Here is a 144,179-nt window from a genome sequence, read left to right as displayed (position 1 = left end):
TTACACCAAGGAAATTCCCAACAAATATTTGAATAAATGGTTTTCCAGAAACAAGGGCTTTGACACTTGTAACCATTGTCTACTTCTGTTTGATGTCACCCATGTCTTTGAATCATTTTTCTTGTTTTCCACTCATTGCCTGTGGTCAGCTCCTTGTTAACTTCTGACCCAGAATTTTGTAGGAGTTTCCTAAATGGTTTTACTCTGTTTGATTTTTCCTCTATCTGCTCTGTGCTGCCTGTTATAGCCACCATTTCTTAATATAGTTTTGGTCATTTATTCTGTAAGTATTTCCTGAGCACCTCCATTGTGCTGGGGTCTGTAATGAATACTAGTGTGGAATGATATACTATCCTTGTCAGAAGGAGCTTATAGTCTAGTAGGAGGAAGAGACAAAAACACAAAAAGGTCATTAAAAGTGATGTGATGAAGGCAAATCATGGTCTTTCAAAGTTTGCCTGGCTGTGTGGGAAGGAGCCGAGCTCTGCCTGGAGAGCTCAGGGAGTTTAAACATGGACTTGAGATTTTAAGGTACATAGAATTTGTTAAGTAGACAAGGGCCAGTAAGTACACCTTACTGTGAGGAGACAGCCTGTGTGTATTCACAGAGGCATTTCTAACCTCTGCTTACAGTATTGTTGCTTATGCAACTGAAGTGCAAACTGAGTCACCTGTTCCTATGTCGGCTCTTATCTTTTCCTTCTCAGCTCCTTTCGCATCCTTCCACCTTTTCCTTCAGTCATACTCCTAGACCATCAACACTCTGAACTTCCATCTCTGACATTTGTTCAGATTTTTTTCTCTGTCCTTTCTACCCCATCACCACCATCCACTTATTGAAGTGAGCTTTCTTTCAATCTTACATTTGCAAGGTTGTTGTTTGTTACTTCTGTTAGGATAATTTTAGAATGTATTCTGATTTAGTTATTAGGGGGATGTCTGCTTCCTTTGGTACATTTTGAGACCCATCTTACTCATTTGTCCTGACACCTGATAAACTTTGACTATATAGATGAGGATATTCTACAAAGGCACAATGTCTACATTACTGAGCTGCAGTCTGTGTTCTCTGATTGTGTATCCATTGTTGCAGATGATGACCAGCTTTTGCTTCTGTTGACACAAGACAGAGAGACTTTGTTTCACTCCAGGTTCTGTGGAAAACTGAGAATCCTGTCACACTTATTTTCTTTCCCCTGGAATGATTTGTTAGTGGCCTTTGCTCAATTTCTTCTCCTTCTTTGAAGAAACACAGTTAGGAGGTTGTTGCTTGCTAGATAATTTTGCTTTTCCTAACCTGAGGCTGTGAAGTTGTTCTCCTATATCATCTTCTAAAGGCTTTTACATTTTGCCTCTATATTTTTAGGTCATTAATCTACCTCAACTTGTCATGAGTATGATGTAAAGTATGAGTACAGAGTCATTTTTTTTCCATATTGATATGAAAGTGCTATAGAATTTACAAAATTTTTTAAATTAAAAAAGATATTAAGCAACTTTTTGAAGGTATGATTTACATACCATAAAATAAATAAAATTCACCAATTTCAAGTGCACAGCTCAATGATTTTTAGTAAATTGTCCAGCCATCATCATAATTTAACTTTAGAACATTTTCATTAACTCTCTTGCCATTTATATCTTACCTTCAGTAGGTTCTATTTTGTTTTTCACCTTGAGATCTCAGCAGCATCCAGTACTCTTGGCACCTCCTCGCCTCGAAACTTGCTATACACCTTTCTTTCTTAAGTATATTATTTATTTTATTTCACTTAATTATTTTAGAGAGGGAGAGAATATTGGTGTGAGAGAGAATCATTGATAGTTTGCATCTTGTACACACACTGATCGGGGAGCAAACCCACTACCTAGGCATGTGCCTTGCCCAGGAATGGAATTGCAAACTTTTGCTTTGTGAAATGTTGCCCAACCAACTGAGCCACGTCAATCAGGGCTAATATACATAATTTTATTACCAATTTTTATACAAAATGCAACTTTCTAAAAAGCCCAAAATTTGCCTTTGATGCTAATTTCTATAAGTTTGCTGTACCCCTATACACATATCAAGAAATTAAAGAAGATGGGCATGTTCCAAAAATCAGTCAAACATCTGTTTCGAGACAAGCACATAGCTGGAAACCTCATCCTGAAAAGATATGTATATCGTGAGAAGAGTCATTGTACCGGAGCAGCTCCATTGATGCTATAGGAAGAACAAAGATGAAATGTGGTCAAGATGGTAGTTTAGGTAAACTGGTTTGCCTCCTCTCACAATTACATCAGAATTACAACTAAACTATAGAACAACCATCATTCACAACCATCAGAAATTGAGCTGAATGGAAGTCCTACAATTACAAAAGTAAATAAGAAATCACATGGAGACTGGAAGCAAGGGCATAAAACAGGAACAGAATAGTTCCACACCCACATGTGGCAGATTAAAAATTGGGAGGAATAGCTCAGGATTGAGAGGTCCCAGTTTCAAACCAGCCTCCCTGACCCAGTCGAGGGTTCCAGTGTTAAGAAAAAAAGTCCCCTTAGCTCTGACTTAAAAAACCAGCAGGGATTGGTGTATAGAAGAGAGAAACTTCTGGAGCCCCAGGAAATTCCTCTTAAAGGACCCATGCACAGACTTACTCAAACTTCCTCCTTCTGAGCTCCAGCATGGGGGCAGCAGATTGAAAGACATCAGAGACATATGGGAAGGAATCGAATTATCTGGCATCAGGGTGAGAGTCGGGGTCAGATTTCTCCCTCACAAAAGTACTGACAGAGGTCACTTTTCCTTTCCTGAACCCTGCCCCAACAGAGTGACAGAGCTGGCACATGGGGGCCATATCTGAGACTCCACCAACCTGGCTAACACTGTTGCCCACCTTGGTGATTCTGTGAGGCCCTACTAACCCAACTTTCAGGCCCACCACGCTGTTTCCAGTGGCTTTCCCTATTAAGTGGCTTATCTCAGCCCATGCTTCAGACTTTCTTACATTCTCTCAAACAAGCAGCATCTGCCCTCAGTGAACCTCATGCCTCTTGCTAAGTTGCCCCAGTCTGGCACTAGCAGCAGCTGGGCTTTGTTCACTGCTTGACCTCCACTGGTCAGCTCCAAGCCCAGCACAAGTAGCTACCAGCTGCAGATCACTTTGTGGCAAATGTTGTGTGGCCCCAGACAGAGCACAGGCCGTGGCTGACCTTGGATGTGCCAACATCAATCAGAGTTCAACTACAACAGGAGGGTGTAGACAGCCCACACAGTGGACATAGCTTGAGTACCCAGCTTGGGTAATAGAGGAAACTGTGCCACTGGACCCAACAGGACACGTGCTACATTAAGTCACTCTATCAAGCCTGGGAGACATAGTAGCTATACCTAACACAGGAAAACAAACACAGGGAAGCTGCCAAAATGAACAGGCAAATAAACATGACCCATATGAAAGAAAAGAACAAAATTTCAGAAAAATAGAGACTAAACAAAATTTAAAAAAGCATTCTACCAGGTGCAGAGTTCAAAAGATTGGTTATAAGAATGCTCAAGAAAGTTAGTGAGGACTTCAACAACATAAAAAAGATTCAGTCAGAAGTGAAGGATCACTAATTAAAATAAAGAACAATTTACACAGAAACAACTGCAGAGTGGACGAAGCCAAGGATCAAATCAATGATTTGGAACATAAAGAAGCAAAAAACAACCAACCAGAACAGCAAGAAGAGAAAAGAAACCAAAACCATGGGGATAGTGTAACCAACCTCTGGGACAATTTCAAGCATACCAACATTTGCCTCATAGTGGTGCCAGAGGATAAGAGGATGAGCAGGGAATTGGAAACCAATTTGAAAAAAAATAATAAAAAGAAACTTCCTTAAATTGGTGAAGGAATTAGACATGCCAGCACAGGAAGCACAGAGAGTCCCAAAGAAGATGGACCTAAAAATGTCAACTCTAAGACACATGATAATTGAAATGTCAAAGGTTAAAAATAAAGAGAAAATTTTAAAAGCAGAAAGAGAAAAGCAGTTACCTACAAGGGAGCCCCATAAGACTGTCAGCTGATTTCTCAAAAGAAACATTACAGGCTAGAAGGGATTGGCAAGAATATTCAAAGTCGTGAAAAGCAAGGACCTGAAACCAGGATTACTCTACCCAGCATAAAAAACTATCATTTAGAATCAAAGGACAGATAAAGAACTTCCCAGACAAGGAAAAGTCAAAGGAGTTCATCATCACCAAACCAGTATTACCTAAAATGTTAAAGGGTCTCCTTTAAGAAGAAGATTGAAGCTATGAACAATAAAATGGCAATAAATACATATCTATCAACAATTGAATATAAGAAACAACGTAAACAAGCAGAACAGAGACAGAATATAGATACAGAGAACATTTTGATGGTTGCCAGATGGAAGCAAGGGTTGGGGGGTTGGCTAAATAAGGTTAAGGGATTATGAAGTACAAACTGGTAGTTATAGAAGAGTCATGGAGATACAAAGTAGAGCATAGGAAATAAAGTAGCCAAAGAACATGTATGCAGGACCCATGGACATGAACAACAGTGTGGGGATTTCCTGAAGGAGTCTGTGTGGCGTGGTGGAGGGGGACAGGTGGCAAAAATTTGGGACAAGTGCAACAGTATAAACAATAATATGTAATTTTAAAAATAAAGAAAAAAGATATTTAAAAAAACATTCAATAGTTAGAAACACTTAACGTGAGAAGCTTTAAAATCTAACTGTATTTAGTAGTTCCTCAAAAAGCTATAACCTGCGTTTTTATTATTTTAAAGATTATATTTATTTGTTTTCTGTAGAGAGAGGGGAAGGGAGGGAGAATGATGGGGATAAAAACATCAATGTGTGAGAGAAACATTGATTGGTTGCCTCTTGCATGCCCCCATTGGGAGACCTGACCCACAACCCAGGCATGTGCCTAGACTGGGAATTGAACAGGCGACCTTTCAGTTTGCAGACCAGTGCTCAATCCACTAGGCCACACCAGACATTTTTCAAATGTCTTTTCTCTACAAATAACCTTATCAGCTATATAAACATTTATTCAGGTTTTATATGGAAACTAATGAGCTGCGCTTGATTTTACTTTCTTAGCAAAACAATTGCCTGAGAAAACACATAATATTCCAGGTACTTCTTTACAGGACAGTTATTTATTCTTCATCTTTATCCTCTCCAGCATCTTTCTCTTCTTACTCCTCTTCATCCTCTGGTTCCTATTTTTTAAACCTGTGGGTCTGCCCAGGCCCTTCATTCCCACTTTACTTTGGCCCTTGGCATTGTATGCAGCAATATCCTTTTCACATTTTCTCCTTTAGCTCGGCTACTTTTGTTCACACAATTGCTTATCTTTGGCTAACTGTTCATACTACATTTCAACCTTTTCTTTTCATTATTCCCATTGGATAAATCACCTTTGATATTTAGGTGATAGAGAAAAACAGAAAGAAGTCAGATAGAGGCCTTTAAGAACATTGGGATCTTTTTTTTTCCTTACCACCTTTGGAAAGGATATAAATCTATCATCTCCTTGTGACAGTGTGTTTTGTCACTCTTTCCCATACCTTCCAACTTTGACTTTTCTTTTGCACACATGGTCTCTGAACACTTCTTGGAGAATTCAGCAAAATTGATGGAGGAGCCTGGGTGTCATTTCTCCTTGTGCTCTTCCCAGCGAGTCTGTACAACAAAGGCATGTGAAGACATCTTGTTCCTCAGCTTGTTGGGGTCTCCTTTACCCTTGGTGACAGATGGTGCCTGGTGGTTGATTTTATGCAGTGTCCTGCCCTGCCACAAGATCCAACCCTGAAGCTTCCCTCACTGGCCTCCGGTGTGAACGGGTTTATTGCTAACTCTATTCTCATACAGCCTCTTGTTTTGCCTATGCCTTACTTAATTTTTTCTTCATTTTGTTTTTATTTTTATTAAATTCATTTGGGTTACATTGGTTAATAGGGTCATATAGGCTTCAAGGGTACATTTCAACAATACAAGACCTGTATATTGCATTGTGTGCACACCACTCAATGTCAAACCGTCTTGTTACCTTACTTTCTGACACAGATTCTTCCAGGGTCCTCTACCTACCTCTGCAGTTATTCTCAGATTCCTTTGCAAGCTTTTTCCTCTGCACTTTTCTTCAAGAAGGGTGTTCGATCATTGCTTCCTTCACCCAACACTGCTCCCACGTCACACATTTTTCTGAATGCTCCCATCTGTGCCCTTGGCTTTATATCATCAAGTATTCTCAGATCTCTCGCTGGTTCAGACATCTCTCTGCAGATATAACTGCCCACTGGCCATTTCCTTTTTTTCTTCCTTTTATTTCAGTATATGTGTGAAAATCTCTTCTATAAACTTCTTACAGCTTTATTGAAGTATAACTGATACACAAAATCTGCACATATTTAATACATATATAATCTGATGAAAATATGCATACACAAAAGATAGCATTACCACAATCAAGATTATAAACACAGCCATTACTTCCATAAGTTTCCTTGTGTTGCTTTTCCTTTTTGTAAGAACACTTAACACGAGCTCACCCTCTCAACAAATGTTTAAGTGTTAGGTACCTTATTGTTATCTATAGGCACTATAATGTACAGCAGAACTCTAGAACTTCATCATCTTGTATAACTGTAACTTCATACCTATTGAATATCAGCTCCCCATTTTTTCCTCCTCCCCTTCCCTAGAAACCACTATTTTATTTTCTGCTTCTGTAAGTTGGACTAGTTTAGATACCTCCTATAAATCGAATCTTGCAGTATTTATCCTTCTATGTATGAGTTCACTTAGCATGTCTTCCAGGTTCATCCGTGTCATGTCATGTTGGATTTCCTTCCTTTCTCAGGCAAAATAATATTCCATAGTATTTCTGTACAACTTTTTCATTATCCATTGATCTGTTGATGAACAATTGGGACTTTCTCATATCTTAGCTATTGTGAATCATAATTCTATCCATATGGGTGTGCTGATAACACTTCAGATTATGATTTTGACGCTTTTGGATAAAATAGCCAGGATTAGGATCACTGGATTACATGGCAAATGTTGTTAAAAACTTTTAGGAACCTATATACTGTTTTCCATAGAGTCTACATCATTTTACATTTCCGTAAACAGTGAAAGGAGTTCCAATTTCTGTCCATCTTGGCCAGCACATTTTTTAGAATTACCATCCTGATGAATGTGATGTGAAACCTCATAGTAGTATTGTTTTCCATGTTTCAATGCTGAAAAAATAAAAAGTTATTTCTCTAAGACCAGGATTCCCACTTTTTCCATTTACATTCATCATAATATGAGGAGTTCTTGCCAGAGCAATTAAGCAAGAAAAAGAAATAAAGGGTATTCAAATCAGAAGGAAGAAGTAAAACTATCTGTTTGCAAATGACATGATGTTATATGTAGATAGTCCCAAAGACCTTAAAAAAGAAAGAACCTCCAAGAATTAATAAACAAATTCAGTAAATTTGCAGTATAAAACATCAAGTTGCAAAAATCAATCATATTTGTAGGTCTGGCCAGTGTGGCCCAGTTAGTTGAAGCATCTTCTCATAACTGAATGGTTTCAGGTTTGATTCCTGGTCAGGGCATGTACCTGGGCTGAGGATTTGATCCACAGTCTGAGCATGTATGGGAGGCAACCAATAGACACTTCACTCTCACATTGATGCTTCTCTCGCTTCCTTTCTCTCCCTCTAAAAGCAATGAAAAAATGTTCCCAAGTGAGCATTTTTAAAAATCAGTTATATTTTTTATATACTATGAACTATCTGATGAGGAGATAACAAAACAACCCCTTCATAATAGCATCAAAAAGAAAACTATCTTAGGAATAAACTTTATTACATGGGTGAAAAATTAATATTGTGAAACTACATACATTGATGGAAGAAATAAAAGAATACCAAATACATGGAAAGACATCTAGTGTTCATGGATTAAAAGACTTAATGTTGTTAAAATATTAACTGATATTTAGAACTTTTCATTTTATCTCCCTGTCTTTTCCTTACAATTGTGCCCTGGCACTGTTTTTATATATTAAGTTTCATATATCATGTTATGTGTGCCTGTTTCTAGGATGTCTAATATTTCCCGTTGATCTGACTTTTGATGCACCAAAATCATGCCATCTAAATTACTTTGGCTTTACAATAGGTTTTCCTCTCTGGAAGAACATGTTTTTTCACTGTGTTTAGTTTTGTCTTGTCTTTTTTGGCCTTGTATGTTTACATATAATTTTTTTTAATTGTCATGCTTCTTTAAAAATCAAAATCTGATGTTGATTAGAATTGTGTTGCCTCCACAATCAGAGTGGGAAGAGTTGCTCTCTTTACAGTATTTGAGACTTCTAAATATTCATGAACACAGTATCTCTTCATTTATGTAGGTTTTCTTTCTTATTTCTGTCAATAAAATTTATGATTTTCTCTGTAAAGTACATCTTTTATTAGATTAATTCTTAGGTAGTTTATGTTTTTCAAAGTGAAGAGTATTTTTAAACTTTTTGGTTGGTATTCATATGAATATAATAGACATTTTTGCTTTTGAAACCCTTTTTTTGGAGATAATTATAGACACAAAGTTACAAAAACAGTACATAGAGTCCCATGAGCCCCTCACCCATGTACTGCCAGTGCTGACATCTTATGTAACTGTAGTACAATATCAAATCAGGAAACTGACATTAGTATGACATTGTCAATTAGATCACAGACCTCATTCAGTTTATCATTTTTGCATGACATTTCCCTCCCCCCCCCACCTCTCTCTCTCTCTAGAAAAGAACTTGAGCTCAGTCCCCTATGTGCCACCCGAAGTTGATGGCCACGACTGGCCGTGTTGAGTGGCTGTGGACAGCACACAGGGTAGAGTCTGAGCAGAAGGCTGTGTTGACACCCACGGAGCCTGCAGTCACGCATCACCCCAGGCCCTGTCTCCAGACAGCCCTGCTCTCCTGTCCCACCTGTTCCCATCCATGACCAAAGTGGGGCACTTTGACGGCTCACGCCTCCTAACCTTAAACCTGTCTCCTGGGTGCTTGAGAAACTGCTGGGCTGAAGTGTGGACACTGGGCCCTCAGCCTGGGGTGGAGCGCCAGACCACCCTCCTGCTCCTGAGCCCCACCCCTCTCATCCAGCCTGGGGAACACTGGTGACCATTCTGGAATAAAGACTTTGACCCCAAAGTCAGCTGCAAAGAGAAGTTCAGACATATGAGAAATCTAAGCAGAAGCAAAACCAGAAAGCAGCAGCATGTGCTTCCATGGTGGGGATCCATGCAGAGCACACATGGGTTGATATAGTGATGCATAAAAATACACATGATGAAAACCAGGCAGATGTGCAGACCATGAAGCTGAAGAACCACCTGTGGGAAGTGCAGACATGGCTCAGAGCTGGTGACAGTGGCCCTGAGAGCACAGTGACCAGCGCCTGCATGTCCCCACTGTGTAAGGGGCCAGGCCTCCCAGGACAAGTGCCTAAGCTTCCCCATGGCACGGGCAACCCTGCCTACCCTGAATCCTGCTCTGGGTGCATCTCAGAGCTCAGCCCTTTGTTCTTCTGCTCTCTGTCCTTTGAGCATTTTCCCCAGCGCTCTAGGGGAGATCACTGATGCATGGCCACCACTGACCACACCTGCAGTCTTATATCGCCACACAGCATGGAACCGGGATCTCATTGAATCCCCACAGGGGACTGCGAGGCGGGGACCACCCCCAGCTCACAAAGCTAAACTGACTCAGCGATGGGTGTTATCTCCCAAGCCACCTGGGCCCACTGAGACCTTTAGCTCAAGTTTCCATGGTGTCCCCAGCCTGCTGCCCACGGTCAGCTTGCTTTTCCCTGCTCCCACTTATTCCTGCCAGGACCCCCCTCGGTCCCCACCTCACCCCTCTTCAGCTCCGGAATTATGCAAACCGAGTCTTCCTGGCTCAGCCTGAACTGGGCAGGGACTTTGCCACGGGGGGCACCCAGTCAGTGTGCAGCCTCCACGGCTGGTCTCAGACCCCACAGCCCTACCTTGCAAACCTGGACACTCTTGTGCCTGCTGATGGCACACACTTGTGAGGCTCATGTGCACATCAGGCCCCTGTTCTCTGATCTCACAGAGGAAGCCCCTCCTGCCCGTGGCTGCTTGCTCCTGGCGCACACCTCAGCCTACAATCTCAGTGCTCGGGGCCTGAACGCCCTGGCAGGCAGAGGGCAGAGGGACCCAGGCCAGCAGGTCGAGGACTCATAAGTGCAGTTTGCATCCCGTGGACACCCTGTCCTGAACATTCCCTGGCAGCGATCTGGTGTGTGAGCCAAGTACAGACATGGGAAAAAGGGCTTGGGCCACACACCTCAGTGTCAGCCTCATCTGCTGCCCCGGAGGAAGCCCCATCTGCCACGTGGTGCACCCTCTTGTCCATGACACATTCTGCTGGCTACCCTTCCACACCACAGCCTTCAGGGGGCAGCTGGGTGCCCACTGTGCACACAGTCCTTTCCCTTTGTGGAGCACTGGGAGCCACACCCACAGGTACAAAACTGATGCCCCTTGTAGGAACAGCACTCCAGCTGAAAGCGCCCCTCTAGCTGGCTCTGCCTTGTCCTTCCTGGAGGGAGAGTGAGGGCCAAGAGAGGCTGTCCTTGGTACCTGCCACCGGCTGGACCCACATCTTCAGGACAAACACCAGAGAAAGACAGGACACCTTTTGAGGTGCTGACCAGGCCCAGGGCTGAGTTATTGCTTGACTCACCCACCCACAGGTTACTGGCACGATTCTGTTGTGCCATGTGACAGTCTTATGTTGTGTGAGTCTCCATAACTCCTGCAGAAGAAAATGATAGAAACAAACATATATACCAAGAACCACTTTCCTCTAAACATCCTCACATCAGCAGGGATCTCTACTGCTCTCTGTGTGAGGTCACTGTGTGAGTGATGAGTGTGGGGCCTATACCCGCTGGGTTGTGCTGTTTCCTCTAGAAGCAGGGGCTGCTTTCATGCAGCTGACTGGTGCTGTGACCCTCAGGTACACAGACCCCCTCCCAGACTCCGAGAGGATTTACGAGCAGAAGAGCACTGTCTTTATTGGGGTTTCTCAGATGAGCCCCTGCCCCCACCTGATCACAGGCCTTGTCAAGTACCTGGGTCTTTAGGGGTCCTGGAGACATATTGGGTGGCATGGTAGGGAGGCCCAGTGGCTCAGGGCAGAACCCTATCCCAGAACCCAGGCCTCAAACCCTGGCTCCATGTGCCAGCTGTAGGTGAGGGTCACACTTCCACCCCAGGGACAGCGGTCTTCTCTGACTGGGGCTGCTGGTGCCTGTTCCTCCCACTCTAGACTGAGGGGGCTCTGAGCCCTTCCTTCATCCGCACAGCTTGCTGACAGGATGTTCCTCCCAAATTATTCTTCCAGGAGCGTGAAAGCCCGACATTGCCGGGCCTGCAACAAAAGCATCCATCGCTGTCTTTGCAAGCTCGGCCCCTGCACTGGGAGCCGGAATTACAGGGGAAGGGGCTAGAAGAGATGAAGCCGACAGGTAGGGGGACCCTAAAGGGAGTCTGTGGGCTAGGAACTTGTGGGTTAGAGCTGGGGTGCCATGGACTATGGGGGATACGTCCCCTCACCCAGCACAGCTGTGCTCTGTGTCCCTCCTCTCTCCTTGTCTGGTTCTGAAACATGTTTAAATGGAGTCTCCCCAGATATGACATGTGAAGCCCGTCCTCAAAAAGTCAATTGCTGCAGACCCTCTGTGGGGTTGGTGAGGCACCTGACCTGGGCCTGCCCCATCAGCTCTGCAGAGCTTCCTGAGGCCTATTTCCCAAGCCCTTCCAAAAGTGCAGGGCCATGCACAGGCCACTTTTCAGAACTTGTCCCACGGGAGCAAAGAGGTGAGGCTTCAGGGAATAAGGAGCCCAAGATTCTGGGTTGGTGATCTCATTAGACGCAGTAGACACAGCTGTCCACAGCGCCCTCAGACACAAAGCTGTCCAAAACAAGAATAAACGTAAGTGCACCTTGCACTTATGTTTGGAAGAGAATCCACTTGCTCCTCTGACCAAATGCCTTGCCTGGCACTCAGCACTCAGTCAGGTCTGAGTTGGCCCCTATACACACAGGTCACCCACAGGAAGGAAGGCTTGGGAAAGTTTGTCACATTTGCCCAAGTGATCTTCTCTGAGGGTGGGCTGAGCCACTGGAAGAAAAAGGCCACATTGTAGGTGCCACACTCTCAAGTTCCCTGCTTTTACTTTCAGGGCAGTTTTATTTTAGGTTCAAACTAATCATGAGGAGAAAAAGGGCCCAGGCTGGTGTGGACTGAGTGCTGGCCTGTGAGGTGAACGGTCACTGGTTTGATTCTCAGTTAGGACAACGGCCTGGGTTGTGAGCCAGGTTCCCAGTTGGGGGCATGTGAGAGGAAACTGATTGTTGCTACTACTCATTGATGTTTCTCCCTCTTTTTCTCCCTCCTTTCTCCTCTCTCTGAAAAATAACTAAATCAAATCTTTTATAAAAAGAAAGAGAGAGAAAGGAAGCGGGCTACTGGTCATACTTGGATTACAAATCAGAGCCCACCTGATGAGTCCTGAGGGTTTGCAGAAGCTGTTCTGAGAACAGATGGAATGGTCGCCTTGCAACAATCCGTGTTGGAAAACAGACAGTGCAGAGGGTCTGAGCCAAGGACAGGCCCTCCTCACACTGTTAACCTCTCTTCCTGGTGGCGGCAGCAGGAGACAGAGAGCAGGGCCCACACCCATCTGCTCTCTTCCCTACAGGGTGTCACCGGTGGGGGTGCCTAGCGTGGAAAAGTGGACTGACAAGTGTGTTCCAAAGGCAGCCCTAGCCCTGGAAGCCAGGGAACCCATCCTGCGTCCACCATGTAGGACCAGTGGGAGGGGTAGCATGGACTGAGCCTTGAGCTCCCAGGAGTGGGGGATGGTCAGGGCAGGTGTGGGCAGGCAGTGCAGGTGAGCCTGCAGTCCTTGCTGCACCATAAAGCACCATAAAGCAGGTAGCTCAGCAAGACCACTGGACAAAGACATGGAGTTGTGACAGTGCTGACTTATGGGTCAAAAGAGAATGAGGATAATGTGTTATAATCCAGCACATAGGCAAACTCACAGTTAGGGCGGGTTATTCAGCCAGGATGGATGGTGAAGACAGACTCTGAGATGGATGTCCTTGGCCAGCTTCCAAAGAATTACAGTAGTGAAGCTATAAGTGACCCGAGGCCATCCTTCCCACTGGAGGTGAGCCACTCAAAACCCTGAGGTGACCTCCTCCACTGGAAGGGTTCTGGAGGGTAAGAGAGGGACCCCTGCACTTCGAGTCCCAGCACGCAGACCAGTCCCTCCCTGTCATCCTGCCCCAGAACCTTCTGCTGAGCAACAGTCCCTCCCCTGTACAGCAAGCCCTGTGGGGAAGAAGCAGCAGGTGTCCCCAAGAAAAGAAAAGAGGAGAAATTGGATGAGGCTTTCAGGATGGCACTTTCCATGCAGGTGATGCACTGCATCTAGAGGAAGAAGGAAGGCCTCAGGTTGGACTGCACGGTTGAGGTGGGTGTGTAGCCGCTGCTGGTCCCCAGGGAAGGCGGCCCAGGTGAGCAGGGGGCCTGGGGCCTGGCATGGACCTGCTTCCCTGACTCAGTGCTTCACCCAGGTGCTCACTGTACCCCTACACCAGTGCCCCCAAACTCCTGTAGCATCCCCACTCCCTGCTTCCCAAACTACAAACCCACCATGGGGCCAAGCCCCCCACCACTCCAGTCTCCTTCACGGCCCCATCATGTCCTCAGAGAGACCTGTTTTGCCAGCCACCCCAACGAAAAGGCGCCTCCGTGTACCTATTGGTCCTCTCTCCATTGCCACACTGTCCGCCAGCATCCTGCGGAAGCAGTAAGACTCAACTGGCCCATGCTGGGGTCCTGAACAACCACCTGCAGCAGCGCGGCACCGCCCCCTGGAGTTCGTAGACTGTCTTGTAAGGGGCAGCGCTGAGACTGGCCTCCGTGCACCCCGCGGGCTCCCTAGGTGGGAAGGATCAAGCGTGGCCTGAAGGCCCAGAAGCCAGCACTGACCCGTCGGATGCCTGGCCAGGGCAAGGGCCAGTTGGGAAACTCAACTTTTTAGAAAACATCAGTGTTGCTTTTAGACTTGTCTGTAGAATCAGTAAATTGTTCATATAATTAAGGAATAAAGTTAAATTTTAAAAGAGTAACATCTTTTAAAATATGTATCTATTTGGTCATAGTACTACCCCCCCCAAAAAAAAATCATTCCAAATAACTTTCAAACATAGGAACTAGACTGTACAAAAGCCCTAATATGATGTACCTTAAGTACAAAAGAGAATTACCTAAACAAATAAACGACTGTTTTTAGGAATAACATTAGCAGTGCTGCTATTCTGAGACTGTTAATACAGTTATCATGGGATAATACAAATGAGTCTGTAATGTCATAGTTTACCATCCTGTGTTATCTTAACATGGGGAATAAGAGATACAAATGTAAAACTGAAAAGGTTCACTAAAAACCCTATAGTCATAAATTTCAGCTGGAACATTCAATATAAACAGTACATTTTTCTTCCAAAAAACTTTCTGTAGCTGTGTCAACAAAATCATCCTACAAAAGTGAGCCACACGTTAGCAACTAGTGCCCCACGGGACGGACACTGTGATTTCTCAGTACCGTTCGATTAAATGGAACCAGGGCTCCTTAGGGAAATGTTTGATTCCAGGTCTGGAGCAGGACATGTACAAGATGGGCCTCGAACATGTTGTCATACAAGATTGCAAGGAAATTACAAAGATCAGTGAACTTGTGCAAAAGAACTCAGTGCTCAACCGGCAGGTGCTCCTGCGTATAGGTGGGAAAATCTGAGCAACAATGACAGTGATATCTATGATTGACTAGAACACAAATACCCGAGTTTATAATGATATTTTTGTAAGACAAGAATTAATTAGTCACATTTGGAGGATGCTAGTAAAGTCACACTTTCTTTTGAACACTGTTCAATAACTTAAAAGATTCAAGCATTTATCCTGTCTTTCCAAAATCAATGTAACACTGAAAGACCAAAGAATAAGCGAGAAATTCCTCTTTGTAGAAGTATTCAGCTAACAAGTGATGAAGGAATGACAGAAGAGAATCTCTCTGCTGATTACTAAGTATCATCAGCTGCTAACATTATAAAAAGAAAGATAACCAGATTTCACATGCATACTGTCACCTCTAAAGCAGTCCTGTAACAACAAAAACATGAAACTGGAATCCAATCAGTCATTCAGACTTAACCATGACTTTACAGAAAATATAGAGAACTGTTCAAGTGTGTCAAAGACAGACAACTCGCAAGAATCAGTCCCTGTGAAACTTTGCATGTGAAACAACCTGCTTTCTTTATCAAACATGCATGGGAGAGAACTGGAGAGGGAGCCTGCAAGAGACAAGGCACTTAGGAATCATATCTACCAGTAACAATGGGGAAATCTCACTTAGATCCTGATTTTAAAGAACTATTTAAAAAGTGACTACCCTTCTGATAAAATTAATTGGATATTATTAACATTAACCAACTAGTGTTAACTGTGTTTTTGATAAAGTTATAATTGATTTTTAAGAGATTTTCTCTTTAGAGATACTTGGATAGATAAAATGATACAGTGAGTCTGGGGTTGGCTCTCAAATCATAAGGGGAACAGGAAGAGTGAACAGAATTATAAATTCAACAGAGTGGCTGGAAGTTATTCATATATAAGCTTGTTTGTGGATCCATGGGAATTCATTATAATCTATCTACTCTATATATGTTTGAAAATTTGTATAATAAAACATGTAAAAAAACAATTATTTGTGGCTTGTTTGTGAAATAAAAATTATTATTTTCTGGATACTTAGGTAGCAAAACTCCCCAGTTAAGACCTGTCATCTCATAAATAAGAATTTACAACACAAACACCCATAATTTCTTTTCTTAGTTGTCAAGAGAAAAATTAAAGGGCACACACAAGAAAGAACTAGATGCAATTGTTTAAGATAGTGTAAGATAAGGAACTCATACAACTCATTATTAAAAACAAACAATACAGTAAAAAATGGTAGAGAATGTGAAGAAACATTTCTCCAAAGAAAATGTCCAGATGGACTTCAGACATATGAAAAAGTGCTCCTAAAAATAATTGTCCAGAAGCTTTCCCCCTGTTTTCTTTTACTACTTTTACAGTTCCAGATCCTACATTTAAGCTGTTCATCAATTTTAAGTTGATTTTTGTATATTGTATGAGATAAGGGTCTAATTTCATACTTCTTTTATATATGAAATCCACTTTCTCCCAACACACTTATTGGATACTGTCCTTTTCCACTGTGTGTTCTTAGCAACTTCATTGAAGATCAGTTGACCATAAATGCACGCATTTATTTCTGAACTTTCTATTCTGTTATATTGGTCTGTATGTTTAGTTTCATGCTAATAGCATACTGTTTTACTTACTATAACTTTGTAGTATATTTTTCATCAGGCAGTGTGGTGACTCCAGCTTTGTTCTTCTTGCTGAAGATTACTTTGGCTATTTAGGGTCCTTTGTGGTTCCACATGTATTTTGAGTTTTTTTTTTCTATTTCTATCATTAGGATATTGATGGAGAGTGCATTGAATCTGTATATCATTTGGGGTAATATGGCTATTTTCACAATATTAATTTTTCCAATCCATGAACATGGCGCATCTTTCTATTTATTTATTTCTTCTTCAATTCCTTTTATCAATATTTTATAGTTTTCAGTGTACAGATATTTCTCTTCCTTCATTAAATTTATTGCTATTTTATTGTATTTGATTCTATTATAAATTGGACTGTTTTCTTAATTTAATTTTCAGATGGCTTATTGTTAATGTGTAGAAATACAACTGATTTTTATGTTGATTTTTCTATACTACAACTTTGCTGAATGTTTATCAGTCCTAACAGGTTTTGATGGAGTCATTAAGGTTTCCTATATATAAAATCATGTTACTAGCAAACAGAGACAACTTTACTTATTTTCAGATTTGAATGCCTTGACTATTTCTTTTTTTTCTTAATAGAGATGGAAAGAGTGGAAAAGTACATTATTTTTTTATACCACAATTTTTCTTTGAGTGTTAGAATGCTTCAGATATTGTACTTCTTCTTTTGAGTTAGATTTTATAATTTCTTCTAGATATAAAAATTTATTATTTCATCAGTTAACTAATCTTTGACATAAATTATTTATAGTATTTCCTTATCAGTATTTTTTTATTTCTGTAAGATTGGTAAAAATATCCTCTCTCATTCATGACTTTCTCCTTTTTTGTAGTGAAACTCCTGAAGTGTTGGCAATTTTATTGATCATTTTAAAGAACCATCAATTGGTTTTACTGATTTCTTGTATTGTTTCTATACAGTATTTCATTAAATTCCAATTTAACCTTTATCCTTTAAGTCTTTCTGCTTGTTTTGGATTCAGTTTGTTCTTCTTAGTTTCTTAAGGTAGAAGGTTGAGTTATCTACTTGAGATTTTTCTTCTTTTGATTCTAGGTGTTTACAGCTGTAATTTCCCTTGTACTGCTTTAGCAGTATCCATAAGTTTTGGCATGTTGTGTTTTCATTTTCACTCTTCTCAAAGTATTTTTTTGTTGCTGTTGTGATTTCTTCTCAATAGTGAGTGGGATAGTTTGTTTAATTTCCACATATTTGAATTTCTCATATTCTCTTCTGTTATTGATTTCTAATTTAATTCCACGATGGCTGAGAACATATTTTCTACAATGTAATTTTTTTTTAACTTGAAGTTTGTCTTATGGCCTAACGTATGGTTTGTCCTGGACACTGTTCCATATGCACTTGAAAAGAATATATATTCTGTTATTGTTGGGTCATATGTACTTTAGGTTTTTTTTTTTAAGTCGTTAGTTTATAGTGTATTTTGAATCTTGTATATATATATATATTTTTGTTGTTGTTGATCTTGAAAATTGCCCATTTTAAGTTCTGTTTTGTTTTTCAGTCTAGCTGATGTGAACATTGTTCCTGGTCCTGTATGAGTATTAGGTACTAGTTCCTCTAATCTTTTTAAATGTTTTCCCCACCTGTGCTTTGGGTAGTGTCTTCACATGAATGCAGTGATCAGTACTTTGCTGACTGATCAAGGGGCTTCCTCTGTGGGTCTTCGGGATTTTCTCTCTTTGCAGTTCTCTCCTCTTCAGTTTTTGGTCCTGCAAACTCTAGCTGCCTTGTATTTTTCAACTCAAGGGGTCCACTGGTTTCATGGGTTTCCTCTCCCTGTGCTACAACCTTAAAAATCTCAGGACAGTAAGGTGCCTCACCTTATTGCTTTCTTTCTTTCTTTTTTTTAAGCTTTTTAAAAATTGTTGTTCATTAAAGTTGTCTCCTTTTTCCCTCATTGCTTTCCATTGTCCCTCCCATCCCCTCACAGCCATTCCCCACCCTGCTGTTCATGTCCATGGGTCATTTATACTAGTTTCTTGATTAGCCACTTCTCCTTGTTGTTTTCTATTTCTCAAGGATCATTGTTCTTCATTGTCTGTCTAGTATCTTGAAGAACACACATTTCATATAGTCTGTGTGTTTTGTCATTTCAGACTAAAAGATAAATTCTGATTTTTTTAAAACCATTTTTCCATTACTTTTAGAGAGAGAGAGAAAGGGAGAGGGAGAAACACCTACAAGAGAGATGCATCTACTTGTTACCTCCTGCAGGTGCACCCAGACCAGGGATCACACATGCCTGGAACAGGGATCATCCCTGACAGGACAGAGATGATGGGATGGGATTAACAGGTATGGAACTGCAACCAAGGCACATGACCTGACTGAAAATCAAACCCGCACTCTTTTGGTTAAGGGAGCACACTCTATCCAACTGAACCACACTGGCCAGGGATCAGATCTTTTTATGTTCAAAAAAGCTTATGTTTAAAAATCACTAGGAGGTCCTAGGTGAGTGGTTTCCAACTTTTTAATTAACTGAGTCTCATCTATTTCATTCATTTTTTATCCCCGGATACCATTTTAAAAACATGCATTCTAAACAAAGTACAATCATTAAGTCATAGTTAAGGTTTGCCTTGTTTATTTTCATTAAATGCATCATACATAATATATAACTCTTAATGGGGAGGTGGTAATAATTATTAATGTTTACCTTATTTATTTTTGTTAAATACATATAACATTTATGTCTCCCCATGGAAAGGTGGTGAGTACAGCAGATAACTGACGTTTCAGCAAATCTATGCTGCTTTGTCATAGTTGATGAAGGATGGGCTACCTAGGTGGGGTTTGAGAATAGAGTAGGGGCACTAATGAGATGTACATGTCCTCACTTAACTTGTCAATACATTCTGTGACTTTAAGTGAAATGGCCTGTAATAAAAACAATTTTACTAATTGATCTAAATAAAGAATTATGTTTCTGCAGCACCTCATCAACATTATAATGAAACGTTGTTGAAGAAAACAGTATTCAAAGACCTGCTGTATATTTCATTAGGCTGTGGGAACCAGAAAATAAAGTTGACCGATAGTAAGCCATGAATGGAGAAAAAGGAAGAACTCCAAGAGCACAGAGTACAGAGAAGGTTGTGGCCTCCTTTTCAGTCTTTGAGGCCCTGTCTGCTCCTCTTTTGATGTTTCTGTTGCCCTGGGTGATTTCACAGTTGCTCTTTTCATGCTCCATTGAATGCGTGGGAGCTCTCACTTCACCTTTGGGTGGTCTTCTAGGTTATTCCACCTCACTTCTCCTTCTCCCAAAACCAAAATGAATCTGCTCTCTCTTCCATTTTAGCAGGATACCACTTCCTGCTTTCCCATGCATGACATGGGAATGCACTTAGAAGTCTTCATTCGTAATAGAATATGAAAGCCTTAATATGTTTTGGGAGTTATGCCCTTCTTAGTGTAGCAAATACCTGTGTAGAGCAAATACTCAATTTTTGGCACTTTGATGACAAAATTTCTGATAAGGAGTCAGGATAGAAAAGGGAATATTTAGAAAAGAACACTTTCCTAACTCCTCAAACCACAGCACTCAGAATGCTGCTTTCGTAACATATATGCAGAAACCTCTGTCTCTGGTGCCCTGTCTCCTGAAGTCTCGTATTTAGTAGTAAAGTATTGAGGGCTCTTTGTAGGAAATAAAACTTGTTTATGTTTCAGAGGAAGAGGGGTTTATATTTCTTTCCCACCATGAGTCTAAAATATAAAAGCCAATCTCCTTAAGATTAAAGCATTTTCCTATTATATATGGCTTGAGTGATTTGACCATCAACACACAGAGAGAAAGGAGAAAGAGCACAGTTTTGAGAAACAAAAACCTCCTCTTCTCTCCTAGTAATTCCCAAAGGCCAGATGTGCTGCCATGATGTCACACTGAACGCTAATGCAGAAGCCTGATAATCTTGTGGAGGAATGAGCTGCTTTTATTTAAAAATTTACTGTATATTAGTATGTTTTGCCTCTATTTTATAATCCCTTCCTTCCCCCAGTAGCTGATATTCTTTTCTGCTAATGTTCTGTGCTTCTTCACCTGTGCTTCCTCAGATATAACCAGGTTGGCTACATCTGCTCTTCAGAGGTTTGTGACTGAGAGATGGATTGACATTCAATATCTAAGGGTGTCTTCCTCAAATAGCAAGATCTCTCCACCCTCCTGACCTTTTCTACTTTGCTAAACAAATAAACAAAGTGAGTTTCGATCATTGCTGAGATTGACTTTTTAATATATCAAAACCTAGGTTAAGAATTTGATGATGAACTAAATTTATTATTGTCTCTTTTCTATTTATTGTAGTGTGAAATTATTTTCTAAGAAGTGGTCAATTTTTTCTGAGGTAAATTTTTCCTTTGTTGGGTAATTGGCGATCTTTGAGAAAAGGATCACATGCAGGCATGTTATGAGAGGTGTCATTTCCATTTTGTCTGACATGAGCTCTTCTATTATTTTCTGTCTATTTCCATTTTCCATGAATTGTTTTCCTGTGGGGATGAACAATGATTCTAACCACCTCTCTGAGATTAAATGTCTGGCATTAAAGGTATGGAGCACAGAGAGAATGTAAGGTCATAGGTCCAATATAACCAAGTTCAGGTTAACATCTCTGTCCACAGACAACCTCTTCTTCCCAACCACTCACTAAAGAAAAGGGCAGACAGTCTTAGAAGTCAAGGCAGGGCTAGGACACATCAGAGCAGCTGAGGTCATGTGCGAGTGGATAGAAATGCCAGGAATTTGTTTAACACTAAGTAAGGAATGTGCTCTGTTTTTTTCTTTGTTGGGTCGCAACTCAGGGTTCATCAGTAGTGGTCACTGTGTAGGGGATCTGGTAAAATATTGTGCCTATGCCCTCCCACTCAGGTGGGACTGAAACTAAGAGAATTCATTCATCTGTCAATATGGGTACATAACTCCATCTGGCTCACCAGGAAGGATGTCTACATGTATATGGCAGTATTGGGCCAGGTTGGGATTCAAGGAAGGTGGGTCCAAGGCAAAGTAGGAAAAGGTGCTCTAACACAGACAGAGATTTGGATTTAGAATCCCAGGCAGTTGTCATCATGGAGACCCCATGAAGTAAAGCCCCAGACATCAGCCTGGAATTGAGGGCCGTTCTGCTTAGAAGAGGACTGGGGAGAACAAGGAAGTGTTTGGAGAATTGGGGGATGGGGGATGAAGCTCAGGACCATAATGCCCCAATATTTAGGCATTATTCTCTCCATTTCACAGCCCAGAAAACTGAGGCTCTAAGAAGCTGACTAAACCCTGAAGGCTGTGCCTTTGGTGGACACACAGGGCCATGCAGTCCAGTTGGAGAGTTCACGATGGGGAAAGCTCCCTAATGAAGAGCATGGAGCATGGTTTGGCAGAAACGAGCTGGCAGCGAGGTGGGACCCAGAGTGCTGGCTTCAGTGACTCCAGAGACAAAGCTAGTGAGCTCTGATCTAAGGGAATAATCTGTTTGTCTCCTGCTGGATGTGAACAAGTCTGCATCCCTTGGTATCAAGAGGAGAGAGTTTTAAGCTCTGTCCTGTACACAGGAAGAGAAATGACAGAACTCTTTTGTATCACATTTAGCCCAAGGGAAAGCATTAGCCCAAGCCCTTCTCCACTCGACTCAGGCTTACAAATTCCACCAAAACCTTGGAAAGTGAAAGGAGGCTCTATTAATAATTTCCTTAAGACAATGGCACAAATTGGGACCTATTGCAGACAAACCAGAATGTATAATTACTTAAGCCATGGGGACAATGTATCCACAGCAAGCTAGGTATACCCTCAGACATTCCAGGATGCAGCAGCTCAGACAGGTCAAGTCCCTCCCTCTCCTCCGAGGGAAGACAAAGTCCAGCTCCACTGTGGACCAACGGGCAATGTCAGACCCCTGTTGCAAAAGTCATACCCACCAGTTCTGCAGGTTTAGTAAACATGGAAAACATCCCAGACCTCTGGGGTTTCCAACGGTGTGTTGGGGTGGAAGGTCAGGGATTTGTGAAAACACTAAACTAACAGGAAGTCAGAAGACCTGGGTTTTAGGTTACTGCTATCTTTTTTCTTTGGTGAGGGGGAGGTGATATTGGAAAAATGTAATTATGTGCCCTTGTCTTCACTTTTTAATTTGTAAAATGAAAATAATAACAACCCTTTGTTTTCTGAAAATCAAAGGGAGCAATGAAAGTACAAGTTTTTTGCAAAACAAAAATATTGCTCACATATAAGAGCACAGTGTTGAAGTATTGCTCATTTGTAGGGCCAGAGTCATATAAGGATGGTGGGAGTAATTTTTCTTTCCTTCGGTGGAACTGTGAGCTCAGGGCTAATAGCAGGAAAGAATCTGCTCTGTCAGGTTGAGAACTTTGGTGAATAGAAGGGGAGGTGGAGCCCCGACACAAGTGTCCTCACTGTGACTGTCTCCTGAAGAGAGGATAAGGAAAACGGATACTGCAGGAGCCACATTTGGGCGTGTGGATGGTTTTAGGATTTTACATCCTGATCTAAGCTACACAGGCTGAGCTTCTTCTTTTCAATGGATGGGAATGCTCTTCAGTTATTTTTAAAGGCTTGTCTAGATATGTTTAAAGTTTCTTTTCAGACACTCCCCAAAGAGCTCTGCTATGTGTCTGCATCAGTCAATGTGAGCTCGCAGTGGGAACGTGGAAAGCAAAGACATCTACTCTGCACCTGGCCTGAGTGAAGAACGCAGCCCTACATAAGCTAGACCTGGCAGCAGTTTGAGAGCCACAGTCTACATTATTGTGTACTCCCTTGATGCACAAATCTCCCTCCTTATCTCCTCTCCTTCTTCTTTTGAATCTGTTTTGCTTCCTCTCTTGATTTTTACCTTGAGGGGGTGGGGCAAGAACCTCTTCACCAGTGAGACAGGCAGCCAATAAACACATATTCCAGACACACCCTGTCTTAATCTGTTCAGTTTGCTGTAACAAAATATCACAGAACTGGTGGCATATAAACAACAGAAATTAAATTCTCACAGTTGTTGTGGAGGCTTAATGTCCGAGATCAGGGAGTCAGCATGGTTAGATGAGGGCCATTTTCCTGGTTTATAGCCTTCTCTCTGTGTCCTCACATGGTGGAAGAGCTAGAGAGCTTGCTGGGGTCTCTTTTATAAGAACATTAATCTTATTCGTGAGGGGACCATTCTCATGACCTAATTATCTCTCTAAAGCCCACCTCTAATGCCATAACATTGGGCATTAGGATTTCAACATATGTAATTTAGGAGCACACAAACATTCAGATCAATGTACATAGGCTCCATGCATTGCAGGAGGAACTCTCTCCCTATTCCAAGTTTCATAACAGCACTTAAGAGATCATGATGGGAAACTCTTCTTTACAGCAGAACTAGGGAACTTCAAAGATGGGCATAAATGAGAAAGTCATACCACTTTGAAGGTCCAGAAGACAAAGGGCCAGATATGAGTCATAAATGGAAGACAGTTGAGGAAATAAATAGTTTCTCCATGTGTTTTGGTTCTAAAAATAAAAGGTTTCTAGTAATAAATCTTGAAACCAACTTAAATCTATGCTAGGAAAATCATGTTAGGGTTTGTTGTACAAAAGGTTGTACTTCAGAATAATCTCAGATATATCACAGGAATTATTTTGGTTGAGACAACTGGTAAAAGTTGTGGCCATAGCTAGGTACATTGTACTTATACACCTTGAAGGAGCATTTTGGGGGCATCAGGTTTCTTATTCTTTGAGTATGAATTGAACTGTTAATTTCTTGGATAAAAACCATATTGACTCAAAGTTTTTTGTTTGCTTGCATTGTCTTTTAGGTAATCCAACATAGATCTCTCCTTCTCTTATCCATACATGGAACTTAAAAGAAACTGACACAGATGTGGAACTCACAGCAGACAATAAATAAGTAGACATCAGGCTTTAAGAGAAAGCAATCAAAGTGGAGGATTTCCCATAAAACCTGAGAAATCGGGGTCATTTTTGCTTCATTAGTCAAGGATGAGGTGATCCCTCAAGGAAAAGTTTCATTTCTATGTCATTCTCTTCACAAATCCTCCATTCAAGCTGAGATGATGGAAGGTATTTACATTTCTACTATGAAAGCATCACCCATTTTCATGTGGTCTTAGCTACATCATCTCAACTACCTGAGAATGTGGATAACAATAACACCCCCCTTGGTGAAATGGGCCTTCACTGTGCTTCTGAGGGTCTACAAACAATTAGGCACTAGTAGTGTCTCTTTGGCAATTGTGAAGTTGGGTTCTCCGTACCCAAATGCACATTCTGTTCTGGAAAAAGAACAAGGAAATGCTGCTGTCCCTTTGAATCTTGGCATCATGTTCCTCCTACCTACCCCCAGGTTTATCTTTTTTGAGGAGTCAGAGCAGTGGTGCTGTCAGCTCATTCTGTGTTCCTGGGTGAATATAAAGACAAGACAATCAAAGGAGCTAACAAGAATTGTTATAACAAGGAATCTTTGAATTTTATTCTTCACTACCTCCTCCTGCCTTAGTTCTTGTCTTTCCTCTACTTCAAGAGTCACCTGCTGAGGAAGATAATGCCAAAGCCACTGGCAGAAGAGTAAGAAGCCTAGTACTTCATTCTAGATCTCTTTGATGTTTCTTACAATGAACATGCTCTGGTCTAAATCACTAGTTAATGTCTTTAAGGGCTCTCCTACTCCATAGGTCATTTCACTTTTAACTGTACCTCTAAGAGCCAAGTTATGAGTGGATTCTCTGCTCCTCTCTCAAAATTAAGCATTCAAGTGACAGAAATTGCACTTATTTTCCTTGACCAGAATTTCCACAAATACATTCTGATCCACACAACAGTTATTCTCATTTCCATTTCACAGTAGAAAACATATCGTGACTTCTGCTTCTTAGAGGATGGAGTAAACCTCCTTTTCCATATTCTTCCTGCTAACTACAACTAAAAACCCTGGGAATAATATATATATCAAACAACAGAAGATTTTGAAATGTAGAGAGAAGACAGACAACCAAGAGGCTTCAGAATGCAAAAATAAACAACAAAATGGTGAATTTCTTCATCTTTCTTTTTGCTTCACATATTGCAAACTTAGCTGAAGAGGCCAGCAACCTGGAAACACCAACAGGTATGGACAACAGCAACAAAAGCCCCAACAGGGGTATGGACAAAACTTGTAATGCAATAACACTTTCCTCCGGCCAAACACCACAGGAAAAATCTACGGCCTCATTCCACCCATGGAAGCACAGTCTGAGTGAGAAGACTAGACTTCCACCTACACAAATATTTAATAGGGTTTCAACCTCAACCTCCCAAGACTGGAGTGGTGTCAGAGAAAGCTGAGTAGAATCGGGACTTTCATCTCTGTTAGTTGATAATGAGGCCTCCCTTACACACACGTGTGAGTGGAGACCACGTGAAGAGCCACGAGTTCCAGCCCCATATGGCAGTAACAAGATGGCTTTTTCCATCTCTTCTGTGGTAGTCAGAGGAGGCCTGATGGAGCGTCAATGGCTTTCATCAGCACCCAGAGGTAACAAAGTCAATGGCTTTTCTGTGGTGTCATTAAAATTATCTGACAAAGGCTTGAAAGAAGACATCATAAAAATACTTCAAGAAGCAATTGATGTACATAAAACAAACAGAAACTCTCAGCAAAAAAGATAAAAATTTTAAGCAAAGAAGCATAGATATGAAATACAAACAAATGAATAATTTAGAACTGAAAAATATAATACTGAAACTTTAAAAAGCACAATAGATAGTGTCAATGGCAGAAAAAAAGTGATAGAAAAAATAGTCAGTGAACTTGAAAATAAAACAATAGAAGTGACCACATTGGAAAAACAGAGAGAAAATAGACTTAAAGAAAATTAATAAAGCCTTTGGGATTTGGAGGAATATAACTAATGATCAATCATTTATATCATTGGAATCCCAGAAGGAGAGGAGAAAGAGGACGTGGTGAAAAGTAGTCAAACAATAATGTCTGAGGCCTCCAAAATGTGGTGAAATACATAACTTTATAAATTTAAGAAGCTGAGTTGAATTCTAAAAAGGATAAATCCAAAGAAATCAATACCAAGATACAACATACTCAAACCTCTGAACACTGAAGACAAAAATAAATATAAAAAAGGAAATCTTGAAAGTCATCAGACATGATGGAGGCCAGAAAGAAGTGGTATAACATTATTCAAGAGTTGGGAATAGGTCAGTTCTAGCCAAGACGGAGGCATAGACAGCCACCCTGTGTCTCCCTCCACAACTAAGAAGGAATACAACTACCTCAAAGCTAGAAACAACCAGAAGTTCCAGAAAAATAAAGCTGCATGGAAGTCCAAAAAACAAAGATATAAAGAAGAAACATTCATCCAGACAAGTAGGAGGGGTGGAGCCTGGGTGGTGAGGATGCGCTGTGGTGGCAGCAGCAGCGATGGCAGCGACAGGCTAGCAAAAAGCATAGTTACACATTTTAAAATGTCAGGAGGGACACCTGGGGAGCATTCCCAGCTCCTCACCAGACCACGCAGCTCATGGTCCCAGCACCAGGGAAAATCAAAACCTCATTGCTTCTGACTGTGCAAACTGGTGGGGGTTAGGGCGGAGGTAGAAACAGCTGGTCTCTCAGCAGAGTCCACTTGTTTGAAGGGCCCCCATAGTACTATAACATACATAGACCCATCCGCTCTGGGAACGACGGCCAGGGCAGCAGCTAGAGGGGCACCAGTCTCATACAAAAGTGGGAGAAGTGCCTGGAAAAGGGACAAGTGCTGGGCAAGAGGCATTGTTCCCTCTCAGACCCGTCCCTTACATACAGCACCACAACATGGTGAAACAGGTCACCCTGTACTGATGAAGAACCTAAGGCTTGACCCCTTACAACATAACAGGAGTGACAGCTCTACCAAAGAAACAGAGTCAAACAAACACAGGAGACTGTCAAAATAAAAAGACAGAAGTATGGCCCAAAAGAGGGAACAAATCAAGGTTCCAGTAGGAGAACTAAGTGACAAGGAGATAGCCAACCTAACAGATGCAGAATTCCAAACACTGGTGATAAAGATGCTTACAGACTTGACAGATATGCTTGAGTATGGCAGATGCATAAGAGAAGAAGTGAAGGTGATGCTAAGTGAAACAAAGGAAAACCCATACAAAACCAATGGTGAAGGGAAGGAAACCGGGGTTCAAATAAGTGATTTGGAACATAAGGAAGAAAAAAAACAGTCAACCAGTAGTGAATGAGGAAACAAAAATTGAAAAAAAATGAGGAGAGGCTTGGGAATCTATGAGACAACTTTAAACATGCCAACATCTGAATCATGGGGATGACAGAAGGAGAAGAGGAAGATCAAGAAATTGAAAACTTATGTGAAAAAATAATGGAGGAAAACTTCCCAAATTTTGCAAAGGAAATAGACATACAAGTCCAGGAACCACGGAGAGTCCCAGGTGAGCTGGACCCAGAGGGGACCACACCAAGACACATCATGATTAAAATGCCAAAGGTGAAAGATAAAGAAAGAATCCTAAAAGCAGCAAAAGAGAAGGGTAGAGTTGCCTACAAACAGATGCCTATAAGACTATCAGATGGTTTCTCAAAAGATACTTTGCAGGCAAGAAGGGACTGGAAAGCAGTATTCCATGTGATGAAAAGCAAGGACTTACAACCAAGATTAATCTATCTGGCAAAGCTATTATTTAGAATGGAAGGGCAGATGAAGTGCTTCCCAGACAAGATAAAGCTAAAGGAGTTCATCATCACCAAGCCGTTATTATATGAAATGTCAAAGGGGATTACTTAGTAAAAAGAAGAGCAAAACTATGAACACTAAAATGACAATAAACACAACTATTAACAACTGAATCTAAAAAATAAAAACAAAATCCAACTAAGCAAACCAGAATAGGAACAGAATCATAGGTTAGGGGATCATTTGAAGGGTTATCAACTGGGAGGGCAAAGGGGGAGAAATGGTGCAGGGACTAAGAAGCATAATTGGTTGGTACAAAATAGACAGGGGGAAGTTAAGAATAATATAGGAAAGTGTGAAGCCAAAGAACTTATATGCATGACCCATGAACATGAACTAAGCAGGATGGGATTGCTGGACGGAAGTGGGGTACCAGGCAAGGTGAGCAAAGGGGAAAAGATTGGAGCTACCGTAACAACATAATCAATAAAATATACTTAAAAAAAAAAGAGTTGGGAATAAACTGCAAACCAGATTTCTATATGCAGTAAAATACCCTTCAAGAGTGAACTGGAAATCAATACACTTTCAAATAAAGGAAAAGAAAGAAAAATTGTTGTCAGTAGACCAACCCTGAAAGAATGGCAAAAGAAAATTCTCGAGAAAGAAAGAAATATTTACAAAGGGAAGCTTGGATTACAAGGAAGAATAAGTCAACAGACCAAAATATGAGGGTAAACACAATAGGCTTTCCTTTTCCTCTTGAGTTTTATAATTTATGTTTGATGGTATACAACAAATGTATCATTGTCTAAAGAGGTCCTAAATGTAAGTAGAAAAGATACTTCAGATAATTATGTTTTAAATGGGTAAAAGTAAAGCAATATAAAAGGAAATATGGTTTCTAAACTTTCCTTGAATGGGTAAAGTGATTATATCAACATACTTCCATATATATAAATGTATTTGGTATTTATAATATAATATCTAGAACTACCAAAGATATCTCAGAAACTATCACAATAGTAAGCTCCAGGAGTCAGTCACCCCACTGAATCAACCATTAACTGGCAAAAGCAGTAAGAATGAACTATTATATTTCAGATCTCTGGAATCTGACCAGACCCAATAACTGGGGAGTGCTTGATGAAGGGCAGCTGAATTTTGGTATAAAGTGCTGTGAGTGTGAACCAGCTACCATTTCCTACCTCAACCTGGCTGCTTGCTGCCTTCCTAGAACAGTTGGCTGCTGCCAGGGTAGATGGTAAGGACTTAGAAAATTTTAGGGCTATGTATTTTGGTTGGTCTGGTGGTTCCCTGAGTGACCAGTGCAGACTGTTCCCTTTGTTTTTCCCCTCTAAGGCTTCAGCAGCTTCCCTGGCAACATCTATCAGATGATGTAAAGAGAAATACATCCCACACACACTTTAAAAAAATCCATTCATGTCAGGAAATCTCTATCAGGTCACAAGCTGACTATAGAGATAACAGAACAGAAACATCAGTACCACATACAACAAGGAAGATAGATTTTGCTAAATTAATTTGGAAAAGTCACTTCAAATGATGGATGACTACAGCTTCCGATAGACAAAAAAAAAAAAGCTATCTCTGAGGAGGACAAGAAGCTGATTTTCAGAGTTAGCACATTATAATACTCAGAATGTCCAGCTATCAACAAAAAATTACAAAGCTTACAAAGAGGCAGGAAGATATGGCTCGTAACAGAGGGAAAAGTGTTATAACATATTTCAAAAAAAGTCTGAATATTGGCATTATTAAAGATGATAAATCAATCGCAATGAGATATCACCTCACACCTATCAGAATGGCTATCATCTGAGAAAGGGGGACTTGTTTGCACTGTTAGTGGGAATGCAGATTGGTACAGCCACTGTGGAACACAGTATGGAGATAACTCAAAAAATTAAAAATAGGTCTGCCTTTTGACCCAGTGATCCCACTTCTGGGAATATATCCAAAGGAACTCAAAACACTAATTTGGAAAAATATAAGTACCCTTATATCCATAGTAGCATTATTTACAATCACCAAGATATGGAAGTAGCTCAAGTGTCTATCAGTAGATGAGCAGGTAAAAGAAGTATGGGACATTTACACAATGGAATACTGCTCAGCCATAAAGTAGGAAGAGAATAAGAAGAAGAAGGAGGAGGAGAAGTAGGAGAAAGTTTTACCCTTTGTGACAGTATGAATGGACCTCCACTATGTTTTTTTTCCCTAAAACTTTACAGTTTTATATTTTATATCTAAGTCCATGATCCATTTTGAGTTAGTTTTTGAATAAAGTGTTAGACTTAGGTTGAAGTTTATTTTTTTCCCTCTGGTTGTGCAATTGCTGCAGTATCGCTTGTTGAGAGACTGTTTTACTGAACTGCTTTTTTCCCTTGTCCAAATCAATTCAGAGGAGTTATATGGGTCAGTTTCTGCATTCTCTGTCTGTCCATTAATCCACATGTCTGCCCTTCTTCCATTTTATCCCTCTTCGATTAGATAGATCTTGAAATACAGTAGGTTGATTCCTCCCACTATTTTCCTTAATTTTTTTCAAGATTGGTTTAGGTATTATAAGTCCTTTGTCTTTTCATGTAAATTTTAGAATGTTATCTATATTTACAAAAAGTTTGCTCATATTTTGATAGGAATTACCTTGACATCTTGACCACATTGAGTCTTCCAATCCATAAATATGGTATCTCTCCATTTGCTTAGATCTTTCCTGATTTCTTTCATTAGCATTGTGTATAGTTTTTCAACATATACATTCTGTACCTGTTTTGTTAGACTTATATCTAAGTATTTCATTTTTTTTCTAGTGATTGTAAATATATTTGAATTTCAATGCTAACATGTTGATTTCCAGTATATAGAAATATAATGGAATTCTGTACATACTCATCTGTTAGTTACAAGAGCTTTTTGTTGATTCTTTGGAAATTTTAACATAGACAATAATGCCATCTGCAAATAGGAACTATGTCTTCCTTTCTGATCTGTATTCCTTATCTTGCTTTAATTCACTGGCTAGAACTTCCAGCAATGTGCTGAGTAAGAGTGACAAAAGTGGACATCTTTGTTTTGTATCCAATCTTAGAGGAAAGCATTTAGTCTTTCACCATTAAATATAACATTAGCTTTTTTTGTAGATCCTTTTCATCAAGTTAGGAAATTCCCTCTTCATTCCTATTTTCTCTTAGTTTTTAACTCACAAATGGGTACTGATTTGTCAAATGCTTTTTTGTGCATAAATTGATATGATCATTTGATTTTTCTTCTTTGGCTCATGAATATGGTGGATTACACTGGTTGATTTTCAAACATAGAATGAATCTTCCATTTCTGAAATATACCCCACTTAGTTATGGCACATAATTCTTTTTACACATAGCTGAATTGTACTTGCTAATATTTTGTTATGGACTTCTGTGTATGTTTATGAGGGATTATTGTCTGCAGTTTTCTTTTTTTGTACTTTGCATGGTTTTAGTACCAGGGAAATAGTAGCTTCATAAAATAAATTGGCAAGTGTTCCCTCTTTTCTTTCCTGAAAGATGTTGTGTAGAATTAATGTTAATTCTTTAAATGTCTGGTAAAGTTCTATAGTAAAACTATCTTAGCCTACTTTTTTGAGGTTTTTAAATTTTCAAATACAATTACCTTAATAGCTGACAGAATATTCAAATTGACTATTTCATATTAAATGAGTTCTGTTAGTTTGTGTTTTTCAAATAAGTGGTCTGTTTTATCTAACTTGTCAAATGTATGTATTAAAGTTGATTGTGGTATTCCCTTTGTCTTAATGATTTTCTCTATTATTTTTCCTGCTTTCAATTTCACTGATTTTTACTCCTTACTATTTCCTTCCTTCCACTTACATAAGGTTCATATTGTCTTTCTTTTCCCAGATTCTTGAAGCAAAACTTTAGTTCTTGTTTTGAGCCTTTTCCAGGGTGGTTTTACCATTTTACATTTCCTTTTATATTTATGTATTTACAGTAGTCCCTCTCTATATCGCAGTTCACTTATAGCGGCCTCATTGTATCGCAGGATTTAAAAAAATATTATATTTAATTATTTATCGCGCATTTTTTGCTATATCGTGGGATTTTGCAGTACTGTATACATATGTTGTTAAAGTTACATAAGTTTAAGAGTGTAGAATAAATGTAAGGTTCCTACTTCGCGGGGGGTCTGGAACGTCATACCCGCGATAAGTGAGGGAATACTGTAGTGTTATAAATTTCCTTTTCATCACTACTTCAGCTGTGTCCCATACAAATTTTGGCATGTTGTATTTTCATTTTCATTCACTTCAATGTATTTGTTAATTCTTTTCTTTGACCCATGGATTTTTTTAAAAGTGTATTGCTTAAATTCACAATATATCAGTTTTCTTTTGCTGCTGTTAACAAATTGCCATAATTTGGAGGCTTAAAACAATAGAAATGTATTCTTTTACCATTCTGAGGCCAGAAGTGCAAACTGAGTCTAATGGGGCTAAAATAAAGTGTCAGCAGAGCTGATCCTTCTGGTAACTCCAGGAAAGAGTCCATTTCTTACCTTTTCAGCTTCTGATGACCATTGACACTCCCTGGCTTGTGGCTGTATCACTCCAGGCTCTCCTCCCATTGACACATTGCTTCACTGCTTTCTGCTCTTTTGTAGTCAAAAATATCTCTTTTTCCTTTTATAAGAACACCTGTGGTAATTTTGGCCCATGCGAATAATTAAAAATAATCTCTCCATCTCAAAACCCCTAAATGAATCAAATATGAATGCTCCCTTTCCATGTAAAGTAACATTCACATCAAGTGTTTGGCAATTTTCCTCTTATCTTTTTGTTATTTTCTAGCTTGATTCCATTGTGATTGGAGGATATACACTCTGCGTGATTTTAATTCTTTTAAACTTTGGAAGACTTGTTTATGGTTCCATGTATGGTCTGCCTCAGTATATGTTCCATAAGTACTTTAAAAGCATAAGTATTCTGTCATTGTAGATGGGGTAGTCTATATATGTCAATTAAATACAGTTAATTGATCAATATTGTTGGGTTCTTATATATCTTTGCTGATTTTCCATTAAAATTTTTTAAAATTGTATTTTCCATCACCATTTAACCCCATTGTAATCCCCTCCCTACAGTAATCACCACACTGTGTCCATGTTCACGAGTCCATTTTCCTCTTGCTCGATTCCTCTACCCCTAACATCCATCTCCCAATAGCTGTCATCTTCACTCTATCTATGAGTCTGTCTCTGTTATGCTTGTTAGTTCAATTTGTTCATTAGATTCCATATGTGAGTGAAATCATATGGTATTTTTCTTTCTCTGACTGGCTTATTTCACTTACATAATGTTCTCCAGGTCTATCCATACTGTCGCAAAAGGTAAAACTTTCTTCTTTTTTTATGGCTGACTAGTATTGCTCTGTGTAAATGTCCCATAGTTGTTTTATCCACTCATCTACTGATGGACACGGGCTTCTTCCATATCCTGGTGATTGTAAATAACACTGCAATGAACATACTGATGCTTATGTTCTTTCAAATTAGTGTTTTGGGTCCCTTTGAATATATTCCCAAAAGTGGGATCATTGGGTCAAAAGGCGGAACTATTTTTAATTTCTTGAGGTATCTCCATAATGCATTCCACAGTGGCTGCACCAATCAGCATTCCCACCAACAGTACAAAAGAGTTCCCTTTTCTCCACCTCCTCACCAGCACTTATTGTTTGTTTACTTATTGATGATAACCCCTCTGACAGGTGTGAGGTGATATCTAATTGTAGCTTTGATTTGCATTTCTCTGATGATTAGTGATGTGGAGCATCTTTTCATATGTCCGTTGGCCATCCATATGCCCTCTTTGGAGAAGTGTCTATTCAGCTCCTTTGCCCATTTTTAAATTGGGTTGTTTGTGGTTTTGGTGTTGAGTTTTGTAAGTTTCTAATAAATTTTGGATATTAACCCCCTATCATATGTATTGGTGGATATGTTCTCCCATTCTGTGGGTTTGTTGACATTTTCCTTTGCTATACAAAAGCTTTTTAGCTTGATGTAGTCCCATTTGTTTATATATTTTTTTGTTTCCCTTGCCTGGGGAGATATATCCAATAAAATATTGCTATGAGCCATGTCTGATATTTTCCTGCCTATGTTTTCTTCTATGATTTTTATGGTTTCAGGTCTAATATTTAAGTATTTAACCCATAAGCTATTTTTAGCCCATTGTGTATGTGCTTGCTTCCTCTGTCACATATTAATTGGCTATAAAAATGTGGGTTTATTTCTGGCTCTCTACTCTGTTGCATTGATCTCTGTGTGTGTGTGTTTTATGCCACTATCATGCTGTTTTGATTATTATGGCCTAATAGTATAGTTTCATATTAAGTAGCACGATTTCTCCAACTTTCTTCTCTCTCAGGATCTCTGTTGCCTTTTGTGGTTCCATCTAAATTTTTGAAATATTTGTTCTAGTTCTGTGAAATATGCCATGGAATCTTGATAGGAATTGTGTTGAATCTACAGATTGCTGGGTGCCTTGGACATTTTAATGATGTTAATTCTTTCTCTCCTTGAACACGGTATGTACTTCCACTTGTATCTTCTTTAATTTCTTTCTTCAGTGTCTGATAATTTTCTGAGAACAGGTCTTTTACATCCTTGGTTAGGTTTATTCCTAGGTATTTTATATTTTTTGAAGCAATTGTGAATGGACTTGTTTTCTTAATTTCCCTATCTGTCAGTTCATTATTGGCTTATAAAAATGCAATTGATTCTGGGTATTAATTAGTATACTGCTACTTTGTCGAATTCATTTATCACTTCTAGTAATTTCTTGTGGAATCTCTGGGATTCTCTATGTACAATATCGTTTCATCTGCAAATAAAGACAGTTTTACTTCTTCCTTTCCAATTTAGATGGCTTTTATTTCTTCTTCTTGTTTCATTGCTAAAGCTACGCTTTCCAGTACTACGCTGAATAAGAGAGGTGAAAGTGGACATCCTTATCTTGTTCCTGATCTTGAAGGGAACATTGTAGTTTTTGTCCATTGAGTATGATACTGTCAGAGGGTTTGTCATATATGGCCTTTATTATGCTTAGGTATGTTCCCTCTATTCTCACTTTGCTGAGAGTTTGTATCATAAATGGGTGCTGGATTTTACCAAAAGCTTTTTCTGCATCTGTTGATATGATTATGTGGTTTTACCCTTTATTTTTTTAAATAGGTGAATCACATTTTTTGATCTGTGAATGTTGTACCAATCTTGCATTCCTGGAATGAATCCCATTTGATCAAGATCTGTGATCTTTTTGATGCATTTCTATATTTGGTTTGCTAATATGTTGTTGAATTTTAGCATTTATGTTCATGAGGGACTTTGGGCTATAATTTTCTTTTTTTGTAGCATCTTTTATCAAGTTTTGGAATTAGTATAATCCTGGCCTCAGAAAGTGAGTTTGGGAGTCTTTCATCCTCTTGAATTATATAAAATAGTTTGAGGAGAGATGTTAGTTTTCAGAATGTTTGGAAAAATTCACCTGTGAAGCCATCTGGTTGAGGGCATGTTTGTTGTGAGTTTTTCTTTTTTTTTTTAATTACTGCTTCAGTTTCACTAGGTGTAATATGTCTATTAAAAAATATGTCTATAGCCCTGGCTACTATGGCTCAGTGGATTGAGCTGTTGGCCTGCGACCCAAGTGTCACTGGTTCGATTCCCAGTCAGGGCACATGACTAGGGTGCACGCCAGATCCCCAGTTGGGGGCGCAAGTGAGAGGTAACCACAGAGTGATATTTCTCTCCCTCTCTCCTTTCCCCTCTCTCTAAAAATAAATAAACAAACAAACAAACAAACAAATAAATTATTTTTTAAAAAATGTCTATCAAGATTCTCTGACTCATCCTGATTTAGTTTTGGAAGAGTGTGTGTTTCTAGGAATTTCTCCATTTCATCCAGGTTGTCCAGTTTGTTGGCATATTGTTCACAATATTTTCTTACAAGCCTTTGTATTTCTTTGGTGTCAGTTGTTATTTCTCCTTTTTGTGTGTCTGATTTTATTTACTTGTCTCCTCTTATTTTCTTGATGCGTCTGGTTAAAGGTTTGTCAATCGTTTTAATCTTTTCAGAGAAACAACTCAGATGCATTAATCTTTTGTGTCATTTTTTTAGACTCTATTTTATTTCAGCTGTGATTCTTATTATTGTCTTCTTTCTGCTCACTTTGGGTTTTGTTTGTTGTTATTTTTCAAGAGTCTTTAAGTGTAAAGTTAAATTGTTCATCTGAGCTTTTCCTTGTTTTGTTTTTTTTTTTTGAGATAGGTCTGTCTGTAATGCTATGAATTTCCCTCTTAGGGTTGCTTTTCCAGTGTTTTCACAGATGTTGGGTTGTTGTATCCTTATTTTCATTTGTTTCGAGGTATCTTTTGATTTTTTCTCTGATCTCATTGTTGACCCATTCATTGTTTAATAACATGTTTATGTCTTAACATGCGGTCTATCCTAGAAAATGTTCCATGTGCACTTAAAAAGTATGTATATTCTGCTGCTTTGGGGTGAAATGCTCTGAAGATATCAATTAAATTGATTTGGTCTAATGTGTCATTTAAGGCCACTGTCTCCTTTTTGATTTTCTGTCTGGAAGATATATTCATTGAAGTCAAAGGAGTGTTAAAATTTCTGACTATGGCTGTATTTCTGTTGGGCAGTTTGTTTTTATAAATCAACACATGAAGTTATCATACAGCTCAGTTATTGCACCCCTTACATTCAACCTTGCGAAATAAAGACTTGTATTCATACACAACTGTAATAGCATAAACAATAAAAATTAAACAAAATAACTCTATAATGGTATCTATAGTGTATTCACACTTAAGTCAACACATCAGAAATTAGCACAATGATAATCAGCAGATCATTTCAAGGTTAGGGAATTAGAACAAGCCACTCTGCCAAACATATATCACAACTTGAAGTGAACTTTGTAGTTTTCTACAACAAATACTCTAATGCTGTTTTCTATGATAAACATCCATGGTCTCAAGGTGGAACAATTAACAATAACAACAACAAAACCGAACCTTTCAATGTTCTCTAAATGTTTTTGCCTTAGCTAAAGAGACTGATAAACACATTTTTAAAAAAATACAAAATAAGTATAGACTCAACTTAAGATTTACTTTAAAGGTTATGTAAATATTAGTTGACCTTCACTTGTGTTTTTTTCTAAGCAAAAGTTAATGGTTAATTAAGCACATAACAATCTCAAAAGCGACTGCTTCCACTATAGTCCCTGCTGTTGAATTTGGAGGCATCAAGTCTTGACTTAATTTTCATCAAGCCTGAATTAAAGATGTCTAAAACTTACCATTTTCCTAGTCTACTTAATGACCTAGAAAAGTTATTTGGACATGAACGTTCTGTTAGACAGCCTTTTCGTTATTTAGCTAAATATCATGTAACATTTTCTAATAATAATAATGGGGTGAGAGGAAACTTGGAAGTGATGGATACATTATGACAGATTATGATAATGATTGTGGATGTGTACTTACAGCAAAACTTATGAGGTTGTATACATTAAATATGTATAGCTTTTTATATGTCAAGCATATAAAGTGGTTTTTTAAAAGAGCTGTTAAAAAAGAAGTTGCTTATAAAGTAGCAAGGTTTTTGCTTCAGTGAAAGTGTCAAATGGTCTTCCTGGAAGTTTGAGGAGAGCATATCTAACATCCAATCCAATTATAAGATTCAGAAAGTGCCAGCCCAAGGGTGCCATAGACACCAGCAAGTGACCTGGCCTTACTTTCAAATGCTGGTGCCTCAGGAGTTTTTCCACTGTTGGGTACCTCAGGAGTCCTCACCCTCTAATTGGGTACCATTGAAACTGTATTCAGAGAAAATTATAATCGTGTATCTTGGCACCTAATTCATAGACATGTGCATAAGGCAAACTACAATGTTGATCAAGGCACTAACCTGAGGCCTTTATTCTTTGCTTCTCCTCCCAGCTCAGGCCTTACCTGCTCCTTCTTGTGTCCACACTCCTGTGTCTGAATTCCCGTGTGGTACAGGCCTAAGACTGGAGAACCTATTAGTGAAGGAGGAAATTCCTCCATTCATCAACCAGCAGATTTTCTTCTGAAACTTTCTCCTTCCAGGAGAGGCTGCCTGAAGTCCATCTCCCTTCACTTTAGCCTGAAGAATCAATTAAAGAGGATCAGGATGCACTGCAAGGCCCAGGGCAGAAGGATGCTCTTTATTTTGCTTTTGTTTCATTCCAGCTAGAGGGTGGCATGGACTAACAGCTGCTGGGAAACTTACTGGGTGGCTTGAGCCTCCTTATTTGGCAATTGCAAAGCAGTGGAGACAAGAGGGTGTCCAAGAACTGCAGCTAAGAGGAACAAATCAAAGGTAATGAGGAAAGATTAACTAGAGTGAGCTGCTTCATGTACTCTCTACTGCCCTTTTCCCCAAAGATGATTCTCCAGAGGCAGTAGCTGCTAACATTGAATTTACTCCATCAAGCAATGTGAATTAGGGAGAGCACTATTTAGGGAAAGTGCCACCAAATCACCCACACAGTTGCTGCCACCTACTCATCAATGTAAACTTATTCTAGTATGTTTTTTTTTTTTTTAAGGCTGGTCTTCCTGGAATGACTCCATCTGCATTTCAGCCAACTATTAACATCCCCATTTACAGAGGAGAAACATTTCTATGTTCCTGTATAATTCTGGAAGCTAGGAACTTAGAATATGGTCTGTACCCTTTGAGAATCTTACTGCTTTCTTAAGAACTTTGTGCCAGATTTCTCCCTTTTGCTTCTTCAGAACTGCTTTCCATGCTGCCTGGTGCCCTGGGAGATGGACTAGAGTGGACCACACAAGGCCCTGCCCTCCAGATTCCAGGTGGCATCACCCAGGAGAATCCCTGGGATCAGAAAGGGGAGGAGAGCAGTTTCCCTTCAGATCCATGTGTATTGTTGCTGGGTGGTCCCCGACATTAGTAGTTCTCTCTTGGTGGCCTTTTCTCCTCACCTCTCCTTCTGGGTGCTGGGAGATCAGTATACTTAGTAGTGGTAAGGGCTTCCCTGTCGCAAAGGCAGGAGTAAACTTCACTTTCTATTGTGATTTTCCTATTTCCTGGCTACACTTTTTTAAATAGACCATTTTATTAAACCCTGTTTAAATATCCTAACTTCAAAATATCCTAATCTTCTGTTTCCTGGAATCCTGAAACAATGATCAATCTTACTTAAAACAGACAACTGTTTAAGAGAATATAATATATTAACTTGTTGGTAATAACTGTAGACTTCAGAGATGGAGAAATGATGAAGAATCTATATGCAAGATTTCTACCAACCCCAAGGGCCGCCACGGCATGGACATGCCATTCACGATCCAGGGGAAGCGCCTGTGTCCCTCAAGCCTGCTGCCTAGGACTCTAAGCACAATAATAAAGAGGCTTTCTTTTGTCTTTGTTATTGCTTCCCCTTCCATGTGGTTTTGAAAGAACCCCTCCTACCTAGATGCAGGATAGCAGTCAAAGTTACTGCTGCAGTGGAATGCAGTGAACCCCGCATTTTCTTCTCTGGGCAGAAGGTACCTGAAAGCTCTGGGGCTTTTTACTCACCTGTGATGAGGATGCCAAAGGTGATGGCAGATTAGGGGACAGAGGAAGGGCAAGTGCAGACCTAGAAAGCAAACATGGCATATGGAGTCTGCTCTGCCTACCCTCAATGCATTCTTCCAATGTTTAGAGTTTGGCCTTCTTTTTTCAAAAAACAAACTAAAAAAAAAAAATGGAAACAACCTAAGTATTGAATCCTTATGGTCAGCAGCACAATGAAATGTGCAGGATAGTAGTAAAAACTGTGCAGAAATATGGGAACTGTTTATGATATAAAGTTGAATAAAGCAGAACATGAAGTAGTGTATATGCCATGGTTACATCTGAAAAGATACACATGTACACAGATTCTAGAAGGACACAACAGCAATGAAAAGCTAGTGTGTTAAAGTGGTAAAATTCTAGGTTTTAGTTTTTCTTTTTTGTTTGTTTTCTTTTTTTGGTCTTTTATGTCTTTGTTGGGAGAGATAGTTGGCCTCTTTTTCTTTTAAGATTTTATTTATTTATTCTTAGTGAGAGGGTCAGGGAGGGAGAAAGAGAAGGACAGAAACATTGGTGTGAGAGAGAAACATCAATCGGTTGCCTTTCTTGCAGGTGCCCCAGCAGGGACCTGGCCTGCAATCTGGACATGTGCCCTGACCAGGAATTGAACTGGCAACTTCTCACTTTAAGGAATGATGGCCAAATAGCTGAGCCACCCTGGTTAGGGCTCTGCTGGCCTCTAGACTCCCTGTTCATCTTGCTCAGAATGCCAGGGCTGAAATATTTTTATTTTAATCAGTTTTCCTCAACTCCCAAATTATTATGTACGTATTTTCAGTGATCCTATGAATCTGAATGTTTATTCCCAAGCAACTTATTAAACTCCCTTACTTGCTATTAAAATGAAACCTGAGCCTGCCAATAGTACCTGCATGTAGGTATCAATTCCAGATTTTTCATGAAATTTACATGAGGGCCCTCATGGGTGGGCTCCCTTCCTCATTTGAATGCTGATTCTTACATTGGTTTGACCTTATCTCTGCAGGTGTTTTCTTAAAGGACAAAACAAGTGTTTAAGGCCTGTCTCTGAATTATTATTTCCAAACACAGTTCTTTTTCCCCCAACTCTTTGTAAAACAGCAGAAATGTATATGGTTATGCTAAAAGATGAGAACTTGTTTAGACACTGAAGTAAACTTTGGGTATTACAATAGCTAATGTTTAGACTAGGGGAATACCCTGGAGAGGGCTGTGTATAAAAACTTCACTTTTTTTTTATAAATTAATTAAAATGATTACAGACAATTTTCCTTTTCTTGTCTTTCCCCAGCTCTCTTCTATTCTTTTTTCTCATTCCAATCTCCCTCCCTAACCCAAAGTTGATTGACTAACTCATTAGTTCTCTAACCCCCTTCTTCCTTGCTGCCTCTTACCAAAGGGTTTGGAAAGTCAGAATCCCTCGCAGCCAGGGCTTCTCACATGACCCAATTATGGCCAAGGAAACATAAATGGAAATGTGTTATGGGGCTTCTGGGACATATTTTGCTTCTATATGAAAGGGACAGAGGGAAGTTACTGGTGGAGACTATTTCCCTGTCTTCCTGTCTTGAAGGCATACAGGATCTCTGGGTCTGCAACAGCCATTTTGTCTCCACAAGACAACCGGCATTCGGATGAAAAAGTCAAAGACAGCAGAGTAGAAGTAATTCAGGAGCCTGGTCTTTGATGACATTGTTTTCAATCTGAACCAGTGTTAGCACACCACCTTTTTTGATAAAAGCAAAGCCCTAATTTAATTCTCTGTTAATTACTATCACCTGCAGAGGAAGTCATTCCCAGCTGATACATACCCTTCACCCTTTTTTCCTTCTTTGCAACTGCCTCCCCTTTTCCTTTTTCTTCTTTCCCTGTTATAGGCTGAATCCTCTCACCCCGGTTCATATGTTGAATTTCTAACCTCTAGTACCTCATAATTTGACTGTATTTGGAGATATTTAAATAGGTAATAAAGTTAAAATAAAATCAAAGTGGGTGTGGATTTAAAAAGAGGAGATTTGGACACAGAGATGTACAGAGAAAAGACATGTACAAACACAGGGAGATGGCCAACTATACGCTAAAGAAAGATGCCTCTGAAGAAACCAAACCTGATGATACTTTTATCTTGAACTAGCCTCCAGAACTGTGATAAAATAAATGTCTATTGTTTAAAATCGAGTTGGGAAGCCTCTTCTTTGTTCCAAAGCTCTCCATATGTCCCTCATACATCACCGCGCCCTGGGGAGGCTGCCTTGTTCGCAGGGGACCCCACATCCTATTTATCCCTGCTTCCAAGCCTTTATGCTATTTCCATTGCTTAACACACTTTTCTCTGCCTCTTCTAAACTTGTACTTTAAAGACCAGCCTAAGTCATACCTCTTCAGTGGCAACCTTTCCTGATGGTTCTCTTCTTAGAATCTTCCTAGGATATACTATAGCCAATATCTTACAACTCTATTCTTGATTACTTATTTATTTATTTTTACTCTTTTACATATTTGAGTCTTTTCAAACAAGCTGTGTTATCAAACTCAAGGGGTTCATCACTTGGGGTACTCTAATCAAGAAGGAGACATGGTTGTTGCAAGGGAGTTTTATTTATTTGTAGCAAGTAAAGGATACAGAGGCTTCATATCCAAAGAGAGACTTAGCATTGCATATATAGACACACTATTTGGTTACTTACACATTGATTTCTCCTTTGCAGTTGGTTACATTGGTCTGTATGAGTTCCTGTCAAGCTCATCCAATTAACAGCTGTCTGCAAAATACTGTGCTATCTTTTAACATTTAGCAAGAATAACACTCAGTAGTAACATTTAGAACTGCCCAGACCTTAAGACCCTTGTCCTACCTAACTATAAGCTGCTTGAGGGCAGAGCCATGACTGGCATTTCCCTTGTCTTCCTCCCTGCCTAGCAAAGTGTCTGAGGTACACTGGATATCAACAATGTTGGTTGAATGGAGCAATAAATGATTAGATGGTCTAGTGAATGAAATAGTAACTGACTAAATGATTGCATGAATGAATGATGATGCTAAGGATAGGACTCCAAATCTGCTGAAAGCCCCACTAAGTGTTCACTTGTAGTGCTGAAGGGGGCTTCAGTGTGTTGAAGGCTTGCTTTCTAAGGGCTTCAGTCCCTCACCTCATGCCCTGTAACTCAGAGTTCTTTTCCAATTATTGCATTTTGGACCTGCATGGACACAGGAGGAGTGATATAGGCCTTCAAAAGAGGCTTGGGCACATGCCTTGGAGGCACCTGGGTAGGTTTGATCTCGATCACCTGTGTTTGTGACAATAGCCTGCCATAAGGTAGGTTAAAGGATGTCCTCATGTTTCTCAAAGTGTTGCCCAAAGGACAAGGATTTAGTCCTGGTCTTTGTTAAGAGTACTGTGAAAACATGGCTCAAGAATATCTTAACCAATGGAGTTCTGAATTACCTTTAGCAACAGTGAAGTAATGAAGGTCATTGTCTAAGCTGTAACCTCCCCTCCGTGGAGGTCAGAGGATACTGCATACCCAAACCCTACACAGTAGCTCTCAGATAGCAATTATTCTACTTGAACTCCTGCATCCCTCACCAGGCCAGAGACAGGTGCTACCTCCCAATGAAAATATGAGCAATATGTACAGGTATTTAAAATTTCCCAGAGGAGATGAAATCTCCCATCTCAGGATGAAAGCCCTGGATTCTATGATGGGTGGAGGAAAGGTCCTGGGAACCTGTTGCTGGTAGAGCCTGGGCCTGGGTTTGCAGCAAGGCCATGAGAAAGGCAAAATTTAGGTAGAGAGGAGGGAGTGAGCCTTTTCAGAATAGGGAAAGACAGAGCCCAAGGACTCAAGGTGGAAATGAATCTGTATTGGCTAAACCAGGCACAAGATGGTGGTGGCTACCTAGAATAGGAGGTAGCTGGGGGACCGTGGGAGACCATGTTGATTGATCACATTAATGTTACCCATACAGCCGAGGAAAGTTGCCATGTGTGGTGTGTGTGTGCGCACACACACATGCATGTGTGCATGTTTGTACAGAATCTGATCATTTTCTGATGGAGAATGTCTGAAAACTAAGGGAGACAGTGGTGGGTTGCATCACAGTTGTGTACTCTGGCTTTAGAGCTGTTAGATCCAGCAAGGGTGAGAGGAGAAATGACAGAAGAACAGGCCAGGAGTCTAAAAGATTTATTTGGCCAGCTGCGACAGGCGGGCTGAGACCCTAAGGTGTCAAGTACCAACAAAAGAAAGGCAGGGGTTTTTAAAGGGGTAAGGGAGAAGAGAGTTGAAGGGACTCTCTTTTGATGGCTTTGGGGGAGTAGGCTCTGAGAACAGAGAAGTTTACTAAAACAGAAAAGTTAGTAAGTTCTTCCGGCAGGCTAAGATATCTCTGAAGGACACAGGCTTTCACTGGTGTCTGCAGTTACTATGGGTCAGCAGACTTTTTGGGGTTTATGCAGCCCCTGGCACCAGCAGTTGCTGTGGAGGCTTCGCTAAAATCAGACTTGGATCCCCAGAACTCAGATCTTATGCCTAAGAAGAGCCAGGCTGTCTAACTTCAAAGTTCAACACTGTTGCTTTCTAGCTTGGTGACTTTGTCAGCTTCAGGAGTTGTTTCTTCTTCTGTGAAATAGTGTCACTTAAAGTCCCAAATCTGGGGTGCAGAAGGAGGTGAATTTTTATTGAAGTGACCAGTTTGCAAACCAGGGGAACGCAGCCACAGGGGTAAACCAAAAGTGTAGCTGCATCCTACTCCCCAGAAATTTCCCACCCTCGTTCCTGATTGGTCCATTTTTATGCGAATTAGAAGTCTAATTCAAACAGTTCTAATTAGTCCCAAAAGCATAGTGTTGATTGGTCAGAACTGTTCTTCTTGACTGGTCATTATAGAGCCACTCCAATTGGTCAGTATAGATGCAAATGAGGATATAGCTGCCCAGTTCCAATTGGATGGGGTAGATCTTAACCCACTGGTTGAAATATAATACCAGGAACTCCTTATAAAGTGGCACAAGCACAGTGGTCTTCACTGTGTCTGTGGCTTTTCCTTGAAATGAAGAGTGAGAGGCCTCTGTCAGCAATGGCTGCTGGATCTAGTTACGAATTTATGTCCACTTAACCCTGCAGAGTCCTTCTTGGCAGATCTATTCCTTCTTGAGACTTACAATGGGAATAATAACAGTGTCCACATTTTAGGATTGGTTTTGTAAGGATTAAATGAATCAATACATGTGTTGTTCTTAAATACCAAGGAAATAATAAATATTCCACAAATACCACTCTGTTACTATTGGGGCTATATCAGAATTATGGCAGAATATGATTCTTGAGTCAAATTATTGGCTGAGATAGCTCTGGGGGTGGATGGATGACCCAATTTTGTCTGTACTTTCTATCTTATACATTTTTAAGAAGTAGCGCACCTACGTGTGTGTGACTCCTACACACAGGTGGAAGACAATTTCCCTAGAACATTGTGACTAGTCTTCCAGATAGCTGGAACTCAGAGGAACACCTTGAACATTTCAAAAGGTAACTTCTTTTTTTTAAAGCATATTTTATTGATTATGTTGTTACAGTAGTCCCAATTTCCTTTCCTTTTGCTCCCCTCTTCTCAGTAACCCCTTTCCCTCCAGCAATCCCACCCCATTAATTCATGTCCATGGGTTGTGGTTATAAGTTCTTTGGCTTCACCATTTCCTATATTAGTCTTAACTTTCCCCTATTTTGTACCAACCAATTATGCTTCTTAATCCCTGCACCATTTCCCCATTTCTCCCCTTCCCGCTCCCAGTTTATAACCCCCCAAATGATCCCCATAACTATGATTCTGTTCCTGTTCTGGTTGTTCGCTTAGTTTGTTTTTGTTTTTATTTTTTAGATTCAGTTGTTGATAGTTTAATGTTCATAGTTTTGATCTTCTTTTTCTTAAATAAGTCCCTTTAACATTTCATATAATAATGACTTGGTGATGATTAACTCCCTTAGCTTTATCTTGTCTGGTAAGCACTTCATCTGCCCTTCCAGTCTACATAATAGCTTTGCTGGATAGAGTAGTCTTGGTTGTAGGCCCTTGCTTTTCAACACATTGAATACTTCTTGCTAGTCCCTTCTTGCCTGCAAAGTTTCTTTTGAGAAGTCAGCTGATAGTCTTATAGGCACCTCTTTGTTGCTTTTCAGATTCTCTCTTTATCTTTCACCCTTGGCATTTTAATTATGATGTGGTGTGGCCCTCTTTGGGTCTAGCTTGTTTGGAACTCACTGTGCTTCCTGGACTTGTATGTCTATTTCCTTCACCAAATTTAGGAAGTTTTTCTTTATTATTTTTTCACATAAGCTTTCCGTTTCTTGCTCTTCCTCTTCTTCTTCTGGTACCCTTATGATTTGGATGTTTGTAGGTGACAGTGAAAGCTGAAGTTACAAAAGGAAGGTCAACTCGCTTGGCTGGGATCAGGTATTTGCAAGGTCTTGCGTGATTGTCTACATTTGCTGATGGGTCAGGTATTTGCAAGGGCTTGCCTGACTGAAAACATCTGCAACATGCAGCCTTTTGATAACAAAAGCTGGAGTCATGGGGGCTGGAAACAATGCAGGAGCAGGGAACATCCTGACCTTTTAGATTAGAGCAGGAGCTACTTGTAAGATATCTGAGAACACTCTGCCTACAGCTTTCTCAGGAGTTTCTCATCAGTTTCGTTTCTTAGAAGTTTCATTTGTTAGTTTTACCTCCTAATTGCTAATGTCAGTAGCTGATGTAATGAAACATTATAAATAAACTTGGTGGACCCAGGCTGGTGTCATTGTCTCTCCATCCGAGGGCAATGGACCACCTGATCCCTACTTTGCATTAATCTTGTGTCTTGTGTTTTTCTTTTAATCTTCAGATCGCCCCCTCTCTGATACCTTACGTTTCAACCTCAAGCTGCGTGTCAGATGTTGGCATGTTTAAAGTTGTCCCAGAGGTTTCTAAGCCTCTCTGTGTCTTTTTCAATTCTCATTTCCTCATTCTGTACTGTTTGACTGTTTTTTTCTTCCTTATGTTCCATATCATTTATTTGAACCCCAGTTTCCTTCCCTTCACCATTGGTTTTGTGTGGATTTTCCTTCATTTCATTTAGCATAGCCTTCACTTCTTCTCTTATGCTTTTGCCATACTTAAGCATATCTGTCAAGTCTGTAAGCATCTTTATCACCAGTGTTTTGAACTCTATATCTGTTAGGTCGGCTGTCTCCTCGTTTGTTAGGTTAGCTATCTGCTCATCGCTTAGTTCTTTCACTGGAACCTTGATTCGTTCCCTCTTTTGGACCATACTTCTCTGTCTCCTCATCTTGACAGGTTCTTATGTTTGTTTGCCTCTGTGTCTTAGGTAGAACTGTCGCACCTGTTATGTTGTAAGGGGTGGAGCCGTAGGTATTCATCAGTATAGGGTGACCCGTCTCACTATGTTGTGATGCTATGTGTAGTGGAGGGGTCTGAGAGGAAACAAGGCTGCTTGCTAAGCACTTGCCTATTTTCCAGGTACTTCCCCACTTCTTGTATGGGACTGGTGGGTCTCTAGCTGTTGCCCTGACCATTGTTCCCAGAGTGGGTGGTTCTGTGGACGTTCTAGGATGGTTGGGGCCCTTTAAACAAGTGGACGTTGCTGAGATACCAGAAGTTTCCTCTTCCACCCCAAACCCCACTGGTTTGCATAGTCAGAAGCAATGAGGCTTTATTTTCCCTGGCACTGGAACCATGAGCTGTGGGGTCTGATTTGGTGCTGGGAGTGCTCCCTAGGTGTCCCTCTAGACTTTTTAAAATATTTGACTGTGCTTTCTGCTGGCCTGCTGCTGACGCCACCACACCACGTCCTTTCTGTCCCATCTCCGCCCCTCCTCATGTTTGGATGAGTATTACTAGACCTTTATGCAATTCGATTTTATGGAACTTTTGGTTGTCTCTAGTTTTGAGGTAGTGTATTCCTTCTTAGTTGTGGAGGGAATGCAGCATGTCTGTTTAGGCCTCCATCTTGGCTGAAAGTCTCAAAAAAGAAGTAACTTCCTAATGCACATCTTTCTCGCCTTTTTGTTTCCTTTTTTCTCATATTACTTTAAGCCTCTTGAGCACATTAACGAGACTGAGAAAATTTCCCCAGTCCCCCTTTTAACTGCAACATTATTTAGCATACTTCTGATCATTCTTTTATTGTGGGTACATGGATTTGCATGATATTTTAAAGGATCCTTGTTCTATGTGCTTGTCCTTTGTGGCTGTGACTAGGACAATGGAAAGAAATAAACTGTGGCTTTTTTTTTTTTCTAAGGTGTGGCTTTTTTTCCCTAAAGCTACACTCACATTCAGGGGTATTTGTCATTTACTTGATATCTTCAGGGTACTTTTTTCTGGTTTATTAGTTTGAAGCCCGGATTCATGGGAAGTATAATTCTCATAAAAAGTTTAGTTGTATGCTGAGAGAATCTGTTTAGGACCATGAAGCAATTCAGAGATAAAATTTGGATTTGATTTTGAACATTATAATGCGTTGAATTTTATTCAAGAACAAAATATTAGCAAATACAAGATAGCTCTGTTATTTTGTTGTAGTGAAATTAAAACTTATATATTATCAGAAAATGCATTCTCTTTCTGCACTCTTTAGGGTAGATGCTTAGCAGAGGCTTTCTCTGATGTCTTATGTGAATCACATATATGGTATGTGATAAGAAATAATAATAAGAGGTATGGTGGGCATAGCAAGTGAATTGGTTTTGTTGTATCGTTTTCATTCTTAAAGATGGCAGAAATCTTAATAGGAGAAGAAAACAAGAAGTATTAAAAGTAATTGCTCCTAGTAATGTGAAGAAATACCAAGAATTAGAGGATAATAAGAAATTAGTGTTAATGATGTTAAGGATTATGGTGGCTTGTGATGCCATTGCATAATAAAATATAAGGAGAAAAATGTCATAATGTCTGTAAAATACCTAATATCTGAAATATTCTAGTGAAACTAATATATATAGATGTAATAATCCTAAAACACCAATTGAAAACAATATATGTACTGTACCTCTATGTTCATAGCAGTGCTATTTACAATAGCCAAGATTTGGGAACAGTCTAAGTGCCCACCAGTAGATGAGTATATTAAAAAAATTGGTACATCTACATAATGGAATACTACACAGCAGAAAAAAGAAGAATCTCTTACCTTTTGCAACAGCATGGATGGAACTGGAGACTATTATGCTAAATGAAATAAGCCAGTTGGTGAAAGACAAATATGATCTCACTTATAAGTAGACTCTAATGAACAAAATCAACTAAGGAGAAAAATAGAACCAGAAGCTTAGAAACATGGAACAGACTGGCATCTGTAAGAGGAGAGGGAGGAGGTGGGGACTCATCAAAAGAAGGCAAAGGTTTAGTCAAAGAAGATGAATGAGTAACATATGGATATAGACAACAGTGTGGGGATTGACTGTGGGAGCTGTGGGGCCAGGGTGGAGGGAGGCAAAGGGGAAATCATTGGGACAACTGTAATAGTATAAAAAATAAAATATTTAAAATAAATAAAAAAATAAAAATATATAGATGATAAGAATAAAAATGGAAGACTCACACTACCTTATTTCAGGACTTACTATAAGTCTACAGTAATTAAGACAGTGTGGTATTGGCCTAAAGGTAAAAAAATAGAACAATGAATTAGAATGGGGATTCCAGAAATAGACCTACATAAACATGGTCAATAAAATATTGACAAAGTGCATAAACAGTTTGAAAGTAAACAATTGTGGGATAATTGTGCATCCATATGAAAAGATGAGTCTCAATCCATACCTCATACCTGATACTGAAGGTAACTCAAAGTGAATCATTGAACTACCGGTAAAACATAAAATATAAAACTTTAAGAAAAAGAAAATACAACTGTTAATATTTTGGTATATTATGTCTTTGTAGTATTATATACATATAAAATTTTGTCAGGCTGTATATACTATGTTTATAACCAGATTTTGTTACTTATCATTATATGATATAATTAACATTTTTCCATTTCACTAAAAGTCTCCTTCTGCCTCTTTGTAACAGAGGGACCTACTCCCCATCCTCTGCCCAGGAAATGGGGGAGGGGTTGGGAAGCATGAGAGGACTGTGTATGACAGTTGCCCCAACAACTTGGGCAAGGAGGCACGACTCAGCAGAAAGGAGCATGTAGGCGCATGTGTAGGGCTACTGAGGTGACTGGTTGGATGGATATACCCTCTTATCTACTTGAACTGCAAAGGGGATTCCTGGGGCTGTCATTAAAAAGCGGGGAGCATGGAAATGCTGCATTCTTTGCTTTTCCCTCTTCTTGCTTGTTCACCAGCCACTAGACCAGGGGCTCGATTCCTGGGCCGGTGGACATTGGGGACCCCCGTGGTCTGGGAACATTCCTGGTATCCCTCCCTCCCCAAGTGATCCAGGGCCTGCATGGTCTTAGAACATATGCAAACACCAGTGCAGCAACTGGAAGAGTGAAAATCGTATATGGGAAGTGAGTAAAGTGATTGAAATAGGGCAAGTGCTAGGAAAATTGACAGAAGTCAGGCAGTGGTATTGTCCCATCTCTGAAACGCTCACCACAAAGCAGTGAAGTGGGTTGCCCTAACTTGGCAATTACCTAAGTCTCTGTCCCACACAACTTACAGGAGCCTTTGTTACATAGGCAATGCTACTAAGACAGGGGACAAAAGCAGCTCTACTGAATAAACAGAAACAAACACAGGGAGACTGACAAATTGAGGTGACAAAGAAATATGGCCTAAGTGAAAGAACAGAACAAAATCCCAGAAAACAAAAACAAAAACAAAATGGAGATGGTAAACCTGTCAGGTGCAGAGTTCAAAACACTGGTCATAAGGATGCTCAGAGAACTCATTGAGTAAGGCAAAAAAATGAAGAAATGAAGGTTACATGAAGTAAAACAGAGAAAAATATACAGGGAACCAACAGTGAAGGGAAAGAAGCTGATATTTAAATCAATGATTTGGAACAGAAGGAAAAAATAAACATTCAACCAGAACAGAAAGAAGAAACAAGAATGCAAAAAAAAAAAAAAAAAATGAGGAGAGGCATAGGAACCTCTGGGACAACTTTAAACATACCAACATCCAAATTTTAGGGGTGCCAGAAGGAGAAATAAAGAGCAAGAAATTGAAAACTTATTTGAAAAAATAATGAAAGAATGCTTTCCTAATTTGGTGAAAGAAATAGACATATAGGTCCAGGAAGCACAGAGTCCCAAACAAGTTGGACGCAAAGAGGATCACACCAAGACACATCATAACTAAAAGGCCAAAGGTTAAAGATAAAGGGAGAATCTTAAAAGCAGCAAGAGAGCGAGAGTTACCTCCAGAGGGGTGACTATAAGACTATCAGCTGATTTCTCAAAAGAAACTTTGCAGGCAAGAAGGGACAGGCAAGAAGTATTCAAAGTGATGAAAAGAAGGACTTACAACCAAGATTACTCTATCCAGCAAAGCTATTATTTAGAATGGAAGAGCAGATGAAGCGCTTCTCAGACAAGGTAAAGCTAAGGAGTTCATTATTCCCAAGCCATTATTAAATGAAATGTTAGAGGGACTTATTTAAGAAAAAGCAGAGCAAAACTATAAACATTAAAAAGACAACAAACTTACAACTATGAATAACTGAATCTAAAAAATAAAAACAAAATTCAACTAAGCAAACAGCCAGAACAGGAAGAGAATCATAGGTATGGGGATCATTTGGAGGGTTATTAGCTGGGAAGGGGAAGGGGGAGAGTGAAGGAAATGGTGCAGGGATTAAGAAGCGTAGTTGCTAGGTACACAATAGACAGAAGGATGTTAAGAATAGTACAGGAAAGGGAGAAGACAAAGACCTTACATGCATGGTCCATGGACATGAACTAAGGGGGTGTTGCAGGAAGGAATGGGAGTACTGGGTGGAGGAGGACAAAGTGGGGAAAATTGGGACAACTTTAACAGTATAATCAATAAAGTATAGTTTAAAAAAGAAGTGAGCCAAGGTGGAGCTCCTTTTAGCTCACTGGGAAGTCAGAGAACAGGGGGCCTTGAGGACAGGATCAGGACATAAGCCTGGATTTAGCTGCTTCTCCCCTGGCTGCAAGCCTCCTGGGGACCCTTAGAGTTCAAGAGCAAATAAAGAGTCCATGCCCTGGAAGGGCCATGGCATGCTCTAGAGTGAGCCCACACTGAGTCTTTGTCCTGAGGGCTTTTATCTTTTCCTGTGGGTGAGAATCTTAAGGGAGGTTTCCATCAGAATGTTCACTAGCTTTCCAAGTGCATACTTAATATGCTGATGTATCAAAATGAGCATATAGTGAGGTTTGGGAATATTCTTTGGTCTGTTATATTATTTTACTTTTATCTTGAGTCTGCCTGGCTTTTAATGGGGGTTTTGTTATTTGTTTCTGAGTTCATCTGTCCTTGGGTTTAGCTGGCACACATGACATTATTGGGTCTCTGTTCTCTGTTTCCTGGACCAGGGAGATTTAAGCTATGTGTTCTTTGGTTAGGGAGGAGAGGTATGAACCATTTGCTTTCAAGTGTCCTTGGTTAGGGGAGATAAAGTCTTGCAATTCTCCAGCTGGCTGTAAATTGCTCAAACTGTTTGGCCTTATTTGTTTTGACTCGGTTTCCCAACTCCACTGGCCCAGTAATTTCTCCACTTCTTACTACCCTGTCACAATAGTACAGCATTTAGTTCTTTTTTTTTAAATTTTTTTATTTTGGCTTTTCAATTACAGTTGTCCCCTTTTCCCCCAATTTCTCTCCCCCACCCAACCCACCCCCTCTCCCACAATCATATCCCTCCCCGTTGTCCATGTCCATGAGTCTTTCATACAGGCTCTTTAATTAAACCCTTCCCTAACTTATCCCCCTTCTCTCCCTCTCCCCTCCCCCCTATTGACTGCTATTCTGCTCTTTGTTCTATTTAGTTCCTTTGTTTGTGTTGTTCTTTAGTTTCCTGTATTAGGTGATATCATGCATTTAGTTCTAATTATCTCCTAAAAGCTCTCCTTCCTAACAACGTCACAAGGGGGAGAGGGAGTCAGCACATGGATTTCAGGGGGACACATTCAGTCTATGAGACAGGGTCAATGAACTGACGATCTCTGTGAAATCAGAAATTGTGACAGTAGAGGAAGGGGAGCAGGTGCCTTGGAAAGGCCAGGAAGAATGCACGGAAAGCAGGATGTTGAGAATAAAGATTCTGGAGGTGGGAAGTTTGTGTTGATATCAAAATCTGTGAGTGGCTGTGGCAAAATGATGGAAAATGCTGCGGGGGGTGAGGTGACAGAGAACTGAGGAGCCAGAGCATGAAGATGGGTCCTTGCGATGCTGCTGCGATTACTACTAAGGCTGGCAGGAACCAAGAGAATGAAGGGCCCAGGGTGATGAGAGCATAGTCAGATGGATGGTGTAAACTCAGCAGGCAGTTTCTACAGGGGAGGGGGCAATGAGCTGTGTGAGGCAATAGGGAGTAAGGAGGACACCAGCCTCTCCCTCTGGTCGTGAAGTGATAGGATAATAGGGGAAAAAAACTTAAATGACAGAGGGCCTCAGGGGAGGTGGTACCTTCAGAAGTTGCCACATTTTAGTTAAAATAAGAAGAGAGGGAGATATTTTCATTCCAGAAGAGGCTGAGGATATCAGGGAGTCTGCTGCTGTTGGGCTGAATTGTAGAGCTTGGATGGGAAGACCCTGAGAGGGCGGGGCAGGTCTGTAGGCTGAGGCAGAGGAGGAGACGTCCACGCAGCATTGAGTAAGAATGTGGAGGAGGATGGCTGTCTTTTGGTTGTTATTAAGGCAAAGAGGGACTTGAGACTGAATGGAGGGATTTCTAAAGGAGGAAGTTTATATAGTTATCACTTTTAAAGGAGGAAGTTTATATAGTTATCACTTTTTGAGTGATTTCTAATGGAGGACATTTATAAAGTTTGCACTGTGAGCCCCGATACTTTCCTGGATGCTCCAACCGCTCATGGGGCTACCATCCCGTGAGCTTCTGCCGGTGCTGTGCGGCCCACAAGTAAATAATATGGAACCACTCTCTTCTTGGATACAATCACTTTAAAGACCGTAGTTGGAGTCCTTGAATATTGTTTTGTTTATTATCATAGCATTTAATAATGAGCTTTTTATACCAATATCAAGTTGATATTTTCTTCAATTTAGGGTTCTCAACTAGATTCCCTAAATAAACCACATCCCAAAATATTTTTATAATAATCCAATTCTGTTTACCTTTTAAAGACTGTAGTAATTATAAATATCATGTGTTTTGTTTCATTTTATTGAGAGTGAATAAAATGGATGATTTTTAAAAATGCCTTCAGTGTTCAAAGTTGTCCTTTGTGATTTTTGACTCAGCAATTCCACTTCTAGGAAATTATCTTAAAGATGAAATGGAACTATTCAATAATACGTTCAGTATATGTATTGGGAACAATTCTAAGTGGGGGGGGGATTGGAAAGTGCCTGAATGCCCATCTAGTTTGGTTAAGTAGATTGGTACCTTCATGTGATCTGCCATGTAGCCATTAAAAAGAGATTTAGGTTATATCAGTTTGACTTGGAAGACATTTAGAAGTGAGTAAAATGTAAAAGCTTGTTGCAAAGCGGCATGTGTAACATGATCCCATTTGTTTTCAGTGTTAGATTGAGGATATGAGTGTTCACTCTCTCAATAAATTATTGGATCTGTTAGGTACCAGATATTGTCTTTGATGCTGAGGAAAGAACTATACTCAAGGTCCTTGACCTCATAGAGTGTACATTTTAGTAGGATAGACAGATGGTAAAGAAGGAAACAGATAAGAATTCATGGTAGTGCTTAATGCTAAGAAGGAAAAAGTGTGAGAGAGGGACTCATAGTATGGAAGGAGGAGAGCCAAGTCAAATCTCTCCAAGGAAGTGATATTTGAGCTAAACGTTGAAGGATGAGTGGAGACAGCAGTGAGAACAGCGGGAATGAGCACTTCAGAGGGAAAGGCCAAGACAGATATCTGAGGCCATAAGCAGCTTAGAATGTTCTAGAAATTCAAGAGAGCCAAATAAAAGAAGTGAGGGAAGAGTAGTCTCAGCTGAGGTTGGGGGCAGGGGTGTGAGTGGTGGTGGCGGCCTTAGGGACCATGGTTAGGAAACTGGATTTTATTCCAACTGAAGTGAAGGGGTAAAAGTAAAGGGACTATCCTCAGTGAGGTCTTTTGTGTGTGTGTGTGTGTGTGTGTGTGTGTGCGCGCGCGTGTGTGTGTGTTCGGGAGGGGAATGGGATGAGATGGGTAAGTGTGACAGAGCCAGAAGCATTGTTGATAAATCAGATGTGGTAGGAGGGGAAAAGGAAGAATTAAGGATGACTTTCGGGTTTGTGGTCTGAGCAACTTGGAATTGGTATCATTTAAGGAGATGGTGAAGACTTGGTAGAGTGTGCTTTTATTGGTAAGTGGAGGAGGAGAATGTGAATAGACATTAAAAGTTTGATTTAAGATGTATATTCATGTTGTGATTTCAGCATCTGAATGGAGTTTTCAGGTGGGTAACTGGATATTTGAAACTGAAAGTCATGGCAGAAGGATGACCTTCAGACTGGCTGTCAAATTTAGGGATTAAGTATATAGAGAAGTCCCATGACAAAAATCCAATATACTGAAGTTAGGTAAGGGAGATAAAGCTGGCAGAAGAGGATCAGAAAGAGTTGACCGATAAAGCCCTGGCCATGTAGCTCAGTTGGTTAGAGTATTGACCTGATACATCAAGGTTGCAAGTTCAATCCCCAGTCAGGGCACATATAAGAAGCAACCAATGAATGTGTAAGTGGAACAACAAATCTCTTTTCTCTTTCCCCTCTCTCTCTAAAATCAATAAGTAAAATTTTTTAAAAAGAAAGAGTTGACCAATGAGATAACAAGAAGAGAGGGTATTACAAATATTGAGAGTTTGTGCATATATGTGTACATAGGAAAGGTCAAGATTCTAGAAGATATTCATCAACATGTCAACTGTGTTTTTTTCTGTGTGGTTATATTTTAGATGAATTTACTTTCTAAGGTTGTTCTGTAATTTTAGAATTGCGTCCAAGATAATTACATCTGTATAATAGACTCAAACAGCATAACATTTATTAAATAGTTAAATTTTCCACATTCCTAATACTCCCTCTTATCTATGATCCAGGATAACTACTTCTTTACAGTTTGGTATATATTCTTCCAGGCATTTTTGTCTATATTTACGGAAGAATGAATACAAATGTTCATATAAGTATACATATGTATATTTTAAGTAACATAAATGATATACTAAATATATGTATATTCTAGCTTTGTTCTCTCGGTAATAAAAGTAGGATTCCTTCCTAAGTCATACATATGGATCTACTTTTTAAAAAATAACTGCAAATTATCCTAGTTTACAATTTATACATTCAATTCTCTATTGATGAACATCCAGGTAATTTTAAATTATTATTGCTAATAAATCTGCAGTGAATACCCTTGTATATATCTTGAATGACTCTCATTCAATAACTATTTTCTTTGGGGAAACAAAAATAACAGATCTCCTAATCAAAATAGTACTGAAAGAGGATATGAAAAAAAGAATAATCTAGGCTAAAGATACTAGACTAAGTCTCAGCCCTAATGGAGAATTGGAGAAATGTGAATTAACTGTACATGTTACAGTTGATCACATGTAACAGATTCTAGCAGCTAAACCAAAGAAGGGTCCCGTCCCTCTCCAACCCTGTTTCCTATAAGCAGCAGCCCAGAAGGAGGTTATCCAGGGCTGGTGAATAGTAGCTTTAAGTTGTCAGTGGATCCCAGGGTTCTTTTAGCTTCCTGCTCTGTCATTCTTCCCATGGCTTTAGGCCACAGAATGCCACAGAACGCCTGCTCTACCTCTAAGCATCTCTTCTATACTTCAGGCAGTACATTTGTACCTGCCCATTAGACAAGTACCAGCTGGGGATGGTGCATGCTCCTTAGACTGAGTATGTCCACTGCTCACTCTTAGCCTCTGCTGTTCCTGCTCTCCTGTGGGTGACCACTCCTCATGGTTTAGGGAATTGTAGCCCTGGCCTGAGCATGACTGCCACCAGCAATCCCGGCCATGCCTGTCTTTTAGTCTCAACATAAGGCTGTGTGTGGAACATAACCGATAACCACTCAAGAGGGTTTCTGTGGGAATTAGATTTGAAAAATGCTTATTATGCTTTAGAACTTGCTCTGCTTTCTTTTTCTGTAGTATAATATAAACAATTTCTAGATAGGAATGTATGAAACCTTGTACCTAAGGCCAGTGTGGCACCAAGATATTTAATAAACCATAACACAGACTGGTCACTGTGCCCCCTGTACTTGTACATGTAATCTGTTATTGTTAGCGGTAATCATAATGCCTCCAAACTATTGATGATTCATGAATCTTGACCTTGTATCTCTCATGTGTATCCTCCTCAATAAAAGGCATAAGGGAAGAAAGTCTAATTGCTGGTCTCCACTACAGAGGCAGTCACCTTCCTTCCCCCAGACATAACAAAGTGTCCTGGGTAAAAGTTTGTTCTGCCATGGTCACAAAGCCTCTGCTGGACAGAGCAACTTCCAACCGAGCTTAGGGTGTGTGCAGCACCCTTGCCATACTCTCCCAGTCCAGACCCTCCCTTGCTGAGCTCATGGTAGCCCCACCCACTGCTGTTCCTGAGCTCAGAATCTTAAGTTTGACTCTTCCTCCTTCAAATTTTGTGGCAACTCCCAGTGAACTCTGCTATAGAAAATCTAGCTTAGATTTTCCACAATAACCACGGGTTATCTGTCCGCAACACCCATCTAACACATCATTCCTCTGCTGAATACCTTGATGACTCTGTCAGTCTGGCATTCAAGGCTGTACATGTTCAGCCTCGTCTTCTACTCATCACCCTGAGACTCCTCTTTACTGCTAGAAGTGTCTGAATGTACTATGAGAGCTCTGTAATTATGCCTCTCCCTTTTAACTGGGAATTCAGGTAAGCTAGGAATTCGCCTTTCAGTTTTTTCACGAGGCCACTGGGTTAATTCTTCATGTGGCTCATAGGAGGCGTCCATTTGTCACGAGCTCCTTGAGCAAAGACCTTGTCTGTTTTCTTCATTTTTTTCCAGACCCTGGGGCAACACCTGGCAATGGGAAGCCCTCAAGAAATACTTGTTGAAGGAATGGTGACTCCCATTAGAACTGGTTTTCCTGGAATTTCCTCAAAGTTCCTGTCTTGTCTGTTTGGAGAATTTCTCATTCATCATAACTAAGCTCATGCATTCCCTCCTTTAGAAAAGTTTTCTTGGTAAGCCGTTGTCAATATTTCTTTTATAACTAAATGTTTCTCCATCTACTTTACCAGACTATGAACTCTAAGTGCAGATATTTCATCAGGGTCACTTCTGTTCTCTACTGTAACATACAGCATCTGACAAGGTAGATTCGATGAATCTTTCATTTGAACATTACTATTTCCACAGTTTATCAAAGCCCATGGGACTAAATTAGCTTAAGAAAAAAATAAAGGCTAGTTGTACACAAAGTATGTTAGGCAGAGTGGTTAAGTCTTTCAGAGAAATTTGCAACTTCTTATTATTTTTTATTAGGGTCACAGCCAACAGGAATGTTAAGGTCATTTCCCTCTTAGTAGATGACATCATCAGCCTGAGCAAAACTGTGCAGAATTTCTCCTTTTGTTGCTCAATATCGGGAGTCACAGATTCAAATGCCTTTGGGGATCAGCTAATAGGCTGAAGGCAAAAACTTTAGTGGGAACCATGGCAAATACAAGCGCACAGACACCATCTGAAGACTAGAGGTTGCGGTGCACAAGAGAAAGGCATGTGCCAAGAGCTTGGACAGCACCCAGCATGGCTGGGCTTCGCATGAATCCAAACATGACTTGGACTCAGACACTGTCTTAACGGGCTCCCAGTGGTTGCTCCTAGGAGCTGAAATGGCTGCATTTACCAATTGCTCAATGAGAGCACAAATTTCACATTTACTTGTCCTCCTGTTGTCATTCCAATGTTCCCTCAATGCAGTTTCTTAGGACAGGAAAATGACCTACAAATCAATAGCTTTTCTCCCGCTTCATGACTGAAAGTCATGTGTACTGAAGGTCAAGGGCTATTTCAGGTGACTGCAGTTAGTCTTGTAAGAGTGATTATTTCTTTGTGTGCCCTGGAGTGGAAATCTTCCTTAAATACACAAATGTAATTTAACTTGATTCTGAAGCCTGCTATACTAAAAACACATACTGAAAAATTCTTTATATGAAGAAACTATGGAACTTATTTAGGTGAACATTTATCATGCATGAGCACCTTTTTATTTATTTTTTTAATCCTCACCCGAGGATATGTTTCCATTGACTTTTAGAGAGAGGGAGAAAGATCAATAGGTTGCCTCCTGCACATGCCCCAACGGGAGATTGAACCCACTACCTAGGCATGTGCCCTGACCAGGAATCAAACCAGCAACCTTCAGGTGCATGGCGTGACACACCAATCAACTGAGCCATGTGACCAGGGCAGGCATAAACACCTTTTAATTTGCAACAGTTATTAGGCCTTGTCTTAGAGACATAGGATTTACCTTTTATTTTTAAGCACAAAGTTTTAATGACTTGGTTCTACCCACTGTTTAAAATAATGAAAGCCTTTTAGGTTAATAGAAGGCTCTTAAAAACGTTTACTCTTCCTCCCCAAACTCTAGCCCCTATTCAGACAGTTAACATGAAGTTTCCCCTTTTCAGTGCCACCATCCCTTCCCTTTTCTTCTCTTCCATTCTCTCTCCCCATTCCTGCCCTTCCTTAGTAAATCCTGACCCGGCCCTGTTCCTCTCCAGGAAATGAAGCAACTTCACAAGCAATCTTAGAGCACATCTTTTGTAACTTTTTGGAGGACCTATGTCTTGTTCTCCTTAATATCACATTCAAAACTCTAGTCTCCACATTGACACAATGCCAATCTGTGATCTTGCCTCACAACCTTGACTTAAGTCTCTCTCAGGCTTCACCATGGTCAAGCCTCACCTCATATATCATCCACTCCTGAGCTGCAGCAGCTGCCTCTCCACCTGTCTAGGCACTCTGCAAAGGGAGCCCTGGGCTTCAGAGCATCATACAAAGTGGTCTGTGTCAATTTAGTCTCCTCAACCAATCCAGGGCTTCTCCCAGATTATTCTATGTAGCAATTTGTTTGTTATACCTTTAGATCCTCTGTTTATTTGGTCTTAAAATTTTCTTTTGAATGACCTTTTTCTGAAATAGTTTAACTTGGTATATGAATACTATGTTAAGGCAATAACATCATATAAAAAAAGCTAATTGCCTTTTGAAATAAAGGAAAAAATAAACATCTAAAATTAATTGCTAAAATATCACTTTACTATAAAGTAAATCCTGAGTTATTTAGAATCCCGTGCAGACACACATTTCAACTTATTTGAATCAAATAAGAAAAATCACAATATGCTTTACTTTAGTGTAAAAATCGATTTATTATACAACAATCATACAGAATGCTTTTTCTCTATCTACAAATAAAAATGGCTTCACCTGCCTCTCTGGCCACCCCAATCATGATACTCTGATTTTAAGATATAAGTACTTTCAAAAGAAAACCCACAAAGTGATATTCTTATTTTCCAAATAAAGAAGCCCCCAGAAACATCATAAAATGATATGGAAATATTTAGAAAGAACCAGAATGGTCTCTAACACACGAAGTGCTGTTTTGCCCGTCACAGTATATGCCATTTTGCCTTAAAATAGACATAAGAAATATCTTTCTCATGGGAATGGGAAGGACTTTATCCTCCAATATGCCTGAATAGTTCAATATATAATTTTGAAGGGTTGAAAATTTCTGTTTAATTACACTAAGTAAACATTTTGTTTGGTTAGTTTAAAATTTTTAAGAGATATGCTTTGGTATTCATTTAAATGTTTTCATTTTCCTATCAGTAAGAGAAAATTTATTTGGGGAATATCATTTATTTTTTTAAACAGATAATATAGATTTTTAAAAATAGTTTTGTTTTAGGAAAATCACATTAAAAGTAAACATTGTGTTTTGTAAAGTTATAACACTTAATGACAGGTTAATGTATTTACCTGATTCAATTTTTGTGCCTAAGATTTCATAGCTCTGTGTAATTATACTGGCCCTTGAATGGTTTAAGGCTACAAATGTTTTATTAAGCTTTTCTAGAATTAAAGACCAATTCGAAATAAGCATCCTGAAACCTCTAATTAAATTGAGTTTGAAAGTGTAAACTGTCCAAGTTTTCTCCTTTGATCTGAGAGGTTCCAAGCTGCACCACACCTAGAGCTCTTTGGCTTTGTCATTCTGTTGAACAATGGCTGGCCTCCTTGCTCTGCAGATATGAAGCCCATGACAACCTCCTAATTGCAGGTATAATGTGGAGCAGTGAGACTCCAGGGCTTTGTTGATGATTAAGAATAAGCTGAATACAAGGAATGACCAGTGAAGTCTGTCTTCTCTCTGAATCTCATTTTTACTGGGAATGTTCTTTGAGAACATATTTTAGCACATGTTTGAGACCTAAAACAGAACTAGAGTCCAGTTGCTCCATGGGCCTTCTCCTTAGTCCAACTTGTGTTTGTAATAGAGCAGCAATAACAGTCATGCTCGAAGGTAGCCCTTGTTTTAAAATGAGTTTTTGGGAGAGAATAAACCTTATAACAATACAGTTATAATGTGATGAAAGTGGGGATTAAGCACCCTAGAGCAAGATGGTTTTAGAAAACCATTTAGAAAAATAAATCCAAGGTTAAGTGGTATCAGGTAGAGATGTCTGTTCAATAGAAAGTGATCAACAAGTAGAGAAGGGAATGTTACAGGGCCCAACACTGTTACCAGGAAGACTAGTCTAAGATTAGTCACCTTTCAAAAGGTGGGCCAGAATCCTGAGTGGGTACTTTACATGAAAGAGATGATTTTTTAAAAGTCAGCACAAGGTCAAAGTACAGTATCAATATAAAAGTCAGTGTTTTTATATTTTTAGACCAGAAAAATAAGTTAAAAACTATGCTTTTATGCTTATTTTTCAGGGGGAAAAAGGTTTAAAAGGACAGAAAGGCACTCCCAAACAGACTGGAATGTGTTGGGGCAATCGTGACACTGCCTTTCTGACACTTAAGCATTTGATGTCAACATTAGGACCTAAAATGTTTAAAAAGAAAGTTATAGGGGATAAAGAATTCTTTCACAGGGTATAAATCAACATTAAATCTTGGGAAAATATTGGTTCCATCCTTGGTACAATGTAATACTGAGTAACAGCCCCATATGTAGAGGAGGAAGGAAATATCCATTGACTTGCTGTGCTTTTGCACTTGACTTGTGGCACCAATTGCATTATCTGAGCCAGAAAAAGATGTGCTGAGTTTGCTCCATCGGCACTCTTCATTGTGGCTTATTACCAGCTGATGGCTCAGTATTGAAATCTTTCTATAGTCCTCCAATTTTTAGTTCCTATTTTCAAAAACTTAACCTGCAAAAATTGGTAGCAGTTTTTTCGGGAGTAATATTCACAAACAGGTTCACAATAAACAGTTGACAAACTCAACGTCTCTTTTTCCCCAATTGCTCTGTTAATTGATTTAGAAATGTTCCAGTGGCATACCATTCCAAGGAAAAGGGCAGACTGGACTCGAGTGCTTGTTCAGAAAGAAATGGGCAATCAGGTTTACTTAGATCCTACTTTCAAATACTGAGCATTGTGTGTGTCTATATCCTAACTTAGGGCAACTTAACATGAGAGGTAGACATGAATAATTAAAACTCAGGAACAACTATTCAAAGCCCCTGAGCTATGAGGATTTGGCAGATTCTTTTTCTTTTTAGAAAAACTAATATTCAAAATTTTAAAAATATACAAGTTTCATTACCATATCACTATGTTGAAAATTAGGAGTGGCTTGGGAATTTGACAGATACACAGCTTGAGAGAGAGTGAAAAGTTTTACTAGATTTCCCATTTATGATTCCCTTTTAATATATTCTGGGGTTGATTTGTAAAGGAACAGAGGGACTAATTACTTTTTGCGCTGACAGTTATTGCTTAATATAGATTAGAACATACCCTGTACTTAGAAGATAATTAACGTTTTTTTTAACATTTTCATGTGAACAGAACTCTTAACTTTTTATTTGAAGACTTGCCATGAAAAATAACGCTCCGTGCTTCCTGGCTTTGTGTGTGTATAAGGCATTATGATGACTGTTCCTGGTGAGAGGTTAAGTCTGGGGGAAAGAGAGAAAGTGAGAGAATGTTGCACCAGTTCTGAGGTGTACAGGGTTTAGCCTCATCTCAATGCTGACAGAAGTTGACAGAAGTACTCAACAGATTAACCTAACAGCAAGATGCTAATACATTCTGGGTACAAATGATTTATAAACTCAAAAGGAATTAGTTTATGCTAAAATATATAAAACTTTCAATTTAATCCTTGCCTTAAAAGCAAGTGAATCTGTTAGGCTATTATATATGCTGTGTTTGTTACTTGGTATTTATTGTGCCTTCTTGTTTATTACTCCATTAGTAGCAGTGAAGTAGATTTTGGAAAATCCATTCTTAACTTCTTTCCCTGGTGGTGACTCTTCCATTTCTTTCTTCATTGGCTTTTTTCGATATGTCTGTTGGATGTGTGCAATTTGAAGAGAAAAAGAAAAAAAAAATCTTTAATAAGACCTTGTCTAAAGAGGCAGATAGTCTAAAACAGTGCATGATTTTCCTGGGTACTGAACTTTCTAATAAAAATTATTGTTTTTAATATGACAATTTTTAAGCTTCTGGTTAAAATTAAGAAAGGGTGAAAAGGGGACATATGTATGAAATCCAATGAAAGGTTCTTTCTTTCACCTTACCAGTATAGTATTGATGCATTATGGGATTAGCATTTAATTTATTCTGCTTTAGTTACTTACTTGGAAAGGATTTTTTTTTCAGTTTTTTTCAATAGAGGTATACAGTAATTGACATATATTAGTTTCAGATGTACAACATAATGATTCAATATTTCTCTATACTGTGACAATATCACCACAATAAGTCTAGTTAACATCCACCACTGCATAGAATTTTTTCTTGTGATGAGAACTTTTAAGATCTACTCTCTTAGCAACTTGCAAATATACAGTATTAACTATAGTCACCATGCTGTACATCACATCCCCATGACTTATTTAAGGACATAATTAAAAAAAAAATACAGTTCAAGTGAAAAAGTGTTGTCTATTATTTTAAAAGTACCAGTACCTGTGACTTTGGCTTGATTTGGGTTTTGGCATATTATCTTTGCTTATTCTAACAAAATACTTGATCTCATCTCATTTTTAAGGGTTAAGATTGAAAGAATACACTCAACTTTAAAAGACTAAGATTCAATTGAACCAATAGGTAGGGTTAAAGCTTTGGGTGCCAGTGCTGACCCCTGCTGGGCCATCCATTGGTCCTCAAGTTTCAACACCAAAAAGTCTCCCTTAGCTTTCCTTTAACAGTCAGCTTTTCTAATTTTTTTAATTTTGTGGCTTTGTTTGATTCTATCAATGGTTATTTCTTTAGAAATTCTGAAGTTTTTAGCTGTTATAACAGACAAAGGCTAGCCAGTCCAATTTCAGAAACACAAGAACCAAAAAGCTATCAAAAATTCTATTCCCACAGTTGCACCTTGTTAAACCCACTATGGGTTGATTGTCAGCAAATGCAAACTAAAAAATCAGAAAGCACTTGTTTGTCTGAAGAAGAAAATGTAGTTGAATACAATTTCAAAAGTACTGTTTTGAATATAAATGTATGTTCTCATTTTTTTTTCATGAAGTTTGCTATTTCTCCAGCCCACAAAAGAGAGCAAGTTAAATCTACAACCACCTAGGTCTCTGCTGTTACAACTTTCATCAGTTCTTGAATACCAGAGTGGCTTTGAAATTGCATTTTAATGCTCTCCTCCCTTTAAATGACATTCAAGAAAAAGTCAGTGTAACTTTGCACACTGCTTTGCCTTAAAATAAATCTTTTTCCAAATAAATAGTCTATAAATCACAGTAGCTGATATGGAAACAGTCTGTAACATTAAATTCATTTAGCTTATGTTTTTCTCCATTTTTTATCACTAGACAGTCTGTCTGGAGCATCAGGAGAGTCTCTGCCCACTGGCCAAGATGGCAGCAGGTTCTTACACTGAGCGTGAAGGGCCAGCAAGATAACTGGATAGAGGATAAAAGCCCCCCGTCCCTTCTGCTACCAGATTGGGGGTGGGAAGAGGGGAAGGCAGTACATGCTCAACAGAAGTCAAATGATGCAGGGGGAGGTTCTGAACCAAAGAAGCCTGTCAGTCTAGCCTGGGAAAGGGAGGGATTATTTGGGAGGTAGACCCACCCAAAGCATATAAAACTTTGGGAAATTCATTGGTCATATCTTTGAGAAAGCACCTGGTCCATCCCACATCCAAGCTAATATAATCCCAGGCAAACAAAGAAACACATTTTCTCCACCTGGACTCACAACGGTGTACCTGCTTCTTCTCTCCGTGGGCCATGTGGCTACTGAGGCCCATGGATTTTGGAGGGAGCCTCTCTGGCTCTCTCTTGCCCACCTGGTGAGGCTCTCACCGGCGCATTCGCACCCTCTCTCCCAGGAGTACATGACCTGCAGCCCCAGCAGCTGCGTGGCCCATGGCTGTGCGGGCTCCACACGCAGGCTCCAAGAGGGAGCCTGAAATAAACAGCAGTGGGGAACGAGTTATGCTACCTGGATGTGGACTATGACCACTTAGTAGCCTCCTGTGAGCTTCAAAGGACTGTACTTTAAAATGGAACAGGAACTCTGGACACTGCCTTTTGTCCTGGTTTTGAGGAGATGAGCATAGAGATAGGAGTCCGCCATTCTCTCAGATCACGCAGCACCTGAATAAAACCCCTGTCGTTTTACAACAGCATCTGCCTCACGAATTTGGCTTTTGTGGCAACAGGCAGCCAAACCTCGCTTTTCTGTTACTTTCAGACTTCAGACTTTGGTAGCATAGTGCATATATATGACACAAATGCATAATACTTTTGATAAAACTTTATATATTTTCATTGAAAAATGTCTAACAGAATGCCCACTAGACTAAGAGTGGTTCTCCTTCAAGAAGGACCTCCTGTGTTGGGAAAGGAGTTTGGAACGCAAATTTCATTTTTTACTTTGTACATCTCTGTTATTTGAATTTACCAACAAACATATGCTACTATAATATTTAATCAGTAAAGTTAAACAAATATATAATGCAAAAGTGCATAGTCTATTATGTTTCACCACTGAATATTTAAATTTAACTTACCTGGAAATAAAAATTTAAGAACAGGATGACTAATGTAAGCATGTAAGAAGACTGGAAGATGAGACACCCGAAGGGGAAGCCACATGGTTTGACGACAGCACTCATGGTGTGTGTGATGGTGAGCATGAACTGCACCTGGGAGGGTGGGAGAAGGGGCATCATGGTGAGGGAACCAGGCCGAGTCATATAAAAACCACTCTGAGGTTTTATACCTTTAGAATCAACTACTCTTACTCCCTAAATTTTGCAGGAATAAAACAAGAAAATGCTAAAGCAGCCCACTATACTGTATTATCCAGAAATTTTATTTAAAGTTATATTAGTCAGTAATTATAATTGTTCATTTAATTGTTCATTAGTTTTCTCATGGAAAATTGAAATGATAGAAATAAAAATAATTTAACATCAACATTGATTTCAGCATATTCACCTACATTTCAAAGCAAGGAATAAGCTAATTGCGTACACAAAGAACATTTAAATACACAAGGTTTCATTCTTAAAAGGCCATTTTTAGAGAAAATAGGCAGCTTCATCCCACATGGAAAATCCTCTGACTTGTAAGAAGTCTGGGATTCCTATTACCTTTCCCCATTCATGAGAATATTTAGAAGCTTCACATGGAGAAGAGCTGAAAGGAGGGAGGACATACCAGTTGAGCCTGTGTGAGATATTTCTTCCACCAAAGATACTTGTGCATCGATGGAAACACAGACAGTCCATAGTAGGAATACATAAGAATGTGGATAAAACTGTTCAGAGTGGGTCCAAAGAAACCTATGAAAGTATCACATAATTACTGCTCTTCCAGAAAATAAGACTGTTCCTTTCTTTTTTTCCTCAAGTGAGATCCTTCCTGTTCATCATAAAGATGAATGATAAATATGGTACTAACGATTCACACTGATAAACTGACCCTGATTACTGTGCCATTACTCCCAGATTCAGCAAAATAGTGCTTCAGTGTGCCAACCAAACAGGTAATTCCTGGTTTGCAAAAGTCTTACTGTCCTTTAGCTCATTACTTTCAACTAACTGGGGAGAAAAAAATGTTACCTTAAAGCCAATGGCAGAATTTCTTTAAGAGTGGAGGTTTTGCTTTAACTAAGCCTCTGATGAGCCAATATGATTGTAGAGAGCCTTAAGTACATGCTGTCATGTAATCAACAGGAAAATATGTTGCTCTTCATAATTAAGTATATAAAACCTACCATGAAATGCTGTGGAAGGTAAGAGAATATGGAGGAGACAGAAGGGCCAGCAGGTAAAGAAAAGGCTGGGACTGAGGAGAGATTGGCCAGCGAGACCTTCTCAGAGGCTGGGTCATCTCATGGACTTCTAGGACAAAGATGATCTAAAATCCAATTTTAGGATATTTGCTGTGATAAGCTGTGCCGAAGCATTTCCTCAACCCTGCCATCATCTGCATGAAATCTTTCTAAACTGCCATCAGCACAGGTGGATGGTATTTCATGACACCAAGGAGAAAGGACTAGTTTCTATGTTGGTCAACTAAGGTTCTAAAAGATACACCTGCAAGAGTAAGAGGTGGATTATTTGTTGGAAACAAATCCTATTATGAGGATTAAATCAATTGATATGTGTAAAGTGCTTATTAGTGTTCACTTTGTGCTGGGTACTGTTCTAGGTGTTATCTTGGGATCGAGGGGGCTGCTCTATGAGCCATCAATCTTGTGGTAAGAGAGACTGGGAAGCTAGAGGACCTGCTGTTACTATGTTACTTTGACTTCATAAATTTTTATTTTTCTCACCTGGAAAATTGGTATAATAATAATTACCCCTTAAGGTTGTAGTAGGATTGAGATAATAAATACTATATAAACTAAAAGGCACTGAACATGTATTGGTTAATTAACCAATTTAAATTCTCTAGCCTGGTTTCCCAATCCTGGGTTAAAGATCTAGATAAATGCAAATTAATGAATAAGGAACAAAAGGAATAACACCATGCATCTAGTAAGTCCTTAAGAAACACTGACTGGAATAACTTGTTATGGCATTTGAATTTATATAAAAACACAAATATAGTTTCAGAATACCAGGTAGTACAACAATATTGGTGATTTTTTTACCCACCGAAGTTTTCATTTCCATCAATTAATTAAAAATAAGTAGTTGCTGCTTATAATTTTAATAATATTCTAGACTGAATAGAAACTGTCATACACATAGCATTTTATTCATAGGAAGTCTGTCTTTATGCAGTGATTATTTTAGACTGACATATGTCTAGTGATTTGTAATGAAACTGTTGACAGTCATAAAATTACTTAACCTTGATATTGTCCTTTGGTGTTGATTATAGTCTATATGTTGATTACAGTTTAAGTCTATTATAGTCTTAATACCTAAACTGAAGAAACTAAGTTCTGTCAGCCAGGAGAGGTGTGCAAAGCATCTCTTTCCACCCACTGCACCCCTTGGCAGTTTCCTTCTTCACACTGTAGTGTAAGTTTGCATCTTCACAGTCACTGACATATTGCAAATACAGTAGTCCCTCTCTATACTGCAGTTCACTTATTGCGGCCTCACTGTATGGCGGGATTTTTAAAAATAATATATTTAATTATTTATCACAGATTTTTTGCTATACTGCGGGATTTTGCAGTACTGTATACATACGTTGTTAAAGTTACATAGGTTTAAGAGTGTAGAATATGTTTAAGAACATAAGTAGTCTTTATAAAAGTGTGGAAAAGGTTAATAAGGGAGAAAGGTTAATAAGGGACAGGGAACGATTTATAAGTGTGTGGGAAGGGTTTATAAAGCCTTAAAATACATATAAGTACTAAAATAAAAATGTAAGGTTCCTACTTTGTGGATTTTCACCTATTGCGGGGGGGTCTAGAACGTAATACCTGCGATAAGTGAGGAAATACTGTACCCTTGGTATTTTTAAAATATCTCATCTCTACAAGATCCTAAATCTCAGAATTAAATCATTTTGACTGAGTTTTACCTGTTCTGATTTTTCATAGAATATTTTTTAATTCTTGTGTATAAGACAATATGGAATAGCAAGTACTGTTCTCTCTAGCCCAGGATTTCTCAAACTGCAGGTCGTAAAGGACCCATTAGTATATCAATGCAATGAGAATTGTCATCCATTTTATGAAAAAGTGAAATAGAATTTGAAAAATATATACAGAGCCAGGCTAAATATTGTCTCGTGAAATTTTTATTTCATTCAAAATATACATATATGAATGAATGGGTTGTGATGTGAAACATACTGTAGTTCTTAATAAAAAAATTTTAAAGCCAGTGCCCTGATGGGTCAGCAATGTGGCTTTAATTTTTCTGAATGGAAAAAGGAGCCCTAAACTTTGAAATGATTGAATCTATACCACAGCCAAGTGGTGACCATGGAAGGTGCTATACTTGTTTGTTCAACCCCAAGTACTAGAGTAAAACTGCTCCAGCTAGGATATGTGCTTCTGGCCATTGGACATTTGGTGCATGGAAAAGAAAATATTTTTAAATTTAAGGTAATACACAGACTTTGCCAGTATCAAAGACCAGAAAAAAATGGTCCTTGGCAAACATGTGCTTCCCTGCACAATAAAGCAGGCCAGCCTTGGCCTTTCTTCCCTCCCTCCTGATCTGCACTGCTCTGCATGCAACCCTCAACACAGCAGACACACTAGAGGTCTTGCAAGATCCATTACACAGAACTAAAAAATTAACAAAATAACTTACTTTGCCCACAAGGTATCCAGTTCAAAACACACCACCAGATGTTAAACATAGAGGCATGATGATATACATGAAGAAAAGTAATCTGACTGGTTTTTTTCCGTAAGACAAAGAAAATTGTGTCCAGGAACTCTATTAATTTGGAGAAGTAGTACCACCATAACACCTTGGCTACCTGTAAACATTTTTTAAAGGGAAAAATAAAAGGTGAGCAATACAAATGCCCCTCGTGCTGCCCTCCCTCTCAGTGTTCTGTGTGTCCTATGCTTTACTGGCATGCATTTCACTCCGACTATTGAAAAAGCATCTACCTGGCATCTTTGCCTCCAGTTTTTTTTCTTATTCCCAGCAATTCAACCTAGTCTAGTATTTATCTTTCCAAAATATATGTCTGGTCAAGTTATTCCTCTAAACCTACAGAACCAATTCATACTCCTCCTAAAAACCACCTTTCCTCTTTTTTCAGGCTGAATCAACCACTTTTTCATTTATATTACCAAATTACTTTATGCTTATTATCTTAATAACCATAATAAAGTGTAATTAGTGTTATGAATCCATCTTTTTCCACAGAATATAAGTCACTTGAAGGCAGAGACTGTCTGCCTCACCTTTGTTCAGGGCCTAGCACTGAATAGATCACTACTGTCTGTTACACTAAATTTAACTTATTATCTATCCCTCTAATGTACATGTTTTGTCTCTTAAAATTATACTACCCAAGAGCAGTCTATGACTACTTCTTTCATGTCTCTTCCTTAGAAGAAAAGATTAAAATCAAGATGCTCTTCTTCCTCACTGGCAGTAATATGTCATGATTACCACTTCCTTTCCCTCCTGAGTCCCTTAGCACCAACATTTATAAACATAAGAGGACACTCTACATAACATGAACTTTGAAATTAGGGTACATGCTCTACAGTCTGTTTCTCAAGATGTAGTGGCTTCTGTTTGAGGTAACAATAAACCTTCAGAAATATTAAACTATAAATACATACAATACATATATGTAACAATGACCTATAGAGAACTGTATGGTATCCCATAGTGTACTGGTCTATGATACGACTGGGTTGGCCAAAAAGTCTATATAGTCTTTTCTGTAAAATAAAAGACACATTTTTTCATTTTCACCAATAACTTCATTGATTTGAGTATGTTGGCCATCTCCCATATGGTATAGCGTTGATTGTTCTCAGTTAATGTCTTCATTCAATCACTATCAACTTCAACTGATCTACCCAACCGTGGAGCATCATCTACCCAGAAATCTCCGGCACAAAACTTCGCAAACCACTTTTGACATGTGCTATCAGTCACAGCACCTTCTCCATACACTGCACAAATCTTTTTCTGCATTTCATTTACGTTTTAACCTTTCTTGAAATAATAAAGCATAATATATTGAAAATGTTGCATATTTTCTTCCATCTTCAATATTAAAATTGTTACACAAAAATTTACCAATTTTGATAAGTTTTTAAAAAATCCATGCTGATATGATAGCTGTCACAATATAATCTAACAAAATTGTTTTGAAGTTAAAGACAACTACGTGTTACTAGAGCCATCTTAAAGAAAAAACAAATGAACTTTATGGCCAACCCAAAATATTAGAAATAAAGTGGGTGTAGAGAAATGTACATATCTTACTTTTTTTGTATTATAGCTTTGAAGATGCTTTAAAATGTACTTCTTAAAGATTTCAACTAAAAGGTTTTCTACCAGTTCCCTTATTAATAAGCCATGTTATTTATTGTGGATATTTTCAAACAGTCACAAATGCAGGGAAAACAAGTATAATGAACCTTTTGGTATCTATCATTGAATTTCAAATTTTTCAATATAATTCCAAATTTGTTGAATCAATTCTATTTTCCTTTTTTGGGGCGGGGGGAGTATAGCATATAAGCAAGTCCAAAGTACATTATTTTATCTATAAAAACTACTCATAGGGAGATTTTTCTTTTGTTTTAACATAACCACCATGACATTATCTAATAAAATTAACAATTGCTTAATAACTTTTTTTTGCCTAATATCTTTTAATAGCCTAATCAATGTCCAAATCTATCTCAAAAATATCTCTTTATAGTTTGTTTAAATTGGGATTCAAACAAAATCCAGCTTGCATTTTTCTAATATAGTTCTTAAGTCTCTTTTAACCAATAAGTCTCCTTCTCCTTGCTCCCCTCTTTTCTTTCATGTCTTTTATTCTTAAAAAAGCTAGGTCAGTTGTTGTATAGAATTCTAATATTACTAATATTATGGATTTGGATGACTGTTTTTTTCTAGTGTTATTTGTTTCTCTATTCTCCACCTTCTCTGTAATTAGCACTTAGACTTATAGGCTTGGTTGGATTCAGGTTTCAGGTTTTGGGCCAGATTTCATAGGTGGTCTATGTACTTGCTATCAGATTACATAAGGAGGAACATAATTTCCCTTTTCTTCCTTCCTTCCTTCCTTCCTTCTTCCCTCCTTCCCTTTCTCTCTCTCTCTCCCTTCCCTTTCTTTCCTTTCCTTTTACTCCCTCCCTCCCTCTCCTCCTTCCTTCCTTCTTCTTTCATCTGATCTTATTTGTTACTCTTAGAAAATCTCATTTTTGAGTGGATTCAGATTTAGAGGTAGAAACTATTAGAAGATATCCTGTATCATTAGGGAATCTGTTCCTAGAGTTTTTCTTTGGCCTCCTTCATTGTCTTAGCCAAAAGTTTAGCATATTCTGCGATTTCATCCTTATTTTTCTTAGTACATTGTTTCCTCAGAGCAGTAGCCCAATGTCCTCTGTGTTGCAGGACTCCTCCAGTAACAAGAAGTAACAAGATGCTGAATCATGGGTGCTTTGATCCCAGGTTTCTCGCTGCCTTTGTTTAGGGGCTTTTTCATGACATTTTTGTGGACGTCATCTTTAGAGAGACTCAAAAGTTTGCAGATGCCCCAGGCAATGACAGTACCATCACTGAGACCAGGAATATCTTTCTTAATCATTTTTTATAATGACCAAATTGAAAAACACTCAGGTTGGCATCCACAATTCAACTGCGCAGAAATTTGCACTTTCTTTCTCCAGGCTTCCTTGGTGTAAAACAGGAATGCCCCTTACTCAGTAGCCAGCAGACATGGCCAAGGTTCAAGATATCCTCCTTTATGGCACAACTTGGTCATTCTCACCACTGATTCAAACCATATAATCCTTCCATTCTTCTCCCAGAATGTCAGCAGCAACTTACATGGCCATACACTTCTCATAAAAGGTATGGAGTTTGTGGCTGGGAAAGAGATGTTCAGCTTCATGCTGAAGCAGCCAACCACCTCTGAGATTCCATGAAAAAGAGGGGCATACTTTCTGATATTCATGTACAATGAGTTCAGGTGTTAACAGCCTAATCCAATCATTATGAAGTTTCCATTCAACTTTCACCCAACAGTTTCATCATTTACAGATCATTGCTGTCTAGATCCATAACTTCAGTAGGAGCTGTAAAATGGTGATTTTAATTCTCTTGTTACTTATACCTTTTTCTTTTCTATAGAGAAGAACTCTTCCTCTTTGGATATCAACATATGAAAGGCAAGAAAACATTTGATTCTTTCCCTTTAATTTTTTTTTTCCTATAATGAGTTAATGTTCTAGCAACCTTCAAAAACAGTGAGGGTATTTTTAGTATAATTTTAAACTTCTGGTTTTTAAAAGTAAACTTAATATGCTTCAATTCAGCAGCCATTGTCCTTTTTGATACTCAAATCGTCCCATAATTAGCCAGTGGGAGTCCTTTCAGGGTGGCTCCTATATCTTTTTGTCAAGACTCTAGTAGCCTTGGATATTTCCCTTGCTTTCTATCACAGGAGGTCCTGGATCCTGGGTTCTTCTGTATATATTTCCCACCCAAACCCAAAACTGGCCAATTCTCTAAGAACCCTATCCCTTCTAGTGGAAAATTATGGTAATTGAGAGAACAATCTGGGGATTCATTGCTCATTATATTGGGTTGTCACAGATTAACTAGGCATTTTTTGTACAGAGAGCTAAAACCATGATTGTTTTAGAAAAAATAAAGTAAGTTCTGATATTTCTAATATGAATCTATGATTACTGAGTTTCATTTAACTTTCTTATGGATATCTCTTTTATGTTTAAATATTAGTTATAATGATATTAACATTACTATATATTTACTTTATCCTACAGTGTATCTATAACAGTCTCAAAAAAGAATACCCATATCTTTATTAATAGCAAACAAAAAATTACTGAATGCTGTTAGGATATATCTCATTAGGGATGTCCAATCAAAACACTGTGTTTCAATGTTACTTGAAATAATTCTTCTTGGGGTAGTTATGTTACCAACTTAATTTATGGGTATATTCATTTATTTCTGAATTTTTTGGGGGGAATCTGCCTGTCTTCCTTTTTAGATTTAATTTTGTTTTATAATTATGTAAAACACTTAATGGTTCCAAAGTCAAATATAATACAGTGAACATTTAGAGATGTCTAGCTTCTATTCTGTCTCCTCTGCCCTGTTTCCTACCCTAAAAGGAAACCACTTTGTTAGCTTTTGGGTTATCCTATCATTGTTTTTTTTTAAAAACATAAACAATACACACATATATTCATATACTTTCTTGCACAAAAGCAAGTATACTATAAACATGGGTTACACAGGTTGCTTTTTTCCACTTAGACATATCCTGGAGATGATTCCACAGCAGTATAGGGATCTTCCTCATTCCATTTAGACAGGAATCCATTACATGGATGTACCATTGTTTATTCAATCAGTCTCCCATAGCTGTACACTTGGGAAACATTTTTGTTATCAAACATTTCTGTTAAACAGGAGTTCCTTTCTTATCTAATCCCAGCCCCCCATCCTCTTATCTACAAGGAGAATGCCTTCTCTTCTTCTCAATGAGAAACAGTGATAGGGGGCTGATTTGCTTCTTCTCACGACTCACCCGGATATCGGCTTCTCCTGCACTGGCAAGATTCTGACATTGTAAGTTGTAGCCTCCTTCCCAACTAGAGAGAATAAGCTGCCAAGGAAGCAAGAAAGGAGGAGGGATCAACATGAGAATGTGGATAAAAACAATTTCCCATTCACGTTTCTAATTGGCATCTATTCAAGGTTGGAGTAGAACTCTCCCAGAATTTGACTTTGATTCAATTCAGTACTCAAACACTTATTATCAAAGGATTTAATTTTTGCTGTGAGCTGATATCAACAGTTATAGTCCTTAATTAATGTTTACTTCTAACATTTTTTTCTTTTAAAGTTAAATCTAAAAAGAAACAGAATTTAGCTATAATTTAAGTAACAAAATATTCTGTGTAAGGAATTACCTAGTCATATGTTTCCACAAGTAAAATGCATAATTAAATGTAAACAAATGTGAGAAAACTACACTAAAATTTTAATAATACTCTATAATGGCATATATATATATATATATATATATATATATATATATATATATCTTAGTCGATCATCTCAATAACTTTATAAAGTACATATTTATTATCATTTTACAGTTATGAAGACCAGGCCTCAGAAAGATTCTTATGCCATTTCTTCACTACTTTATGCTATGTGATGATCAATCATATGTGTGGTTATAACTAATTAATGTCTATATTTCCCTTGCTTAAAAAACTAAAATTTCCATAAAATCTAGGCATTTTTGTTCATCTTTTTATCTACAGTTCCCTGCTCAATGCCTGACACATAAAAAGTACTCAATAAATATATAAATAAATAGTTTCTTCAAGATTACATGGATAGAAAGTAGAACAATGATTGAAATTCAGACCTTTTTAATTCCTTATCCAGTGTTCTTTCCACAAAATGAGCCTCTTTATTCTTTATGGAAATTTTTCAAAAGAGGTTTTCTCCTTTCTTTCTCACTATTACTGAAGAAACTTGAAATTCTAAATATAAGGCATTTTGGCTTTGATTTACATAAATTATTATATACAAAAGCCTACCATTTTCTTCTGTGTATCAGAAATATGTAAAGGTATAGCACTGTTAAACTACATAGACAGAGCAAGGAGGGATGCGATGTTAATAAACTGAACATTAAAAAGAGATGAACCACTAAAAACACTTAGAACACTTTAGAAACCATTTCTTCACTCCACTATACTAATTTACCTCTTTCCTTCTAACCAAAGCACCTTTCAGTTAGCATCATGATAACTATAGACCATTAGGATAATGAATCCAGCGAAAGTAAAAAAGATTGCATTTTCCTGAAGGGATCTATTTAATACAAGTCAAGTTACCCTATAGCTCCCAGGGCTTTATGAGCCTGGGCCTCCAGTGGGAACCAGTGAGAGGCTACAGGGGATCTAGGGACACCTAAAAGTATATGTAAACTTTTGTGTAGTGTACAGATATGATGTTAAATATGGCCGGGGATGCTGAGGTAATTCCAATAAGCAGGATGAATAGCCAGTACCCACCGAGGACTGTGGCTCGCTCAGACCAACAGCGGAGAGCGGGAAGCCTCATCTTCCTTTTATTGGATTTTACAGATATGCTAATTAACAGGGAGGGTCCAGGAAAGAGCTCGCAGGCAGATCCTGGGAATGTTTACAAAATACTTGAAACTTACAACAGAGGAAGCTTAAAGGATTAACTAAAGAGAACGCTTCCTGACCAACAAGTCTATATAGCATTCCTAGACAGAAAGACAGGAAAACAGAAATCTAATCACTTACTCTTTTAAGGCTAAGGAACGGATGCACTGTTCAGAAAGCGATTAAGGTTAAACACCATTTGTACTTAATTTTGTCTGATTTCCTTATCAAGGTCAGGGAAGATGGAGTACTCAGCAAGATTCCGTTTAAGTCACAGGATGTCTTTAAGATCCTGAGTCCTGAGCAGTCAGAGAATGTCAGCAGCAGTAAGTCTAGCTCGCTGCTCGGATCATTAGACACCTGGACCGAGAGGCATGTAAACATACCTCAAATCAGAAGTCTTGATTTCCAGCATCACTTTTGTGTGTTGGTGCCTTTTTCAAATAAGAGAGTTGTTTAACATCATGCAGAAATATTAATAATCTGTAGCTTAGACTTCCAGCCAAGATGGAAGCCTAAACAGACATGCTGCATCTCCCTCCACAACTAACAAGGAATACAACTACCTCAAAACTAGAAACAACCAGAAGTTCCAGAAAATTAAACTGCATGGAAGTCCAGCATATAAAAAAGAAACACTCATCTAGAGAGGTAGGAGGGGCAAAGCAGGGTCGGAGAGGACTCGATGTGGTGGCAGCAGCAGCAACAGCAGCAGCAGCGGCAGCGGTAGGCCCTCAGAAAGGGCAGTCACACATTTTAAGAAGTCAGGAGGAAAACCGCAGAAGCGTTCCCAGCTCCTAACCAGACCCCGCAAATCATGGTCTCAGCACCGGGGAAAATCAAGCCTCATTGCTTCTGACTGTGCAGACCAATGTGGATTGGGGTGGAGGCAGAAACTGCTGGCCTCTCAGCAGAGTCCGCTTGTTTAAAAGGCCCCCATGGTCCTAGAGCGTCCGCAGACCCACCCACTCTGGGAACGGCGGCCAGGGCAGCAGCTAGAGGGGCACCGGTCCAGTGCAGAAGTGTGAGAGGTGTCTGGAAAAGGGGCGAGTGCTGGGCAGGCGGCATTGTTCCCTCTCAGACCCATTGCCCACATACAGCACCACAACGTGGTGAAACAGGTCGCCCTGTACTGATGAATCCCTAAGGCTCTACACCTTACAACATAACAGGAGCGACAACTCTACCTGGGATGCAGAGGCAAACACACACAGGAGCCCGTCAGAATGAGAAGACAGAGAAGTATGGCCCAAAATGGGGAACGGGTCAAGGTTTCAGTGGGAGAACTAAGTGACAAGGAGATAGCCAACCTAACAGATGAGGAGATAGATAACCTAACAGATGCAGAATTCAAAATACTGGTGATAAAGATGCTCACAGGCTTGACAGATATGCTTGAGTACGGCAAACGCATAAGAGAAGAAGTGAAGGCTATGCTAAGTGAAACGAAGGAAAATCCACACAAAACCAATGGTGAAGGAAGGAAACCAGGGTTCAGGTCAATGATTTGGAACATAAGGAAGAAAAAGACAGTCAACCAGTGCAGAATGAGGAAGCAAGAATTGAAAAAAATGAGAAAAACTTCCCAAATTTTGAAAGAGATGGACATACAGGTCCAGGAAGCTGGACCCAGAGGAGACCATGCCAGGACACATCATGATTGAAATGCCAAAAGTGAAAGATAAAGAGAGTCCTGGGGGCAGCAAGAGAGAGACGAAGTGTTTCCTCCAGGGGGGCTGCCTATAGGACTATCAGCTGATTTCTCAGAGGACACTTTGCAGGCAGGAAGGAACTGGCAAGCAATATTCAATGTGATGAAAGGCAACCTGCAACCAGAATTACTCTATCCAGCAAGGCTATCATTTGGAATGGAAGGGCAAATGAAGTGCTCCCGAGACAAGGAGTTCATCATCACCAAGCCATTATTATATGAAATGTCAAAGGGACTTACTTAAGAAAAAGAAGATCAAAACTATGAACACTAAAATGACAACAAACTCACAACTATCAACTGAATCTAGAAAATAAAAACAAAGCCCTGGCTACTGTGGCGCAGTGGATTGACCGTCGGCCTGCAAGCCAAGTGTCGCTGGTTCGATTCCCAGTCAAGGCACATGACTAGGTTGCACGTCAGGTCCCCAGTTGGGGGCATGAGTGAGAGGCAACCACAGAATGATGTTTCCCTCCCTCTTTTTCTCCTTTCCCCTCTCTCTAAAAATAAAATAAACAAATAAATTAATTAAAAAAAATTCCAACTAAACAAACCAGAACAGAAACAGAATCATAGGTATGGGGATCATTTGGAGGGTTATCAGCTGGGAGTGGGGAGAGGGAGAAATGGGAATATGGTGCAGGGATTAAGAAGCATAATGGGTTGGTACAAAATAGGGGGAAGTTAAGAATAATATAGGAAAGGGTGAAGCCAAACTTATATGGATGACCCATGGACATGAACTAAGGGGTGGTGTGATTGCTGGAGGGAAGGGGGGTACTGGGTAGAGGGGAGCAAAGGGGAAAAAATTGGAACTACTGTAACAACATAATCAATAAAATATACTTAAAAAAAAAACCAAACCTAAAGACAACCAGAAGTTCCAGAAAATCGAGCTGCATGGAAGTCCAACAAACAAAGATATAAAGAAGAAATACTCATCCAGGCAGGTAGGAGGGGCGGAGCTGGGGTGGAGAGGACACAGTGTGGTGGCAGCAGCAGCAGGCCTGCAGAAAGTGCAGTCACACATTTTAAAAAGTTGGGAGGGACACCTGGGAAGTGCTCCCAGCACCAGACTAGTCCGCGCAGCTCACAGCTCCAGCGCTGGGGACAATAAAGCCTCATTGCTTCTGACTGTGCAAACCAGTAGGTGTTGGGGCAGAGAAAGAACCTGCCGGTCTCTCAGCAGAGTCTGCTTGCTTAAAAGGCCCACACGGTCTGAGAATGTGTTCAGACCCATCCACTCTGGGAACAATGTCCAGGGCAACAGCTAGAGAGGCACCAGTCCCATACAGAAGTAGGAGAAGTGCCTGGAAAAGGGGCGAGTGCTAAGCAAGCGGCATTGTTCCCTCTCAGACCCCTCCCCCACATACAGCGCCACAACGTGGTGAAACTAGTTGCCCTGCACTGATGAATATCTAAGGCTCCGCCCCCTACAACATAACGGTGCGACAGCTCTACCTAAGACACAGAGACAAACAAACACAGGAGCCTGTCAAGATGAGGAGACAGAGAAGTATGGCCCAAAAGGGGAATGGATCAAGGTTCCAGTGGGAGAACTAAGCAACGAGGAGATAGCCAACCTAACAAACGAGGAGATAGCCAACTTAACAGATGTTGAGTTCAAAACACTGGTGATAAAGATGCTAACAGGCTTGACAGATATGCTTAAGTATGGCAAACACATAAGGGAAGAAATGAAGGCTATGCTAAATGAAACAGGAAAATCCACACAAAACCAATGGTGAAGGGAAGGAAACCAGGGGTCAAATAAATGATATGGAACATAAGGAAGAAATAAACAGTCAACCATTACCAACTGAAGATACAAGAATTTATAAAAATGATAGAGGCTTAGGAACCTCTGGGACAACTTTAAATGTGCCAACATCCGAATCATAGGGGTGTCAGAAGGAGAAGAAGAAGAGCAAGAAATTGAAAGCTTATGTGAGAAAATGAAGGAAAACTCCTCAATTTTAGTAAAGGAAATAGACATATAAGTCCAGGAAGCATAGAGAGTCCCAAACAAGCTAGACTCAAAAAGGACCACACCAAGACATATCATAATTAAAGTACCAAAGGTTAAAGATAAAGAGAGAATCTGAAAAGCATCAAGAGAAAAGCAGAGAATTACCTACAAAGGGGTGCCTATAAGACTATCAGTTCATTTCTCAAAAGAAAGTTTGCAGGCAAGAAGAAACTGGCAAGCAATATTCAATGTGATGAAAAGCAAGGACCTACAATCAAGATTACTCTATCCAGCAAGGCTATCATTTAGAATGGAAGGGCAGATAAAGTGCTTCCCAGACAAGGTAAAGCTAAAGAAGTTTATCATCACCAAGCCGTTATTATATGAAATGTTAAAGGGACTTACTTAAGAAAAAGAAGATCAAAACTATGAATATTAAAATGACAATGAACTCACAACTATCAACAACAGAATCTAAAAAATAAAAACCGAGTCCTACTAGGCAAACCAGAATAGGAACAGAATCATAGGTAAGGGGATCATTTGGAGGGTTATCAGCTGGGAGGGGGAAGGGGAGAAATGAGGAAATGGTGCAGGGATTAAGAAGCATAATTGTTTAGTACAAAATAGAGGGAAGTTAAGAATAATATAGAAAAGGGTGAAGCTATAGAACTCATATGCATGACCCAGGGACATGAACTATGGGGGGTGGGATTTCTGGAGGGAAGGGGAGTACTGGGCAGATGGGAGCAAAGGGAAAAAAAATTGAGACTACTGTAACAACATAATCAATAAAATATACTTAAAAATAATAATCTGTAGTTTATTAATCTGCTGAATTTTTTTGTAAGAGGCTCTAGTCTCTTCATTATGTACTAACAATGTAGTAGTGGGAGAGGACAGGCGATATTCTGTTACCCCATGGCATTTCCTGCTTCAATTATATTTATTTAGGCTATCTTCACTCCTGTGCTACCTCTGTAGAACTACCTGACAATTGAACAACGAAAGAGCAGAATTAAGCAGCTAAACTACAGGAGGTTCTATATGACTTACCGTGTACCATTCCTAATCCCCTAGCTGGGTTGGTGTGCAGGAACCATGCAATCTACATGTTGATGAAAAACATGCTTAGCCTTAAGGAAATGTGGGCTACTTCAAAGTAATACATCTAGAATCCACTGGCTTTTCATCTCTACCAAATTAATTCAAGCTGCTAGCATCTGTTGAATGTTGTTCTGCAATCGTATCCTAACTGGACACTGTTTCTATTCTTGCCCCCAACTCACTTTCATAGTCCAATTTCCATGTAGCAACCAAAATAACCTGTTTTAAAAGGGAGATCCACATTGCTCCCCTGATTAAAATCCTTCTGTGGCTTTCCATTATACTTAGAATAAAACCCAAATGTCTTTCAAGACCCTATACAATCAGCCACATCCCCACCTCACCCTGAATCATTCTCTCCTCTGTCTGCTGTGTCCTTGTTCCATTGTTTCTTTTTATGGTCCTTGAACACTCCAAGCTTATTCTGCCTCAAGAACTTTACACTCACTGCTCATTCTGCATGAACACACTCTCCCCAGATTTTTAGATGCCTGGCTTGTTTTCATCATTCAGTCTCAGCTCAAATATCACCTCCTTCGTGAGAAATTCCTGTACCACCACCAACCTATTACTCTTCAATGCACTAGGGCAGCAATTTTCAACCTTTTTCATCTCATGGCACATATAAACTATTTAATTACTAAAATTCTGCAACACTCCAAAAAATAGGTATAATTTTGATTCATTCACACCAAACAGCTATTGTTATGTTGGCTATTATCGTTTTTAAAATTGACAATCTAAGGACATGAGGTCAGTGCCCCTGACTAAATAGTCAGGTATGGCATGTTTTAAAAATTCTTGCAGCATACTGGTTGAAAATCTCTGTACTAGGGCAAAGACTGTGTTCTATAATCTAGAACAGAATCTGATACAGTAAAGGAACTCAATACATATTTGTTGAAAAAAGAATTTTAGCAATAATTTCCTGGGCTAAGCAAACATCTGGCCAATGCATAACAAGTCAGCAAGATTAACTCAATTTATCACTCGACTGGTATCTATTAAATGTACTCCAGAAATGTCAAAGAAAAGACCTTATGCCTGCCCTGAGAAAGGTTACAATCAGAGGAGGCTAGGAGGCAACTAATAGTGATTTTGAACCAAGAGACATAAAAGTGTGAGAAAAGAAAGGCAAAACTCATAATAGTGAGTGCGCTTGGTGCAGGTGTTCTCCGTAAAAAGACATTAACTATTTACTTGGTTGTTCAAAAACTAAACTTGTTCTTGTTTCTATTGATGGTAACTAATATTCACTTTAAAATGTACAAAGCCTTTTCACATTTACTAAGTCTTATTTATACCATCTGTGAACACCTGATTACACAATCCGTCACTCTGTCTCTATATATCCTGGGCTTAGTACACTTCACATACCTCCTAAGTGCTCACTGCATGTTGGCTGAACAAATATAATTAACCCTCACATCTCACTCATGAACTCATTTGGACAAATAGCATATCTCCATTTCAAAGATAAATTGCCTAAGGTTCATTCAGAGAATCTATGTAACTCCTCTAAAATTACAGGAAAACTGGCAGAAATGACACATGAATTCGGATCTTCTGACTCCACTACACCAAAGCATCTGGCAGGTATTGGAGCTTCCTATGTAGTCAGATCTTCAAGCTGGCTCTTCCGATACAACTGTTACTTCTGACAAAAATCCAATGAAAAATATTGTTCCCGTTGATATATAGGGAAACTAACACCATAAATTGTGGGAGACAGGAAGGCATGGTTCAAAAGACTTTGAGGACCGTTGTGTGGAGCCCAGCCCGAAAATGGAAACCTGGGTCTTAACCTGCTGGGTTTTATCTTTCCTGCTTGCTATGACTCCCACCCTCCAGGGGGTTTTAAAGGTAAAATAAAAATGTGAAGTGGCTTTTAAGGAAAAGGAGACCTGCTCTGTTTTTCTCTGAATAGCCCCAAATTCTTGTCAACAGAATGTGAAAAACAGAACGATTAAGTAAGAGGAAATGTTTTTGAACTTGTGTAAAATACCTGCGCATTTCAACCCTGTATTGATCTGCATTTCCCTTTGTTATTACTCCCAACCATTTGGTGAAGGGCTGCATGTTTTTCTTATGCATTTCTGCATGTAGAAAGTAGATAATAACCCTGGCTAATAAAGAAACAGAGGCAATTTTCCTCAGAAAAAAAACCCTACTTTCCTTCCTCAAATGGTGAGTGTTTGAGTAGTTTCTTCATCCATTCCGAGGGACCCAGAGTCTCTCTCAATAAATTACTATCTCATAAGCTCATCTAGTGAACTAAAATTCATTTAGTAGAGAACCTAAAATAAAACTTCCCCTTTCAGAGTGAGGTAGATTAGTGAGCCCAATGTGTGTGAGTTTAGAACTGTTAGCACAGCTTTCCCACCTCCTGCACTCTGACTGATACCTCAAATGCCATTGGTAGAGTTTAATTACAGTCGTTTTAGATAATGGTTTTTTAACATTATTAGAATGGCACATTTTAGACTAATGCACAGATTACTGGTAATTCTATAGATGAGACAACATTTTTTTTAAGAAAAGGATTTATTTACTTATTTGTTTTAATTCAAGGATACAGGAAGGCAGCTATACTTGTGCCATCAAGAGCTATTTATAATTTACATGAATGATTTTATCCTAACTTTTCCCTAAAAACATTTTATGTTTATCACACTCCCTCCTTTCCCCTCCCCTTATCTGTCAGGCCTTAGGTTGTATTGGCAGGACAATTATTCTTTTTCTTGTAAAATCACTTGGATTTGGCACTTTACAAATGAATGGAGAGTACATGATGAAATGAGGGCAGCTAGAGATGAGCTAGAAGGTCAACTCAGGTCTCCAGAAATTAACCCTGAGAAACAGCTATCCCATTGTCATAGTGGCCCAAAGATGCGGGATGTATCCTTTAGGGGACAGTACATTTGTATTTCAGTCAAACTAACTGCATTTGATATTTAATTTTAAAAATACCCTTTTCCTCAACAGCTGTCTATTTTCAGGAAAATCACGTAGCTTTTCTAAGCCTCAGCATCATAATTCATAATAGGAGAAAATTATAAGATCTTTAAATGCCCATTCAGATCTAAATTGTGGTTTTAAATTTCAACGAAAGACTAAGGACTATAAATAAATAGGCCTAAATTAGGATAAGAAAAATTCAGGTTAGAAACAAAGACTTCTAGGGCTTTCAGAAGTCATACTATCAAATGCTAGAACACAAGTTCTTGAGGTCTTAAAGAATAGTTTGATAGCAACCTTGGATAGTTCTCCTATGCTAGATTTAATTGCTTCTAAAAATCTCTCAATTATAGACTCCAGACTCAGCTACACCGATACTTACCTCTACTAGCATATACATGGAGAGAAGTGTGATTCCGAGATTATACATGGTGAGGATACCCCTGAGGGAAAGAGCAGGCCTGTTCTTCATGTATTTGTTACCCAGCCATATTGAAAGCAGATACACGACAGTAAGAACAAAGGTAGGAAGGTAAGAGTCCAACATGAACCATCCTCTGACTCGAGAATCTGAAAAGAAACACACACAGTGAGAATCCTGAAGAGCAACACTTCTGTTCAGTTATAAGATATTCGCACATATATTTTCATTGTACATACCAAATACAACAGGGAACAGTATGACAGGGCATTAAGGAAGCTGGATTTGGGTTGTCATTCAGAAGAAGAAACAAGTGTGGACTGGAATGGAAGTTTTCGTGGAGCAAACAGGGCTTAAGCTGAACACTGAATGACAGGAAAAGTTAATGAAGGTGAGAAGTAAGAGTTCTTGAATGTCTGCTTTGGAATCATTACTATGCTTATTTACTCTAATTCAGTAAATATGAAGCATTTTATGCCACTTTTTGGATTAATAAACAGCTCAGAAAGCTTTAGTAACTTGCAAAGGGCTGTATAAGAGTTGGCATCAGGGTCAGGATTTGAATTCACATTTGACTCCCAGCCATTTCATAACTATAGCTCAGCAGCATAAAATAATTATAATTTGTTATTATGGCTATACTATTATTACTAACATTTACTGAGTGCTTATTCTGTGTCATACACTGTTCTAAAGTCTTCTATATGCAATAACTTATTTAACTCTCAAAGCAGTCTTCTCATATAGGTGATATTATTTTGAGTAACTTTACTGAGATATAATTGATATAGAACCTTGTACATATTTATTGTATACATTTTTATGAGTTTGGACATATATGCAAACATATATGTCATCACCACAGTCACTGTAATAGACATACAGGTGATATCATTATCCCTAGTTTACATTTGAAGAAAATTTAGCTATAGAAGGTAAAAAATTAAATAACTTGCATTAAACTGCTACCCTACCTGCTGTTATGGTGTTATGGGTTGAAATGTAACCTCTAAAAAGATATGTTCAAGTCCTAACTCCTGGTATCTGTGACTGTGACCTTATTTGGAAATTAGGGTCTTTGCAGATGCAGCCAAGTGAAGATAAGGTCACACTGGATTGGGGGGGGCCCTGACCAGTGACTGGTGTTTTTATAAGAAAAGGAGATTTAGATTCAGGGACACAAAGAAGACACTATGGGAAGATGGAGGCAGAGATTGGAGCCAAGGAATGCCAAAGATGGCTGGCTGGCAGCCACTAGAAGTTAGGAAGACAGGCACGGAACAGAGTCTTTCCTAGAACTTCAAAGGGAACCATGGCCTTGCCAACACCTTGACTTCAAACTTGTAGCCTCCAGAACTGTGGGAGAATAAACTGCTGCTCTTTTAAGCCATGTAGTTTGTGGTACTTTGTTACCGCAGCCCTAGGAAACCCATCCACATGGTTTACTTGTTAGCTTTCCAAATGTTTCAGATGTGCCAGTTTTACCTTCTCATCTACAGTACATGCTCCATGAGACAGACACCAGATCTTATATTTCCACTCTGTCTCACTCATAACTTATATCCACCCAGTAGTGCTGAGTTGAAAGGAAACAGTTATTAAATATATATTAATTGACACACTGAGTCAATCACATATTGCAAAACTAATATAGCACCTGACTTTTTTGTTTTCTTATGTCATGGTCCTATAAGTACTTGTTGCAATTGTCACAGAGGCTCATAACTGATCCAACCAAAATATGAGAACCTATACTTGTAAGAATATTATTATTTTGGGACTTGAGAAGTGTTAGCTCTGAATCTGTGTCAGGCATTTGCCCACAACAACACCCCTTAAAAGTACTAACATGGTGTAGGTAAAATCAGAGAAGATCTGAGGACACCTAGAAGCTTACCAGGTGGCTGTCAGTCAACTTAAGCTTGTGCCACTTTAAGAAGGTGACAAGGATTTGTGATGGCCAAGATGGCACTGGGGAGGTCAACTGATCCAGTTGCCAAATGCCAATCTTACAGTCTCTTTGCTACAATGTAAACTTCCATTAAACCTAAAATATTTCCCTCAGTCCAAAATAAGTATAATGGGCAAAAGGGTTTTGGACAGGTGAGATGTACCTGGCACACCTTCCTCCAAAGAAGCCCTTCTTTTCCCTAATGTGGGACATTGAAAAATTAATACCTGTCTTTTGTCATCTAGTGGTTACGGATTAAATGATGTCCTTTAACCCTGTTGCCCCCAGAATACAACAAGGATGCCAGCCTGTCAAACCAAGCATGCCGTTGTCCAGAGACAGCCAACCAACCTGGAGTCTGCACGATCCTTCCCCTTGTGGGAAGGCCACCCTCCCCTCCACATCCCCACTCTTATTAGGGATTTCTTGACCCACGGGTAGGTAGGACGACGACCATGTCCAGCTTGAAGCAGCTAGAGGAGCTCGAGACCTTCATCCATTGTCCTTTATAAGATTGTAAAGGGTCTTAAGTCTGAGAGGGAGGAATTGTTATTTTTTATTGTTAAAATATTTAACTAATTAATTAATTAATTTTAAAAAAAGAAGAAGAAGAATATATGAAAGGGTGAGGCGGGAGAGCTTGTATGTACGACCCATGGGCATGGACTTGGAGAGGGGATTGTTGGGGAAGGGGGGTGCTGGGCGGAGGGGAGCAAAGGGGAAAAAAAAATTGGAACTATTGTAACAATATAATCAATAAAATATACTAAAAAAAAAAAAAAAAAAAAAAAAATGACCAAAACCGAGTAGCAACTATAATCCTATCCTTAATTGATCCAACATCCATGTAATTCCAGGTCATGATGATCTTACCAATGGTAAAGTTCAGTGTGAAGTTGGCTGAGAGAGACTGTTATGTAACTCTCTAGTGGAAGTGTCAGAAAGCCACAGTCACTAAGAAGCCCTGCATGCTTAAGTTAGAGCATCATGCCCTCTACACTACCCACTAGAACTGTAAAGGCAGAGAACACATTAAGTCAAGTAGGTTACAGGTACCCCACCCTGCCTATCCCACAGGATCATCACAAGCATAAAATGGAAAAAAACAAAACAAAACCAAAGACTATATGAAAGTATTTTTTAAGAAGTTCTATACAGTCACAAGGTATCATTTTATTAAAATTATATAGTCATTTACTTAGAATAGAAACTGGAGAGTGGTCTTTAGACCTCTAAGTAATTCTGTTCAGATTTTGAGAAACAAAAACCTCTTCATACCCCACACCACCCCCAATGGTGCTGAGGAAATAATTTGTAGATTTTTCACAGCTTTGTGATCCAGCAAGGCTCAAGTGAAACAAAACATGTTGTTTAGAATTTTTTCATTTATTTGCAAAGTACATAGTGCCTAATATGTGCCTGGATCTATTAGAAGCACTGGAAAGAACAGCCATGGTTGCTGTTCTCATGGGAGAAAGAGCTATTAATAACAATAAAGTATATGATCAGAATATCAGAGACTGAAATAGAGTACAGATCTACTTTAGAGGGGCAAACTCCCTGAAATCTCTGTTAGGGAAAAGGTAACATTTAAGCTGATACCTGAAGTAAGAGATAGCAGGGAGGAATTCCAGGCTCTGGGAACAGTATATGAAAGAATTTTATATATTTGAGGAGGTAAAAGATGTCAGATGTCAGCTTGAGTGGGGAAGAGCGGCACTGCCTGTTGGAGAGGCAGCTGGGGTAAGATGATACAGGGTATGGAGTCTAAGCTAAGAAATTTGTTTTTTATCTGAAGGACACTGAGTATTAAGCTAGGGTATCACATATTGTGCTCAGGCTTTTAAAGTATTATTCCAGCTGATATTTAATAAATCATTAGAGGAAGGGAGACTAGTTAGGATAACTTATTACCACTTAGTGCTAAGTTGAGAGGAGTTGTTAAATATATATCAACTGGCACAGTAAGTTGATTGGCACATGGCAGTAGTCTTAAGTGACTGGTGATGGAGGAATGACTGAGAGACTCAGAATGACTGAGAGTTTAGAAACTCAATCTAACAGACCTGGGCACAGAAAGCTCCCACATCTTTAAAGAGAATTTATCAAGACCATGTTAGGGCAGAAATACTATATGACTGTGCATGTGAGGATGGTGGAAGGTGAATGGTCTGTGGAGAGAGGAGAGAAGGAACATAGGTTTAGAAGGAAAGCTACAGCCTACTTTGGTAGCCAGGTTTTGGTAACTTTGGTAGCTAGAGAGACACCAAAGGAAAGTATTGCACTGCATTCTACTCCTGCTTTCTGCTCCCAGAACTTTAATCCCAGGAGAGGTTGAGCAGGAGAAGTGAGGCCTGCGGATGCTCTGGGAGAAGTATAAAAAAGGTGAGGGACGTTAACTCTCTAAATGTACCATACTATTTTCAAGACACCAGAACTGACAATTCTCTTCAATAACAATACTGTGTTCCTTCCACATTAAGTTCTCAAGTAGTTCACTTACCTCGAGGTCCAAACATACTGTCCAAAAAAGCATTGACTTCATCATCAAAAGTCTTTAGATGCTCCTGAAAAGATAAATAAAAAAATGATTAAAGTGGTTTTGAGGGGAAATTCTCAAAACAAACCACTATCAACAATGGGCAGTTGACATAATCTCCAAGGGTTCTAGATTCAATGACTTTTGACTGTAAAGAGAACCGGTAAATGTAGCCTGGTTTCTCACAAGCTTTTAGATTTGGAAGCAAACAATTCCTCTCTCATTTCCTTAGGCAAGAGGAGTTCAGAAAAACAGGGTTGGTACATTTCAACATCAAAGGGTTATTGACCTTAATACCATTTTCTTCTAAAATGCTTAGAGGTATAATAAGCATTTCCATAAGTAACATCTATTGTTGCAGTAAACAGAAGTATGCAAACAAAAAGGAAGTCTAAACCTACAGGATGTAATGTAATTATTAAATGAAAATACAGCTGAATTGTATTTCATTTAGCTAAGTCTAAAGCTCTAAAGGGGACTTGTTTTTCCATGAAGGAAGTTAAGCATTATAGCTATTTTCCATTACCTTTATATTTTGTTTGTTTTCAAAACTTTTTTATACACTAAATAGTATAGTCAATAGCATCTCTTTAATAGTACAGTAAATAGCATCACTGGGGTACATCAGATTAATTATTGCCACATTAATTGGATTCAGATTGGGATTGCAGAATTTCTTCTAAGAATCTTAAGGTTGATAAACTGGTTTTTGGCTCTTGATTTAGCTCCTATTAATGCTGGTCTGCTATTATACTGCTCAAAATACCTGCTAAGGTGTCCCTGCCCATCTAAAAAGGTCTAGAACTCCTCCTCGAGCAAAGAGAAGATGAGACAGAGCACTCCCCCATGTTCCTAGGAAAGGGATCTCTGATGAGGATTTGGGGACCGTGAACTAGTCCCTGACTAGACGTGAACTGAGCATGATGGCACTCAGCAGTTCATATAGAACGTTTGTTGCAATCAATATCTGGAGTGCAGTCAAAAGCATCTCATTCTCAAAGAAAATGTTAAGTGCCAAAAAGAAAAATTAATTGACTGGCATTGAAGAGAAGGTCTACATGTTTGGTGATACGCACACAGCGTTTGGACCTGTTACTTATTTGTGACTTTAAACCGGAGAGAAATTTCAAGGAAACTTAGGTCTTTGGGAACTTTAGGAAGGAGGATGAGGATTAGAAACTAACACTTATTAGTACCTACTACTGCTGGCCAGTGTATTAGAAATTTTATTATCTCATAATTTTGAAAGTTTTTGAACAGTGTTTTTATCTTTGGTTTCTATGAAGGGCATCTCAGAAAGATCTTGAGAAAGATCAGTTACATAACATCTCAGTGTGACAAGACTGTGATTTTTGTTGTCATTAGAATAGGACAGATCTGTCTAGATCTCTCATTTTTGAACGAAATATGTTAACGTCACTGATGTGCCTACCCTCAAAACAAATACCAATGAGATTTCTTTTTATTGCCACACCTATCCAAATGTTTACACTTTTTCAGTTCATTTGCTAAGGTTCAAAATCCATTTTACAACATCTGTAGATCTATGAACACTCTAATTAAAGGTCACAGGGATTGTGTTCTTTCTATAATCTTGCAAAAATGTAGTCACAGTGGAAGAAGAGCAGAAACAGAAGTAAATAAGGGAAAGACATGAAGAGAGAGAAGAGGATGAAAGAAATTAATGAGAAGGAACATTTCATTCTTCCAGTCATTAATTTGCTGATTGATTGACCAATTATCTAAACATGCTTAGGTTGAGGGTTTAGTCCCAGGGTACATACAAGAGGCAATGGATTGATGTTTCTCTCCTTCTCCTTCTCCCTTCCTTCCCCTCTCTCTCTTAAAAAAAAAAGTGAATGGATAAACGAATTGTGGTATAGCCATACAATGAAATGCTACTCAGCAATACAAAGGAATGAACTATTTATGCACATGAACGAATGCCAAAATTATGATGCTGCAGAAAGAAGCTAAACAGCAAAAAAAAAAAAAAAGAAAAGGAATACATATGTTTCCATGAAATTCTAGAAAATGTAAGCTTGTTTATGTGACAAAAAGCAAATCATGGCTGCTTGGGGTCTTCAGTGGAGGGCAACAGAATATCCTTCAAAAATGAGAGAGTGAAATAAGGATGTTTTCATATACGCATAGTAAAAGGATTTGTAGCTAGCAGAACTCCACTACAAAGAATGATAAAGATGTTTTTCATGCCAAAAGGAAATAACTCCACATGAAAAGTAGCATTTACAGAAAAGAATCTAGAGCACCAGAAAGAGATCTAACTAATTGAAGTGTCATAACTCAGAGCAAGCTGGCCTTCACCCACCTCATCACATCAGCTGTAACTACAATCATCACCTCTCACACCATGTTCATCCTCACCCAGGAGCAGTGATTCTTAACACCCAAGTGATGTCCTGCAACTGCCCCTTCTTCTACTTGGCCATGTGACGTGCAACTCACATTTGTAGACTGGATCACCATGCACTCCTGCCTCAGAGATTACTTGGGAAATAGCCATGAAGAGCACACCTAGGTTTTTGCCACCATGATGCTGGTCGGGACTTCCACCCAGCTCTAACGGCATTAATTGGAGCTCAACATCAAGCAGGTGCACCTAATGGGAGGACATATCCCGATCTGTTCTTGAAGACGCGAACTCATGATCACTGTGGGGATGGCCTCATCCTGAACACCTTGATAACTCAAGATTTTCTTTAGCAAAGGCAGTCTTGCCATCAGAAACTTAGCACCATCATAAATAAACCCCACCACAAAAGTTCTGCCTATGCTTTCTCTGATTTTTAAATGACAGGACTCCAGATTTTGTTTTTTTCTTTCTCCCTTTCCTTCCTCTCCTTTCTCTCTTCTGTTACTTTCCTTCCTTTCTTACCTTCTTCCACTCCTTTCTTTCTTTCTTTCCTTCCTTAATTCCACATTCCCTTCTTTTTACTTCCCCTGCTTCCTTTCTTTCTTCCCTCGTTCACTCATTTCTCCTTGCATTCCTTTCTTTATGTTTAAGCATTTTGTTGTTTTATTATTTATTTACTTGGCATTAAAAAATACAGTGACTCATATCTTGGTGTTTGTTCTCTTTGTTGATATAGTTTTATAGACCATTTTAAAAACACTTATTCAGCCAGAATAGTTATTTCCCACCACCAACTCCCTTCCTCACTGGTTTTTAAAATGATAAAAAGCCATTAAGATGACAAAACTGTTAAGTTTGGAAGAAGTCATAGTATCCAAATTCTTAACTTTCCTTTTTAAAATTATATTTCACAGTAAACTAAATGTGAAGTGCTCAATGATAGCAGGGCAGAAAATGGGATCTGACCAGCTCTGGAATATATCATATTTCAGACTAACCAAACAACTCTTAAAATTTCCCAGGAACCTCAGGGTCAAGGCTGAGTTACACAGACTGAGAGACAAGAACATGGAGTCTCCCTGCAGGAGCAACGGGCACAGACTAGATAGAATGCCATCCCATAATGAGTCTCCCATGTTATTCCCGGGGCTCAGGATGAATGTCCACTGTTGAAAGCTCATTTGGCAGACTCCTGAGGGACTCTTCTCAGCCAGTCTCTCATGTATTTGAAGAGTTCAATGTGTTCATATCTGTGAACACAACTTGAAGGTTTAGAGGACATAAAACATTCTTAGGCTTTCTTGCAACTGACATTACACAATGCGTATTTATGCATATTTTACACTGATAACCCTAATGTCTTTGAGAGGTCTACTCACTCAACATCTCAACCTCCAACTACTGTACTCTGGAGGGAACAGTAGACTAAGTTAGCCACAGGGTAAGGAATAGGTAAAAATTCTTATTCATTTATGGAAACTCTAAATTGTTATATGTTTTAGGGAGTACTTTTCATAAGATTGAAACTAAGGTACTGAAGAATCTGCGGGAACACTTATACTTGGTTACTACATCTTAGGACAGATATAAATTGAAGAACAGAATATGCTACCCCAAAATATGCCACTTTTTAAATTAAGGTTATTTAATAAGCAGCTGGTAAACATAGGACACTCTGACCCTCCTTTCTCCCCCTGAAAGAAGGAAATAAATCTCTTCCTGTACTAGGAGGGTAGAAGGCAACCTTATCACCAGAGATGGGGAATTTAGGGCCAAAAGGAACAACAACAAACAAAGCCCAGAGCGAGTAGAAGGAAGGAAATCATCAAGATCAGAGCAGAATTAAATGACATAGAGACTAAACAAACAACTCAAAAGATCAACAAAACCAGTAGCTGGTTTCTTGAAAAGATAAATAAAATTGACAAGCCTTTAATCAGGCTCATCAAGGAAAAAAGAGGGCCCAAATAAACATAATCAGAACTGAAAGAGGAGAAATCACAACTGATACCACAGAAATACAAAGGATTGTAAGAAACTACTATAAACAACTGTAGGACAAGAAATTTGACAACCTAGATGAAATGGACATATTTATGGAAATATATAATCTTCCAAAACTGAACCAAGAAGAAGCAAAAAGTCTGAATAGACCAATAATAAAGAGTGAAACTGAATCAGTAATCAAAAACTCCCAGCATATACAAAAGCCCTGGACTGGATGGCTTCACAGGAAAATTTTATAACACATTTAGGGAAGAACTAAGTCCTATCCTTCTCAAACTATTTCAAAAAAATCCCAGAAGAGGGAAGACTCCCAAACTCTTTCTATGAAACCAGTATTACCCTAATTCCAGAACCAGGTCAAGACACAACAAAGAAAGAAAATTACAAACCAATAGCGCTGATGAACATAGATGTTAAAATCCTCAACAAAATACTGGCAAACCAGATCCAGCAACATATTAAACAGATCATATAGCACGATCAAGTGGGATTCATCCCAGAGATGCAAGCATGGTTTAATATTCGCAAATCAATAAATGTAATACACCACATAAACAAAATGAAAGACAACAATCACATGATCATATCAATAGATGCTGAAAAAGCATTTGATAAAGTACAACACCCATTTATGATGAAAACATTCAGTAAAATGGGAATACAGGGAGCATATCTCATCATAATAAATGCCATATATGGGAAACCTGAAGCCAACATCATATTCAATGGGCAAAAACTGAAAGCATTCCCCCTAAGATCACGAACAGAACAAGGATATCCACTGTCTCCACTACTATTCAACATAGTCTTGGAAGTGCTAGCCATAGCAATTAGACAAGAGAAAGAAATAAAAGGCATCCAAATTGGGAAAGAGTAAGTAAAACTGTCATTATTTACAGATGACATGATAGTGTACATAGAAAACCCTATAGACTCCACAAAAAAACTACTCGACCTAATAAGTGAATTTGACAAAATATCAGCATACAAAGTCAATATTCAGAAATTGAAGGCATTTATGTACACCAACAATAAAATATCAGAGATAGAAACTAGAAAAAAAATCCCATTTACTATAGCAACAAGAAAAATAAAGTACCTAGGAACAAACTTAACCAAGGAGGTAAAAGTCCTGTATTAGGAAAACTACAGAACACTGCACAAAGAAATTAAGGAAGATACAAATAAGTGGAAGCATATACCATGTTCATGGATGGGAATAATCAACATCATTAAAATGTCCATACTACTCAAAGCAATTTATAAATTCAATGCAATCCCTGTTCAAATACCAAAGGCATATTTCACAGACCTAGGAAAATACTTCAAAAATGATATGGAACCAAAAAAGACCCCAAAGAGCAATAGCAATCTTGAGGAAGAAGAACACAGTAGGTAGAATCACAATACCTGATATCAAACTATACTATAAGGCCACTGTAATCAAAACAGTCTGGTACTGGCATAAGAACAGACATATAGATCAATGGAACAGAACAGAGAGCTCAAAAATAAACCCAGGTCTATATGGTCAACTAATATTTGACAAAGGGTGAAGAAAAATAAAATGGAGTGAAAAGAGCCTCTTCAACAAATGGTGCTGGGAGAATTGGTCAGGGACGTGCAAAAAAATGAAACTAGACCACCAACTTACACCATACACAAGAATAAACTCAAGACGGATCAAAGATTTAAATGTAAGTCATGATACCATAAAAGTCCTAGAGGAAAACATAGGCAAGAAAATCTCAGATGCCCCACGTAGCAATATTTTTGCCAATATATCTCCTAGGGCAAGGGAAATAAAGGAAAGAATAAACAAATGGGACTATATCAAACTGAAGAGTTTCTGCTTAGCAAAAGAAAACATCAGCAAGATGAAAAGAAAACCAACCATATGGGAAAACATATTTGCCAGTGATACCTCAGACAAATGATTGATCTCTGAAATATATAAAGAAGTTATACAATTCAACACCAAGGAGACAGATAATCCAATTAAAAATGGGCAAAGTACCTGAACAAACACCTCTCCAAAGAGGACATACAGAGGGTCCATAGGCATATGAAAAAATGCTCAACATCATCAGCTATCAGAGAGATGCAAATTAAAACCACAATGAGATACCACCTCACACTGATCTAATAGCCATCACCAACAAATCAACAAATAACAAGGGCTGGCAAGGATGTGGAGAAAAGGGAACCCTAGGGCACTGTTGGTGGGAATGAAGACTGGTGCAGCCCCTGCGGAAAACAGTATGGAATTTCATCAAAAACTAAAAAGGAACTGCCTTCTGATCCAGCAATTCCACTACTAGGATTATACCCGAAGAATCTTGAAACACCAATTCAAAAAAACCTATGCACCCCTATGTTCATAGCAGCGCTATTCACAATAGCCAAGTGCTGGAAACAGCCTAAGTGCCATCTGTAGATGAGTGGATTAAAAAACTGTGGTACATTTACACAATGGAATACTATGCAGGAGAGAGAAGGAAGGAACTCCTACCATTTGCAACAACATGGATGGAACTTGAGAGTATTATGGTTAGCAAATAATCCAGGCAGTGAAAGACAAATAAATACCATATGATATCACCTAATACAGAAAACTAATGAACAACACAAACAAATAAGCAAAACAGAACCAGGGGCAAGTAAACAAGGAGCAGACTAACAGTAACCAAGGGAGTGGGGGGAGGAGAGAAAGAGGGAAAGAAGGGGAAGGCTCTAGTCAAGGAACTAGTATGAATGACCCATGAACACGGACAATGGTGGGATGGACTGAGCGAGAAGGGGTGGGTGGGATGTGGGGAGTACAATGGAGGAAAAAGTGGGACAACTGTAACAGAAAAATCAATAAATAGAATTTTTAAAAAAAGATATATGCAGTCCATGTTCATCACATCATTATTTACAATAGCCAAGACTGGAAGTAGCATTAAATGTCCATCACTGAATGAATGAATAAAGAAAATGTGGGATAGAATGTGTGTGTGTGTACACACATAAAATAAAAATATTATTTAGCTAAAAGAAAAAAAAAGGAGTAAATCTTGCCATTAGCAATAACATAGATGAGCTTGGGAGCATTATTCTAAGTGAAATATGTCAGAGAAAGAAAAGTACTGTATGATCTCACTGATATGTGAAATCTAAAAATCCAAACCAAACAAAAAGAAATAGACACAGAAAAAACATTAGTGGTTGCCAGAGACAGGGAATTGTGTGGGGTGGGGGTGGGGGGCAGTCAAAATAGGCAAAGGAGGTCAAAAGGTATAAACTTTCAGTTAAAAAATAAATAAGTCCTGGGAATGTAATACACAAGCATGATGATTATAGTTAATACAACTATATTATATATTTAAAAGTTGCTAAAATCTTAAAAGTTGTCATAACAAAAAAACTATGTATAGTTACAGATGTTAACTAGACTTACTGTGGTTATTGTGTCATAATATATAAAAATATTGAATCATGGTGTACAACTGAAATTAATATAATGTTTGTCTCAATTAAAAGAAAAACTTCAGAGTGAATTCTGAATAGAACGAAACATCTTTAACCTGGTAAAGAAAATATACCAAAAATCACCAGCAAACATTTTATTTAATATTGAAACTCCAGCTGTATTCTCTAAAAAACTGGGAATAAGGCAAGCATGTGAACTTTCCCTGCTATGTCTAATGTATACTGAAGATATTGGCCAATGCTATGAAGACTAAAAAACATAAAATACAGGTATTGGAAGGGGAGAGGTATTATATTACTATTTGTTAGCAACTGAATCATCAACTTAAAACAACCAAGAGAATCAGCAAATAAACTGTTAGATCTATTAAGAATTAAGCAATGTTACAAGAGACTGGTCTAAAAAACTCACAGCATCTCTCTACTTTAGCAAAAACCAATTAAAAACCAATAGTAACAGAAGTGTAAATGTCTAGAAATGCTTAATACAAAAATGTCTAATACAGAAAGAAAACTTTAAAACTTTATAAAGGACATAGACAATGATATAAAGAAATGGGAGAGACATTTTGTATTCTTCTCTGAACATTTTAAAGATGTCAATTCTCTCCAAGTGTATCAATATATTTAGTACAATCCTTATCAAAGTTTTAGTGAATCTCTTAAGTAACTTGATCAACTTAACTTTAAAATTTATATGAAATGATCCAGCAATTCCACTTCTCAATATATATGCAGAGAAAATGAAATCTTGGGGCGGTATCTGCACCCCATGTTCACTGAAGCATTGTTCACAACAGCCAAGACATGAATGCAACCTAAGTGTCCACTGACAGATAAATGACTAAAGAAACTGTAGTATATCTATACAATGGAAGATTATTCATCAATTAAAAAAAAAAAGGAAATCCTCTAAGTTACAACAAATTGGATGAACCTTGAGAGAATTATGCTAAGTGAAGTAAGTCAGGCAAAGAAAAACAAATACAAGGAATGGAAAAAAAATGTCAAAGACAGAGAAACAGAGAACAGAGTGGTGACCATGGGCTGGGGAATGAGGAAATGGGGAGAAACTGGTCTAAGGGTACAAAATTCCAGTTATAAGATTAACAAGTTCTGGGGATCTAACACACAGCATTGTGACTATAGCTAACAAAACTGTATTATATACTTAAAAGTCGCTAAGAGAGTAGATCTTAAATGTTCTCACTACACATACACAAAGGGTAATTATGTGAGGTGATGGATGGTGGTAATAATTTTGTAATATATAAGCATATCAAATCATTACATTGTATACCTTACACTTATACAAAGTCACATGTCAATTATACTGCAATAAAGCTGGAAAAAATAGTACTCAGCCCAGCTCTCAACAGTAATTGGCAGTAAGTGGTTAAATTTTGAATTTCATATTATATATTGATAATTCTAAGTGACCAAAATCCAATGATCTTTAAAAGATGAAGAACATCAGTAGCTGTCTACTCTACAATTTCTCTGTATGTCTTTCAGAGATGTTCACAGGATACAAGAAGGGTCAATCAAGTCTTTTGTTACTCCACTGTGCTTAATCCACTAATACAGAGCATGGGAGAAAGATGTCTGGGTAAAGAATCACCCATTACCACACAAAGAAGATATTTTCTTTGATCGAAACAAATAAACCCATGTAGGACTTCCACTGGTAGGTTTGCAGCAGTCTTTCCTCAGATTATTGGTCAGATTACCATTTTGTTAAAAGTAAAAACAGTATCTTTGCCTTTGTATGTTAAAATCATACAAAAATCAAAGCCCCCAAGCTAGCCTAATTCAGTGACAACCTCATTATTTTTATCATTACAAGAGCTGTTGTTATTTTAATATAATGCAAATAATGCAGTACAGAGCTCAGAGGAAGGAAAGTAAGACTTTAGTGGATTGCATTAAAGTAGTACAGATATATACACTATGCATTTAACCTCAATTCCTTGGCATCCAATTGGATGCTGCAGGAAGAATTTGCATTCTGTTTGGCATAAAATCTGAAAATGTTCTTAAAACCAGATAAGTGTTACTAAGTTCTTTGGCTGACTCTGCCAAAAGTCAATGACTTCTACCCACTTTTCTAAGTCTCCTATCCTTCCAGATGCCTTCTGTGTACTCTGTGCACCAGGCATATCCAGTTATCTGAAGCTCCCCCAACGCGTAACTCTCTTTCAGTGCCATTGCAGATGTTCTTCCTTTTGCTTGGAAGACTCCTGATCACCTTTTAGTTTTCCATGACCACTCTCCTCCAAAACTGGTCAAGATCCTCTGTACCTGGCACACATTATAGACACTCAATAAAACATTCATGAAATGAATTTAGTAATAAATAAGTTTGCCAAAACCGTACCAAGAACCAGGATAGCAAACTTCAGGAATCCACTTTTGACCATTTTCCTTTGACAATACTGTTCTTTGACAGATTTAGAAAGTTTTCAGGATTATGTATACATTAATATATACAAGGCAAGTAAAGAATACTAGGGAGTAGGAAGAGGAGAGCTTTGATAGTGTCACTGTATTTTAAAGCAGAGGGATATTGTGACAGCAGTAATTCCAAAATCATAAAGAGTTGTGACTCAGTGGAAACCAACTAGTAGATTTTTAAGAGCCAAATACCAGTGTTTGAAATTACTAAGTTCAGTCATGTAGTTTAAATAGTTTTCTAATATGCAAGAGGGAGTATACACATTCTGCTATAGAGCATGAGCTGGTGCTCCTGACTCAGCACTTGGTTTCAGAATTCTCAGCAAAGTGAAGGGCAGTTCACTTTGCTCTAGAGCCTGAGTAACATCTTGGGAGGGAACCCACCCTAAGGAGATGCACTGGTGGAGTTGTCAAATACTGACAAGGATGACTCAGTAACAAGGCTTTGGATACCAGAAGAGTATTGTTCAGTTGTGTAAAAAGTCTGTTGCTTGGCATTCTTCATGGCTCAGAGTCCTAGGGGTAGTGACGAAAAAGAATGGGATGTAATTAATTTTACATGCTAAGAGATTGGGATTGCAAGAGAGGAGTGCTTTGTGTGATCTCTCTAACACAGAAGACACAAGCATTCTCAACTTTTGCATAGAATCTGGTACCTGCACACTCCTCTGCATCAGCAGTAGTACCAAGCAGAGCCCAGGACACCTGATATAAGCAACAGTAAACCCCCGCAAAGCAGGAGTGCTCAGCAGGATCAGCACTCCGCAGATGTAGCGGTGGTTTGGTGGATCTGACAACACTAGCCTTCGCCAGCAGAAGGGGACCTGAGCAAGAGAATAGGGCCAACTACCTGCACAAATGTCATGAAACACTGACCAGAAGTATTCATAAACAACCCTATAAGAACTCCTGGAAAAAATGTCTGGGTATGGGTATATGTTACAAATAGAGGATACTGCAGGTAATTTGTGAGGAGGTAGGGAAAGAACTAGTGCGACACAAAACATACATATACCAAGTATTGTCAGCTACTACTCGGATTTGTATCTCTGGAGCACAGAACAGTCCCTGGTTAACAAAGATATGAGATAAATATATCTGATTTGTTAAGTATAAAAACTAGATTTTATATATTTTTAAAATATATTGACATGGTTTAAATGATTTGTGAATTAATTCATTATTACACAGAAATTTAACAAGTTTAAGGAAACTGAAATTTAACTAAACAAATACATATTCTTTTTCTTTAAAGAATTTATTATTTATAGAGAAGGAAAAAGGAGGAAGAAAGAGAGGGAGAGAAACATGGATGTGCGAGAGAAACATCAATCGGTGGCACCCAACCAGGAACCTGGCCTGCAACCCAGGCCTGTGCTCTGACTGGGAATCCAACTGGTGAGCAGTGAGCTCTTGGTTTGCAGAACAACACTCAACCCACTGAGCAACAACAATCAGGGCCAAATGCATATTCTTAATAATAAGTATTAGCTTCTTTTCAATCATTTTGCAAGTTATGGCCTTCTCTTCAAGAGTATGAAAATAAAATCCCGATACATTTATTTTATAACATTCTGATCTCATTACAAGATATTAAATAACTTGCCTGAATTTCAAGTGAATAAAAATGAAATCTGCTATACAGAAAAACAAAATGTGTTAATTTCACAATTAGAAAATAAAGTCATTCAGTGATTCAATACTAAATATTTGAGGGACACAAAGCTAATAATGCTGCTAAGGTTGCAATTCAAGATTATCTGTAATGACCATTACAACTTCTACTTACTTCCACAGGAAGCAGTGAGTGAATACAAAACTCCTTGGATATTTAATCCAAAGCCAGACGGTTCTATTCAGAACACACTGGAACTGTACCAGTTTCTGAATTTGGGGACATGGAGAAGAATAAAGCTCTTTCACAATTAACAACAGTGATGAAAGGAGATTCTGTTCATATGTGCTTTGGTTATCAAGTACTGACCAGAGAGGAAGCAGGTTGGCTATTCTGCATGTACAAGTGGCATCCTTTTCAATGGGAAAACAAAGAAAAGCTTTTAATAATTTACTGGAAAAAACATGGACCAGGTTTTATTTCTAACTTTTTAAGCAATAAGCATACCTATCTATTCTGACTTTTTCTGTATGTTCCAGTCTATCTATTCTAAAATATCTACTATATTTTAGTGTATTTATGAAGTCAAAAGATGTATTCTTTTATTGCTAACATATAGCAAGAGATAACCTGTAAGTCATATGAGTAATTATTTTATATTTGCCTTCTTTTAAGCTAATAAACTGACCAATATAGGGATTTACTGAGCAGTCCAGATTATTTTCCTGATGAATGAAATAGCTTATCACGTACTTTTTTGCTTGAGGGTGCATTATCATAAAGTGACAGTTGATCTACACTTCATTGCATAAAATCTTTTCTAAGAGGTGAAGGAAAATAATACCTTTCCCTTAGCATTTTAATCCATATAACGTCAAATAACATTGAATATCATTAACAGATTCTAAGAGGAAAATAAATCATCAAATGGCAAAATACAGCCTGAGCTGTATGTGAATAAAATGGCCTTTTTTGATGGCCACTTGGCTTCTGTGATGGTTTGAGTTTTACAAACTAAATTTTGATATTTGAATCTCATGTTATTTTGAACATCATGTGGAATATCACCTTAATTAATGTTAATTAACTCATCAACAGTCAATCATCAGCCCAACATGGTCTCCCAAAATACTGGACTGATAATGATAACTTTATGGAAGGGGGAGAGGAAAGGGATGGTGTTATCTATTTTACAGAAAAAAGGCAAAAGACAAAATAATTTATTTCTATTATACACCATATGTGACTAAGCCCATTTGCCTTTGCCAATATATTGCATGAAAATAAAGACAATTATGTAAATATGTCAAACCCCCATTTTTATTAGCATTGTGTGTCACAATCTGCTCTCTGGTTCTTCTCAAGTTACTGTTTTTAATTCTACTAAATGAGCACTTTTATGAAATATTACTATCCTTTTTCTTACTGATAAACCATTTCAATTCAATGGAGAACAGGAACCATTTTGTTGTGTTTTCTCAATTTCCTTTAAAAAATTTTTGTATTGTTATTCTATTACAGTTGTCCCATTTATCCCCCTGTTGCCCTCCTGTCAATTTTCTTCAAAGTACTAAATAATAGAAGCTTCAAGCCCTTCCCCCTTCATCAATGCTTCCAACCAGACAGCTGTCCCATTCTTTGCCTATATATAAGTTTTGAAGCTATTGGAAATAAATATAAAACATAATAAAGTGATAACTGCATGTATTTTTATCTTCATACATGGTGCTAATATCTTAAGTATGTAGAACTGATGCATAATTTGGAAATGAACTGGGAAGATAGAACTGAAATCAGTGAAGCTGAAATCTGTAGTCTTTTAAATTAATACAGTAATTTGGTAAATTAGGTTACTTTAATGATTTCAGTCATTCAATAATTTTCTAGTTCAACTGCATGCAAGCAAGTTCTTCTTTGAATGCTCATCTTCAGTGTATCAGTGTAATTCTTAATAGGGTATAAGGAATGTTTTAAAGTGAATAAATGTCTATTTGAAACAATTATAAATGTATCATAAAAATTAAAATGGAGTAAGAGTACAACCATTTTGTCATATAATTCATTAAGAGAACATTACCAAGTTTTCTTTCAAAAGTGTGTGCATCAATTTATTCATTTTTTCTCATTTAATTTGGTCATCAAGTATAATATCACATGATGGGAAAGTGATGGCAAAAAAAACCATGAGTTTTCCCATTTTCCCCAATGGCAACAATACAGTAGTCCCCCTTATCTGTGGTTTTGCTTTTAAAATTTAAGTTACCTGCAGTCATGCATGGTCCAAACATATTAAATGAAAAGTTCCAGGAATAAACAATTCTTAAGTTATAAACTGTGCATCAATTTGAGTAGAATGAAGAAATCTTGTTCTGTTCTGCTCCTTCCCGCCTTGGAAGTGAATCATCCTTTGTCCAGTGTCCACAAAGTATGCACTCCTTGCCTGTTAGTCACTTAGTAGTCATCTTGGTTATCAGATCAGTTATGAGATATTTTGTATTTTTTCTATTTTTTTAAGTTTATTTGTATTTTACTTTTTCCATTATCATTTATCCCCCTTATACCCTCTTCCACCTCCACCCTACCCCCTCAATCTATTCTTTTATTAGAAACTAGTCGGCTTCTATAAAATGAAGAACCATACACAAAGTGCACTAATTATTCTTTTCATGATGTCATGATTGCAAAAATATTTTCTTGGCAGAAGTCTTCACCTAGTTTTAGCCTTCCAGCACTCAAAGATTATTTGGTTTTTCTTTTATATATGGCTTTTTAGAATTGAATTATTATAGAGAATGTTAATTACTACAGCTAATATATCTATAAATGGTTTATAGTGTTTTTTTTTTTTAATCTCCTCACCTCTAAAAGAGAAAGAAAGGATAACTTCAGTAACACTCATGCATAGTGACTCTGGGCAGCAGAAGGAGTAGATGAGAACACTCCTGAGTTTTAAGAAGATAGTTGATGCAGATGTTTTCAGGAAGATACAGTGGAAAGAGCATTTGCAACAGTCATGAGAGCATGGCTTCCACTTTGTTAGTGATCTCACTTGTTAGTTGTTTCTCAAATTGTGACCAAAATTAGTCTCCAGAGTAAAGACTTAAAGAAAGTTTACTGATCAGATTATATGAAAATAAATGTGTGCTTGATTTAAATATATTAGAAAAGTTAAAGAACAAAATGTTAGACTGAGGGGCTGGTGGTTGTTGTTTTTCCCTATCCTTGTTGTTTCTTTAAAGGACAAAGTCTGGCCAACTCAAGTTGCCTAACTTTAAAAGGGCCCTAGGGTTGAAAATGTAAATGACTCCTGAGGCCAGGAGCAAGCTGGGCAAAAAGGTCAAATAACGCTATGCAGGGCTGCCAAGATACAATTGGGCAGCATGGGGTAGGAAATCCTTTGTGATCCCTTTTAGCTGTAACAGGAGGGGCAAGGCAACTAATACATTAATCCTGAACTTGGGGATGAAGTGTAATATGATAGATCTCTGAGACAGCCACCAAGAAACTGATTCTTAAATAGAGATCTTTGTTTCACTAGACAAACTAGGAATGGTGGGAAAATGAAAGCACTTTGTTAGTATTTCTTTATGTCATTGTCTCATTAATATAACAACTCTTAAGGCAAGAGACTTAGGTAGCAGCTGGTAAAAATTAGAAGGGAAAATGTCACTATAATATATATAGAGAGATACCTTATAGATATATAGATATAGATAGATATATAGTTATAGAGACATTCATTCAGTACTTTCTCTAACTCTTCCCTTTGAAGGACTGGAGTGAGGAGCAGTCCGAGTCTCACCTTGTTCATTCCAGCTTACTATTCCTTCAGTCTCTAGAACTATACAGAAGTCACTTAAATATATCCACAGAGAAAGCTATATAACTCAATCAGTGGTTATTTTATCTTTCAGAATAAAACATATTCATATCATACCCATAAGGATAGCTTGCATGTACTTGGCAGAATGGCAGAAATTAGAATGAACTGAATGTTATATGGGGGGCAAAAGTAGTTTTATAGTTATAAGTACACCAAACAGAATTCATTCTTGTATTATTATTTATTAATTATATTTTCCATTTGAACAACTTTTGCCCCAACTTATATTAACTTATATTAAGTAAAAACCCCATTTAACAAAACTGGGCTTTCCCAATCCCCTGAGATCTTTTAAAGGGAACGCCCATACACTTAGCTACTGTAAAGATTATTGCTTCACTATAAAGTCACTAATCATCAAAATAAGGCTGAAAGCACCAAAATATAAATTAAGAAACTCAGGTTCTTGTCTTGACTCTGAAACAAGTTTTGTGGCCTTGAACATCATTACGTAACACAGCAGTGGGGAGGAGAGGAGGGAAACAACCTCACTTCTTATGACTGAATTAGCTGCTGTTGATTTATCAGTTACCTAGAAACAAAGATTTTATAAGTACTCATGGAACATAAATATGTTTAAGATGGTCAACTATAGTTTAGAATCAGCAGAATAAGTGTTGTTCATGTGTGATTCCAGCATGATCACTGTATTAATATGAAACTGTTTGTCTAGGGTCACACTTTAACTCACACAAGAACCTCTAGTTTTATATGTACCCAGCATATGAAAAATTGAAGTAATAGGATTTATTGACAGTTGTCTTCTGGACAAAAAGGGGGCCACATACTAAACCTGAGAAGCTCAGGGGATGTCCACATGGCAGGTCTTACAAACCCAGAGACCAAAAACTAACCACACAGGTGGTAAAATTCTTAACAAAAAGATGGTCATGGTGGGTAGTCACGTCCTAGGCCTAGAGCTTCCTTGACAAAGGTCAGTCTTTAACTTTGAAATTGTCTATTGCCTTTGTTCATCTAAGATAACATACCTTTTGCAATGTCTGAGTAACCTTTTCCACATCTCCTGAAGGCAAAACAGCAGGCACCAGAGCATGAGAACACATTGTTATCTTATTGTCACATTGTTATCTTATTGTCCACATACCATCTCTATGTGCTGTAAATGTTAATTATTAACTATCCTATACCCACCAACATAAAAGTGTCTCTATGTTTTACTTTTTATACAATCTCAAGAGATTTCCCTGCTTTGCTTTCTCCTGCCTCCCTAATCTGCCTCCATGTAACTCCCTTTACATTTCCTCCTTTGATTGTAATGTATAAAATAAGTTGCAGAACTACCATTCTCTGGAGCATTTTCTCAGTCTGTTGAGATCTTGCTTCCTGGCAATTGTCATCAGTTTGGCTCAAATAAATTCTTATAAGATTTTTTCTTAGGCTGGACATTGTTATTGACAGTCTGATTTCACATGAACTGTTACATAGCTATATGAAGTATTAATATTATTATATCCAACAGAGTAACTATCTTTCTAAAGAATAACTAACTTTTCTTAAAGAGATTTAATATTTTAGGTAAAATAATATTTTAAAATACTTGAAAAATTTTGATGTGATTACATCTCCATTTCTTAAAACTTATCCTTCTGTTTTATGAAAAATGACTTTTAAAATTATAGTAAAAATTACCATGCTTATTTATAAGGATTTCTTTTCCAACACACAGCAATGTAAGGGACAAGAATTAGCTCTGTATGGCCTCGTTTTTATTATGAATATAAACAGAGAGAGGAAAAACAGAGAATGATTTTTAAACCTCAGATGAACCAAGGACTACCTTATTGGCTCTCATAGTATCAGAAAATCATAGACATCTAATTCAACTTTCCACCCAAACCAGGATATAATTGCTTTCTACAACAATTCTGATAGAAATTCACCCATCTTACTGGAAAAACTTCAGAGAAGTTTTGTAAGCTAGCACATTCTATTTTTTAAATATTTTTGTTTTTAGAAAACCCTTCTATATTCTGACCTAAAAAATTTTCTCCCTAAGTTGTTACCCATCAATCCTAGTTCTTCCCTCTGAAGGCATACACAACTAATATTTTTCTCCCACACAAGAGCCCTTCAGACATTTGATGGTAGGCATCGTTTGCCATAAGCCTTCACCTTTCCTAAGCTAAACAGCCTGAGCAGATTCAATATTTCCCATTCTTCTGTACTCTCTCCCTCTCTTCCTCCTTACACAAGCACTAATTGAATATACTGGGTGTCAGGACCTAAATGTCAGAACCTAGAGTCAGCTAGAATGAAAAATTGCTGACCCCATGGCAGAATAATAAACGTAGCGGTTACAACTTCCTAATCCGGAATTTTCCCAGAGCGCCTGGCACCGCGGCTGTCGTGGTTTGGGGCTTAAAAGGTGCATCTTAGCAGAGGCTGGGTGGGACTCCTACCGGCCCTCGAGGTGGTCCAGGAGGCCCCATCACCCCCTACTCTTGCGGTCCCCCAAGTGGTCCGGGAGTAGATTCCGTCTCACCGAGTCCCCACTTGCTCAATAAACTGCTTATATCTTACACCCAGTCTCCAGACTCTCCTTCCAGCAACAGCACCTGACACTAGCTATTAGACACATGTCCATATGTATGAAATAAATTCTAGACCCTCACCTTCTTCAGAATTCTTTTCTGGCTTTGTTCCAGTTTGTCAACATGTGTTTTTTGTTTGTTTGTTTTTAAGAGCCCTCAGAAGTGAGCATTTTCAGAATGTGGAGGAACTATTACCTCTCTTACTTTGAAAGCCTTATTTCTATTGATATAACCAATTTATTTTTGCCTGTGCCTAGCTGAAAGCTTTTTCCCTGATACCATTGCTCCAAGTGAGACTAATTTGGACTCTTAGGGGTAAAAGCTACAGACACATGGATTCCTCTTCCATCAACTAAATGACTGTAGAGTTTCTTCATAACCATGTAAGTTGCTTTGGTTACAGGCTGTCTTTTCCTCTTCAAGGATTTGGTTTTGCTTCAAATTTGTATGTAGCATTTTAACTCCATAACCCATTAAAATAGGTCCCTGTTCTAGAAGACTGTATGCCTTCCTTGCTATTGCTGCTATAATAAGCTATTGCTTGATTTAACTTTCTAATTATCTGGCTCTTTGGTTTGGCCACTTTTTATAAAAAGGTTTACTGCTGGCTAAGCACAGGTATGGACAAACAGGCTACTCAGTGATTGGATGGCTTCAGTCCAGAGTAACTATCTCCATCAGAAGAGTAAATTGCCTCCAAGTTATTATTACTGAAGGCTTTCTTTTACATTTTTACATATTGATTGGTTCATATAAAAAAGAGAATTAAATTATTCCTCATTAATTATCTACAGCTGCCATGCAGCTTACTTTAAAAAAAATTTTTTTAATTTTTAAAATTCAGGAGTTCCTAATTTGCAAATTATCCCCAATGTCACTGATTTCTTCATTATAAATGAAGAAATTAAAATAGGTCCTTGTCCTAGAACACTATATGTCTCCCTTGTTACTGCTGCTCTGATAAATAAGCTATTGTTTCATTATAAATGAAGAAATCAGATGATGATAAAAATAGTAGTAATACCTGCAAACAGTTAAACGTGCCTACTAGGTCATTGTATTTATTGAGCATATTACACTTTATCCTCTTAACTATTAACTCTATAAAATAGGTATTTCCATCTCCCTTGACAAATCAAGAAAGTGAAACAGAGAAGTGAAGCAACTTGCCTAACTAACAGGGCTAGTAAATGACTAGCCACCATTGCTTAGAGGAAGGCTGTATCGTCCTGCCATTCACGTAGGTAGTGATTATTTTCAGGTAATCTTGCATCTGTGTGTGGGGAGGTGGTCACTTAAGGCTATGGTTAAAACAGGTAGCGTAGCATTCAGTGTGGTTCATTGCAAATTATGAGTCTCCTAAGGGTTCTAGTCTTGGTTCTGAAACTTAAGTAGCTGCGTAACCTTGGGCAAAACATCACCTCTGAGCAACACCTCCATTATCTACAAAAAAGAGAAAAATAATCCTAACTTCACAACTGTAAAGATTAAGTGATTTCATGTTTATAAAAGCACCCATGATTGGCCTGTATACTAAGTAGAAGCTTAATAGACATTCATTCAGTGTCCTGCATTTTCGAATCCCAATTCAGTAGCATTTTGTCCTATCTTTATATACCCATTGCCATCATACTAGGAAAATCTCAAGGGAGTGACATCATACACGAGAAATGTCCCTTCTTTATTTAGTGCTTATCTCAACAGTGGTATCTTTTTTTGAAAAACCAGAAGAGGAAATGCAGTAGTCTAAAAAGGAGAGTAATGAAATTCCACTTTGAGTGTTAACACTGGAAATGGATCTAAGGGATACTTAACATAAATATTTTCAAAGACAACACAGGATAAACCAGGGATTAGAGAAAGGAAAGTGAGAGTATAATGGGGCGCAGAGAGGGGGTTCCCTGAAAATAGGAGAAAACCCCCACAGCCAAGGATTGGGGGGAAAGGGGAAGCAGATGATACAATGTTTAAGATACTTTACATTACAATGGCAAGTTAATAGTTGTGCTGCTGCCCTTGGGCAAAAGCCATACGTGACTTTAAGAAGTACAGTGACTTCTGACATTGCCAGGGGAGGCGGATGTCTGTGTGTCACTGAGAATTCTTGCCCTGACTAAAGATGGCCGGTGAAAGAAGGAAAAAAATATGGGGGAACTGGAAAAAGTAGCACATTATAGGAGGGGCTAGATATGAGGTCACATTGGAAGTTCTGGGCCAAGCACTTTAAATAAGGGCAGACTGAGAGAGAAAGAAGAATAGCCACATGGTCTGAAAGGGTGTAGGACGGGCGCCCCATCTGCCATGTGGCCTGGTATAGTAAGGAAATAGCCACGTGGGAGGAAAGGATGTAAGGAGAGAGCTGATGGAGCTGTGCAGGGACCTGCCTAACCAAGCACGGATCCATGGGACATGCCTGGAGCTGACCTGAACTGACTGGGAGTACAGACTTCTGCTTCTCTGAAGGATGTATGGAGAAGCCACTCTCTTGGGACGTGTGCCCCCCTGGACTCCACCATGACCCAGTGTAACAAGGCACATGTTTCCCTGAACTACTACATGGAGGCTGAGGACAAGGTACCCCAGATCCTGAAGGAGACAGCTGCTGTAAGAGGATGGTGACTGAAACCCACAAGAGCACATTCCAGAGGGGACAGAGAACTGTTTGTGTGGCCAGCTTAAGAACAGATATGGATATGGGGAACTTCTGAACACAGTTTTGGCTTCTAGCCTGATGGGGAGCAAGGGAAGTGCTGGGTCTCATGGGAGAACAGAGTTTTGAGCAGGAGTTTTCTCAGCACCCCGCCGTGGTTGGAATCCTGTAAATAAAAACCTGTTTCCTTCAACAGTAATTGTTGGGTCAAGGCAACACAGAGGCAGACCCTGGTTTGCTCAGTTACAAGAAGATATGACAGGCAGTGGGTTCAAAAGCCCTTTACAACTGACTTTCAATTAGGAAACACAAATATTTGTGGTGTATAATCTGTTTGAATAAAAATTCTTTCCTTATTCTTTTATGCTTCTTTCTCCAACTTGCCTCAGTTTCCCTAGCTACAAAAAGGAAATGACAATACCAACTCCAAAGGTTGCTGTGAGGATGCGTGAAAACAGGAAAGGTTCTTAGAACAGTACCTGGGACATAGTAAGAATTCAATAAATGTTATTAACTGCTATTACTGGTCCTATTAGCTATTCTCTTTTCGCACATGGGAAAGTATCTTTATCCCTTTAATTGATGTCAAGAATGACAAACATGCCCTTCTATATGTCCTTTAGCTTTTTAAAATTGCATGGATGCTCAGTCTGACCTTATAAGGCCTTTCAGATCTTAAGTCAGCCATGAAAGGGTTAGGGATTAAGAAAACAATAAAAGGCCCTCCTACCCCATGGCTAATCTGTCCCACATGTGCTATACTTACCAGATCTCTGACCTGAGACTCTAATGCAGATCCCAAATCCAAACCTATTTTAACTTGGGAAAAAAATGTTAAGGCATAAAAATGTTGAGAATGGTGAAAAAAATATATCACGCATTTAAAGTTGTGTTATATTTGTTTCAAATCTTTTAAAATCAATTCAATAAGTATTTTTACAAGGTTCTGGGAATGAGAAATAAAATGTAACTCATAAGTTATCATTCCCTTTGTATATCTCGCTAATCCTGTGTCCCTTGTTCCCTCCTCAAATATAACTATTGTAATGAATTTGATGTTAAGCCTTCCTGTCCAGGTTCTAATACATTTATACTCACAACAAAAATACCACACTTTGTATATTTGTATGTATATTTGTATTACATCATACTTCCCTTTCTGTAGCTTGGTCATATTGATTCACTACAGTTCATTCACTATAACTGCTGTATCGTATTCTATCACATGACTATTCTATATTGTTATGTATCTATTTCCTTACTGATGGATATTTTAGTTGTTCCAGTTTTTTGCTATCACAAACAATGTTGCTTTATACTAATCTCTTTGTATTCCTGAAAATTTCCTTACTGATGGGTATTTTATTTGTTCCAGTTTTTGCTATCACAAACAACGTTGCTTTATACTCATCTCTTTGTGTTTGTGAGAATTTCTCTGCGAATTAATCCAGTTGTGGAATTGCTATGATGTGCGAGGAATACATTTTTAATTTTAGTAAAAACTACCATATTGCTCTTAAAAATTCATGGGATTTCCTACTGTTGGCATTTTAAATTTTTGCCAAGTTCACAGGTGTGGAATAATTTTAATTTGCATTTTCTTACTACTGCAGTTGTTCAAGTCTTTAAGATGTTTATTGGATACATGGATTTCCTTTTCAGTGAGCTGCCACTTAATAACCTTTATTTATATTTCTAGTGGACTGCTTGTCTTCTGTTTATTGATATATAAGTCATTTGCATATATAATAATCTATATTATTATATAGATTGAAAATACCTCTTCTTAATCTGCTGCTCCCTTTTTTTTAATGTCAGCCTATAATGTCTTCTCTCATCTCAAAATTTTTAATTTTGATATGATTAAACCTGTCATTTTTTATGGTCTAATTTTTCAGTCTTGCTAAAAATACCATGGGTATCAGGAAAGCCAGTCAATATAGTGAAGCAAACAATAAGATATAAGACAAGAGACATAGGTATGAAGTGGGTCTAAATCCCCAATCCACCATTTACTGGTTGTGTGACTGAATAACACAATCTCTGAGTCTGTTTCCTCAAACATGACAAAGCTATTTTACACATCTGTCCGTTTGTCCAAAAAGTATCCTTTAAGTATCTATGATGTGCCAGCACCATTCCAGTGCTGAAATTACAGTGGTAAATAAGACATACAAAGGTTTTGCCCTTACAGAGCTTATATTGCAGTAGGGGGAATAAATAATAACAACAAAAAAGATAATAAAGAAGCAAACTGAAAAGCAACTGAAATGATATTGTGAAAGTGTTCTCTAAATTAAGAAGTATTATACAGCTCTGGCTGTTGTGACGCAGTGAACTGAGTGCCAGCCCGCGAACCGAAAGGTCGCAGATTCGATTCCCGGTCAGGGCACATGCCTGGTTGTGGGCCAGGTCCCAAGTAGGGGGTACGTGAGAGGCAACTGGTCAATGTATCTCTTGTACATCGATGTTTCTGTCCCTCTCTCTCTCTCTCCCTTCCCCTCTCTCTAAAAATAAGTAAATACAATCTTTTTTAAAAAGTACTATACAAACATATGGTATTACAATTACCTTTATTAGGGACATTGTGAAAAGTTTCTTTAAAGATGCTTACAAATTGAAGGTGTAATTATTCTATTTTATGTGAAAATGAATTGATAGAGAATCAAGCTATACATGACAAATGACTATTAGGTAGAAAAGAGTTTTATGCTGGAGGGCATCACCAAAAACTCAGAGACTTCATCATTGTGTTTGGGTAAAAGCATTCCTCCAGCCTTGTGTGAACCAGTCTTCCATGCAGCACCTTTACACCAGCCAGGCTGGTCTATTCACTGCTCTCAACATGTCCAACATTATCTTCTACTCTTCTCACCTGATCTTAGCTTCTTTTAACATTGTCCTATCCTAAATCATACAAAGTTAGTTCTATATTGCCACTTATTTCAGTCTTACTCATACAATTAAATTTCTAATCAATATTTGTTACTTCTAAACTGACAGGGAAAAAGTCAGAAAAGAAGCTATGTACAGACTTAACGGCCATGATGGAGGCTTAGACTAACACGCTCTGTCTCCCTCCACAACTAAGTAGGAATACAACTACCTCAAAACCAAAGATAACCAGAAATTCTAGAAAATAAAACTACATGGAAGCCCAACATATGAAGTTATAAACCAGTGGTGCTCGTCTGGACGGGTAGGAGGGGCGACAGGAGCGGAAAAGTCGGGCGGTGCTGTATGTGCTAGCAGCGGAGATAGCGGCAGGACTTCAAGAAACGCCAGGGGAGCAATCCCAGCTGCAGTCGAGACCCGTCAGCTCACGATTCCAATGCTGGGGAAGGCAGACCCCCATTGCCCCTGACTATGAGGCCCAGAGGGCATGGGGACAGAGGAAGAGACCCCTGGTCTCTCAACAGAGAGTAACGGCAGGAATCCATCTTGGGCCCCCACCCCCACACACAGCACAACAGAGTGGTGAGAAAGGTCGCTGGTAGTGACAAGTGCAACCCCCTACAGCCCTCCCAGGAAGCAAAAGTAAACAGAAAACTGTCAGGATGAAGCGGACTATGACTGAAATCCTGGTGAGGCAGCTCACCAGGCAGCAGATGAGGGACCTAACCGATGAGCAAATAGGAAATCTTTCTGAGGCTCAGTTCAGAGCTATAGTCATAAGGTGGCTTACAGAATTAAAAGATTTGGAACAAGACTGGGAAGGAACGAAAGCTACTCAATACTGAAGCGAACGAAAACACATATGAGACAAGTGGTGAGGAAATGAAAACCAGGGATCAAATCAACAAATTGGAACATAGGGAAGGAACAGACAACCAGTGCAGAAAGAGAAAACGAAAAGTGAGGAAAATGAGGAGAGGCTCAGAAACCTCTGGGACAGCTATAAGTGAACAAACATTAGAATTATAGGATTGCCAGAAGGTGAAGAAGAAGAACTAGAAATTGAAAAATTATGTGAAAAAGTAATGAAGCAGAACTTTTCTAACTTGGGGAAGGAAATAGACTTACAGGTCCAGGAAGCACAGAGAGTTCCAGAAAAACTGGACCCAGGAAGAACCACTCCAAGACACATTATAATCAAATTGTCAAAAATTAAAGATAAAGAGAGAATCTTAAAAGCAGCAAGAGAGAAGAAAAGAATTACGTACAAAGGGGTCTCAATTAGACTGTAAGCTGATTTCTCAAAGGAGACCCTGCAGGCAAGAAATATTCAAAGTAATGAAAATAAAAAACCTACAGCCATGAATACTCTATCCAGCAAAACTGTCATTCAAAATAGAAGGGCAGAGAAAGTGCTTCCAGGACAAAGTAAAATTGAAGGAGTTCATTAGATCCAAACCACTATTACATGAGATGTTAAAGGGACTGGTTTAGAAGAAGGAGAATCAAAATTATGAACATTAAAATGAAAACTGCATCACAACAACCAAAAACAGAAGGTAGGGAATTGAAACAAAGGCAAACTAAGTAGGCAACGAGAATGGAAAAAGAATTATAGGTATGGGGAACATATTGGGGGGAGGTCGGCAGGGAGGGGGAAGGGGAAAGGGAGGGAGATGGTACAGGAATTAAGAAGCATAGTAGGAGGGAGTGGAGTAGACAGGAAGAGGTTGAGAAGAACTATATGCACAAACAATGGGCATGGACTAAAAGGGGGGGACAACTGGAGGGAGGGTCACTGGGTGGAGGGGAATAGAGGGAAAGGAAATTGGGACAACTGTAACAGTATAATCAATAAAAACATATTTTAAAAAAAGAAGCTATGTACACATATGTATTCTCTTTCCTCATTATTTTCAACACAATATAAAAATCCAGTAATCTTTTCTATTTAGGATTTTAGCAACTGAAGTAATGCTGATCCAGTGGAAAAGGCAAGGAGTGAAAAAATTGTTTTCTTGTAGGGTAAATTTTTAGGGGTTAAGGCATCATATTAAGCGTTATTAAGAAGCTTAAGAATAGGCAATTTGATGTAGGCAGTTGGGCAAACAGCTAAAGCTTAATGTGATTATGTGAAGCTCCTAGGATTTTCTAAAGTTGTGATTCAAGTCCTTAAAAAATTTTTTCAAAATACATTCTTTTATGAGTGCATCTATAGGTGAGAAATACTCAATAATAACTTTTTAAACTAGAAGTTTAGTTTTTTAAATTTCTCATTAGTTTAGTTTTTTTTAATTTCTCATTAACAGAACTCATAAAGCTTAAAGAAAAAGAAAAAAAAAACATCAGAGAATAAAATCTTTATCACTTTTCATTCTCTACAGAAAAAGTCCTGAGTGTTAAACCTAATATCCATATCACCAAATTATGAGCATTTTAAAAATGTAAATACATGTAATTAGTCAGGTTAGTTAAATCTCTCTTCCAGGTATACAAAAAAAAAAAAAATAAGTTAGAGTTATAAAGATGTACATGATTTAGTTTCTGTGGGTAATAGCCACTAATTTTGAGTATCTAATACTAGCTAGCTTATATTAAGGGACTTAAGATAATATATATAATTTGAACCAATCTTAACTATGTGTTATACATATTTTATAGATGAAATATATGGAGTACAGAATTAAACTCAGGAGTGTGTGGTTAATGAGGTAAGTTTTCAAAAGTTAATAACATGAAAATAAGTAAGAACTAATGTATCAGTTCATCCCCACTATAAACTCCTTATACAGGCTCTCTCCCAGCCAGATACCATGGAACCAGATTAATCTCCCTAAATGATGCTTTCATCATTCAACTTCTCATTTTAAAAACCTGGTTTACAAAATCTAGAGGAAACTTCTTAGCCTCAGATTAAGGACTCTCCAAAAGTTAACAGACCCATACAATTATCCAATTAGTCCATAGCCTTCACAAATTTATTGAGCACCTAATCTATACTAGACTCTGTGAAAATATGACCTGATCCATAAATTGCTCACAGTATAATGTTTCTCAAATACATCTGTTTTTGCTTTCTGGGTCCTTACCCACTTACTTCCTTAAATGGAATGTTCTGCTCAATTCTACATTCCTCCATGTTCCTACATATCAAAATCCAACCTATTCCAGATTCATCATGGACCCCAACTCCTTTATCAAGCATATGCTAAACATTTTTGCTAGAAAGTAGTCCCTCATTCCTTTGCACCCCCCAAGCATTATATTCCAAATTTGTGTGAATTTGATTCCTGGCATGCAGATTACAAGGCCCCTCACTCAGAGATTCTAAGTCAGTAGGTCTGGCTTCACCCAGTCTGGGAATGTGCATTTAAAATTTCCTGTCCAAGTCTTAAGTCCATGCTCCTTCTACTCATGCTACTTCTCAGACAACTGGTTTGATTTTTCCTCTCCTCACTAAATTGACTCATTTTCTGAGTACTCTGGTATAACAACAGACACAATCTTGACCTCAGCTTTATGAATCCTAATGATTTTGGCTCTATAACTGCCAACTACCTCCTGGCCCTAACCACATTCTTGGCATGATAAAGAAATAAAAGACTACATTCTTGGCATGATAAGTAAAAGGGTTTAGTTTCAGCTTTTTTGTTGTTGTTGTTAATAACATAACTCACCTTTTTGGACTAAGTCTTTTTGGTGGGTAAAATGGTACATGCAGGAAAGTGCATTTACTGGCCTGAGTGACATAGAGACTCAGCTACTGAGCCTCCTTGCACTGGAGGACATAGAAGATTCTCCCACTGTACTGCAGATTTCTTGAAGCAGAGACTGTCTTTTATATTTAGAACGACAGTGCTTAGCACACTGCCTGTTATTGAGCGTGTGTTGAATGAATGAATCAATGAGTACATTTAATCAAAAGTTTACTGAAGCAATACAGTTTTGTGTCTCCTTGGTATCAGTTTTAAAGTATATGGTAGTCAACATAGAGAGCCTATATCTTTCCTTCAAAAGGACTAATACGAACTATTAATTCCAAAGCTTACACTAGGCCTTAAGACTATTATGCATCTTATAAAAAAACAAGCACTGATAATAAGATTAGTGTTTTCAGAAATATATTACAAAATGACCAGCACATTCCCACTTACTTTTTAAATTGTAAAAAGAAAAGGATGATATAGTAAATCTAGTTTACAAAAGAGACAACGCAGAATTTTAGAAGCCATAGCAGGACCATTAAGCAGTAGCAGGACCACGTTACTGCTTAATGGAGAAACAGGGCTTATACAACAGGGAAACTAGTGTGGCTGCCTTGTGCTGGTGAGTTTGAAGCAGACTTCAGGCAGTAAATCGCAAACAAACAAACAAACAATCAAAAACCCAAACTTGTTACACATGCCATTTCTTTTTTTGAGTCTGAATAGAGAAAAGGCCAAAGGAAAGCAGGTAATGCCTTCCTTGAAATACAAAGGAATAACAATTCCCCAGCCTATGGAGAGAGGACCATGAAACAGCCTCTAAGTGCCATTTTGACTAGGGGAAAGTACAGAAACTGAATATTTTTCTGACAGCCCAAAGCACCCTCTTTCCTAAGTATGACTTTACCACTGACGTTAAAACAGTTATTAAATCTGCATTTCCAAAAATCAAGGAAGCTGCCAGCTCCAAGAGAATGACACTTCCCTGTAACATTTAAGGAAAGCCTCTAGAATGGGAGCAGAGAAGATCGGAGTACAGGCTTCCTCTTTCTTCCCATGCCTTGGACAACACCACACATTCCACCCTGAGGCAGGGAAGAAAGTCAGTTGATTAGAACTGAATTTTCAGGAAAACTGAAAATGGCCTAATTTTGTTTTTGCATTATGGACACATTCTGATTTCCTCTTTAAAAGCTTGAGTTAATTTTTAATTTAACTAATTAGTGTAATAGTCAATAAACTTTGACCCTGACAAAAAAAAACAAAGCCCCCCCAGTAGCCATAATATCTGTTAAATGTAAAGATTCTATTAACCAAATTCTGCTTAACCATAAAGAAAAATAATTTAAATCTTTAAAGTTTTATAAGTAAACCCAAGTGAACTTTTTATGAAACAAAAATTTATGTACAAAGCTACTGTTAAGTCTCTCTGATCAATGTCTTCATGCTGCAGTCATTCTACTCAAAAACAGTGACTTTACTTCCCTTGTAAATTACTTAATTGTCTACATATGGGTATTCCCCTATTTATTATACCAGTACGTAGATTAAGTTTGATACGTATAAGTTTGATACGTACATATGTTGTTCACGATCACCTCCATTTAAAATTCCATTCCCTTGCATACTCCATTTTCCATATACATGAACTTAATCTTTTAGTTTCGTATATTTAATATTTAAATGTACATATATTTATATATTTACTCATCTATCTATTCTTATAATTCATGGTAATGAAACTACATGGGGAAGTCATTCTGATTTTTTCATTCTCATTTATAATAATAGGGAAAAGTGCTATTGCTTTCATCAGATTTCTATAGGAAGAGAACATTTACAATGGCTAATGGCTAAGGCTATATGGAGTAGTAGAAGAGGTGCTATGTTTGGAATCAAAAGGCTTATACCTGGTTTTGCTACCTCTAGTATGTGACATTGGGTAAATCATTTATCTTCTCTGAAACCCAATTTTCTCCCCTGTACAGTAGGTAGACTGATTACAGGACTTGTCTCTCTAAAAAGTTGTGAGGTTTCAAAGCAGATAATGTGTGTAAAAATGCATTGAAGAACATTTAATTGATGAATAAATACAATATATTACTATACTTGTAGTGTATTTAAGTGTTAACTAAAAGCCAAAAAACATAACACATATATATATATAAAATAAAATAATTATTCAGTCAATTCATGAATCAAAGCCTTGTTTATATTACTAAGATAAAATTTCATTTTTTATTTCAGTAACAACTTAATGCTATAATTATAAATTTCATTATATAAAATCATATAACCTATCTCCTTCCACAAATATGACTGTGAGTTGTAAACAGAGTTGTAGGAATACATACACATTAACATTGACTAATAGGTTACACAGCTGTACATGCATTGATGAAGCAACTATTTACTGAAACATGCTTGAACTGAACTGTGATCATTTTAAATGCATCAAAGAGATACTGTCCTTTGAAGGACTTGTACTATGAATATGTTTGCAAAGCAAATGTTCATTTCCCAATTTCTCCTTTATGAATGGTAAGTGGGATGTGAAGAGAAAAGAGCACTACAAACATTTGTTTAACATTTACTGTATGTCAGACATTTGCCTAGAGATACATCACTGAACAATGCAAATAAAAATCTGTCCTCCTGAAGCCGGCATACGGGAAGGAAGCAACAAACAAAATCATATAACATCGTAAGTAAATTATTATAAGATTCCAAGTGCCATGTAAATACTTAGGTTATAAGTGTTACAGGGCAAAAAAAGAACGGTGTAAGATCTGGTATGTGTGAACATGGTGGGGCAGGTTCCAGTTTTAAACAGAGTGGTTACAGTAGGTCTAATTAAGAACATATTAAGAAGACAGTCATACAGCTCTCTTGGGGGAAAAAATCCAGCCAGAAAGAAAAGTCAGTGTAATGGTCAGCCCCATTTGATTCTGACAAAATGATCTTGTGAAAAATACCCCATTTTGCAGGTGAGTCAACAGTGTCTCACAGTGACTTAAGGGAACAGAGCTAGCCAATACTAAAGCCAGGACTACAAACCAGGTTTCTTCACTCTTGGTCCAGTCCCATTCTTTTGTTTTGTGCCTTTGTTTACTAGTCACAGAGTAAAGTGCTGTTTCTTCTAAAGCAATGAATAAATGGAAAGTGTCAGCACTGCTATGGTTGTTGCTATTATTATTAATCATCTTAAAGGTAAAGATAAAATAATTTCATTTCCCCTTCTCATGTTTTTTTTTTTTTTTTCCCTTCCTTGTGTTTCTCTTCTTCTGTGGACCATTTTAATATCAGATTATCAGTCAAAGTAATTATATTTCTTTGGCTATCTGATAAAGAAAAGGTGTTCTTGAGAACTATATTTCTCAAGAAGGGAAGGGGGAGGAGAATCTTTGAATATATTAGAACTAGAGCCCCCCAGCCTCAAGTTACTACATGAATCTGGCTTGAAGAAATAATGAACTTAAGGTAAAAATGTTAGGAAAAAAAAAAGAGAGAGAGAGAGACTACAAAAGAGGAAACCTGTAGAAAAGATAAGAAGAGTAGAAAGGGGGCTGGAGAGAAAGAAGAGATTTAAAGTTTTTTTCTAGTAAAAATATGAGAATATTACACAATAAACAATATTAAAGAAAACAGAGTGAGAATCAGATTTCAGACACAGTAGACTTGAGAGCTGGTGGAATTACTAACAGCAAAAGGGAACAGAGAGGAGAGTCTGAAAGGTGAGCTGTCTTTTTGTAATGCTAGGTTTAAGGTGGCAGTGAGTTCTCATGAGTGGAAAGGGTCTAACAGATAAAGAGGTAAATTTGAAAGACGTGTATCATCTAGAGCTGTTTGTCCAATACAGTAGCCCCTTACCACAAGTGGCTGTTGAGCACTTGAAACTGAGCCTGAACTGAACATGCTATAAGTATATACACCAGTTTTGAACACATCGTATAAAAAAAGAACATAAAATATCTAACATTTTACATTGATAACATGTTGAAATAATGTTTGCATGGATTGAGTTAAATAAAATATATTAAAATTAACTTCACTTGTCTCTTTTTACTTTTTAATGTGACTACTAAAAATTAAAAATTACTATGTGCCTTGCATTATATTTCTACTGGACACTGCTGATATAAATATGTATTATCATCATCACATAAGGGGAAGCAAACTTAAGAGGTGAATGTGAGGTGTCTTAACTGAAAACAGATATGGGAGAAAAAGAACACATCATTATAATAGTTAATATTTACTGAGCACTCTAAGCATTATGCTTATTTTAAGTGCATCACCTTATTTGCTCCTCCCAACTTTTGGAAATATTAGTCTTCTTTTACAAAAGAAAAAACTGAGGCCTAAAGAAGTTAATCTGCCCAAGGTCATAGTTAAATGTTGGCTTTGGGTTTCAAACTCATGACTGACCCTGGATCTCAAGTTCTAAATTGCCACATCATCAAATCTAGAACAATTTTTTACTCTGCAGTTATTAAATTGTTAATTTTTAAATGGTTATATTTAAACTAACAATTTATTAGAATGATTCATTGTCAGTGTACACAATATACCAGTGATGTCCTGATTCAATGAAGAAAAAATACAAATGTGTAAATTTGTAACTTTAGAATTTACTGATGCTGGCATATTTTCACCATGCTGGGTCTAAGAATTTCCAGGACAACTTCTTGCCCTTTACCAGTGTCTACTCCTAAAAACCCAAACCTGTCAAGTTAAATGGTATGACAGAGATGATCATGGGCACAATCCTGAACAACAGGGTTTGATCTAGTTAAGTTCAGAGTTTCTTGAACATAACTAGATCTATGGCATGGATCCACTTAAATTTTAAATCATAAAAGAACCTGAACCTCCCAAACTGTGATTTAAATGTTTTGGAGAGAACTGGTTTAATTGCAACCTTTTGTTGAAGAACCAAAAATTAAGCTTACCCAATAATTTAGAATGAATAATTTAAAAATGGATTTTGTCACCCTTGAAAATGCAACACTTTCAAGGAATAGAAAGAAAAAATGGCTTGATATTCTGACTGGAATCATAATATAGCAAAATCTCCTATAAATACAAATTGAGATTTTAAAAATAAGGTGTTTTTTATTTATGTTTGTTTGGTTTTAATCTCAAAAACAAACTTACTCTCCTTTTCATTTTACCTTTAATTTCTACCACCTATCTGGACTAGACAGTAATCATAGAACTACTGCACTTGTACAGTGATGGCTATAATTGCATCGTTTTTGGAAACTTGCCCGTGTAAATTTTACCAGGCCGTTTGGCTCAAATTATATAAAAAACACTTTTTCAGTCTTAAAACAAAGATTATCATCAATTTACTCTATGGAACTGGAAAAACCAAAGGGAATTTCAAGGGAAGAATTCTGTTTTGGACTAAGACTAATTAGTAGACACCATAAGACTGTTCATGTTTGACATGAATCCAAAGGGGTGTCTCTCTCAGCTGACCCACTAATTTATGAATTTTACCTCTTCTCACCCCTGTCTTTTTTAAACATAGTGAGATGACTTCAATTTGGTTATATTTATTAAAATAGCTCCTCTGCAGACCCAAAGTTACCAAGAAATGCTATCTAAAGAGGAAGTATCACAATTGTATAGGGTAGAGCTTATAAAAGCGTGCCCTTTATTTTGGCCCTTTCACGTTAATTCCTTTGACTCTTCCATCCAATGAAGGAGTTATCCTTGGACCTGTTCCCTTACTCATTCCAATTCATAATAATTTGGAACAAAGATTCAGACCTGGAAGGAGAGAGTCCTAAAAATGATTTGTCCACTCATGTGTCAAGGTGTCAAGAGCATGAAGTTGACAGACCCAGGCATAATAGATGGCCTCCCATTACTTCTATCATTGAGGGCCACTAAATTGACCTGCTTCTTTCCAAGAATATCCCTCCTTTAAAAATTCACTTGAGATTCTCATCACTACAACTGTCAATTGGATAGATAATCCCTAGAGCTGTGCCACTTCTCATCTATACAGTCACATAAAGTATGCTGCTTTGTTGGGTCAATTTTAAAAAAATATTGAGCACCTACTATGTGCCAGGCACTGTTGTATGTAGGTACTAGAAATAGCAGTAGGTACTATATAGCAGTGGACAAAAATCTCAGCCTTACTGAAACTTACATTCCAGTGGGGAACACGTTCAATAAACAAGATAAACAAAATCGATAGTAAATTAAATATTACATGTTGAAGAAAAAAAATGAAGCAGGCAAGGGGAATATGAACTGTGGTGAGTGGGGTGGGAAAGACTGGAATTTTAGGTAAAGTGGCCAGACAAGGCTTCACATATAATCTGATAAATAGTGTGCACCTCAAAGGGTAGAGAGGACAAAATCTAGGACTAATTAGTGTCAGCTGGAGTGGGGAAAGGCTAGATTAGCCTGTTTGAACCAGCCCGCGAAGTGGAGAGGAAACTATATGAAAGGCAAGAGAGAAGCAAAGATAAAATATGGACCACTTTAGGCAAACGTGGGCTCCATATTTTGCCTAGGATTAACTGGTCCTTTAAGCATGGCACAACACACTTTCCCGCTTTTTAGCCACAGAACCAGGCTTTGCTGCCAAAACCAGGCAGGTCATAGGACACCGAAAGACACAACCCCACCCCCACCCCTTTCCCAGCTAGTGCCCAGCAGAGTCCGGTACTGGCCTGGGAAACAAGAGAGAGTAGTTTTTGAGAGGATACTTCAGAGGGCCCTCCATCCTGGTATACAAATGAAAACCTACCCACTGACACCACTCTGCAAACCCAGGGAGGCACAGGCAAGCACAGACACACCCCCGGGACGGTAGGCATGGAGCACAGATGAGACGTGAATTCAACCGCTTAGAGCCCAAACCCCAGAATTTCCCGGCTCTGGTTCGGCACAGCGCGAGGGAAACGCCGTTCCCCACGCCAGGAGCCGCAGGGCGGAGGGTGGGAGCGAGTGCCGGGAGAAGGAGCTACGGGCGGCGAGCGGGCCCGGCTGCCGCGGGAGAAGGGGGCAGCTTCTTCGGGCATCCGGCGCTGGCCGGCAGCGGTCACACAACAGGGATCAGGACAAGAGCTGGCGCCTCGAGGGGCCGGGACGGGACCGCGGACTCGGACAAAGTGCCCAAGACCCACCGGCTCCGGCCGGCCCATGCACCCCCAGCCCAAACGTTCACCGCCCCCTCCCCAGGCCTGCGCGGGCCCGGGCCCCGACAGTGACGGGTTCCAGCGGTCGAACCCGCAGCTCCCGCACCGCCGCCCGCTCGGCCCCTTCCCGCCTAGCGCTTTGGTCCAGAAGCGAAAGAAAGAAAGAGCGGCAGTGGTGGCGCCCGGCCCCGCTCACCATGATCCGCGGCGGCTGCGGCACAGCGACCCCGGCGGGCGGCGATGCGCTGTCCAGGGTAGCCGGCGTCCCTCTGCTCCGCGCTCCCGAGCGCCTGCTCTACTTACCCCCACCCACACCCACGTTCAGCGCACGCACACACTCCGCCCGCGCCTCCCCGCCCCCTCGGACTCGCGCCACTCCAGCGCAGGGAGCCTCGGAGCCGTTTCGGGCTCCCGCGGCTCTCCGCCTCCTTCCCTAGCCCGGGCTTCACCTGCAGCGTCACGAGGAGGGCTGAGGGGGAGGAAGAGGGAGGCGAGTCTGCAGCTCTGTGCGGCATCTCGCGCCCCCTCCCCAGGGCGCGGCATTACCCGCGCGGCCGCGGCGCCTCCTGCCGGGCGGGCAGTGATTTGCAGGCTCAGCGGGCGCCCTCCGAGCGCAAGGGCTCAACGTTCGCAGGCTCTTGGCAAGGGCCCACCCGCCACCGGCCTCTGTCCCTGGCCCCCTGGAGGCTACAGTGCCTGCAGGAGCAATAGGGAGGATGGCGATGTAGATAGCCAGGGCACTGGTCCTGCTGTTCGGCTCCGTGGCTTTCAAGCACACGTTAAAGGTAGAATGGCTTTTGCTCGTGCAGGTTTGCGGGAATACGAATCAATCGGGTTCCTGTAGGGATGAGGTCGGGAGTGGTTCATTCTGAGCAGGTAATTTCGTCTCTTACACAATGCTTCCTCGAGAGGACCTTATTCAAGGGGCTAATGGTTTATTAACACTTATTTGTGAACAGAATATATGGGATTTTAGATCCTGGGCTGTGGATTTATCTATCTATTTATATTTTTTGTCGCTCAAGGTGGAAGATGTTGGGAAAGGTAGAGTGTTACATGACCTTTTCTTTTCTTTTTTCAGCATTAAGAATGTGTAGCTCTGGCTGGTTGGCTCGGTTAGTTGGAGCATTTTCCTGTGCAGGGGAAGGTCTCAGGTTGGATTCCCTGGTCAGGGCATATACCTAGGTTGCAGGTTCAAGCCCTGGTGGGGGCGTGTTCAGGAGGCAATGTGAGGAACTAACTGGTGTTTCTTTTGCATCTCTTGTATGTTTCTCTCTCTTCCTCTCTAAAATCAATGGGAAAAAAGCATATCCTCAGTTGAGGATTAAAAAAACAACAACAATGTCTACTTGCTTTATGTGGCCAATGTGGTAAACTGAAATACAAACAAAGTAAACACGTTTATTGGCGGTGGGAACATCACATCTGGATGTGCACAAAGGAACCTGCAACATAAACTGAGTATTTGACACTTGAAGTGATGCAGATGTATTTGTAGTTTTGTCAAGTAGCAGAGTGAATAAACAAAGGTGTCAGGTCTAAGTCTTAATTATCATATAATCACCTAATATTTAGACTTTTCTATAGTTAGAGTGCTAAACATCAGGTACATATGTATTTGCTTATCAAGGGTGGTTAACTTTGGACCATAAATACATATGTATTTGTTAATCAAGTCTCATAAAATCTCACTATCAGTGGGCTCAGGAGTCAGTTCTTCCATAAACTGGCTGTGTGATATTGGATTAGTTACCTAATCTCTCTGTGCTCCAGTTTCATGATCTATAAAATGGGGATAAAAATGGCACACAACATATTGTTGTTAGGATTAAATTAATGTGAGTAAAATACTAGAAAAATGTCTGATATAAAAGTACTAGTTATTGATGTTATTGATATGATGCTTGTGGGAATCAGAGAGTAATATTCTATATAATGCTGGCATATTTTTATAAAGTGTCCATATAGCCAAAGCTAAGTGTATATTAGATGCCAGTTTCATTCATTAATTCACTTTGTTTATTCAAAAATATTTGAGTGCATCCTATGCCAGGCTTTATGGTAAGTCCTGGGGGTACAATGATAGATGCACAAATATAACCCCTGCCATCAGAATCTGTGATGATCCATATTATGACATCAGAGACTAGAAAGAAATGCACTCAAATATTCACCAAATAGTAACAGTTTTTTCTCCAAACAGCAGTGTTATGGAATGATTTTTTCCTTCTATTTTTTTCATTTTCCATATTTTTAAAATATGTTTCATACTTTTAAAGCCATAAAAATAGCTTCCACATTCTTTGGATACTGAACTAGAAAAATACAGGATCTGAATTTCACTGTATCATTAATCTGATGTAGTAGAATGTGACTTCTTAATCTAGATAGTGATCCTCAGACATTACTGTGTATAAATTGCATCTGAGGACTTAATCAATTGCAGATACCTGTGTGAGAAATGCTCACAATAAAACACCAGGACACAAGACTTTAGCAGTAACCGAGGCAGTTGTTTATTCACAGATCTGCAGCTCTCGGTGAAGCCGAAAGCCAATTCAAAGGTGCGCGCTGCCAGAATTGAGCTGGCCGTTTTTATCCTAACATGAGTAAACCCTTCCTCTTCCCTTCCCCTCCCCTTCCTCTCCGTTTTTCCCTACTGGATACTCTGGAGTTACAATCTAATGTGATTGACTAAATCAACTAAGGGTAGTAATTAACTCATGAATAAGTTTCCTTAACTCACCGACCATGCATAATTCCCAGGTGATAAATATTCCGTGATGGGTGCCCCTTACACTCTGGGTTAACTTTAACTGTTTATGTCTCCAGCCCCATGTCTCTAACCACAATTTCCAAGGTGGTAAATATTCCATGATGGGTGCCTCTCACACTCGGTTAACTGACTGTTTATGTCTCCAGCGCCTCTATTTCTAAATTACAGTTGTTCAAGATTACATTTCTCTTTTGCTGCTAATCATTTCTTACCGGTTTGAGTGTCACTTTTATCTGTCCCTTACACCTGGAACCGATCCAGGTGGTCTGAGGTGCAAACCAGAAATACAAATTATTAAAAAGTATCACAAAGGTTGCTGATTCAGGCAGGTGCCCCATAGATCACATTTTGAGAACACAAGTCCATTGTCTACTTTAGGGGAAGATTCAGTGTCTTTCTAACAACATTAAGAAGGAAAAGAAGTGTGATAATCAGCCTTGAAGCACTCTATTTGCTTATAGGAATAGTACCATTGATGTCATCTATACCTTGCAAAGCATACCTGGTTAATATGTGGAAGGAACTTCTAAGCTTTGCATTATCTCTGTACTTTCCCCCACCATTTAGCCTGATAATATTTTACATTTATCTAAAAACACATATCAATCCGCAGGGCCAGAAAGAGGTCTATAATGTCACCTATATTGTATCTATTTCTTAAAATATTATTTTATGGCTTTCATTGGTCACTACAATAAAGGAAAAAAAGAGTATTTTATTAAATCAAAAAAGGAAATGGTTCTAGCTCTATAAACAAAGAACTGAGATAGAACAATACCTTAAGATTCTAAACAGATAATACATAAATTCCCACTTATTTATCAAAAATATTCTAATATGCCATCAATATTATTTTATAATATTTTCTTTATTATTTGTTCTCTTTATGGATTACACAAAAGCTGTAATCTGCTTGAGCATGTGTATCAGTTAAAGTGCCATAATAATAGTATTATAGCTTAATGATGTTTTAGAAATAGATCAAACTTTCTCTTTTTAATGTATGTATTTTATATTTTACAGGTGAATAATGTCTATCTCAGAGAAGTTAGAGGCAACTGATAGGTCATAGCACTAAAACATGTTCTCCTGAGCCCTGATCCAGAGTTCTCATCATCACTACTGCCTCTCCAGCTCTCTAGAAACAGACTCTGAAAGTCACAGCCTTTCCTTGTCCATATACTTTGCCTTTGTGTAAAGAAAGCTCTGCACCTATGAGTTTAGGAATGAAAAATAGTAAGATGAAGAGTAAAGCCAGATAGGAGTAAAGCCACACTGGCATAACTTAGGTTACTTTTAACAAATGCAGTGTATCTTTTATTCAGTATTATCAAGGCTAAGGATTTATGGTATATAAACTTATGCCATTTAAGCCATATTTGTATCTGTTTTTTATTTGGTTGGAATGGAGTAATAAGTGGACAATAATTACCTTGTATTACTCAAGGTTAAAGAAAGATTTATGTTCATTTACTTTAAAATATTTACTGAGTACTATGTTGTTGGGGACCCCTGACCTGCAGAGATCACCTGGTCTCACAGATGAATGAAGACTTCCCAGGCAGTTTATGCTAGAGGAAAGAAGGCTGGCAAATGTCTGAGAGACAAATGCCTGAGTTGCCTTCCTCCAAGGTATTTTATTGCGTGAAGTAAGCTTAAGGGCATATAGCATGCACATAAAGCTCATCAATTAATGTTAAATAGTGCTGATTACAGAAAATAGATATTGTTCAGGCATAACAATTGAAGGTACATCCAGATCCCTCACATCAGGGCGTGTTGGACACAAAAACTTCAGGTGGCCATAAAATAGGGAGGGTAAGTTCATTTTGAGTTAAAGTTAAAACCTCTGCTGCTGGTATGATAAAGCGATCAAGTGAAGTAAAAGAACAGGGCAAGCTTCAAAAGACATAAAGCATTTTCTCATGGCCTGATTCCCACTGGGGCCCACTGGCTATAGCATCAAGGCACATATGCACCCTGCTTTCCTGGTTTTCTGGTCAGGTCTTACAGGCTTCGTTTCCTTCACCTGACCTGTGCGGAGCTCCAAGCCTCGATAGTTTCCCAGGGCGACCCTGACACTATGTTCCAGTACAATGTTCTAGAGTAGGGTTTAGCAAAGTACAGCAACAGGCCAAATCTGGCCAGCTGCCTGTGTTTTGTAAATAAAATTTTATTAGAACACAGCCATGCCCATACATTTACATATTGCAATGGCAGAGTTGTGTAGTTCTGACAGAAACTGCATAGCTTGCAAATCCTCAACTGTCTACTGTTTGGCCCTTTATTAGTAAGATGCATGGATCTCTGTAGAATCTAAATTTTTAAAATAAGGTCTTGAACAATATAGTTAGATACTTTTATAAAGCTTCTATTTTAATGAGAAAAAGGAAGGCAATAAACAATAATTTCAGGTAGAGAAGTGTCATGAAAATAGTATTATGATAAAGAATGACTTGGTGGGGTGAGGCATTTTAGATAGGGTGGTCAAGAAAGGCCTCTCTAAGCAGATAATAGCTGACTTGAGATATCAATGACAGAACAAGCCAGCTAGGAAACCATGAGAAAATCTAGGGGAAATCCTTCTAGGTGAAAAAAAAATAACAAATAAAAATTGGGCTTGACTGAGGAACAAAAAAGTAGTCAGTATGTCTGGACATATGAGTCAGGGGTTGTAGCTGGATGGAAGACCATAAACCCCTCTCTCACTCTTGTAGATAGAGATCCATGTACATATGTTGAAACCATGGCCATTAGCCTCTGCCTTGAGGCCCAACCTTTGAGGACCTCTGCCCTAGGGAACCTGACACAACATTCTCATGTGATGTCCACTGGTCAGCTGCAGCCAACCCAGTTCAAGAAATTCTAATGGGGCCATTACTTTATGCTCTTATAGCCATATGACCTGTTGTTCACTTTTGTCTTTTTGTTATGCTCATTCTACAGATCTTATTTATTTGAAGTATCCATTCACTTTACCACTTTATCTTTCATATGTGCTCTTTTGGTTAAATTGCATTTATTTACATCTTTTTAATATATTTTTAAATTGTTTTATAAATGTCAAGTAGCACAAGTATAAAGTGGGATAGCTTATTTCACATGGAAGGTGAGATATCATAGTCTCTCCAGACAACTTGAGAACATCTTTCCACCCCACACCATAGAATAGCTGTTCCTTTCTCAGGTGTACCAGTGGAGATTAACCCTAGGCAGTAGTTCCCCTGGCTATTTTTGTTGCAAATCTACTACTGCACACCTAACTTGAGGCCTAGATATCAATTGAGAAAAGTGATGAATTGCTGATTAAAACCCAACCACTTAGGTCTCAAGGAGGAACACATTACATAAACGCACCTTGCCCATCCCCCCCTTGTAAGTGTAAGTGTGTTTGTTGAGGAGAGAGGGGTGTGTAGGCACACATCTTTCTCTGCCAGAAATAGTTATGTCTGGAATGAGAATGGTAGGACTAGAGACTAGGACCTCATAATTAATCATTTTGAAGTTTATGACTTTCTGGCATATAGTAAAACTTGGTCAGAGTAGCTAATTTGTAACAGATCATTTTTACAACATTATGGTAAATTTTTGAGATGTTAATAATGTGAAGGTAGGTGATGATTAAATTTGCATGAACAGGAGAGACCCAAGATGGCAAAGGAGTAAGTGGAAGCTACACTAATCTCCTCCCAGGATGAAACTGGAATTACAACTAAATTATAGAAAAATCATCCTGAATAACCAACTGAACACCAACTGGAGAGAAGCCTTATAACTACAGACAAACAAAAGAAGCCACTTCACCACAATGAGACTAGTAGGGAGTGTGGAGGAGACACAAGATGGTTGGCTGGGCTCCCACAGGTGACACTGAATTGCCAGAGGGATATTTTGGTGGCCAGGGGGTTTCCCCTGTGAAGTGTGGGGTCTAAACCCCAAGCTGGGCTCCCCTGCCTAAAGCATCTGAGCCAGTAAAGGAATTCAGATAACATCCAGCTGTGAAAAGCAGCAGCGTTTCTGTCTGCCAAGGAGAGAAGACTGGAGACTCAGAAAGCCTCTTAAAGAGCCAATACACAAAATTCTGTTTGCAGTCACTTACCCTGGGCTCCTGCACAGGAAGGGCAGAGTGAACTAGAGGCTGGGGCTGGTGGCTCTGGGGAGAGAACTAAAGGAACAGCCACCAGTATCCCTGTGCTATCATTCCCCATACTGTAGGAGCCATCTTTCTCAGGCAGGGTACTCCTCCCAACCCTGTGGTGCTTGAGCCCTGCTGCTGAGGAGTACAGCTGGAAAACTTTCACTCCTTAATGCTACAGAAAGCTTGCAGACAGAGCTGGATTGATGGGAACTCTGAGGCTTCAACTCACCCACCCTGGGCCTGGTTCTGGTAAAAGCCGGCCTTGGTGAACAGCCTGGTTCTTTCCGCACACACTCAGGCCCAGAAGAGGGAACCACACACCGTGGATCATTGATAGCTCCTAATAGGTTGCCCAGGACCAGTCGCATTAAACAGAGTTTGACTTAGGCACGCACCAGAGTCTTGCACACTGCCTAATACATAGAGACAAATTCAAAGAAGCCACCAAAATGGGAAGACAAAGAAACAGACTGCAAATGAAAAAACAAGAGTGTTCTCCAGAAGAACTAGATAAAATTGAGGCAAGCAATTTAACAGATAGAGATTTTAGAGTAATGATTATAAGGATACTCAACAGCATGAAAAAAGACATAGAAACCATAAAAAGGGGGCCAGTCAGAAATAAAGAATGCAATATCTGAAATAAATAATACACTGGAAGGAATAAATAGTAGGTTAAATGAAGCAGTGGGTCATTTCAGTGATTTGAAAGACAAAGTAGGAAAAAAACACAGGCAGAGAAACAAAGAGAAAAACAAATTTAAAAAAATGAGATCTTAAGAAACATTTTTGGATACCATGAAGCATAACAACATCCACATCATGGGAATACCAGAAGGAGAAGAAAGTGAGTAAAAGATTGAGAACCTATTGGAAGAAATAACCAAAAACTTCCCCAATATGGTGAAGGAAAAAGACACACTTGTCCAAGAAGCTCAGAGTCCCAAACAAGTTGGATTCAAAGAGGCCTACACCAAGACACATCATAATTAAAATGACAACGCTTAAAGACAAGAAGAGGGTCCTAAAAGCCACAAGAGAAAAGCAGGTAGTTACATACAAGGGAGTACCAAAAAGATTGTCATCTGATTTCTCAACAGAAACATTTCAGGCTGGAAGGGAGTGGTGTGAAATATCCAAGGTGATAAAAAGCAAGGATCTACAACCAAGGTTACTTTATCCAGCAAGGCTATCATTAAAAATTGAAGGAGAAATAAAGAATTTCCCAGACAAGAAAAAAATAAAGAAGTTTGTTAACAACAATCCAGTAGTGCAACAAATGTTAAAGGTCTCGCTTTAAGAAGAAGATGAAAAAGAGAAAGAAAGAAAGAAAAAAAAGGAGGAAAATAATCTAACAACAACATGGCACTAAATACATATCTAAAAATAATCACCTTAAATGTAAATGGCTTAAATGCTCCAACCAAAATTCATAGGGTAGCTGAATGGATTAGAAAACAAGACCCATATATATGCTGCCTCCAAAAGACCCAACTCAGATAGAGAGATACACAGAAGAGTTGGAAAAAGGTATTTCGTGCAAATGGAAAGGGAAAAAAAAAAAGGTTAGGGTAACTGTATTTATAATTGACAAAATAGACTTTACAGCCAAGGCTATAGTATAAGACAAAGAAGGACATTACATAATGATGAAGGGAACAATCTAGCAAGGATATAACCACAGTAAACATTTATGTACCCAACATAGGAGCATCTAAATATGTGAAGCAAATCTTGATGGACATAAAGGGAGAGATTGACAGAAATGCAGTCATAGTTGGGGATTTTAACACCCATTTGACTTTAATGGCTAGATCTTCCAGACAGAAAAACAACTAAGAGACAGCAGCCTTTAACAACACACTAAATCAAATGACTTTAATTGATATCTTCAGAGCATTTCATTCCAAATCATCAGAATATACATACTTTTCAAGTGCATGCAGAATATTTTCTAGGCTAGACCACCTGTTAGGACACAAAACAAGTCATAATAAATTTAAGAACAGTGAAACAATATCAAGCATCTTGTCTGTCCACATTGAGATGAAACTAGAAATCAAAACAAGAACACTGAAAATCACGCAACTACATGAAAGCTAAATAACATGTTATAAAACAATGAATGGGTCAACAATGAGTTCAAGGAAGAAATCAAAAGATACCTTGAAACAAATGAAAATGAGAACACAATAATCCAAAATCGATAGGACACTGGGAAAGCAATCTTAAGAGGAAAATTCATAACATTACAGCCCTATCTCAAACAAAACAAGGAAAGCTCAAGTAAACAATTTACACGTACAGGAATGTGAAAAGAACAACAAACCCAAAGTGAGTAGAAGGAACGAAATAATGAAGATCACAGTAGAAATAAATGAAAAAGGGTCTTAAAATTTTGATACAAAATATCATTAAATCCAAGAGCTGGTTCTTTGAAAAGACAAGCAAGATTGAAAAACATTTAACCATACTCATCAAGAAAAAAAGAGAGAGGACCCAAGTGAATAAATCAAAAATGAAAGAGGAGAAATAACAACTGACACCAAAGAAATACAGGGGATTGTAAGAATATATTATAAACAACTATATGCCAACAAACTGGACAAGCTGGACAAAATAGGTAAATTCCTACAAACATACTATCCTCCAAAACTAAATCATAAAGAATCAGAGAATTTGAATAGACAGATTTCACCTAGTGAAATTAAAGCAGTAATAAAAAAAAACTTCCAACAAACAATAGCCCTGGATCAGATGGTTTCACAGGTGAACTTTACCAAACATTCTGAGAAGAACTAACACCTCTCCTCAAACTATCTCAAAAAATCCAAGAGGAAGGAATGCTCCCAAGCTCATTTTATGAAGCCAACATTATCCTAATTTCAAAATCAGATGAAGACAGTACGAAAAAAGAATATCATAGGCCAATATCCCTGATGAACATCAATGCTAAAACCCTCAACAGAATATTAGCAAAGCGAATACAGCAATGCATCAGAAAAATCATACGCCATGATCAAGTGGGATTTATTCCAGGAATGCAAGTTTGGTACAACATCACAAATCAATAAATGTGATTCACCACATAAACAAAATGAAGGATAAAAACCACATGATTATATCAATAGGTGCAGAAAAGGTTTTGATAAAATCTAGCACCCCTTTATGGTAAAAACTCTCAGCAAAGTGTTTAGGGAACATACCTAAACATAATAAAGGCCATTTGTGAAAAACCCACTGCCTGCATAAGATTCAATGGACAAAAACTATAAACATTCCCCATAAGACTGGGAACAAGACAGGGATATTTGCTTTCACCTCTCTTATTCAACATAGTACTGGAAGTCCTAGCCACAAAAATCACACAAGAAGAAATAAAAGGCATCCAAATTGGAAAGGAAGAAGTAAAACTGTCTTTAATGGCAAATGACATGATACCATGCATACAGAATCCTAAGATTCCATCAAGAAGCTACTAGGACTGATAAGTGAATTCAGCAAAGTACCAGGATACAAAATTAATATTCAGAAATCAGTTGCATTTTTATATGTAAATAACAAACTAATAGAAAGGAAAATTTAAAAAACAATCCCATTTACAATTGTTTCAAAAGGAATACAATACCTAGAAATAAATTTAACAAAGAATGTAAAAGACCTATACTCAGAAAATTCTAGGACACTGAAGAGAGAAAAAGAAGACACAAATAAGTGGAAAGCATATATCGTGTTCATGGATAGGAAGACTTAAGATCATTAAAATGTCCATACTACCCAAAGGAATCTATAGATTCAACATAATTCCTATCAAGATTCCAATGGCATCTTTCACAGAACTAGAACAAATATTTCAAAATTTTATATGGAACTGCAAAAGACCCTGCATAGCAATAACAGTCCTGAGAAAGAACAAAGTTGGAGAAATTACACTACCTAATATCAAACTATACCATGAGGCTATAGTAATTAAAAGAGAATGGTACTGGCATAAAAACAGACACATATTAATGGAACAGAATAGAGAGCCCAGAAATAAACCCACACCTTTGTAGTCAGTTAATATTGGACAGAAGAAGTAAGCACATAGAGTGGGCTAAAGGTAGTTTATTCAATAAATGGTGTTGTGAAAATTGGGCGGATACAACACAGAGAGATGAAACTAGACCACCTGTTAACACCACACACAAGAATAAATTCAAAATGGATTAAAGATTTAATTATTAGACTCGAAGTCATAAAAATCTTAGAAGAAAACAGGCAGCAAAATCTTGGACATTGCTTATAGCAATAGTTTATCTGATATGTCTCCCCATGCAAGGGAAACAAAAGAAAAAATAAACAAATGGGACTACATCAAGCTAAAATGATTTTGCACAGCAAGGGAAAACATCAACAAAATAAAAAGACAACCCACAGAATGGGAGAATATATTCGCCGATACACGTGATAAGGGATTAATATTCAAAATTTATAAAGAACTTACAGAACTTAACACCAAAAAAACCAAACAACCCAATTAAAAAATGGGCAAAGGACCTGAATAGACATTTTTCCTAAGAGGACATACAGATGGCCAATAGACATATGAAAAGATGTTCAACATTACTAATGATCAAAGAAATGCAAATTAAAACCACAACGAGATACCATCTCACACCTGTCAGAGTGGCTATCAATAAATCAATAAATAAGTCCTGGTAAGAATGTGGAGAAAGGCGAACCCATCGGCACTATTGGTGGGAATGAAGATTGATGCAGCCACTGTGAAAAGCAGTATGGAGATACCTCAAAATGTTAAAAATGGATCTGCCTTTTGACTCAGTGATCCCACTTCTGGGAATATATCTAAAGGAACCCAAAACTAATTTGAAAGAACATAAGCACCCCTATGTTCACTGCAGCATTATCTACAATCCCCAAAATATGGAAGCAGCCCAAGTATCCATCAGTAGCTGAGTGGCTAAAACTGTGGGGCATTTACACAATGGATTACTACTCAGCTGTTACAAAGAAGTAAGTTTTATTCTTTCTGACAACATGGATGGACCTGGAGAACATTATGCTAAGTGAAATAAGCCAATCATAGAAAAACATGTATATGATTTCATGTATATGTGGAATCTAATGAACAAGCTGTACTGACAAGCAAACTAGAGACATCCTCATAGATAGTAGGATGATAGCTAAGGGAGAGGAGGATAGTGGGTGGAGGGATTGATCCAAAAGGAAAAAGGACTCATGATCAACAGTGTGGTGATTGCAGTGGGGAGAAGGTATACAGGGACTAAATGATAATGAAAAAATACAATAAAAATTTAAAGGAATTGCTGATGGTTTGGAAAGAAAATTTGTATGAACACAGAAAATATAATAGATTCCTCTGGCTTTTTGCTTACTTTAGACTGATTTCTCCTGCATATTTTTTCTATTCTCCCGCCCCCCATAAAAAAAGACATTCAATTAAAAAAACATATAGCCTTGGCCATGTGACTCAGTTGGTTGGAGTTTCATCTCATACACCAAAATGTTTCAGGTTCAATTCCCAGTCGGGGCACGTGCAGGTGGCAACCAATTGATGTTTCTCTTTTACATCTCTCTCTCTCTCTCTCACTTTCTCTCTCTCTCTCTCTCCCCGCTTCCTTTCTCTCTCAAATCAATAAATATATCCTCAGGTGAGGATTTAAAAAATAAATTTAACTTAAAAAATAATAAAACCATATGTTAACAAAAAACTTCTCAAAAATTTTGTTGGTCCCACCAAGATGACAGGCTAAGAAGAATGAAAAAAATAGTTAGCCCTGACCAGTGTGGCTCAGTTGTTTGGGTGTCATTCTATGGAGCAAAAGATCACTAGTTTGATTCCTGGTTAGGGTACATGCCTGGGTTGAAGGTTCAGTTTCTAGTTGGCATGTGTGAAAGAGGCAACCAACCAATGTTTCTCTCTCACATCAATGTTTTTCTCCCTCTCTTTCTTCCTCCCTCCCCCTCTCTGAAAAACAAATAAAATATTTTTTAATAGCTAGAAGAGTATAGTTTTATTAAAAATTATCTAATAAAGTATCTTTGTTATAATTGTTATTCCATGAATAATAATCCACAAATAACTAACATTTTATTTTACTAGTAGATTGGTGAATGAGCCTAATGGAGAAGATACAGATGAGGAAACTAAATGAGGTTCAGGAGTTTGAAAAGCCTTTTACTTGACAAAGGTTTCAACCATGTGCATTTTACAACCCAAGCAACTTCTTCAACATCTGGGGAACCAGCCAAAAGGGTCCTAAGATTAATCCAGAAGTCATAGCAGGCAGTTTCAGTTTATAACCTCATTCTTTTAGCTCATCATTATTTATATGTGGTATTTGCAGGTAACTATTGGGTATCTGATATAAACCATGCTAAATGACTTAGAATAGTAGCTCACAATAGTCCTGTGACTAGCCCCACTGTACAGATGAGAAAATTGAGGCTCAAAAATGTTAATTGATGAACTGTATAAATTTCTAATTTTTTTAACATTACAATTGGTATTTTAAGTCTCTTTAAATCTCTATACCATCCCAACTCATTTAATTTCTTTTTTGTTTTCTTGCGATTTATCTGTTTGTACTATAGAATTTCCCACAGTCTGGATTTTGTTGATGGCATCCCCAGGGTACAGGTTAACATGTACTTCTGACCTCTGCTTGATCAGATTCAGATTCGAATTTTTTTTTTGTAGTGTGCATTTTCATCAGGGGGCACATAATACATTCTTGTCACTTTTTTTGTGGTCTTTAGGCCTCAGTTGATGCTCAGTGCCTACATCCAGTGATTTATTAGAGGTTGAAAAATTGTTATATTCTATCTCTATAATTTCTTCTTCATTTATTAATTTACTTCCAAAAACTTTCCCTTTTATACTCTTCGGTTAACTACAGCACTGTTTAGGTAGGAAAGTCCAGATAAATAAGTTTTCAAATGAAGAGTTGGCCCTGCAAAAGTCTCATGAATGAGCTGTGGTTCTCCTGAGAAGAGTGTGGCAGGTAGCAGAGGATGAAGGAGAGGCAGGGCTGGGGAAGCACAGTGATGTTGGTTCAGTAATAATGCAAAACTTCAGAGAGAGAGGTGAAAATTTGGATATGGAGCTAAAAACAAGTAGAATTTGGAAATACTCAGGCCAGCTGCCAATATCAACAGTGCCACATTAACTGTTGTTGCCCTTTTTTTTTTTTTTACATTTACCATGTTCTATCTGAAAATAGATTGACTCCAAAATTTCTAAAATCTGCATAAGCTCTGAAAAGAAAAAACTCAATTGATGGCTTTATTTCATGTGATGGGTCCTTTTCAAGGGGATAGGTAGGGACTCAGGAAGAGAATAAATCATGAAGAATTTTTTGAGTAAAATATTACATGGTTCTGAGGGGAGGGGTGGGTGGAGGTGGAAAAGGAAATAGGGGGTATAAGTGGTAATGGAAAAACTACAATACAATAAAAAATATATTACATGATTCAGTAAATTAGTTGGATAGAAAAGTACATATGTCAATAATCTTGATATCGTCTTTCACCATTCTATAACTAGTTCTTAAAGGTAATTTATAATTAATTTGATTCTACAAATTCTTCAGTTTACATCAGAATTCTACTTAAAATGTTAATTCCAATTGTCTTTACAGCTTCTGTCACATAGTACACATTCTATAGTTAAGATAAACCTACATTTAAAAAAATCTTGTGCCACCTAAGGTTTCTCTTCCATTCTAGTGAGAATCTAAATAGATTCAAAAGTCTTTGAAAAGTATTTTAATATAATTAACAGGGAAATGTAGTCCCTGAACAAATGCTTATTTAATTATATAACTTATACAAACATTATCATTTAAAAATGTGGTCATTACTTTTGCAAGGCCTGCACCGTGCCAGCACCGAAGGATTTACAAAAAAATTGGGAGACATAATTCCAGCTATATTCTATTAAGCATTGTGGCTGCATTAGGAATCTGTGTTTCATTGGTTCTAGTATTAGCGTGTCTCCACTTTCCTGATAGTGGAGCTGAACATAGTGGAGCAGTGAAGAAACCTCACCATGGGGCCTGTTGAATTCTAATAATAGTTGCAGTTCAGGGAACTAGGAATTCACTTCTAGGAAACTTACATGATAGAGCATGAGATAAGGTTAACCAGCAAGTGTGCAGCCAAGTAACATTTCTTACTACCAATGAAAGAAGTAAAATTTAGCTCCTTTGCATTTTTTCTCTATTTTTTATCTTTAAAAAGATACTGTACATACTTCAGTTTATGTGTGCTTATGCTGATCATCCTCCCTGTACTGAAGCTGAATGAACTTGTACTCACCAGCTCTTTTACATTAAGGTATACAGTAGCATTAAAAGGATACACCAATACCTAGAATTCTTGGTGCAACAATTTGATATATCATTTCTAGTGAACTGAAGCCACTAAGTCCTTGAACTTTGATACACAATAGTCATTAAGGATCCCACATTTAGAGGATAACCTCTTTCACCATACAGTGATAGACTCATCCTGCTCCCCCAAACCTCACTCCACCTCCAGATTCTCTAGCAAGTACTGCACAGCTTTGGATTTTGCCAAATGAACTTATGCTGCTGACTATACATAATTTGATAACTATACATAATTTTATCCTCCAGACTAAGCTATACTCAAAAGCCAGACTATCTTTTCACACTTTAGCATGCTATCTCAGTAGTGCTTAGAGCATACGAATAAATGCAAAGGCCTGACCACTTTTTGATTTCCTTAAACAAATAGTTTAAAACAAACTGATGTCCTTTTGAACTGGGTGAGGGACAGACAGGTCAATAACTTTTACTCCACGTCAGGAAAGAGAAAAAACAAATAGAAAAAAATAAACCCAACAACCTCAAACCATGTTTTAACGAGACTAGTTAAGATCCTTTATTCTCCCAGAAGGTAGGTTGCAAACCAAAATTTAAAATATGAAATAATAGAGATGAAGAGAGAAATACTAATTTCAGAGGCTTTTAAATGCCCACTAATAAAGTCTTCATGAAAAAGAAGATAATAACAACTTTTAATTCTTAACCACTTTCTACAAATGAGGAGAGCTGAGGAAATAAACTGTTAGCATTGAAACAAAGCAGAAACTCCCCCTGTAGCCATATTGTGGTGATGGGGTGGTTTTCTTAGACATATGTCCTTGTTAAGGTCATTATTAAGGGATGTTCATCTGTACACTATTTGTTGAGTAGTATTATCTGGAACTCACTGATACAATCTATCAAAAGCCAAATTGAGAGAGAAATTTTTAATGAAAATTTGTCATTTTTGTAGTCTTATCTGAATAGTCTACATTCACCTATGCATTAAGCCAGGTCTTTAGAAAGAATATTGATTAAATAAAAATGGCCTCCATTAAATTGTTTGATTCACAAGAACTTTGCACAATACCATATCATTTGACAAGCAGCTCTATGAAATACTTTTATGTTAATATAACAACATTTTAAAAAATTATTTGTCTTACTAGAAGGGGCCTGAAGTAAACATACTTAAAACTTATTTTTAAATGACTTTAGTGTGTGTGTTTGTACAAGAATAATTTCACTTGCTCTAGTTACTAGAATAATCATCAGAATGAATTCTAAAGAGTTAATCAAGTAGGAAATGCCTTCTGGAAGACCAAACCTCATTCCATCATTCATCCATCCATTCAACAGCCTTTTCTGAGCACTTTTCATGTGTTTGCCACCAGCATGTCCTCTTCAGTAGAGTCTCTTCAAACCTTCTGTCCATTTTTAATTGGGTTGTTTGCTTTTTATTACTGAATTTTGAGAGTTCTTTATATATTCTTTATCAGATATGTACAGTACAAATATTTTCTTTTTGGTCTACAGCTTGTTTTTTCTTTTTCTTAACAAAGCCTTTTGTAGAGTCCATAATTTTGATGAAATTCAAGCTTTAATTTTTTTTTAAATGAAATGTGCTTTTGGTATTTGTTGTATGTAAGAAATATTTGCCTTCCCAAGGTCACAAAGATCTCTTGTTATATATATTTTTCTAGAGATGTTGTAGTATTATGTTTTATATTAGGTCTATGTGGTTCATTTTCAGTTAGTTTTTGTATTTGGTTCAGGGGAAGAATAAAGTTTCATGTATTTATTTATTTATTTTTGCATATGAAATTGTTCCAGCACCATTTGTTGAAAAGGTTATCTTCTTACCTTTGAGTTGACTTTGTACCTTTGTCAACTGACCACCTATGTGTGGGTCTATTTCGGGACTTTCCATTCTGTTCCATTGATCTATGCGTTTATCTTTTCACCAGTAACAGACTGTCTAGATTACTGTTTCTTTAGGATAAAAAAATCAAATTTTATAAGTTTTCTACTTTTTTTTTCAAAATTGTTTTGGCTAGTCCAGCTCCATTGCTTTCCATATAATTTTAGAATCACCTTGTCAGTGTTCCTTAAAATTTTTTGCATCAAGTTTGATTGGGGTTGTGTTGAATCTGTAGTTCAATTTTGGGATAAATGACATTTTAATAATATTTTTTCAACTCATGAACTACTATTTCTGTCCATTTATTAAGATCTTTGACTTCTTTCATCACTGTTTTATAGTTGTAAGCATATCTTACATATATCTTGTTTGATTTATACCTAGGTATTAAGTGCTTTTGGTGCTATTGTAAATGATTTAAATTTTTTCAATTTATGATTGTCACTATCATATAGAATTATCATTGATTTTGGTGTGCTGACATTCCAGCTTGTGGCCTTGCTAAACTTATTTATTTGTTCTAGAAGCTTTTTAGTAGATTCTTCGAGATTTTCTATATATACAATCATAACAGTGTACATTTTCTATTCTTTTTTTAATCTGAAGATATGAAAACTTCTGTATTCTGTGCAAATGGTAGAAAAGAGAGTGAATACCAAATTATTAACATTGTTCACTGATATTTTAAAATGTGATACCTGAAAACTCCAATTAGAAGCTTTTAATGCCTTTCATCACAAACAAAAGTCATGCTGCAACAGAACTGAGAAAGAGGTTGTTTTTATTTATCTATCCTTTCCCTTCCTCCCCTTTGGCGACCATCTTTCTGTTTCATTTATTCATTTGTTTTGCTTTTTAGACTCCACATATAAATGATATCATTGTATTTGTCTGTCTCTGCTGACTTATCTCCCTTAGTATAATACCCTTTGGGTCTAACCATGTTGTCTTAAATGGCAAGACTTCATTCTTTTTCGTGGCTGAGTAAATATATACATGCATACATCACCTCTTCCTTATCCATTTGTTTACTCTTGGACACTTATGTTGCTTTCATATCTTGGCTATTGTAAGCAATGCTTCAATGAACATAGGGCTACATATATCTTTTTGAATTAGTGTTTTTGGATTTTGGGGGGTAAATACCCAGAAGTGAAATTGCTGGGTCACACAGCAGTTCTGTTTGCAATATTTTTGTGGAAACTCCATACTGTTTTACATAGTGGCCACATAAGCTTATAATCCCCATAGTGCATGAAGGTTCCCTTTTCTTCACATCCTTGTCAAGTTTTGTTTGTTGATTTTTCGATGATAGCCATTCTGACAGATGCAAGGGATGTCTCATTGTGGTTTTATGATCGTAATGTTGGCATCTTTCCATACATCTATTGACCATCTGTATGTCCTCTTTGGAGAAATGTCTACTTGGGTCCACTGCCTATTTTTAATCAGATTGTTTGTTTGTTTGTTTTTTGGTGTTAAGTTGTATGAGTTCCCTATATATTTTGGATATTGACCCCTTATCAGATGTATTATTGGTGAATATCTCCTCCCATTCAGTAGGTTGTCTTTTAGTTTTGTTGATGCTTCAATTTACTGTGCAAAAACTTGTTCATTTGATATAGTCCCATTTGTTTATTTTTCTTTTGTTGCCCTTTTCTGAGGGGACATATCCAAAAAGATATTGCTAAAACCAATGTCCAAGAGTTTATTGTCTATGTTTTATTCTACAAGTTTTATCTTTTTAGGCCCTGCATTAAACTTTTTAATTCATTTTGAGTCTATTTTTGCATGTGCTGTAAGAAAGTGATCTTATTTCTTTTTTTATTCTTTCTTGCATATTATCTATTCAGTTCTCCCATCACCACTTATTGAAGAGACTATCTTTACTCCATTGTATATTCTTGCTTCCTTTGTCATAAATAAATTGACCTTAGAAGCAAGAATTTATTTCTGGGCTCCCTATTCTATCCCATTGATCTGTCTGTTTCTATGGCAGTACCAAACTTTTGATTACTATAGCTTTGTAGTGTACTTTGAAATCAAGAAGTGTGATGCCTTCCACTTTGTTCTTTATCAAGGTTTCTTTGGGTATACTGGGCCTTTTGTGGTTCCATATAAATTTTAGGATTCATTATTCTAGTTCTGAGTGATATTTAAGTAGGGATTGATATATATTTTTCTTGTTTATTATACTAACCAGGACCTCCAATATTATGTTGAATAGAAATATGAGAATAGACACCCATTTCTGGTTTTGGTATCAGGGGTAAAGCTTTTAGCCTTTTACTATTAAATATGCTGACCATTTTAGAGTGTTTTGTTTTGCTTTGTTTTTTAGGTGTTTGTTTGTTTTTGTAGGTGTCCTTTATCAGGTTGAGTAAATTATCTCTTTTCCTAGGTTGCTAAGGGATTTCTTTTTTATGATTATCAATTGATGTTGAATTCGGTCAAATGCTTTTGCCACTTTATTGAGATAATCATACGGTTTTTTTTCTTCTTCTTTAATCTGTTGATATGGTAAACTTCATTGACTCGTCGTCGGCAGCCGTCCGTCTCGAGAGACGATGGTGTAGCTTCTTAAGAGTCTATCTGCACCGCCGAGAATGGTTGTGCAGTCCGACTCGGGAGTGACACGGTATCTGTCTCCTCCCGTGTTGAATCGACATCTTGCGATGACGCTGGAGTGTCCTCTCCAGTGGAGCTGAAGCTACAGAGCCTGGGCAGGGTGATATGGAGGGTCTGCTGTTGCCCATGCAGCAGACACCCCCTCTCTTCGCAGCTGAAGGATCCAAGGGAAAGACGGAGTCAATACAGCTTGGCTTCAGGTGCGCCGCAGGAGTTGCCGGTGTTGACTACAACGTCAAACCGCCTTAGGGACTCCGGCTCCGGATTTTCTGTCGGGGTTTACTCCC

At 38.4% G+C, this 144,179-nt stretch overlaps 1 protein-coding gene across 1 annotated transcript; it reads right to left on the bottom strand.

Moving 5' to 3' along the window:
• Positions 1-63,371: 63,371 nt before the first annotated feature.
• On the bottom strand, positions 63,372-124,590 carry ELOVL2 (ELOVL fatty acid elongase 2). The gene is made up of 9 exons (XM_090268292.1): positions 124,414-124,590; positions 124,272-124,370; positions 89,269-89,332; positions 84,776-84,963; positions 75,025-75,102; positions 70,065-70,236; positions 66,997-67,121; positions 66,345-66,479; positions 63,372-63,660 (listed from the first exon to the last, which is right to left on the bottom strand). Exons 1-9 carry the CDS (start codon positions 124,588-124,590, stop codon positions 63,535-63,537), a joined length of 1,164 nt encoding a protein of 387 aa, XP_090124418.1. The 3' UTR covers positions 63,372-63,534.
• Between the last annotated feature and the right edge of the window lie 19,589 nt (positions 124,591-144,179).

The sequence above is a fragment of the Furipterus horrens genome, unplaced genomic scaffold (genome assembly GCF_987537825.1).
Source record: "Furipterus horrens unplaced genomic scaffold, mFurHor1.1.pri manual_scaffold_3, whole genome shotgun sequence".
Classification (NCBI taxonomy): Eukaryota; Metazoa; Chordata; class Mammalia; order Chiroptera; family Furipteridae; genus Furipterus; species Furipterus horrens.
Note: the sequence above shows the minus strand (reverse complement) of the source record. Positions and strands in the feature narration are given on the sequence as shown.

Bases quoted from the DNA above. Each gene is read 5' to 3' on its own strand.
- ELOVL2 (XM_090268292.1), bottom strand. From the start codon at position 124,590: ATGCCGCACAGAGCTGCAGACTCGCCTCCCTCTTCCTCCCCCTCAGCC. The intron at 89,333-124,271 runs GTGAGCGGGGCC...TTATCTTTTCAG, and splicing joins CGCAGCCGCCGCGGATCATG to GAGCATCTAAAGACTTTTGA. The intron at 84,964-89,268 runs GTAAGTGAACTA...GTTTCTTTTCAG, and splicing joins CAGTATGTTTGGACCTCGAG to ATTCTCGAGTCAGAGGATGG.